This window comes from Haliotis rubra, unplaced genomic scaffold (genome assembly GCF_003918875.1).
Source record: "Haliotis rubra isolate DU_JTF1 unplaced genomic scaffold, ASM391887v1 Scf705, whole genome shotgun sequence".
In the NCBI taxonomy this organism is placed as follows: domain Eukaryota; kingdom Metazoa; phylum Mollusca; class Gastropoda; order Lepetellida; family Haliotidae; genus Haliotis; species Haliotis rubra.
Genome location: NW_025767419.1, coordinates 333,511 through 445,858, shown reverse-complemented (window position 1 = coordinate 445,858; position 112,348 = coordinate 333,511). Strand labels below are relative to the sequence as shown.

The window sequence follows — 112,348 nt, the reverse complement described above, 5'->3', positions numbered from 1 at the left end:
TCCTCTTTCCACCGTTCCATCAGTACTGGAAGACAGTTTGTGTTTTGTAGTACGTAGTACACATCTTGTACACGTACCGTACAGCAGTCAGTGTGAATTGTGATCCATCACTTTCACTTAAAGTGAAGTTAGGATTGCAGGATAATAGATTTAGAGTCAGGTCATCTTCAGACATATTGTGAAGAAAACACTGAAGTCAATTGGTCCAATATCGTCAAGTTCGCACCACAGATCATCCCGCACTTCATATGTATGTTCACATGATGTGAGAGAAAGGATCTGAAAAGGAGGTTAATAATACCACAGTGTTCGCACAGATACCCCTGACACTTTAACAGTTTGTAAACGGCTACAATTTTCATAAAATGCCCACAGAATGTCTAAGGATTGAATTCTTCTGCACAGCTACCCAACCTGGTGAACTGATAATGAAGAGTGAATGTGCTTGAATTCTTGGAGAAAGGTCCTGATATGGTCCATCAAGCCATACTTATCACAAAGTCTATAGATATCTGGTTCCAGACCTTGTTGATTTGGTGAACATCCATGGTGATAGCTGAGCAGTCGAGTGAGGAGTATCTTGGATTGAAGATATGACGTATCAGTTTTCAACGGCCTGCCGAAGAACAGTAGTTTTCGGGAGTCTATCACGCCTTTCAAGTGGCATAACACCAAGTAGACCCAAACAGACGCCAGTACGAGTTGGTTTCGGCAATCCTTGAACACACTTAATTATATATCTGTGTGCCCTCTCCAACATCGTAGTTTCAGTTTTTGTTTGTGCTGACCAGAGCTCACATCCGTATAGGGTCTTAGGCAGTGTTATTGCTTCAACGAGTGCGAGACAGGTTTTGGGACTGACAAACTGGGGACTAAATCAAGACCTGATGAGAATGTGTACATTGGCTCACATTGTCGTACAGGCATTCAGTGTTCTCCCTGCTGACGACATATTACCAGCTAGGGTTATTCTTACGTGCTTTATAGTGACTGTACGTGGCAAAGTACTACCATAAAGCGTGAGATCAGGGTCTCCTCTGCATTTGCGTTTGGCACATGGGAACGTCGTGATGTCTGATTTGCTACCAGAGAAAGTAAACCTCCATCGTCTGCTATAGTTCTCAGCTATCAGCAATAATGTCTTTTGACCACTGTTCGTGATAGTAATGCATGGCTTCCTGTAGATTAAAGGATGCTTGCAGGGACGCCAATCCAGGTTGATATGTCTGTTTGGTAAGACATCACTTTGCTTTAGTGCAGGTAGAAGAGGAAGCAGACACATTTCAAAGAGGCCTTCAATAACAGGAGTTGAAAGGGTACTGATCCGGACCGGTGTAATTACGAAACCGAGCTGCAAGCTTGTCAGTACCTGCTCCCTCGACCGTGACGAACACGGGGACTGGGCTACTGTCCACCTTGGCAGAATTTCTTCAAACTAAACAGTGGGACATTAGGAAGGGTGGATGCCCATCAGATGCCCTTATTTGCTAATATCCCTGATAGTTCTTGTCTGATGCAATAAAGTATCCAAGCAGTGTAGGCTTTTTTCAGATTTTCTAATGCCTGGATGGTATAATTACTGATCCAATATACCCCTAACTTACCCCTAATGCACAGATTATTTAATCCCATCTCATGTATTGTATCGCTATTCTATGATGAGTGGGGAATTGTCCTACTGGTTACAAAACACGTGTGGGGAAATGTCAAGATGTCCACAGGCAAACTGTAACGCAAAATAGGGTTGCGCAACAGAGAGAAAAATGACTAGTCTTCCTCTCTCGCATATACTAAGACTGGTCATTTTCTCTTTGTGGCGCAACCCTATTTGCGCTACAGTTTACCTGTGGTCTGTCATACAGACCCTGAAACAAATATACCCAATGCAGCCCATGCAAGTCTAGAATGTGTGGCAAACCTAGATTGCCACAGTTTTGGAAAATGAAGAAAGACTCATTTTTATTTTAATTCAATTAAAAACGTTTAAAATTTCTTCTGTAAAATGTGTTCATTTCAGAGACTAGATGTTAGTCTACGTTAGTGTTAAAGCAAGTAAACTGACAAATCTGATCGTAGAACATGGGATATTATCAAAAACTGTGAAAGGCCGGTGTAGCATTCATCGTAACGAAATGGTAAAATTTGAGTTACAACGATACCTACCATAAAATGTCGTCTCGTTGAAAGCTGGCGTTTTCTATCCGCGCCCTTGAGGGATGAATATTACCACATATCCAGAATCACATTGGGTGCGTTTAGGCTACACATACACTAATAGTACATTTATCAGAAATAGCTGTAAATGCAAATATTCATCTGTACAACTGTTCGGTCTGTGTTCATAAATAATAACATACTGTAACAGTTCGGTCACAATGACAGAGAATAATCAGTCTGGAATAAGAAAACGATCTCATGAGAAAGATTCCATTGAGCCTTATTGGCAAAATAGCAATGAATGGAAAATCATGACACCGGGTGTTTAGAAGGACAGGCATGCCCAGCCCAACCCTCAACTGCCGCCACTCACGCAGTGGTAGTTATATATTCTGGACAAAATTAGTTAGGGATATTGGTATTTTTATGATTGATATTATATCAGTTTGTCAATGAATAAATAGATCATTATTCATAATTTCAAAATTTACTTATATCCCTAACTATCTTTGTATATTTTACAATTAACATGTCGATAATGTTAATGTTCCTAGTGTTTCTCTACTAAGACTCGCTGGCCTAAGGCATATGCGAGACTGAAAATGTTATGTTAGATAAATTTGCAAAACATTCCTAGTCAAAAGTCAGAATCATTGGTCACTAATCTGAAACCTAGCCTACAGAACATCAGCCTGGTTCCCTGGGGCTGTTGCGCCTGCGCTACGCTCCGACTCAGTGTCGGAGCGTAGCGCAGGCGCAACAGATCCAGGGAACCAGGCTGACAGAACATCAGCAAAGAAACTGGTCCTCCGTGGAAACTTACAGCACCTCTGTTAAACTGTGTGGTTTCCCTTGCAACACAAATAGGCCAGTATCAATCACAAATGATTTCTGGTGTTAAACCCTCCTAATTAAATTGAGCATTTCAACATAAAAAATAATAAAGCAAGAATCTTAATCCCGAAAGCTGTTAAACGTTACACCATGGGATTCGTCTCAGTCGATGGTATTAATGAACGTTAGCAATATATTTCATTGCGTTTATACTTGTTCAAGAATTATCATAACGGGGAAAGAGTTAAGTGGGTTGGGAATTTATTTTAAAGCCAGTTTCAATCGAGATTAAGCACATTTATTACAGCAGTTTCACCGTTGTTGACGTAGCTGATCCTGTCATGTAAGTAGTGCATAGATAAATTATGGTGCCCTGTGTTATGCCCTTGTTTTTATACACCAGGTGAGACATAAGTAACTGCTTATATTTAGTATGCCATCACGTTATGCTAATGTATGTTGATACAATGCAGCGTTTTCAAACTATACACATGGAAAAAAGTATCGCAACACCACCAATATTTTTCAAAGTAGCAATGTCTTACTATTAACCATAGCAAAGAAACATCGATTTCAATTACTATCTGGATACATTGACCCTCAAGGAAAAATTAAATGGAAAACCTAAAGGTCAAAATAATCTTACAAACACAATTATTATGTGACTATATATAACTATATGTGGGTTAACATTACAGGTGTTTTCGCAACAGAATAATCAAATGTCAAAAATGTAAGACGGAGAAACAGACAAGAAATATATATTTATAATAGGCAAAAACAATGGTCGGTCATTTTTAAATCGGAATGTAATTATGTTGCCATGCCGATTCAATTATGGAACTATTCAATTACTACAACTATTTACTAGAACTGCCACGCTACAGTATGTATGCAGTCGAAATGAACGTTTAGGACTCTCTCATGTTCGTTTGCTTTGGTCTTGGGTGTGCTTTGTACATTATTAGGATGACGTTTGTTATCCATTGTGTAACAGTGTTTCAAGTGTATTGCATAGTTTCTATTGACATTTTGTTGGGGTAAGGGGGCGAGGGGCGGTTACTGTGCTATATTTAGATGGAAAGCCTGGAAGGTATTACAGAATAGTTACAGTATATGTATACAGTCAGACATCATTATTTAGCCTAGTGGGGTAGCCTAGTGGTTAAACCGTTCGCTCATCACGCCGAGGACCCGGGTTCGATTCCCCACATGGGTACAATAAGTGAAGCCCATTTCTTGTGTCCCCCGCCGTGATATTGCTGGAATATTGCTAAGAGCGGCGTAAAACCATACTCACTCACTCACTATATCACATTTCATTGTTGTTTGTTGCTTTACGACTGATTAACAATTGACTTGCCTCAGTGAGGTAAACTGGTGGTAACAGGTTTCTTTATCTGTCACAATGAGGTAAACCGTTATAATGTAATAATAGGTTTCGATGTGGTTATCTGTCACAATGAGGTAAACTGTTATAATGTGGTAATAGGTTTCGATGTGGTTATCTGTCACAATGAGGTAAACTGTTATAAAGTGGTAATAGGTTTCGATGTGTTTATCTGTCACAATGAGGTAAACCGTTATAATGTGGTAATAGGTTTCGATGTGGTTATCTGTCACAATGAGGTAAACTGTTATAATGTGGTAATAGGTTTCGATGTGGTTATCTGTCACAATGAGGTAAACTGTTATAATGTGGTAATAGGTTTCGATGTGGTTATCTGTCGCAATGAGGTAAACCGTTATAATGTAATAATAGGTTTCGATGTGGTTATCTGTCACAATGAGGTAAACTGTTATAATGTGGTAATAGGTTTCGATGTGGTTATCTGTCACAATGAGGTAAACTGTTATAAAGTGGTAATAGGTTTCGATGTGTTTATCTGTCACAATGAGGTAAACCGTTATAATGTGGTAATAGGTTTCGATGTGGTTATCTGTCACAATGAGGTAAACTGTTATAATGTGGTAATAGGTTTCGATGTGGTTATCTGTCACAATGAGGTAAACTGTTATAATGTAATAATAGGTTTAGATGTGGTTATCTGTCGCAATGAGGTAAACCGTTATAATGTAATAATAGGTTTCGATGTGGTTATCTGTCACAATGAGGTAAACTGTTATAATATGGTAATAGGTTTCGATGTGGATATCTGTCGCAATGAGGTAAACCGTTATAATGTGGTAATAGGTTTCGATGTGGATATCTGTCATATCTGTCATGTGGTTATCTGTCAAATGAGGTAAACTGTTATAATGTGGTAATAGGGTTATCTGTCACAATGAGGAGTGGTTATCTGTCACATCTGTCGCAATGAGGTAAACTTATAATGTAATAATAATGTGGTTATCTGTCATAGGTAAACTTTATAATATGGTAATAGGTTTCGATGTGGATATCTGTCGCAAATGAGGTAAACCGCTATAATGTGGTAATAGGTTTGATGGTGAACTGTCACAATAGGTAAACCGCTATAATGGTAATAGGTTTTAGATGTTGTTATCTGTCGCAATGAGGTGAACCGTTATATGTGGTAATAGGTTTCGATCTGGTTATCTGTCGCAATGAGGTAAACCGTTATAATGTGGTAATGGGTTTCGATGTTGTTATCTGTCGCAATGAGGTAAACCGTTATAATGTGGTAATGGGTTTCGATGTGGTTATCTGTCGCAATGAGGTAAACTGTTATAATGTGGTAACGGGTTTCGATGTGGTTATCTGTCGCAATGAGGTAAACCGTTATAATGTGGTAATAGGTTTCGATGTGTTTATCTGTCACAATGAGGTAAACTGTTATAATGTGGTAATAGGTTTCCATGTGGTTATCTGTCGCAATGAGGTAAACCGTTATAATGTGGTAATGGGTTTCGATGTGGTTATCTGTCACAATGAGGTAAACTGTTATAAAGTGGTAATAGGTTTCGATGTGTTTATCTGTCACAATGAGGTAAACCGTTATAATGTGGTAATAGGTTTAGATGTGGTTATCTGTCACAATGAGGTAAACTGTTATAATGTGGTAATAGGTTTCCATGTGGTTATCTGTCGCAATGAGGTAAACCGTTATAATGTGGTAATGGGTTTCGATGTGGTTATCTGTCACAATGAGGTAAACTGTTATAATGTGGTAATAGGTTTCGATGTGGTTATCTGTCGCAATGAGGTAAACCGTTATAATGTGGTAACAGGTTTCGATGTGGTTATCTGTCACAATGAGGTAAACCGTTATAATGTGGTAATGGGTTTCGATGTGTTTATCTGTTGCAATGAGGTAAACTGTTATAATGTGGTAATAGGTTTCGATGTGGTTATCTGTCGCAATGTAGTAAACCGTTATAATGTGGTAATAGGTTTCCATGTGGTAATCTGTCGCAATGAGGTAAACTGTTATAATGTGGTAAGAAGTTTCGATGTGGTTATCGGTCACAATGAGGTAAACCGTTATAATGTGGTAACAGGTTTCGATGTGGTTATCTGTCACAATGAGGTAAACTGTTATAATGTGGTAACAGGTTTCGATGTGGTTATCTGTCACAATGAGGTAAACTGTTATAATGTGGTAATAGGTTTCCATGTGGTTATCTGTCGCAATGAGGTAAACCGTTATAATGTGGCAATAGGTTTAGATGTGGTTATCTGTCACAATGAGGTAAACTGTTATAATGTGGTAATAGGTTTCCATGTGGTTATCTGTCACAATGAGGTAAACCCTTATAATGTGGTAATAGGTTTAGATGTGGCTATCTGTCGCAATGAGGTAAACTGTTATAATGTGGTAATAGGTTTAGATGTGGTTATCTGTCACAATGAGGTAAACTGTTATAATGTGGTAATAGGTTTCCATGTGGTTATCTGTCACAATGAGGTAAACCGTTATAATGTGGTAATGGGTTTCGATGTGGTTATCTGTCGCAATGAGGTAAACTGTTATAATGTGGTAACAGGTTTCGATGTGGTTATCTGTCGCAATGAGGTAAACCGTTATAATGTGGTAATGGGTTTCGATGTGGTTATCTGTCACAATGAGGTAAACTGTTATAATGTGGTAACAGGTTTCGATGTGGTTATCTGTCGCAATGAGGTAAACTGTTATAATGTGGTAATAGGTTTCGATGTGGTTATCTGTCGCAATGAGGTAAACTGTTATAATGTGGTAACAGGTTTCGATGTGGTTATCTGTCATAATGAGGTAAACCCGTTATAATGTGGTAATAGGTTTCGATGTGGTTATCTGTCGCAATGTAGTAAACCGTTATAATGTGGTAATAGGTTTCCATGTGGTAATCTGTCACAATGAGGTAAACTGTTATAATGTGGTAAGAAGTTTCGATGTGGTTATCGGTCACAATGAGGTAAACCGTTATAATGTGGTAACAGGTTTCGATGTGGTTATCTGTCACAATGAGGTAAACTGTTATAATGTGGTAACAGGTTTCGATGTGGTTATCGGTCCCAATGAGGTAAACTGTTATAATGTGGTAACAGGTTTCCATGTGGTTATCTGTCACAATGAGGTAAACTGTTATAATGTGGTAACAGGTTTCGATGTGGTTATCTGTCACAATGAGGTAAACTGTTATAATGTGGTAATAGGTTTCCATGTGGTTATCTGTCACAATGAGGTAAACCGTTATAATGTGGTAATAGGTTTAGATGTGGTTATCTGTCACAATGAGGTAAACTGTTATAATGTGGTAATAGGTTTCCATGTGGTTATCTGTCACAATGAGGTAAACCCTTATAATGTGGTAATAGGTTTAGATGTGGCTATCTGTCGCAATGAGGTAAACTGTTATAATGTGGTAATAGGTTTAGATGTGGTTATCTGTCACAATGAGGTAAACTGTTATAATGTGGTAATAGGTTTCCATGTGGTTATCTGTCGCAATGAGGTAAACCGTTATAATGTGGTAATGGGTTTCGATGTGGTTATCTGTCGCAATGAGGTAAACTGTTATAATGTGGTAACAGGTTTCGATGTGGTTATCTGTCGCAATGAGGTAAACCGTTATAATGTGGTAATGGGTTTCGATGTGGTTATCTGTCGCAATGAGGTAAACTGTTATAATGTGGTAATAGGTTTCGATGTGGTTATCTGTCGCAATGAGGTAAACTGTTATAATGTGGTAATAGGTTTCGATGTGGTTATCTGTCGCAATGAGGTAAACTGTTATAATGTGGTAACAGGTTTCGATGTGGTTATCTGTCGCAATGAGGTAAACCGTTATAATGTGGTAATAGGTTTCGATGTGGTTATCTGTCGCAATGTAGTAAACCGTTATAATGTGGTAATAGGTTTCCATGTGGTAATCTGTCACAATGAGGTAAAATGTTATAATGTGGTAAGAAGTTTCGATGTGGTTATCGGTCACAATGAGGTAAACCATTATAATGTGGTAACAGGTTTCGATGTGGTTATCTGTCACAATGAGGTAAACTGTTATAATGTGGTAAGAAGTTTCGATGTGGTTATCGGTCCCAATGAGGTAAACTGTTATAATGTGGTAATAGGTTTCCATATGGTTATCTGTCACAATGAGGTAAACCGTTATAATGTGGTAATAGGTTTAGATGTGGTTATCTGTCACAATGAGGTAAACTGTTATAATGTGGTAATAGGTTTCCATGTGGTTATCTGTCACAATGAGGTAAACCGTTATAATGTAGTAATAGGTTTAGATGTGGTTATCTGTCGCAATGAGGTAAACTGTTATAATGTGGTAATAGGTTTAGATGTGGTTATCTGTCACAATGAGGTAAACTGTTATAATGTGGTAATAGGTTTCCATGTGGTTATCTGTCACAATGAGGTAAACCGTTATAATGTGGTAATGGGTTTCGATGTGGTTATCTGTCGCGAATGAGGTAAACTGTTATAATGTGGTAACAGGTTTCGATGTGGTTATCTGTCGCAATGAGGTAAACCGTTATAATGTGGTAATGGGTTTCGATGTGGTTATCTGTCACAATGAGGTAAACTGTTATAATGTGGTAACAGGTTTCGATGTGGTTATCTGTCGCAATGAGGTAAACCGTTATAATGTGGTAATAGGTTTCGATGTGTTTATCTGTCGCAATGAGGTAAACTGTTATAATGTGGTAATAGGTTTCGATGTGGTTATCTGTCGCAATGAGGTAAACTGTTATAATATGGTAATGGGTTTCGATGTGGTTATCTGTCGCAATGAGGTAAACTGTTATAATGTGGTAACAGGTTTCGATGTGGTTATCTGTCGCAATGAGGTAAACCGTTATAATGTGGTAATAGGTTTCGATGTGGTTATCTGTCACAATGAGGTAAACTGTTATAATGTGGTAAGAGGTTTCGATATGGATATCTGTCACAATGAGGTAAACCGTTATAATGTGGTAATAGGTTTCGATGTGGTTATCTGTCGCAATGTAGTAAACCATTATAATGTGGTAACAGGTTTCCATGTGGTAATCTGTCACAATGAGGTAAACCGTTATAATGTGGTAAGAAGTTTCGATGTGGTTATCGGTCCCAATGAGGTAAACCGTTATAATGTGGTAACAGGTTTCGATGTGGTTATCTGTCACAATGAGGTAAACTGTTATAATGTGGTAACAGGTTTCGATGTGGTTATCTGTCACAATGAGGTAAACTGTTATAATGTGGTAATAGGTTTCCATGTGGTTATCTGTCACAATGAGGTAAACCGTTATAATGTGGTAATAGGTTTAGATGTGGTTATCTGTCACAATGAGGTAAACTGTTATAATGTGGTAATAGGTTTCGATGTGGTTATCTGTCGCAATGCGGTAAACTGTTATAATGTGGTAACAGGTTTCGATGTGGTTATCTGTCGCAATGAGGTAAACCGTTATAATGTGGTAATGCGTTTCGATGTGGTTATCTGTCACAATGAGGTAAACTGTTATAATGTGGTAACAGGTTTCGATGTGGTTATCTGTCGCAATGAGGTAAACCGTTATAATGTGGTAATGGGTTTCGATGTGTTTATCTGTCGCAATGAGGTAAACTGTTATAATGTGGTAATGGGTTTCGATGTGGTTATCTGTCGCAATGAGGTAAACCGTTATAATGTGGTGATAGGTTTCCATGTGGTTATCTGTCACAATGAGGTAAATTGTTATAATGTGGTAAGAGGTTTCGATATGGATATCTGTCACAATGAGGTAAACCGTTATAATGTGGTAATAGGTTTCGATGTGGTTATCTGTCGCAATGTAGTAAACCGTTATAATGTGGTAATAGGTTTCGATGTGGTAATCTGTCACAATGAGGTAAACCGTTATAATGTGGTAAGAAGTTTCGATGTGGTTATCGGTCCCAATGAGGTAAACCGTTATAATGTGGTAACAGGTTTCGATGTGGTTATCTGTCGCAATGAGGTAAACTGTTATAATGTGGTAATGGGTTTCGATGTGGTTATATGTCACAATGAGGTAAACCGTTATAATGTGGTAATAGATTTCGATGTGGTTATCTGTCACAATGAGGTAAACTGTTATAATGTGGTAACAGGTTTCGATGTGGCTATCTGTCGCAATGAGGTAAACCTTATCCAGCTATATGACGCAGACATCTAAATAATCGAGTCTGTTTAAAACAAACAATCACACGCTTCCAACAGTTTCACCACCTATTTGAGTTGGATCTTAGAATTACGACAGTATTACGGTAATGGGTCCAGTGTTGCCACAAAATACCCTTTGGAATATTGGGAACTGAGAAGTTACATATTCTGTAACGTTCAATAAAGGAATGAGATACTTATAACTTAACCTATACGGCAAGTGAGTGACTGTATTGGGATTTACCCCACTTTTAGGAATATTCCAGCTGTATCTCGGCGGGACACACAGCAAATTAGCTTCACACATTGTACGAAGTAAGAAATTGAACCCGGGACTTTTGCTTGACGAGCGGACGCTTTAACTAGGCTAATCCAACTACATACGGCACCCCATGACATTATGTTTAGGACATATATCTAAAGAAATATACTATGGATACGACGAGATACCAGTACTTACTTCAGTGTATACAGTGAGGAGTTGAGCTCAGCAGCCACAATCATATATCATAACTTACAGCTGGCCTGCGATATTGTATAATGAAGGTCCTTTCAGAGATATGTGACAGGTGTTACTATCATTATTAAACTACAGACTATTAGTCTAGTGTGTACCTATTGGACACAATTCGTTGCTAATGTAAAGATCCTAATTATGCCAGTCGGGCACTTAATGTCGAAGGTATACCCCGTATCAGATGTTTTGAAACACATGTGTCTATCAGCTAGTGTACGGTGCACGTTGTTTGTGAGAACCAGAAGTTTCGTATCCTTCTATACTACCGAGAGTTTGCAATTAGTCACAAAAGAGTAAGATTAAAGTATACCTTGTGCATGACCATGTGGGGGTATGCTGACGATGTCAGTGAAGGTAAAGCCTTATGTGATTTGCGGGAAGTATTTGCGTTTGTCACGCTCCTGAGTGACAATTTTGAGCGTCAACCTAAGTGTGGTAGTCTGTCTCAGTGTGGTTGTCTGTCTCTGTGTGGTAGTCTGTCTCAGTGTGGTAGTCCGTCTCAGTGTGGTAGTCTTTCTCTGTGTGGTAGTCTGTCTCTGTGTGGTAGTGTGTCTCTGTGTGGTAGTGTGTCTCTCTGTGGTAGTCTGTCTCTGTGTGGTAGTCTGTCTCAGTGTGTAGTCTGTCTCAGTGTGTAGTCTGTCTCGGTGTGGTTGTCTGTCTCAGTGTGGTTGTCTGTCTCTGTGTGGTTGTCTGTCTCAGTGTGGTTGTCTGTCTCTGTGTGGTAGTCTCTCTCAGTGTGGTAGTCCGTCTCAGTGTGTAGTCTGTCTCAGTGTGGTAGTCTGTCTCTGTGTGGTAGTCTGTCTCTGTGTGGTAGTCTGTCTCAGTGTGGTTGTCTGTCTCTGTGTGGTAGTGTGTCTCTGTGTGGTAGTCTGTCTCTGTGTGGTTGTCTGTCTCTGTGTGGTTGTCTGTCTCTGTGTGGTAGTCTGTCTCAGTGTGGTAGTCTCTCTCTGTGTGGTAGTCTGTCTCTGTGTGGTAGTCTGTCTCTGTGTGGTAGTCTGTCTCTGTGTGGTAGTGTGTCTCAGTGTGGTAGTCTGTCTCAGTGTGGTAGTCTGTCTCAGTGTGGTAGTGTGTCTCAGTGTGGTAGTCTGTCTCTGTGTGGTAGTCTGTCTCTGTGTGGTTGTCTGTCTCTGTGTGGTAGTCTGTCTCAGTGTGGTAGTCTGTCTCTGTGTGGTAGTCTGTCTCTGTGTGGTAGTCTGTCTCTGTGTGGTAGTCTGTCTCAGTGTGGTTGTCTGTCTCTGTGTGGTAGTGTGTCTCTGTGTGGTAGTCTGTCTCTGTGTGGTTGTCTGTCTCTGTGTGGTTGTCTGTCTCAGTGTGGTAGTGTGTCTCAGTGTGGTAGTCTGTCTCTGTGTGGTAGTCTGTCTCTGTGTGGTTGTCTGTCTCAGTGTGGTAGTCTGTCTCAGTGTGGTAGTCTGTCTCTGTGTGGTTGTCTGTCTCTGTGTGGTAGTCTGTCTCTGTGTGGTAGTCTGTCTCAGGGTGGTTGTCTGTGTCTGTGTCTCTGTGTGGTAGTCTGTCTCTGTGTGGTTGTCTGTAGTCTGTCCCAGTGTAGTCTGTCTGTGTGGTAGTCTCTCTCAGTGTGTAGTCTGTCTGTGTCTGTCAGTGTGGTAGCCTGGCCTCAGTGTGTGGTAGCCTGTCAGTGTGGTTGTCTGTCTCAGTGTGGTAGTGTGTCTCTGTGTGGTAGTCTGTCTCTGTGTGGTTGTCTGTCTCAGTGTGGTAGTCTGTCTCAGTGTGGTAGTCTGTCTCAGTGTGGTAGCCTGCCTCAGTGTGTAGTCTGTCTCTGTGTGGTTGTCTGTCTCAGTGTGGTAGTGTGTCTCAGTGTGGTAGTCTGTCTCTGTGTGGTTGTCTGTCTCTGTGTGGTAGTCTGTCTCTGTGTGGTTGTCTGTCTCTGTGTGGTTGTCTGTCTCTGTGTGGTTGTCTGTCTCTGTGTGGTAGTCTGTCTCTGTGTGGTTGTCTGTCTCTGTGTGGTAGTCTGTCTCTGTGTGGTTGTCTGTCTCAGTGTGGTAGTGTGTCTCAGTGTGGTTGTCTGTCTCTGTGTGGTTGTCTGTCTCAGTGTGGTTGTCTGTCTCTGTGTGGTAGTCTGTCTCAGTGTGGTAGTCTGCCTCAGTGTGGTAGTCTGTCTCAGTGTGGTAGTCTGTATCAGTGTGGTAGTATCTCGCAGTGTGATAGTCTGTCTCGGTGTGGTAGTCCGTCTCAGTGTGGTAGTCCGTCTCAGTGTGGTAGTCTGTCTCTGTGTGGTAGTCTGTCTCAGTGTGGTAGTCTGTCTCTGTGTGGTAGTCTGTCTCAGTGTGGTTGTCTGTCTATGTGTGGTAGTCTGTCTCAGTGTGGTTCTCTGTCTCGGTGTGGTAGTCTGTCGCAGTGTGGTAGCCTGTCTCGGTGTGGTAGTCTGTCTCAGTGTGGTAGTCTGTCTCAGTGTGGTAGTCTGTCTCTGTGTGGTAGTCTGTCTCAGTGTGGTAGTCTGTTTCAGTGTGGTAGTCTGTCTCGGTGTGGTAGTCTGTCTCAGTGTGGTTGTCTGTCTCTGTGTGGTAGTCTGGCTCAGTGTGGTAGCCTGTCTCGGTGTGGTTGTCTGTCTCTGTGTAGTTGTCTGTCTCAGTGTGGTAGTCTGTCTCTATGTGGTTGTCTGTCTCGGTGTGGTAGTCTGTCTCAGTGTGGTTGTCTGTCTCTGTGTGGTTGTCTGTCTCTGTGTGGTAGTCTGTCTCTGTGTGGTAGTCTGTCTCAGTGTGGTAGTCTGTCTCAGTGTGGTAGTCTGTCTCAGTGTGGTAGTCTGTCTCTGTGTGGTTGTCTGTCTCTGTGTAGTTGTCTGTCTCAGTGTGGTAGTCTGTCTCTGTGTGGTAGTCTGTCTCTGTGTGGTAGTCTGTCTCAGTGTGGTTGTCTGTCTCAGTGTGGTAGTCTGTCTCCTGTGTGGTAGTCTGTCTCCTGTGTGGTGGTCTGTCTCTGTGTGGTAGTCTGTCTCTGTGGTAGTCTGTCTCAGTGTGGTAGTCTGTCTCAGTGTGGTAGTCTGTCTCAGTGTGGTAGTCTGTCTCAGTGTGGTTGTCTGTCTCTGTGTGGTAGTCTGTCTCTGTGTGGTAGCCTGTCTCAGTGTGGTTGTCTGTCTCTGTGTGGTTGTCTGTCTCAGTGTGGTAGTCTGTCTCTGTGTGGTTGTCTGTCTCGGTGTGGTAGTCTGTCTCAGTGTGGTTGTCTGTCTCTGTGTGGTAGTCTGTCTCTGTGTGGTAGTCTGTCTCGGTGTGGTAGCCTGCCTCAGTGTGTAGTCTGTCTCTGTGTGGTAGTCTGTAGTCTGTCTCTGTGTGGTAGTCTGTCTCAGTGTGTAGTCTGTCTCTGTGTGGTAGCCTGTCCAGTGTGGTAGTCTGTCTCAGTGTGGTAGTCTGTCTCAGTGTGGTAGTCTGTCTCGGTGTGGTAGTCTGTCTCGGTGTGGTAGTCCGTCTCAGTGTGGTTGTCTGTCTCAGTGTGTAGTCTGTCTCTGTGTGGTAGTCTGTCTCAGTGTGGTAGTCTGTCTCAGTGTGGTAGTCTGTCTCTGTGTGGTAGTCTGTCTCTAGTGTGGTAGTCTGTCTCTGTGTGGTAGTCTGTCTCTGTGTGGTAGTCTGTCTCTGTGTGGTAGTCTGTCTCTGTGTGGTAGTCTGTCTCAGTGTGGTAGTCTGTCTCAGTGTGGTAGTCTGTCTCTGTGTGGTAGTCTGTCTCAGTGTGGTAGTCTGTCTCTGTGTGGTAGTCTGTCTCAGTGTGGTAGTCTGTCTCAGTGTGGTAGTCTGTCTCTGTGTGGTTGTCTGTCTCTGTGTGGTAGTCTGTCTCTGTGTGGTAGTCTGTCTCTGTGTGGTAGTCTGTCTCTGTGTGGTAGTCTGTCTCTGTGTGGTAGTCTGTCTCAGTGTGGTAGTCTGTCTCAGTGTGGTAGTCTGTCTCTGTGTGGTAGTCTGTCTCTGTGTGGTAGTCTGTCTCTGTGTGGTAGTCTGTCTCAGTGTGGTAGTCTGTCTCTCCAGTGTGGTAGTCTGTCTCCAGTGTGGTAGTCTGTCTCTGTGTGGTAGTCTGTCTCAGTGTGGTAGTCTGTCTCTGTGTGGGTAGTCTGTCTCAGTGTGGTAGTCTGTCTCTGTGTGGTAGTCTGTCTCAGTGTGGTGTGTCTCAGTCAGTCAGTGTGGTAGTCTGGTTGTGGTCTCTGTCTCAGTGTGGTAGTCTGTCTCTGTGTGGTAGTCTGTCTCTGTGTGGTAGTCTGTCTCAGTGTGGTTGTCTGTGTGGTCAGTGTGGTAGTCTGTCTCTCAGTGTGGTAGTCTGTCTCAGTGTGGTAGTCTGTCTCTGTGTGGTAGTCTGTCTCGGTGTGGTAGTCTGTCTCAGTGTGGTAGTCTGTCTCAGTGTGGTAGTGGTAGTCTGTCTCAGTGTGGTAGTCTGTCTCAGTGTGGTAGTCTGTCTCTCTGTGTGGTAGTCTGTCTCTGTGTGGTAGTCTGTCTCTGTGTGGTAGTCTGTCTCAGTGTGGTAGTCTGTCTCAGTGTGGTAGTCTGTCTCTGTGTGGTAGTCTGTCTCAGTGTGGTAGTCTGTCTCTGTGTGGTAGTCTGTCTCTGTGTGGTAGTCTGTCTCAGTGTGGTAGTCTGTCTCAGTGTGGTAGTCTGTCTCTGTGTGGTAGTCTGTCTCAGTGTGGTAGTCTGTCTCAGTGTGGTAGTCTGTCTCAGTGTGGTAGTCTGTCTCAGTGTGTAGTCTGTCTCTGTGTGGTAGCCTGTCTCAGTGTGGTAGTCTGTCTCAGTGTGGTTGTCTGTCTCAGTGTGGTAGTCTGTCTCAGTGTGGTAGTCTGTCTCTGTGTGGTAGTCTGTCTCAGTGTGTTGTCTGTCTCTGTGTGGTAGTCTGTCTCTGTGTGGTTGTCTGTCTCTGTGTGGTAGCCTGTCTCTGTGTGGTAGTCTGTCTCTGTGTGGTAGTCTGTCTCAGTGTGGTAGTCTGTCTCTGTGTGGTAGTCTGTCTCAGTGTGGTAGTCTGTCTCAGTGTGGTAGTCTGTCTCAGTGTGGTAGTCTGTCTCAGTGTGGTAGTCTGTCTCAGTGTGGTAGTCTGTCTCAGTGTGGTAGTCTGTCTCTGTGTGGTAGTCTGTCTCTGTGTGGTAGTCTGTCTCTGTGTGGTAGTCTGTCTCTCAGTGTGGTTGTCTGTCTCGGTGTGGTAGTCTGTCTCAGTGTGGTTGTCTGTCTCTGTGTAGTTGTCTGTCTCAGTGTGGTAGTCTGTCTCAGTGTGGTAGTCTGTCTCTGTGTGGTAGTCTGTCTCTGTGTGGTAGTCTGTCTCTGGTGTGGTAGTCTGTCTCTGTGTGGTTGTCTGTCTCTGTGTGGTTGTCTGTCTCTGTGTGGTAGTCTGTCTCTGTGTGGTAGTCTGTCTCAGTGTGGTAGTCTGTCTCAGTGTGGTAGTCTGTCTCGGTGTGGTAGTCTGTCTCAGTGTGGTTGTCTGTCTCTGTGTGGTAGTCTGTCTCGGTGTGGTAGCCTGTCTCGGTGTGGTTGTCTGTCTCTGTGTAGTTGTCTGTCTCAGTGTGGTAGTCTGTCTCGGTGTGGTTGTCTGTCTCGGTGTGGTAGTCTGTCTCAGTGTGGTTGTCTGTCTCTGTGTGGTAGTCTGTCTCTGTGTGGTAGTCTGTCTCGGTGTGGTAGCCTGCCTCAGTGTGTAGTCTGTCTCTGTGTGGTAGTCTGTAGTCTGTCTCTGTGTGGTAGTCTGTCTCAGTGTGTAGTCTGTCTCTGTGTGGTAGCCTGTCCCGGTGTGGTAGTCTGTCTCAGTGTGGTAGTCTGTCTCAGTGTGGTAGTCTGTCTCAGTGTGGTAGTCTGTCTCAGTGTGGTAGTCTGTCTCAGTGTGGTAGTCTGTCTCGGTGTGGTAGTCTGTCTCAGTGTGGTTGTCTGTCTCAGTGTGTAGTCTGTCTCTGTGTGGTAGTCTGTCTCAGTGTGGTAGTCTGTCTCAGTGTGGTAGTCTGTCTCTGTGTGGTAGTCTGTCTCTGTGTGGTTGTCTGTCTCTGTGTGGTAGTCTGTCTCTGTGTGGTTGTCTGTCTCTGTGTGGTAGTCTGTCTCTGTGTGGTAGTCTGTCTCAGTGTGGTAGCCTGTCTCAGTGTGGTAGTCTGTCTCTGTGTGGTAGTCTGTCTCAGTGTGGTAGTCTGTCTCTGTGTGGTAGTCTGTCTCAGTGTGGTAGCCTGTCTCAGTGTGGTAGTCTGTCTCTGTGTGGTTGTCTGTCTCTGTGTGGTAGTCTGTCTCTGTGTGGTTGTCTGTCTCTGTGTGGTAGTCTGTCTCTGTGTGGTTGTCTGTCTCAGTGTGGTAGTCTGTCTCAGTGTGGTTGTCTGTCTCAGTGTGGTAGTCTGTCTCTGTGTGGTTGTCTGTCTCTGTGTGGTGGTAGTCTGTCTCTGTGTGGTTGTCTGTCTCTGTGTGGTAGTCTGTCTCTGTGTGGTAGTGTGTGGTTGTCTGTCTCTGTGTGGTAGTCTGTCTCTGTGTGGTTGTCTGTCTCTGTGTGGTAGTCTGTCTCTGTGTGGTAGTCTGTCTCTGTGTGGTAGTCTGTCTCTGTGTGGTAGTCTGTCTCAGTGTGGTGGTCTGTCTCTGTGTGGTTGTCTGTCTCTGTGTGGTAGTCTGTCTCTGTGTGGTAGTCTGTCTCTGTGTGGTAGTCTGTCTCAGTGTGGTAGTCTGTCTCTGTGTGGTAGTCTGTCTCAGTGTGGTAGTCTGTCTCAGTGTGGTAGTCTGTCTCTGTGTGGTGGTCTGTCTCTGGTAGTAGTCTGTCTCAGTGTGGTAGTCTGTCTCAGTGTGTGTAGTCTGTCTCTGTGTGGTAGTCTGTCTCAGTGTGGTAGTCTGTCTCAGTGTGGTAGTCTGTCTCCTGTGTGTGTAGTCTGTCTCTGTGTGGTAGTCTGTCTGTCTCTGTGTGGTAGTCTGTCTCAGTGTGGTAGTCTGTCTCTGTGTGGTAGTCTGTCTCTGTGGTAGTCTGTGTGTCTCTGTAGTCTGTCTCAGTGTGTGGTAGTCTGTCTCAGTGTGGTAGTCTGTCTCAGTGTGGTAGTCTGTCTCAGTGTGGTAGTCTGTCTCAGTGTGGTAGTCTGTCTCAGTGTGGTAGTCTGTCTCAGTGTGGTAGTCTGTCTCAGTGTGGTAGTCTGTCTCTGTGTGGTAGTCTGTCTCAGTGTGGTAGTCTGTCTCTGTGTGGTAGTCTCAGTGTGGTAGTCTGTCTCCAGTGTGGTAGTCTGTCTCAGTGTGGTAGTCTGTCTCAGTGTGGTAGTCTGTCTCAGTGTGGTAGTCTGTCTCTGTGTGGTAGTCTGTCTCAGTGTGGTAGTCTGTCTCAGTGTGGTAGTCTGTCTCAGTGTGGTAGTCTGTCTCTGTGTGGTAGTCTGTCTCGGTGTGGTAGTCTGTCTCTGTGTGGTAGTCTGTCTCAGTGTGGTAGTCTGTCTCAGTGTGGTAGTCTCTCTCAGTGTGGTAGTCTGTCTCTGTGTGGTAGTCTGTCTCAGTGTGGTAGTCTGTCTCTGTGTGTAGTCTGTCTCAGTGTGGTAGTCTGTCTCAGTGTGGTAGTCTGTCTCTGTGTGTGGTCTGTCTCTCTGTCCAGTGTGGTAGTCTGTCTCAGTGTGGTAGTCTGTCTCAGTGTGGTAGTCTGTCTCAGTGTGGTAGTCTGTCTCAGTGTGGTAGTCTGTCTCAGTGTGGTAGTCTGTCTCAGTGTGGTAGTCTGTCTCTGTGTGGTAGTCTGTCTCAGTGTGGTAGTCTGTCTCAGTGTGGTAGTCTGTCTCAGTGTGGTAGTCTGTCTCTGTGTGGTAGTCTGTCTCAGTGTGGTAGTCTGTCTCAGTGTGGTAGTCTGTCTCAGTGTGGTAGTCTGTCTCAGTGTGGTAGTCTGTCTCTGTGTGGTAGTCTGTCTCAGTGTGGTAGTCTGTCTCAGTGTGGTAGTCTGTCTCTGTGTGGTTGTCTGTCTCTGTGTGGTAGTCTGTCTCAGTGTGGTAGTCTGTCTCTGTGTGGTAGTCTGTCTCAGTGTGGTAGTCTGTCTCAGTGTGGTAGTCTGTCTCAGTGTGGTAGTCTGTCTCTGTGTGGTAGTCTCTCTCAGTGTGTAGTCTGTCTCAGTGTGGTAGTCTGTCTCTGTGTGGTAGTCTGTCTCTGTGTGGTTGTCTGTCTCTGTGTGGTAGCCTGTCTCTGTGTGGTAGTCTGTCTCTGTGTGGTTGTCTGTCTCGGTGTGGTAGCCTGTCTCTGTGTGGTAGTCTGTCTCAGTGTGGTTGTCTGTCTCAGTGTGTAGTCTGTCTCGGTGTGGTAGTCTGTCTCAGTGTGGTAGTCTGTCTCAGTGTGGTAGTCTGTCTCAGGTGTGGTAGTCTGTCTCAGTGTGGTAGTCTGTCTCAGTGTGTAGTCTGTCTCAGTGTGGTAGTCTGTCTCAGTGTGTAGTCTCTCTCAGTGTGTAGTCTGTCTCAGTGTGGTAGTCTGTCTCAGTGTGGTAGTCTGTCTCAGTGTGTAGTCTCTCTCAGTGTGTAGTCTCTCTCAGTGTGTAATCTGTCTCGGTGTGGTAGTCTGTCTCAGTGTGGTAGTCTGTCTCAGTGTGGTAGTCTGTCTCAGTGTGTAGTCTCTCTCAGTGTGGTAGTCTGTCTCAGTGTGTAGTCTGTCTCGGTGTGGTAGTCTGTCTCAGTGTGTAGTCTGTCTCAGTGTGTAGTCTCTCTCAGTGTGTAGTCTGTCTCAGTGTGGTAGTCTGTCTCGGTGTGGTAGTCTGTCTCAGTGTGTAGTCTGTCTCAGTGTGGTAGTCTGTCTCAGTGTGTAGTCTCTCTCAGTGTGTAGTCTGTCTCAGTGTGGTGGTATCTCGCAGTGTGGTAGTCTGTCTCAGTGTGGTTATGGACTGCCACGTTTGAACAGCACTTCAGGTAAATGCATCATGGAAGTCGAAGTGACCAGTCCCGTTATCCTCCACTAACCAGCAATGGTGCATAACCCTTTTCTGCAACTTTATATTATTTATAGCTGAATAGTCGAAGGAACAACGAATGAATCGGTGTTATACTGCCAGTTAGGAATTTTATGAGCCTGTTGTATTATGTGAGTAGGTGACACCCAAGAATACACATGTACGAGGTAGCCTGATATCATGTTGAAGAGCAACGTCTATGCAACAGGCTATACATATACATACATTGAACATCAATTAATTCAAACATTTTAGAAAAGATTTTCAACGAATTTATTAAATTTTATGTGTAGATGCAGTATTGCCCCTGAACTTAAACGGAAACTTTTTAAGATGGAACATCGGTGAGTCTGAAATTCCGGATTAACATAGGTTGATATGTTTGATTGGCATTTAGAAGTTGGTGACTAATAAGAAAGTAGGCGAAACCTCCCGGCCCATAAATGTCAGAATCAAAGAACACTTATCATCATCTAAATCAGACAGAAAATCAGCAATATCAGACCACATCATCAACTGTCCCAATCACAACATAATTTGGGACAATGTAGAGATATTATCGAAAAACCACCAGGACTTCACCAAAAGAAAACTTGCAGAAGCAGTTCAAATCCGTAGACACAAGCCCTCAATCAACAGAGACCAGGGATATCTCATCCCTTCTGCATACAATGAACTGATAAAAACAACAGATTACAGCACTCCAGCTATCATTGCTAATTAATCTCATCAGCCATGTATATTTTGTTTCTGCCTCTAGGACCATTGGCTTCCTCCTATTGTCACTACATTATTACCACCGTGCCTTGTTGTTGTTGTTAATCCCTTGATTCATACCTACATGTTGTTATTACTTAATCCCTGTTGATGTATATAAGCCTTTTCTGTGCTGTAGTACTTCACTCTTGCTTGACAACGGTATAAGAATCCATACCGAAACGTCGCATCATATATAATAAAAGAAGTTGTTATCCATAAACAATCTCACTTTCTTATTAACATAGGTTCGCGGTATACATCGTTGACAATTTTTTCTGTAGCCTAACGAACAACACTTACCTGTATAGGCTGCCTGAACGGACTTTTTGTATTGAATCTCCGATGATTTCGAGATTGTTTTACAAGCGGGAAGGTGACCTCATCTTTGCCACTTTGTGACAGTATGAGTTGTAAGTAGTAGTGGCCTTGCTTTGGTTGTTAAACTGGGGAATATACTGCCACCCTGCCTGCCTACTTGACGTATTCCTCCAGTCATTTATCATAGCCATTGGTTTTTACTGCTTTATTGTTCTTAACATTGTTGTACCAGTCTAAACCGATTTATACACTTCATTGTATACAAATGTGTATAATCTGACAGAAAAAACCTGTCGCAGTTGATACATACAAAAATAGTTCGGTCATTCAATTTTTTATTTGACATAAGCCCCATTCATATGCACAAAATTTACTCATGTAAGTAAATTTGCACATGTGTAAACCTACATACGTGTGTAATACTAAATTTACTTTGCGTTCACATTGAATTTATGTAGAGTGAGTAAACTTGAAAGTGTAAATAATAAATGTATTAAATTGTCTCAATTTTTCTCTGAACTTCTACAGAGAAAGATGTTTTCTTATCACCAGCGCTTGAGAAGAAAATCACAGTATCAGATAAATACTGCTCTTGCATAGGTCTGTCACTAGATAGGCCTCTCTGGAAGAAAGAAAGACAGTCTGTTTGGTGGAACGACATGAATAAAACTAATGACGACAAAGACTGGTACGATGATTTTCGAATGAACAAAGGGGTTTTCGATCATATCTGCACATAACTGCAGGATTACTTAAAAGCTAGTGACCCAGCTGTTCGCCAACCTTTGAAATGAAAGTTGCAATCGCAATATACTTTATGTGATGTTTTGCTTCCGGAATATGTAACTTTTCCCCTAAATGACGATGACAGGACACGATATACTCACAGTGCAAATTTGCACATGTGTAAATATACTTTTGCACTTGGTCCTGACTACATGTAAATTTAAGTTGCTCTTGGTGTATATTTACATACGTGAGTAAATGCGTTCACATGGCACATTCACATAAGTGTGCAAACAGGTGCATGTGAACAGGGCTTTCGACTCAGTTATCAGACCACCTATAGATTAAGTCATGATTTCATGGAGGTCATATTTGTACCTTATACAATGTATTTTATTGGTGTTGATGTTGAGATAACAACCTATCTCACAGTCCCTGCAGCACCTTATTATACGGTGATGATGCACGTAAGCGGTTTTGTTTTGTTTGTTTGTTTTTTGTTGTTGTTTTTTGCTTGTGTCGTAGGCACTTTGATGGGGTATGGGTTTTATCGGGAAATATAGACATGTTTGTATATTCTCTGAGTTAAGTTAAAGTTGTGTTATCTAAATCTAAATCACAGTGCTGACAATATACATGAAATATCAGCAGCTTATTATCATGACCATCAGCACAGCCATGTGCAGATCCGCTGCCTGCATGTAATTAACCCTAATGAACCTTAGAGTATGGCCGGCTGGCCACGGAAGTTTAACATTGTGGATGAGGTGCATGCTGGATACTGCAGGTTGACCATACATGTATCGTAATACGATACAGGGCAGCCTGACAGTCAGTCTAGTATAGAGACAATGAATTCTTAATGTAACGGGACTTGACCCTCGGACAGGGGCTAGGCAGGTGGGCTGAAGATCGCCTCTGTGATGCTGCCTGGCCGTTGCTGCACTATCATGTAATTACATACTTAGCTGACGAATAAAGTGTTGTGGACCCACTGATGGACTTTTGTGTTTGAAGAGACAATATCCCCCCAAACGCTTTAACCAGCCCGGGATACTTGTTTCTTGTTTAAATCTGGAGTCAGTAATGTGGTGAAACGACGTTATGGGCGAAGACCCAATTTACGGTGTCGCTTTTAAACTCTCTTCACCAGTGATCATGAGCAGTGTGTTCAATCGTATTCAGACTAAGGACAGAATCTGCATCAGACATAGTGACCGCACAGTCAGTATATTCACCTTAGGTCTTCAGGGCTCAACACTCTCAACGCTCTAGGACGTGGATGTTTATAGTGGTCCGGTGGTGTGGCCATGAGCGTTACATGTTATGCACCATCAAAGATCATGATATATAGTGTGAGTTTTCTGTGATGGTGTGGAGCGGGATCACGTTTAACAACTTGACAGACCTCATTCGCCTTGCAGGCAGGAACACTGGTATCTCTTACCGTGGCACCATTCTCCACAATTTCTGGATGTTCTCATACAACGACCGTCATCACATAGTCTGTCTCCCAAACCCTACAGAACATATTATATAAAGTTTAGAATGATTGGGCAAGTGCAGATTAAGCGTTATTTGGGGCTAGTTTTGCATTTTATTTGATATCTTTATTTGTATATATATCTGTGTATATATTCTTATATAGGACAACTACATCTCTGCCCTAAAAGTAATCATATTATTCATTTGTCTATCGAGTGCTGGCTCCACAAATTCGACTGCTATCCTGGCCTCGCGAAAGGCCCACTGAGGATCTGTGTGCTGCTCTTGTCGTTGTGGCACAGATCGTGACAACGTCCATATCTTGATGAAGTATTCTTAGTTCTTTAGAATAAATTACACCACATTCCAAGAGATACCTCGTACGTGACATGCTCCGGATGGCCTAGGGTCGCGCATGGTAACACCTCGGCAACATTGTGGTCCATGTTGTTCTCCTTGGTGCTAAACTGGTTTTATTTTTTTCTTCAGAGTATTGGGTTCCTATGTTGATTCAGTGCGTATATATTTCATTGTTTTTGTTTTTAATTAATGTGCTGAAGAATATTTGTAAATGATGAAAGGCATATACTCAGATCGATAAAAATGGTAACAGTTATTCTGTGCACACACATAGGTAACGAGTTCGCGCGCGTGTGTATGTGCGTGCGTGCGTGCGCACGCGTGTCTGTGTGTGTAAAAAAATTAAGGTTGAGCTGAAATCCACTTTAGAGTAGCAGCTGGTCAGTCTACACCGTGATCTGTAAATAGCGGAAAATAATATTGAACAATGCAGGAATGTCACTTCAAGAGACGTTAAACACACGTCACTCACTCACTCACTCACTGGGAAGATCATAAACCATTAGGAGCGGGTGAGTTTAGTTTTACGCCGCACTCAGCAATATTGCAGCTATATGGCGGCGGTCTGTAAATAATCGAGTCTGGACCAGACAATCCAGTGATCAACAGCATGAGCATCAATCTGCGCAATTGGGAACCGATGACATGTGTCAACCAAGTCAGCGAGCCTGACCACCCGATCCCGTTAGTCGCCTCTTACGACAAGCATGGGTTACTGAAGATCGATATTCTAACCCGGACCTTCACGGGTTAAACCATTAGGTATGAAGAACACAGACATGTGGTGCCGAAACACTATCAACCCCGGGATGAATGCCACAGGATGAATGCCCAGGGATGAATGTGGTATCTCCTCCTTGCTCCAAGAAAGGTTAGACTGAACAACCAGCTCCACCACAACCTGGAATTGTCTAACGAGGAATTTTGCGTTTCCAAGATTTATACTATCCGTTTGTTCCATACAAATGTTTGTGGACATACAGTTCTCAGGATCTCACCTTGGGCCATCCCCCCCTTCGTCCAATTCGTGGCAGTGCGGCCTGATGGACTAGTTTTTTTTTAACTCGAACGGGTACTCGTTCCGCTTTGTTGAGGGTCCGGCGCGTCCGCTTGTATATACTGGTTGAAGTATGACTTTCAGCCTTCGTTCACCTAAACATCAACCCGTCATACAGACACAGACCTGCGTCCAGTGTCATTAGCGGTGCTGAGAGGCTATCTCCGCCATGGACAACACAAGGCAGGGCGGCAAGCTGAAGTAAGTTACCTTGATATAGGATATTACCTGTGTGTGGTCTGTACATCAGGCTTGCTGGGAGGTTTAGTTATATATTTTTGTCATATATTATTAAAATGTAAAACATCTGTCTTGATGACCGACAAGTACACTCGAAACTACAGACGCCATCAACCCAATATATAATGGTGTTTGTTTGCTTGTTGTTTGTGTGTTGTTTTGTTTGTTGTTGTTTTGATTGGGTTTTTGTTCTTTTTTTAGTTTTGTCACATGGTGTCATATTGAGGTTGAAATCATGTTAGGAATGGCATGTGTCTTGAACAATGCAACATCATGTTTAAATAACTTATTTACTTAAGTGTTTCATCGGTTGTAAAAGTGAAAATGTTTTCACCGATTTAAGCAATATATAATCCAGCAATATAACGGTCGTTTATATAACTGTTATTGTATTAACATGGTCGGATCCAGGAATTTTGAAACGGGGGGGTTCAGGGGGTTCGAACCCCCTGGGCCCCCCATTGGCTCCGCCAACGCAATAAAAAATCTTCGATGTGGTCTTAAGTCATTTTCAAAGGGGTTGGGGGTTTCTCACACACACACACACACACACACACACACACACACACACACACACACACACACACACACACACACACACACACACACACACACACACACACACACACACACACACACACACACACACACACACACCTCTGGATCCGCCAATGATTAACATGCTGAAGTCAATACTAACGGGGTGAGCACAATACCAGCTTGTCGGTGTTGATGATAGCCTGTGTATGATACATAAATACCGTATTTCGTGAACTTGAATGAGAATCAGTCTAAAATCGTATATCAGTGATAATGACAAGGTTCGAACCCGTACCTATCCAGAACAGTACCTATCGATATAGACACATTGCATTTACATTCACAGTGACACCGTCAAGCTTTATGGTTGTACTGTTAGCCTGGAGTTACCTAGAGGTTTACAAGGATACAATGCATTGAGTGTAAACAGCTAGCTATTGAACTCGGGGATAAAGGCTTGCTAATACGTCTCGGCATCAGTATCATCGTTGTGTGATGAACAGTATTTTGTTTCATTAAGAGAAAAATACGTTTAAATTACTTGCCAACTCCTTTCTTTAAATAATTGCAGAAGAAATTAGATAACATTAGCTTTATACCCTTGAATGAAATGTTTAGCGTTTTGCCCAACTAATCATCAATGTCAGAACATGGAACTATATGATTGATATAAAGAATATCATCGAAATGGTTTAGTATAACAAGTTAGTATTTAAACACATCCTACGTGCGTCTATCCGTTACATATAGTTCCAGTTAGTCAATCCGTATGTGCTATGTTTCTCATCTCCAAGCATCGAGAGAGCGGGCGGGCATAAAAAGCCCATAATTTTTTTTCAATAATTGTGTAACATATTTTTATGAAAGTTTACAATTTAAACCATTTGGTAATAAATAGTCTTTAAGTTCATTATTACGTAGATGTCGGAAACAATGCTTATGAAAATGTAAACGAAGACAGATGGAGTCATTCTCTTCCCACAGAGGTTACTCAAGTCATATCAGCCCACGAAGAAGATATGACTTGGGTAACCTCTGTGGGGAAGAGAATGCAATGGAGTATGCACGATTATTTTGTCACACACACCACAGCAGCGGGGAAAACTGAGATAAGAAAACCTTTAACTGATTCATGTCGAAGTAAAAAAATCAGGGCTGGTGGGAGACGGGAAACAGAAAAATTACTGACAGCCTTATGATCCCACAATAACACTGACATTTACAGGCGTCGTTAGGTACTCGTGGAAATGTCAGTGACTTTACGCTGGATAGAGGAATTTCCTGCAGCTCAACATCACACACAACACGTTACATCACCCATCAACTTGTAGGAAGCTGTATGTATTCGGGATGATTTCATTCCAAGTCAGTTCACTAAATGTTATAATGCAATGATAATTCTTAAACGAGTGAATGAGTCTACTTTTATGCTGCAGTGATGTCACAATGGGGATCCTGCAAATGCAGGGAAACGTTCAAAATATTTACTGAATATTATTGAGTATTATAAAGAAAGCAAACGGTAACAACTTAGTGTATCTATATGTATACATGTTATGACAACCAGATTTAGGGGTCGAACTGGTCCCTTCTAACCTGTTTGTTGTAAGAATCAGTTATCATGGATCAAATGGTCGAAAACGTGTCATCGTGTCCGGTGGCATTGATAACTGACCATGCTCTCTGTCCTTGGTCCTGGACCGCCCCCGTGGTGTAGTGGTTAGAGCGTCCGCCCGGAGAGCGGAAGGTCGCGGTTTCGATCCCCGACCGCGTCATACCAAAAGACGTTAAAATATGGTACTTGTTGGTCCCTGCCTAGCGCTCGGTATAAATGGGTACAACAAGGGCTGGTCGCCTCGGAGTCAGTATAATGTGTCTGAGTGGGGTATTCATGCTTCACTGCGGCGTGGTATCTCAGTGGGCTAGCACTGTAAAACCAGCTTCAGTCTGGGCTAGTACAAGCAGCCGCACATACACATACACACGCATGCACGTCATCATATGAGCGAAATATTCTCAAGCACGACGTTAAACCCAATTTCACCTCACCTCTTTGGTCCTGACTCGACTATGTACGTACATTAATATAATGGATGCTTCCTGACCAGGGGTTGAAACAAGATTCATTCACTTGGTCATAGAAGGATGTCTATTTAATGTTCTCTATCACATTACACAGTTTGCAACTGCAAGGCATAAAAGGTTTATTTGATGTTTACACCCTGTAAAATCAGCATCAAGCGATAAGTCTATAGGAGCGTCAAGAAACTTCTCTTGTGTCAGCATGCACCTGAAAGGTGTCAAAGTGGAGGTGTTATTGTTTGATGATAGGCCACGCTTGTAAAAGCCATTACCACGTCGAGGATTGAATCACAACACCGGGTACATCTTTATAGGGTGTGCCAACGGACTCAACACTTTGATTTTGTTACGTCACGTCAAGCCACCAGCAGCTGTGATGACATCATTTCACCTGAAAAACGGTAAACGTAAACAGTGTTTACTGCCGTAACTGCACATACCGCGTGTTATAACAGTAACTTATCGTAAGAAGATATATTGTTGCCTGCAATTTACTCACTATATACTATGGTATAGCCGTTGTGCCTTTCAGAATGTATATTTTACTTCATATGTCCAGGTGCAATCTCAAACCTGACTCCGGTAGGTTCTTATTAAAAAAATAACAGTTTTTGTGATTGTTGCAATGGAGGTTATGTCGAGGATGAGTGTCATGTACTTGTCATTTGTATACATTACAAATTTCTTAGAAACAGATACCTCCCTCTCAACTGTGTACAAAGATGAACAAGTGATGAAAAACTTGTTAAACTTGAGAAATATCAATATAATATTATGTTTCAATATTCCTAAAAAAGATTTTTGAAATTAGACGTTAATAGCACGAACAACAATCCAAGATGTCCGGTTACGATCACTCACGCTGTCAGTTTAACCATCAAAATCTCATAAAAACGAAATAAAGAACCATGGAAACAGTTTCTACCCGTTGGTGTTGATAAATAGATACATTCAGTTACATTAATACAACACGAAAGAATTCTCTTCAGATCAATGAATGGTGAGGGGGGTGATGATGATTTTTATGGGGAAGCATGTACAATGTGAATGACAACAACCGCCCCCCCACCCCAAACCCCGAATTTTTTTGTACAAAGTAAGTGACCCCACCCCTGCGAAATTGATGATCCACCCCTAGTACATGTGTACAAAACTGATGACCCCTACCCCCAACAAAATGGATGACTCATCCATAAAGAGTGCTCATCCGATGAGCACTCTTTAAAATCATCATATCACACACACGCACACACGCACGCGCACACACACACACACCAGCCATAAATTATGAACGGCCACCAACACACATTTAAGTTATTAGTTATGCAAGCAAATGTCTGATGCACATGAATGTTTAAAGATATGTAATTTTCAGATTGTAATACTGGGCAACAGATACTGAGGTAGCTTGTAAGTCTGAAACATCAACCCATCCCACCAACCCCGAACCAACCCAGTCCCAACTACAACACAATGGGGCCCCGCTAACAAAGTAATCTCTATCACCAGAGGCCATGTAATAGAGGGTCTATTTTATGGTCTCTGTATCACTGTATCTCCCCTCTCTATTTCTTAAATTGCGATATGAAATTCACAACTATATGCTTATATAAACACGCCAGTCTACAAAAAGCATTGTTTAATATTTACACAGTTCTTGAATATGACCATGTTTGCTTTGTGTACAAGTATCTTCCCACACATGAAGTGCCGGTGAATCACGCCACCTTTTTACCACAATGCACTGCGTCCCGAACTATGACCGGATCACTGATGGCGGTTGTCGGTCATATATAACACATCTGACATTAAGATCCTACATTCATCGCGCATCCTGATTATCGGAGCAGAAAGATGGACAAACAAAACACTAAACACTTACTATCAGATAACGGCCAGGGATCGTGTCACAAGAAACAATTACAATTTTCACAGAAATTACAGTTCTACCCGTCGAAACAATACACCCCTGTTTAGTTACAGCACGGTTCAAGCAAGTTAACGTGAAGAATTGTAGCGGAAGTCGGACTTATTCCGCTACATACAGAGAAAACGAGTTACCCAGTCTGGCTTTTATGGAGAAGCATGTACTATGACCCACCCACCCCCCAAAAAATAAAATAAAATAAAATAAAATACAAATTATGTACGCAGTACAAAGTAAGTGAACCCCTGCATGTCATGTACAAAATCAACGACCCTCCCATAATATCTAAGCGTATTTTTATGCATACATTTGCTGTCCCCCTCCCCCTAGTTCATGTGTACAAGATTGATGACCCCTTACGTCCCCAGAACAAAATGGGTGACCCCCTTAAAATCATCATCACAACCCCTAGCCATAAATTATGAACGGTCCCTTACTTTATCATTTCACAACATATATACTTAAAAAGGTTACAGTTGCATTATTACGTTTCGTTACTTCTCTAAAGGTGTTTACACGAGCGATTGCCCTTATGACGGTACCCGTATACTACAATGGGGAAATGAACACTTATATGTATGACCTAATTTATCATTGGTGCACGGGTGGCCCAACCGCATAATGCGCTGCAATTCGCTATACAGAGTTACGTCCCTTCGATGTGTCAATATCCTTTGAACGCGGGTTCGAATTACAGATCCACCCTGCTTGTGATTTTGCATTTGTAGATTTTCAGTATTTTTAGGGGTAGATTGTTCAGTTTAGAATTTGTATTTTGGTGTTTACCTTGCCACTTTTGGGAGTTTAAGTGCCTCTTTAACTGCTTGGTCGGCAAACACACCGACATGACAGGAAACTGGGAACAAAGCTTAGATCATGCAATGAAAGTGAAGCATACCTGACTTACCTTACAAAAGCCCAAGAGAAGCATCTACTCGGGGCAAGTCTATATTCGTTGTATCACATCAGTGAAATACTCCGAATAAAGGCCATTATTTATATCACCGATGCTCTCAGAGGTCGTGATATGGCTACTTCTTTATACAATATTTACATGGCCGCTAGTCTTCAGTGTTGTGTATCTGAACCATGCGATTACCTTGCAGTTGTATAAGAGAATGCAGAAATGACTAACATTATCTAACAGATTTCTCTGAGGGCGTGTTAGCATAGAGTAATCGGTACTTCTCTCTCCGTATTTTGCAAGAGGAAATTGATTCCTCAAAATGTTCTATATAACTAGGTAAGATCTGGTTATATGTGTTTTACAATTGATAAATAACTGAATACGCATTCTCTAAAATAGACTATCAGAACGCATAGTATTCCCTTACATTTGATAAAATGAACACAATAGGACGATATTCTGTTCTATACGGTTTCATTTGATATCTATTCGGACGGCGTGTGTTCTGATTAGAACAGCTGATGATCTAACAATGTGATGTCATGATAAGCATGCGCAGTTGTTTCTTCCCCAACGCTAACAAAAGTCGTTTGACGCCAGAGGTCAAAAGGATATTCCCAGTGACAATTGGAAATTTACTAAATGTTCTAGAGTTCATTAAGAAAAACACATTTACACCCATACTTCATAACTTTATTTGCTAAGGTATCTGGTGAAGTTTTAATTGACAGGTTTTGAAATCTCTATCTATATCAAACATTAACCAGAACACTGTTGGATGCCATATATTTCTTTGTTTAGAATGTGATGAATGTTGCAGAGATGACAAAAAAGCAAACAGACATTCATAAAATACTGCATCATAAACTCAGTACAGAGTACATACATGCACACCACATAGAGCATACGCAGTACACGCAACTTACATTCAAAACATATGCAAACCATACACAACATGCATACGTGTGGAAATATGTTATATTCATTAAAAAGTTATTGCATAATAAAAATTTTACAGTCCGTTTGATTTCATTTGAGGCCGGTGGGGTAGCCTAGTGGTTAAAGCGTTCGCTCGTCACGCCGAAGGCCCTGGTTCGATTCCTCACATGGGTACAATGTGTGAAGCTCATTTCTGGTGTCCCCCGCCCTGATGTTGCTGAAATATTGCTAAAAGCGGCGTAAAACCACATTCACTCACTCACTTACTCATTTGAGGTCGATGAATATTAATTGCTTGCTAACACAAAATCTAATAATTGCAACAAAACCAATTTTTGCACAGTCACGTGATATCGACAGTCCAACTCTGATGATTGTCTCATAATTTTGGACACCCGAATAAAAAAGTTGTTTAACAAACGATCATTAATATGATGTCACTATTTGCTTTTTTACGAGGGGGGACCACTTGCTTAGTATAGTTCAGCCAGCTAAAGTACGTTTAGCTGACTGAACTAGCTTAGTAGAACAGCAAGGTGTGCGAGTTGCAGGTGTGAAATTGAAATACACACGCGTGTTGATTACCTGGCTGTTCTACCAACAAGTGGTCCCCCCCTAAATTTTCCACATGGCCTCTGATGCAATACGAGGACTTCTCCACGCGCTGCTATCTTTTCGCCGAATCTGAGAAGATCGCGTACTACCGCGTAGTCGTGCGACCAATCATAGTTGAGAAAGATCACGTGATTGGTGACGTAGAGAACCGGAACATCAACAATCCGATAGTAACGGACATGTGCATGGTGTTGGTCAAAATAGCCACAAGTACGCATGTAGTGGGCAAGTTGAATTTGGCCAAACAATACCAGACACCATATACCAAGTTATGAAAACAAACACAGTTTCCGAAGAGCCATTCCACAGCATAATGCTAGGGCCCTAATGCTACGTGTACAAAATCGCCCATTCACACGTGGATAATGAATTTGACCTCTCTAATGTCAAACCTTCGTTAGCAGTCTTTCCAGTTCACCTCTCATATATGCCCTTTCGATTACGATCATGTTTATGATGTAAAAGGATGTAAATATTATGAGCTTACATTAATCGGTTAAGTCCCCCTCTTTATTACGAGTGACCGTCCGCCCCGTTATTATGCAAACCCCACAATTTTTACCATGTTACAATTTCTGTGCTCTGGTACATCACTTGGCACTTATTTTTAACAGCGAACATCGGAACACCATTCGTTGACGGGGTTAGAGAGTGCACACGAGGATACCTCTATTTCGTCACATCCGCGTGAATATATTCACAAAGGCGCGCACCTGGGTAGTATAAATGTCCGTATGATCGTATTTCATATTTCACAGTAGATCGAGTTTCATATCATTAATATGACTATATGAATATTTCCACTGTTAGGTTATGTATATATAATAACATTATATTTTGAGTTATGAACCTTTTTGGTTATATATTGTGTGTAAAACCAGTTAGTACCATTAGCAGTATTGCAAAAGTTGGTGTAGAATTACGAAGGAATATTGTGACTTCCTGTGTAAACTCAAAGTGCTATGGTCAGTATGGATTGAGTGTGGGAGCTTTAAGTGAAAGTAAGAAAGAATGGCAGACAACACGTGTACAGTTACAGATCAAAGACAGACAGAATCGTGGCTTTCTTGACCAGTAAGTATATATAAATGATGATAAACATTTGAGACCCCATATATTGAGTAAATATAGCTGAGTCATCATGTACAGGCGTTTGTGAGGCACTCCATTCTGAAGAATATCTGCAACATGCAAACAATGTTTCTTACATGTGTTTATCTGTATTGATTCCAACATGGTTTTCCATGTGACGAATTCAGGTTAGAGCCACCACACACAGAACACATCAATCTGATTTCTGTATCTAGAAAGAAACACATCCACATTTAATTAAGACCATGCTAATATCTTGACATGGATGATTTTATGCATACATGGCTGGAATATTAAGGGTATATTTGTGTTCTGTGTTGTTTTCTTCGTAAAGTTCTAAAGGTAACCTGGAACTACAGATTTATCTTGGATTCATTAGGATGTCACACATGTTTAATGTCAAGACAAATTAACTAGTATATACAAAATATTCCACCCAACTCCCTCATTTTAAACAGTCTTGAACCTCGTTATCCATTAGTTGAGCCATATGTTTAAATGCATTACTCAAGCGTCATGATGTTTGATGTGTATCTTTATATGCATACATAGACCAGTCAGAGGAAAGCTTGGCTATATATCTGTTGACAGACGGTTGTCATATAGCTGGGATATAGCTGAATGTTTGTGCAACACGCACGTACGCACGCACACACACACACAAAGTGAAAACATGATCTGAAGGGTTGGCGGCACAGCAAACAAACACAATCTCACACACCTATTGAAGGACCGCCTCCGTGGTGTAGTGGTTAGAGCTTCCGCCCGGAGTGAGGAAGGTCGCGGGTTCGATCCCCGACCGCGTCATACCAAAAGACGTTAAAATATGGTACTTGTTGGTCCCTGCCTGGCGCTCGGCATTAAAGGGTACAGCAAGGACTGGTCGGCTCAGAGTCAGTATAATGTGTGTGAGTGGGGTATTCATGCTTCACTGCGGCATGGTATCTCAGTGGGCTAGCACTATAAAACCAGCTTCAGTCTGGGCTAGTACAAGCAGCCGCACATACACATACACACGCATGCACGTCGTCATATGAGCGAAATATTCTCAAGCACGACGTTAAACCCAATTCCACCACCACCACCTCCTATCAAAGTGAAAACAGGAAGCATTTTGCTAATTCATGTGCAACTGCGTTATCTGAGGGGTTGCCATTAAAGTTGACATATTTCCCTCTATAACTGATCATGTTGTGTGAATTAGTTGGGTCAAGACTCGGACATCAGACAAATAAATCAAGCAATGTTCTCAATAAATGTCATAAAATTTTTAGATGTTTTTGTTAATGTAAATCAAGTAACTTTTGTATATTAAAGTTGAAAATGTGTTTTGGTTGTATGTTGTTAGAACATATTAATCCAGGCCTCTGTATTTGTGATTCTGCAGGACACAGGTATTCTGACAGACAACAATGAGTGATTAAATGATGATCATCAGTCCATGCATAGTGAACTTTATGTCCACACTTCATGGTCTAAACTTTAATTAGTCCAAAATATACAAGTGGGGGTGGGGTAGCCAAGTGGTTAAAGCGTGTGCTCGAAGACCTGGGTTCGATTCCCCACATGGGTACAATGTGTGAAGCCCATTTCTGGTGTCCCCAGCCATGATATTTCTGGAATATTACTAAAAGCAGCGTAAAATTAAACTCATTCACTCACTCAAAATATTCAAACAGACAAACTTTCTTTTATCCAATGGTACTTACAGTTCATATTACATGCATCCATGGGTTGTATCTATGTATATTTACTACCCAGGGTCCCGTTCCTCAAAGCGATTGTAACACTACAATAGTTGTAAATCATTACAATCCAATTGTAACTTTAACTTACAATCACTCCACCGTTCCACAAAGCAATTGTAAGTTACATTAATAATTGTAAGTTACAATCACTTCCGTGAGTTGCTTATGACCGTCTCTAACTTCCTTTTGATTGACTGTTGTGAATGAACAAGATGGCGGCGTTTGTTGTAATTCATAAACAGAGGTGACAGAAATTTTGCCCTGAGAAGATATTTCGAGACCGTAGTCGTATTCTTGATGTTTACAATGACGCTGAAATATTTTCAAGGTACAGAATAACAAGGGCTTCCATTCTGAAACTGGTATGCATGCTAGAACCTGAGTTATCCTCGGACACCCAGTGTGTACATGCACTATCCTTGAAAATTGTAATTTACGATCGAAAGAATTACAATCGCGATACTTACAATACCCTTACAATAGCTTTGAGGAACGACAATAAATTGTTATTTACGATACTGGTAAATTTGATCGTAGGGCTTACAACTGATTGTAGCTACGATCGCTTTGAGGAACGGGGCCCTGGGCACTTATTGTTGTCATTCTGAAAAAGTTAGTTGAGAAAGGAGTTTTCGTAATTAGGTATCTGCTATGAACAGATTCTCAACACCCTTGGAACAGTATATTTCTGTCTGAAGCTTTGAAAGTTCTGTATGCACACTAATGTAATGTGACAATCAATGGTGTGTTTTAGCAAAAGAGTGGGTGTGTTTGGTTTTATGCTACTTTTAGCAATATTCAGCCAATATGGAATATTGGACTTGGATGGACTTTCAAGAAAGTGGAGGGGAGGGTTGAGCATTAAGCAGATGCACCGATAGAACAAATAGATATGTTTAAAAGGTGATCATTTATAGACAAAATAGCTGTCTAAAAAAATGCATAACCTTACCCAATCTACATCCATCACACAGCAAAAAGGCAAACATTGATGTCTAGTGTGCTTAGTCTGCTGGAAGATCCGGGTTAGAATTGATCTTCAGCAACACATGCTTGTCATAAGAGGTGATTGACAGGATTGGATGGTCAGGCTCGCTGGACTTGGTTGACACGTGCCATCATATTCCAATTGCTTAGAACGATGCTCATGCTGTTGATCACTTGATTGTCTGGTCCAGACTCCGTTATTTACAGACTGCTGCCATATAGCTGGAATATTGCTGAGCTGCGGCGTTAAACAACCAACCAACCAGCCAGTTTGCTGGATTGTCTCATCCCTGATTCAAGGAGCTGAATTCAAGATCAGTCATAACATGTCACTGCAGTAATTTGTAGCCATTAAAATACAAATTGTTTTCCATTGTAACATGAAGAAATAATTTATTTGGGGGTGGACCTATCTCATCCAGTAGTGCCTTACAGATACCCAGGACCAGCCTGCGTCATCAGTCTGTCTTTCTACCTGTACCCTCCCCTTCTCCCCTCTTCCCAGGTATATAAGTAAAGGGGAGATCAGGTTTTGCACTGCTGGATAGTTTTTAGGTCACACCAGAGTGGACCCAGCCTGCTTTTCTTCAGTGGATGGTTTAGTCTTTGACATCAAGGTGATCTGAGGATTGAAGAAAATATTTCCTGGAAAAGAACCAGAAGTAAGTTGAATTAACGTTTGATGCCTTTCTCTAAATGTTTAGTTTAAATATATCAAAATATTGGATTTTTAATTTTATGTCATGATCTAGAATTTCAAATTTATAGTTCTGACATATACCATGCTGTGTGTGTGATTATTTTGCTAAATTGAATTTATTTAATCTGTGTATGTAAAGGTGTTCACAGGTTATGTTGTATCCTAAACAACATGTTTCACAATTTGAGAATGTTACCGATAATGCCTCTATCCAACATTCTCTATGAAATCATTAACTTCACCTTTTCAGTCTGTTCCTTTGAAACCAACCAGTCAAAATTGTCATATCTCTAATTCCCAAGGGTTTAAAATTCATTAATATTAACATGATTAAGACCAGTCTTATTTTGTATTTCTTGCTTATGATTTCATTTGGTCTAAAATGCTGATAGGCAGATTAGATATACATTTCACATTTTGTAAAAATGATTTCCCTTAACCAGTATTATAGTCTGTTTGCAGTGAAAACGTACCGATGAATTTCACTTTAAACAAAAAAGTAAATCAAATAAAGTAAAATTAAGATTGCGAATCCTCATAATTTTACCTTGCCAACTTAACATTTAAATCTTGTAGGATAAAAGTTGTTTAACAAACGATCATAGTTTCAAATTGCTATTATTGGTTGGTATTACAAGGGGGTACGCGCAGTAATTGGAACAGTGAAACATATGTACGTGCAGTGCGTGATGAGCGTTAACTTAGACTACTGTAGAAACCAACCCTTCTTGTTCTCGGGGTTTCATTTAATGTGCATACCCCCTTGTAATACGAACCAATAATAGCGATTTGAAACTATGATTGTTTGTTAAACAACTTTTATCCAAAGTTGAATAAAATTCTGAGATTTTAATGTTCAATTGGTAAGGTAAAATTATGAGGATTTGCAATCTTAATTTCACTTTATTTCATTTACTTTTTTGTTTAAAGTGAAATTCATCGGTACGTTTTCACTGCAAACAGACTATAATTATACTTTTCCAATAGGCCCACTGTGGAACCTGTTGTCTGCCCATATCTTTGTGGAAATATGTCATTTTGCATTTTGAGCAAGGAAACAAAATTGTTCCTTTGAATATTTGCCACCTTTTTATGTTATTTTAAGAGCTGCAGAATCAATAAACATGATACACCACAGAGAAAAGCAGCATTTGTCTTGTATGAAAAAAGGTGTATTGAGTTAATCAAGTTAAAGAGTTTTGCCAGTATTTGCTAACAATATTGCCTGCTGAATGAAGTCTTGTCAAACAGCGGACATTCTATCTCACATATACTCAATCTTTTGTGTGCAGTGAATGTATTTGACTTCCAGATATTGAGAACATATTTCTTTTTATTTTCAGGTGAAAACAGACATTTGTTATCACCTGGAATCGCAACCACTATTATCAACATGCCTCGGTATGACTGGTGATGGCCTTGTGTTATTCCAAGAGCAAAATGGGCCATTGTATTACATCAACTGTCATATGTGCCCCCCAAAAAATAAAAGTATAATTTCTGTGTGTTTGTTATTTATCTATAGTGAGTGACGATTCTGATTATAACTATTTTTCTGCATTGGTCTGTATCAGTTTTCATGTTTATTCCAGTGAAGCCAAGATTGACCATGTTCACATGGAAGACTCCCTGTTCGACTACCTGTGTGAGACACCTGACAAGTTGTCCATCACAAGGTTCAAGACGGTCAGTATGTTTTCATATCTCAGGTTAGAGGAGCAATCAGTTCACATGTTAATGCTTTATATATGAATCTGATGATTGTACTGAAACTTATAGGGTAACAGACATATATATATGAATCTGATAATTGTACTGAAATGTACAGGGTAACAGACAACAATTACCCTTAGTATGGGTGGTTATTATAAGGCTTGACATGTGTCTTGGGCACAAAATATCCCCATGGCCTCATGCTTGTCCTGCTTCAGTGGGGATTGTGTGGCAACAATGGCGTCTAGGTGTGGACCTCACCTCACCGGTATATGAGATATGATCATAATGCAGAAAATTGACAAGAGCCAAACTTAGATAGATTTTGACAAAATGATTCAATTTCTAGACATTTTAGAAAAGGTTTAAAAAGGTTAATAAAATGACGGTACAAAACCGAAAATACCAAATTTTTGGATTGCACTTACGGTATACCAAACTGAAGACAAAATACTGTGGTTCTACTAATACCGCGGTATGCCATTTCACCCCTGATAACCATGGACATTACAGTGTTGTGTCATGATACCCAAATATACACTTTTCTGAGTATTTATAGTTGTAGGAAGGAAAGTCAAATGTACATGTCCAAGGAATCAGGCAATGATTCGACCTGAGGCTCATGACATTATATTTGAGAGGGGCAGTGGGGTAGCCTAGTGGTTAAGGCGTTCGCTCGTCACGTGAAGACCGGGTTCCATTTCCCACATGGGTACAATGTGTGAAGCCCATTTCTGGTATTCCCCGCTGTGATATTGCTGGAATATTGCTAAGAGCGGCGTAAAACAAAACTCACTCACTCACTCACTTATATTTGAGACATTAACCGAAACAGTGTAAGTTATTCTTTCAGACAGATCTGTTATACTTATAGAGTAATATGCTAACAATTGATGCATCTATACTGGGCTTTTCCCCCCAAACCTTGACCTACATTCTGAAGGATATTTATGGCTTTAGAGGGGCAATAACCATGGAAAAGATTTCGCGACCTCCCTAGCTACGACCTTGAAGCAAGTACGTGTAATACAATACATGAGTAAGCACCCTCAGAGGGTTTGTCACAGACTACAAAATTACTAGAGCGACAAAACTGAGACCCGATATATGGTCATTATATTAGGCCCCTTTCTTCTCTTCAGTTGTACCCCACATGGGTATAATGGGTGAGGCCCATTTCTGGTGTCCCCTGCCGTGATATTGCTGGAATATTGCTACAAGTGACATAAAACTAAACTTATTCACTCACTCACTCTTCAGTTGGACAGGATTGGTTTACAAAGCAACTAGATGATGTTGAGAAAATATGATTAAGATGAAATTTTGATCCTGATTTTGAAGTCATCACTGACCAGACTAGACTAATGCTTAGTCCCTGAATCTCCTGAATCGATATAATTTGATGGTAACAAATAAACCCATTTAAATAGAAAAGGAGCCCCAGTGAGTTGGTAGAACCTGGGGAAATCTAGACTTGCCTCTTTGAGGGCTTAAGCATTGCAGGGAGGGCCAGGCAATGTGGTTCAGGGACTGTGAGACAGACAGACATTTACCCAGGCTTGTTAGAGACCCTAGTTCAAATCTCCTTGACACTTCTGTGGCCTGCTTGCAAATATATTTCAAGTGATTCCATGCTATTTCATTGGTTAACCAGGCAGAACAATTTGCATCGATATATCCATAAATGACAAGGTATATTACATGACTAGTAGTGGTGTGACAGTATGACAATACAATAATGTATGACGATACAAGTATCATTATACAATATAATGATTTACAGCTCCTGTGCCTCAGTTCATATGATTAATTACATTACAATTTATATTGATGTTAAAACGTGAATTATAAGAGAACTTGTCAAGAACCGATTCTGTCGTATTTCCTGGTTGGCTATAAATAGCAGAATGCACCCATGCTTATATGTTACTCCCCTACAACAAATATAAACTTAATAAAATTAATTAAAAGTGCTGTATTGGGATACGAAACATATCACCCCTATGTTATTGGGATATTGTGTCGCTGCCTCACCATATAGTTCTCCCTCTAATGACTGCTGATGGTCTATCATGTCTGATATGGTCATAACAGAATGGCATTCTATATTGTGAATGTTGTCCTGTAGCATTTGGTGTGTGAGTGTCCGTTAGTGTCTGTATCTTCTGTAATTGTTTTTGAAAACCAGGGGTGGAAATAAGTTTAAAATTGCTAGTGTACTCCGGTAGAGTGGCACATGTAAAGTCACTTGCCCTGATTATTTTCCCACTATACCAACCATTTTCTTGCTGATTTTTTAAATAAACAACATAATAAACACTGGAAAGTCAACTGGACACCGGTACAGTGTGATATACAAATTTGCTTGCCCGACAGAAAAAAACACTGGACTCGGACGTCAGGTAATGGGTTATTTCCACCCCTGAAAACACAGCAGGGATATGTAGCTGCCTTGTGATTACAATGTATACTTTGGAAAAAGAACAAAAACAGGGTATACTCCAGAAATTTAAAATAAGAAATTAAATATTCAAGTTAGTAATAATTGTATGGTAATAATGAAGAAATGAGAAATACATAACATTTGAACCTGTAGTGAAGCATTCCTATATCTTGTCTACAGTGTCATGAATGCTTGCTTCTGTGATGAATAACTTTAAAGTTGTGTCTTATTGATGTCCCAGTGAACCTTGTTGGTAGATATGCAAATATTTGACACATCACATATGAGATGTTTCCAACAATGTGAGTACGGTGTCTATTGCAAGGGTCATTCAAGGTGAATTTATGCTGATCTACATCTTATATAAATCAAATCTGAGACCTCAAGGACCCAAAACCTTTTTACTGATGGAGACCAAAGGTGACAGTGTTTCATTGACCAGGAAAGTGTCATGTTACATCTCTGAGAATCCAAGCATCCCAATATCTGACACATCACATAGATGTAGCTTGAAGGAGGTTTGAGTCATGAAGCAAGTTTACAATGGCATCAGTTGGTCCCTGTATGTATGTAACCTTCATTTAGTAAAGGTTATTGGAACAGTGTGAGAGTATACTGATATGGTTTCACGTACGAGATGTGTTGTAGGGTACTACTAGTTTGTTTCACCTCACTGCACATGGTATTTCAATATGCTGCGGCCAGAGCATGGACTCTATACTCCACGATATTATGTGTCCAATCTAATGGTAAATACCCTTGGACCATTTAGCTCTATCCTTGATTGGGGTCTGTTCAAATTACATTATGCTGAAAACAGAATTCCAGTATAATTCCTTTGTTCTTTTGTGATTTAAAGAAGCAGGTATATCCCCATTAATGTTTCATCTTTGGCCCTGGGGGCGGTGGGGTAGCCTAGTGGTTAAAGCGCTCGCTCGTCAAGCCGAAGGCCCGGGTTCGATTCCCCACATGGGTACAATTTGTGAAGCCCATTTCTTGTGTCCCCTGCCGTGATATTGCTGGAATATTGCTAAAAACGGCGTAAAACCATACTCAGTCAATCAGTCAGTCTTTGGCCCTGACGTTACTAAGTTTACTTGTCTTGTAGCATTTGGACACAATGTCATCTGTTTTCGTTTGTAAGGAATTGTGTTTTTTTCGGACAAAATGTCTTGAAGAGTTCTGATTCAATTAAATATTTCATTCATAGCTTCACTGAGAATGTGTTTTTGTGTAGCAACATGACAAGTACTTGTTTGTTGATGTCAGGCTCTATAGCAGGAGAAAGTAGATGCTAAGTAGGTGAAGTGATAGTGATAGTGGAATAAAGCAAGGGTGTTGAAGTGGGCCAAGGGTGTCTATGACAGGGGGATGGAGACAGGATACACTTGATAACCCTAGGATTCCCGAAAATTTCCTTCTTGTGTTATAGACAAACCTTCCTAATGTTTGCCTGAGGGTGATGCTTACACAAGGTCTATGTTTCATTAGGTATGGATGGAATTGAGGTCTTCAAACCTTTTGGTAGTCATGGTTGTACTTCTGAAGATTTATACCAAGAGTCATTGGGATAATAAATCCCAGATGAAGACAACATATACACTGTACTTTGTATATATTGCCTGCTTCCTTTTCCCTATTGACAAATAAGTCTTATACAAATGGCAGATTTATTTAACATTAACAGTCAAACGTCATTGTTGCAAACTATTGAGGACCTGGAAAAAGGTTCGAGTTATCCAGGGTTTGAGCCTACCAGTGTGGTGGGGTAGCCTAGTGGTTAAAGCATTCCTTCATCATGCCAAAGACCCGGGTTCGATTCTTCACATGGGTACATTGTGTGATGCCCATTCCTGGTGTTCCCCACCGTGATATTGCTGGAATATTGCCCAAATCAGCATAAAACTAAATTCACTCACTCACGCACTCACTCACTCACTCACTCACTCACTCACTCGAGACTACCAACAAAGTGTATTTTGAAAACCAAACATCAGGCGCATTGTCGGATCCAGACTACTCAGGGGGTTTGAACCCTCCCCCCTTTTGAAAATGACTTAAGACTTAAGAAAATGACATTGAAGATTTTTTTTGCATTGGCAGAAACACCACCACCACCACCACCCACCACCCCACCCCTTTCAAAATTCCTGGATCCGCCTAATGGGTGGTGAGAGAGAAGTACCAGGTCAGGACACAAGACAAGGTGTATGTAAATTTCAGTGCCAAGCAGGTTACTGGTGAAGGGAAAGGGGCAATAACTCAAGCATATCCTCAATCACGATGTCACTGTCTGGATCAGCATGGATGTATAATCTTTATCTAGTTTACTGTTCAGTCAATTCAGATTCATATGGATACTTGGGACCTCCAAAGAAATTTGATTTTACTAGGGAATAACACATCCAAGTTTGACCTAAGCATGATATAATCGATGAATGGAAATTTGAAAAATTATTGGAATTTGGATATAAATAGGTGTGGTGAAATTGGTGACATTTTGATATACCATGGATTCATTAATTAGTTTTAAGGAGTAAGCCTTTTTATAGATATAGCAAAGATTATGCATATGAAACCAAGAGGACTGGCTGTTGCACAATAATTATTTGCCATGTGGAAAGGCAGTATCTCTGTGGTTTATATTAATATGCAACAAGTTTAGTAATAACTACATGTTCATTAATGCTGCATGTAATAGCATTCCAGATGAGTGAGTTTTGCATGTTCAGCTGTACAAACAGTTTCCTGGTCTTTATCATGTGACCACAGTATCAAGAGTAAAATGAAAAATGTAGTAAAGTTCAGTTTCAGGGGCCAGTTTTCATGTGACCACTGTATCAAGTAAAATTATGTAGTCATCACCCTTATGGGCTAAACTGGGCATTTGGGAAATTATAGACGAAACAGATTGTTTTGTTGACACAGTCTTTCAGTCAACAATAATTCCAAAATTATTAGTTAAATGTAATGGAATTCTTAAAATTAATCTGAAATTGTAATACATGACCATAATTCTCTTGCACCAGCTTGCTGAAATGTTTCACCCACTCATATATCAGGTTCATGTTTTATCCTACATGTAACAACACAGCAGAACATTTATGTGTATCATGTTTATCTAGTGATTCATGAAGTCTTGGTAAACAAACACTGCAGGTTTATTTTGGGACATCCTTGCGCTATTACTGACCATGACCTTGTGGATCAGGTTCTACACTAACATTGGGCAAGGGAAAACAAAACCAACCCCAAACTAGCCTGTCAAGGGAATATTTCTAACAACATATTTACTAATTGGAGGCATCAGTAGGTTTTTAACTAAATGATTTAATTTTAAATAACCTTGGCATAGTATAAATCTTTATTAAACATTTCAAATGCCAAAACAACAAAGTTTCACCAGATCCTACACTCGTGATCCAAGTGTATGTGAAATCATGGAATGACGATCAGCTTGAGTGACCATCATTGCCACAGACATTGCCTGAACATTATCTCCAAGCAAAGGTTCTCTTTAGGTACTTGATAATATCACAGTGTTTACCAGGGAAATAGTGCAATTTCTAAACACTAGTAAAGGAAGGTTTTTCATGGTAAAATCAACTGTGGTTAAAACTGCTCTGTTCGTGATGACGTTTTCTTACTTACTGGTTGTTTATAGAGTGACATTATCGATAATGTTCAAATGGTTGGACAGCAAGATTTTCGGAAACATTTATGGTCACGTTTGTGTGACAACATATACTAGCCACATAAAGAAACTGTGCACACAGAAAATTCCTTCAGAATTGGAATACAACACAGAAAAGACGAAATGATGTAGACACTTTATAAGCTGAAGTATCAGGCCACAACAACATGTCAAAAGAACATGAACAATATCCGTAACAATGACGTCAGAAGTTCAAATTGAGTAGGGGGTCACACAACGAAGTCACAAAGTCAATAACGGGTATGACCACCATGCGCGTGAAGCACAGCAGTGCATCGACGACACATATAGGATACCAAATGAGCATTGAAGGCCTGGGGAATGGTTTGGGACGTGGTCACTGCCGTCTGGAACCTGTGTCTGAGATTATTCACCCGAATCCATCTGTCCTGTCTTGGCGTCGTTACCCGGGGACGCCCAAAACGTGGGTGGTCGTCGACGTCATTACTGTTTCCATAACAACTGACTAATGCAGATATCGTGTTACGATGGCAATGGAAATTTGCTGCCACCTGTTGTTGGCTCATGCCTGCTCGAACCATTCCAATGGTTTCGTGACGTTGAGCTGATGTTAAATTTGGCATGATGTGCATGTGAATTCTCATGTGAATTTGTGAACGTTTGAATGACCAAAGATCAAGCTTTCGACAGTGACATCAATTTCTGAGTTTCACATGTTGTGTGCAGCTGCACAGGCTGCACGTGCAGTAACACATTGCAAGTCCATAGGCCACCAACAATGACGTCACGTCGCCTGGCACCTGCATGAGCGTTTGATTGTCTCCAATACTTGCTATGTTCACACCTTTATTTATGTATAAAGACACTGTCTGTCTATCTTTATATTTTCTGTGTGCACAGTTTCTTTATGTTGCCAGTATATAAGCCTTCATGTTCTTTTCATCATTGCAATAAATTACCCATGGTGGTTAGGAGGGTCTATTTTTGTTAAGTTGACTCAGATATATAGATAGTGAGACACAATCAGGCAGAGAGTCCTCTGTCACGAAGGGCATGCTTTTGTGGAGTTTATGGTTCACAGAGTTTTGTCAGTCTGTAACTGATGCTTTCTTTATGGAGTCTAGGCCATCAGCCCATAGTACAGACTGGAAGATGTAACCATTACAAAATACTGTTAACTTTTCCTTAGGAGAATAAGTCAAACCTTTAAGAGAATGAATTATAATTTATTCAACTCAACTCAAGTGTAGAATGATATTGCAAGTCTAGATTGCCACAGTTCAGAGATTTAGATTTATTCTGGGGTCCATTAGGATTCTATTTGTTGATATATATTTTAAAAAAAGATGCTTTAATTTCTGGTACTAAATGTTAGTCTGGGTCAAACATATACAGTTCATTGTATAACAAATATTTAGGCATTTTTTATGGCCGTAAAATTATAAAATGACACAATGTGGCCTACCCCTAAGGTCTAAGTACATGATACAGTTAAGAATCACATTGTGCTTATGCTCCATGTTTTATACATGTTAGTTGTTTTGTGAGTCTGTGTGTTAAAGACATGCCAACCTTCAGGCAGGAATGGACATTATCATTAGACTTTAAGAAGTTCATACTGGCTGGATGGTATGTTGGAGCGATTGTCTACAGGAGGTTGTTGGTATATTATTAAGATTTCCCCTTTCTTTACTTTGGTGAATGGATTCTCTGTGTATTACGTGACATTACTGAAAGTGAGTCAATCCAATATTTGCTTTAAAAAATACAAATTAGTGATCATTGTTACATGCCTGTCTATTGCAAGATACTTATGTAATAATGATTTAATTTTTTCTGTAGTAGTTTTCTTCTTTGAGAGGCATGTTTAGAAGTTGGAGAATCAGATAAGGACAAAACTTTATGGATGTACAACTTCTTTATTCGGATGGTGTGACGTTTCGATACAGAAGTACATCCATGAAGTTTTGTCCTTATCTGTGGTAGTTCTGTTCAAACTGTATTTATTTCATAAGTCTCAAAGATGCTGTTACTTCTATTACTGCTTTCATGCCAGTTCTTGCTCTGAAACTTATTACAGCTGCTTCTCTAGCTTTGCCACAATCCTGTCCTTTGTTATGGTCAAATAACCATGGTAACAAGAATGTGCATGCAACTGGATTTAGTGACACAACACTCTTTGTATGAAAGTTATTTGTGAATCATTCTTGAATAAGCAGCATGCAAAAGCTATCAAGCAGGCAACGAATCATTGTTATCTGTTGGTTGGTTAGATAAACTCAGTAACCTTGTTGTGCCAGTTTTGGAGGTGGAAACCTTTCTCCCTTATATTTCACGCTGTCGGTTACTGGTATCCCTTTGTTAGTGAACTCTATCTGTGACACACCTGTCCATCTTTTACTGATACATGTCCGTGACTGAGGTATTCTTTGACTGATCTGTTAATTACATTCTCATCCCTTGTTCCCAACACAGGAGCTGGAGAAGACTGGACTCAGGGAGACGGACCATCGTCTGAAGGAATCCATGGCCAAGATCGCCAGCATACAGAGTGAGAACATCAAGAGAGAGGGGCATGCATATGACTTCCTGGACAGAGGGACGTTTAAAAAGTAAGCCTGTCACACAACGGGAGACATATATATACTACACTCGGTCTCATTACATACAAATTATATGAAATGAGTGTCCTTCCTATGGTATCTGACCGAGGCGAGCGAGGTCAGAAACCATTTGAAGGTCACGAGCTTCGTATAATTCGTGTGTAATGAGACCGAGTGTGGTATTTTTTATAATTACCCACGTCTTACATGCATTGAATTGACAAAATAGTGTATTTTGTTATTGTTATGGTTTCAAACCGAAACCGGTTTCATAAAGAGGTTGCGGACAAATTTTGTTGTGTAGTACACTTTTGCATGACGTCACACTGTATTGACGTCACTACTCTACGCCATTCTCGTCTGTCCCCTTGGTAACCGACGTCACGATGCATGTCAGTTGTCATCGCCTCACGTACAGCCTCCTACAGTTAACTAGACTGTAGCACCCCGTTTCTTCGGGCTTGCAACTGCTTCACTCGGCTAACATCACTGGTGGAAACATTGCGTTAATGTTTTTCGATGGATATAATCGACTCACAATTAAACAGCGACAAGGCAACGTTCACAATGTTTACATTCCCACAATGGATCTAAGTTGTAGAATGAATGAATTCACGTGTTTGTTATGAATGAAGAGGTAGTTCCGTCACAACGTGACCTAACTGAGAGGTCATCGGTTATCCAATCAAATCGTTTGAATCTCGGGTCAAGTCGTTACAACACAGGTCAACGCGATACGACACTCATGTGATGTACGAGATCAGTATGCAACTACCCATACATTGACCACGTGGGTAATAACTCAAGGTAGAACACAGGCAGAATACAGCTCTCATAACATGAGCTGGTTGTCATTGAACAGCATGAATAATAATATTAAGAAGAAGAAGAAGAAGACTGAGAATAATTATAATGTGCCTTTTCCAGGCTAGATATCCTGCTCAAAGCGCACAATCTGATTATTATTACCCCGGATAACCCAAGCTGCCTGTTAGGCGCTAGAAGGTTAATAGTCTCATGACTTATTTCACTGTGTACCCATTTTCTGCTGGGTGAACAGAGGCAATTTTGAACAAACTCACTTGCCTAAGTTGAGACCACATGTGTCACATGTGCTTCGTTGTGGGACAGGACTGAAGTCCTAGAAACACTCAGGAGTCAAGCTGCCAAACACAGTCACCCATCCAAGGACTCTCCGTGCCCAACGTTGCTCAACTTCAGCTGATTGTGACCTGAGCGCTATGCTATATATTACACAAGATCTTAGATCCAAAAGTAATCTTTGATATAGTGTAATTGTTTCCTTTGATTGGTGAATTCTGTTGTGTTATTTGAAAGTGTGATTCACTTGATGTTGGGTGAGACATCTTGTCACTGCTGTTTACTGGTTTGCAGGTGTATTGCAGACAACATTGTTCTCATCGCTAAGGCATTCCGAGAGGAGTTTGTGATCCCCGACTTTTCTACCTTCTGTCGGGACATTGACAAGCTGTATGAGAAGGGCAAGTCCAACACAGCTGGAGCGGTCAGTATCGGTGCACTCTTAGTGACAAGCTCTCACTCACACACTCTTGTTTCAACATTTCATGTATCAGAATCCTTCAATGTTCATGCAGAGGTACAGATAAGCTGTGTATCTGCGTAAATTATGCAACTATTTATGTGAAAACTCAATTCCTATTAGTCTGTTGGGTACAAGTACGCTTGAATTTTTGTAAATACTCAATAAATGTGATCTTACATTCGTACACACAAAAATGTCAAATCTTAGCTTGCGTACCGGTGAATAGATAAAATAACTGAGGTATATTGAGAGGTTCTATTTCAGGACATGAACTTGACAACTTGCTGTCTTTCTTATCGCTTCTCATATTACAGATCAAATATAAATAACAAACACTAACATTTAAACTTTATTATGTTTTTAAAATTAATGGAAAATGGCAAAATACCCAATTGAGTTTGAGTGAGGTGAGTACAATCTATTTGGATACTAAAGGAACATTAGGATACATGATTGAGATGAACACAAGTGAGTACATAACTCAATGACCCAAGAAGTTATCTGTAGCTCTGTTGATAGCTTATACTACAAGTGCATCCTTATTCTCATAATAGTGCAAGTGTAGTTAGCATAGCTATTGTTCAGCTGCCATCCAATATAAGGCATCACATAACGTTCATATCAACCTATTTCTAAACTGCCAGCTGGCATCCAAGACACCCATTATGTACATATCAACCTATATATGTGTGGGGCATCATCTCAACCATGTTTCAATGTCTTTCTCTCTTTGAGACATCACCCTACATCCATCCAATGGCTAAGTTTAACCTTAATCTATGTGGGGCACTGTACAAACTGAATGTCCGTGTCTTACTCTCTCTTTTATGTAGCTTCTTACATCCATCTGACAGCTAGGTTCAGCCTAAATCCTTGTGTGGCACCGTCTGAACCCTATTCCTCTCTCTCTTTCAGCCGGCATCCTACATCCCCCAGCTGGCAAGGTTTAACCCCAATCTGTGGGGTGTGTCCGTCTGTACAGTAGATGGCCAGAGGTATATAGTATAACGCTCATATCAACACCTGTGGAGATCTGTGTTAGATTTGTTCTACAGAAACATGCTGTGTGAGGTGACTAATGGAACTGGCCATCAGGCTTGGTGACATGGTTGACACATTGCTTCATGTCCCAACTGCATAAACTCATGCTCATGATGTCAGTCACTGATTTGTGGACCGCCTCCGTGGTGTTGTGGTTAGAGCGTCCGCCCGGAGAGCGGAAGGTCGCGGGTTCGATCCCCAACCGCATCATACCAAAAGGCGTTAAATTATGGTACTTGTTGGTCCCTGCCTGGCGCTCGGCATTAATGGGTACAACAAGGACTGGTCGGCTCGGAGTCAGTATAATGTGTGTGAGTGGGGTATTCATGCTTCACTGTGGCATGGTATCTCAGTGGTCTAGCACTATAAAACCAGCTTAAGTCTGGGCTAGTACAAGCAGCCACACATACACATACACACACATGCACGTCGTCATATGAGCGAAATATTCTCAAGCACGACGTTAAACCCCATTTCACCTCACCTCACCTCACTAATTTGTGTGTTCAAGACTTGAGTATATACAGACTGCCATCATATATCTGGAGTATTGCTGTGTGTGGTGCCATCATATAGCTGGAGTATTGCTGTATGTGGTGCCATCATATAGCTGGAGTATTGCTGAGTGTGGTGCCATCATATAGCTGGAGTATTGCTGTGTGTGGTGTTAAATAGCAAATCACAACAAACAGGGTATCACTGTATACTTGAATCACGACATGTTGATAAAAATATCACCAGCCAAATTAATGTGAGTAGTTATTGTGATATTATATGTCTATTTAGCAACATTGTATTGTGAATAAAGACATGACACATTATTTATATGGTACACTCCTTTGGACAGATATAAAGTTCCCACTGGATTAGTTCATAACATTTATGAATAGGTCACACCCTTTTCCATATTTATACCATTCTTTTAACTGAACATACAGTTTGTTCATGAAATAATGAAACTACCAGTTACTTGAAACATGTTTGTGTGGGTGCCTATTTGACAATGAAGCATGATGATTGATAACTTGACTGTTTACATCATTAGGTATTCCATTGGAGACACTGAGGTACCGTCCTGCCTACAGTCAGTAAGCAAAGCCATGACATATGCCCTAGTTCTCAGTGACCTGAGCTCGGAGGTTGTTCACCAATATGTGGGCCAGGAGCCGAGTGGACAGCCTTTCAATATGTTGTGTCTCAACGCAAACAGTGAGTCGCAAGCCTTCCTTTCTCCTGAAATGACATTTTTGCTTTGCTAGGTATTCAGTTGGCGACACCACAGAACCATTCTGTCTACAGTCTGTTAGTAAAGCACTGACCTATGCCTTAGTTCTGAGTGACCTCGGGTCCGAGGTCAGCCATCAGTACGTGGGCCAGGAACCCAGCGGACTCCCCTTCAACATGCTTTGTCTTAATCCCAACAGTGAGTAGGCCCCAGTAGTATCCCCTCCATGTGTAAGTACTTGTTCCAACACTACGGAACAGCTTTCATTCCTGCTGAAATATATATCAAAAGTAACATTCTAACTTAAACAACTCCTCAACCATTATTGGTTAACCCTGATAAGAACAACCTGTATATAATGGTGTACCTTGTAACTAACTGCTGTGTTCAAGTGTACCAGGTAAGTTCTGTTTATGATCCCACTAAGCCTCCTTGTGTCCTCCTGAAAAATATGTATGGAATGTAACATTGTAACTTCTTCAGCTCCTCGACCAAAAGCCCTTCTTGCTTAACCTTGATTATAAGGACCCTCATGTAATCCTGCTCCTTTGTACATTACTGCTCCTTTTGATCAGTTCCGCTTCACCCTTAACCCTTTTTGGTATGACTATTAATGTCTACATTATATTTATTTAGCCTTACAACTGGTCCCACTTACAGGGAACCCAGTTTTATGATTTTTCTTTTGCCATACTTAGTTGTTGTTATTATATTCTACCTACTTAATGGACCGCCTCAGTGGTGTAGTGGATAGAGCGTCCACCCGGAGAGCGGAAGGTCGCAGGTTCGATCCCTGACCGCGTCATACCAAAAGCCGTTAAAATATGGTACTTGTTGGTCCCTGCCTGGCTCTCGGCATTAAAGTGTACAACAAGGACTGGTCGGCTTGGAGTCAGTATAATGTGTCTGAGTGGGGTATTCATGCTTCACTGCGGCGTGGTATCTCAGTGGGCTAGCACTGTAAAACCAGCTTCAGTCTGGGCTAGTACAAGCAGCCGCACATACACATACACACGCATGCATGTCGTCATATGAGCGAAATATTCTCAAGCACGACGTAAAACCCAATTTCACCTCACCTCACCTCACCTACTTAATGTCTACATTGTATCTGTTTAGCCTTAGCGGTGGTTTTGCTTGCAAGGTATCCAGTTCTCTATTTTTGCCATACTTAATGATTATATTATTATATTCTACCTAGCTCACTGATCACCAGGGTGTGTTTCACAAGTTGATTGTAGTTAAATGACTATTGCTACATACTTTAACTTACCCTTTGGTGTTTGTGGCCTGTCGACCACTTTGTGAAATAGCGTAAAGGTCTTTTGCTTCAAGATGAACCTTACAGATTTGCACATCTTGTATGTGCTAGGATTGGCTGATCAGAGCTTTAGAATCCCATTATCATTGCTTTGTCAACACCATGAATATATTTTTGGTAACCATTTGGCATTTTTTCCCACTATTTTAAAATCAGACAAGAAGCATCAGGAATATTTCCAAATAATGGCATCAGTTGGGCATCCAGTGTTCGTTTATCTATTTGTTCAGTTTGAAGAAATTGGCTTTGGTATGAGTACATGCATATTAACATTTTCTCAAAGTTTACCTAGTGGTTAAAGTGTTCGCTCGTCACGCCGAAGCCCGGGTTAGATTCCCCACATGGGTACAATGTGTGAAGCCCACTCCTGGTGTCCCCCGCCATGATATTGCTGGAATATCGCTAAAAGTGGCATAAAACTAAACTCACTCAAAGTTTATGTCAGCAATCCTGACAAATAATAGTCCTGTCTTATGTCATGCTCAAGTGCATCTTATGTCATGCTCAAGTGCATCTTATGTTTTGTCAATGAATGAAAACTCCATAGCATCCTGACATTAGCTTCTTCAATAAATCCAGTCTCATTTTTACCTGGTGCTATGGTTTTGGCAACTGTCAAATCATACAACATCTATATTTGGTAGAACCTTCTTTGACCCTTCTCAGTGATATAAGGTATATTGTCATGTGTTGTACAGGTATGTGTCACCTTTTCTCCACAGACAAGCCACACAACCCAATGATCAACGCTGGTGCCATTGTCACATGCTCACTACTAAAGAAAGATCTCAACCTCGCCGACAGATTTGATTTTGTGAGTGGTCATCTATTTATGAGCATGACAGATAATCATGAATGAGTCTTTGCATACCTTTTGATGAACTTGAAATTGGGCAAGACATTTCCATCTTGATATCCAGTGTATCTGTTTGTGACAAAGGATTTTCTTTTTGTTCCATAAGGATGCTTTGTCTTTAGTTCCCTATCCTTGCCTTAAAATGTTACTGTACTAGGGAGGAGGTGGTTGCAATGTGTGACCTCAGTGTTATATTCTCTATATTTAACATGGAATCAGTATGAAGTGTCAGGGTTTGTGTAGTCATATGGGCTAGGAGGGTCTCTTACACAGCAGTTCTTCTGATCATAGGCTCATATTCCAAGTACATGTATAAGAAATGTATGATACATAACTGATCTCCTTGCATCTGTTGTTGATTTTGCTCTGTGTCTTCAGACTAACAAGATGTACAAGAGGATGGCTGGCAATGAATACATGAGCTTCAACAACTCTGTGTAAGTGTGTTTAGTATGATCAGAAGCAGAGCTCATTGTCTGAACCTCATGGAACGTGTGCACACGCTTCTCACTACATGAGCCACATCGGTACAATGAATGATGCCCATTTCTGGCATCCCCTGCCGTGATGTTGCTGGAATAATGCTAAAAGCGGCGTAAAACCAAACTCAGTCAGTCTCACTGCATGAGGACCCATGTTTTAAAGGACTACTAGTTACGCTTGAGTGATACATACTTAAATCGGTGTCCACACAGATATGCTTTGGCCTGGCTGTCTTGGTGTGACATTGTACCTCTAGGATGGTGATGCTCAACCATCAACCACTGGTTCGCCTGATCCTGGTAGGACTGCATGCACAACAAATGTCATTGTCCAGGGAGAGACTTCATCACACCACACAGACAACATTTCTTGTGCCTTATCTCAAACTAGTCATCAGTCAGGTTCTTGTTGGTAGAGATTTATGCTTGTTAAACTAGTATACAGAGCTGTTTCCTTTAGATTTGTGTAGTGTATTAGAATCTAGAGTGTTTAGTTTTGCTGCAAGTCAGGCATTGCAGATTTACTTCCAGTCTAACATACATTCATCAGTAGTGTTTCTGACCCGTGAAGGTCCGGGTTAGAATTGATCTTCAGCAACCCATGCTTGTCATAACGGGATTGTGTGGTCAGGCTCACTGACTGGGTTGACACACGTCTTCGTATCCCAGTTGTGTAGACCGATGTTCATGCTGTTGATCCCTGGATTGTCTGGTCCAGACTCACTTATTTACTGACTGCCGTCATATAGCTGGAATATTGCTTAGTGACGCGTAAAACTAAACTCACTCACTCAGTAGTGTTTCTTAGTAGACTCACATTCCAGCCTAGTTCAGATAAAGCTTATGTTAACTGTAATTCTTCTTACAATTACTCCCAACTACCAAAAACTAAGATAAGCTAACCCACTACTGACCAACAAATTGAATATCAAACAGGCTTCAACTCAATTATGGCCCTGACTTGGCCAGAAGTGTATAACCCCAAGTAACTGAAGTAATCAGTCTGGAATATTGCAGGTTGCCCAACAACAAACCCCCCAAAAAACTCTTTTTGAATATGTCAGTTGATATCTTCTTTTGAAAAGTTGTATTTGGTGAATTTCACGATATGGGGTTTAACACCGTACTTAAGAATATTTCGCTCATATGATGATGTGCTTGCGTGTGTATGTGAGTGTGCGGCTGCTTGTACTAGCCCAGACTTAAGCTGGTTTTATAGTGCTAGCCCACTGAGATACCATGCCGCAGTGGAGCATGGATACACACATTATACTGACTCCGAGCTGACCAGTCCTTGTTTTAAAGTCTTTGTGTATGACGAGTGACCTTTCACTGTCCAGGCGGACGCTTCATAATGATGAAATGTAAACAGTGAAGTTTATTTACAGACCGCCGCCATATAGCTGGAATATTGCTGAATATGGCTTTAAACAACAAACCAACCAACCGACTTAGCTTAACTTCCTCTAGAATACACAGATGGATATATGTAATGTCTGCAACTCTGCAACAATGAATTGTCACAATAGGTTTGAACACTAGGAATTAATGGAGTCACTGGAACATTGTTCCTCTGTATGGCTAGTCTCAAGAAGATTAGTCAAACAGTTGTTAAGGAGGGTTAAGAAGACATACTTAACAATGGTAACTAGTTTTAGGATGTTCAGGGTAATCAGCCTTTGTTTCATAATGATGAAATGTAAACAGTGAATACAGTTACAGACCGCCATAGCTGGAATATTGCTGAATATGGCATTAAACAACAAACCGACCACTGATATTTTATGTGCACTTCACACACTTTATGGTAATTGCAGTACAAATGGTGTGTATTGTTTTGAACATTCCCATTTCAGTTATGAAGCATATTTTGACCCCAACGATCATATTTGTGACAGTGACAGGCGGTAAATATTACTTTTGCCAAGAATAATTTAATTACCGTAGCAAATGTTGCCTTTCGTTTGCTTAATTGTGAAGCTTTGCTTGCTTTCAAACTGGTTTATGGTTTCAAAATTCAAGCCCTGATTTTTTTATCAATTTGTTGGAAAAAAAACTTTATCTTTTTAGTTAACGAAAGGGACATTTTGTAATATTTTATCAATACAAATAGTTCACATTAATCATAAGACAGGGCTCAAAATATGCTCTTTGTGAAATGAGTTACTGCTCACTAATAAATGTCACTCATTTTCTGGAAAGTCTTAAAAGACCAAAATATTGATTTGTTTAAAAATGATCTGCGAATGTTCAAAAACATCACATACAGTTGAAAATAGTTTTTCTTTATAAATATATATTTTCCACTTTAAAGATTAATGGTGTTCAGTTCCTAAGAACAGATCAGATTTTGAGTCCTGTTACTTTAGAACATATTGATATGCTCTTTTCCCATGTAACATGTTTCAATGTTTAACCCTGTTGAAGCTTTCAGCTGTTGTAGCTCATACTAAATCAGATAACATGGCCTTGTTCTTGTTCTTCTGTCCCATAGCTGGTATACTACTTCTCATTGTAATACAGGGGAATGTTTGGTTCAGTTGTCTGTGACACCACAGTTTGCTGTACATAGCATGTTCCTTACTGTGCCAGAAACCTATGATCATGGGTGCACACCCATTATCTTAATTCTTCTTGGTTTGTTGGCACCAACCCATGTGTCTAAAACTCATCACATCTGACTTTCTTTTCATAAATGAAGGCGGGAGGGTAGCCTAGTGGTTAAAGCGTTCGGTCATCATGCCGAAGACCCAGGTTCGATTCCCCACATGGGTCACAATGTGTGAAGCCCATTTCTGGTGTCCCCCGCCGTGATATTGCTGGAATATTGCTAAAAGCGAACTAAAACCAAACTCACTCACTCATTCCCATAAATGACAGACTAGAGGGGATAAAACACTGTTCAAACACTGTGACATTAAACCAAGTTTACTCTTACTCCAAGTTATAATGAACAATATATACATTTAACATTTGTGGGTCTTTCATCTATTTTAAGCCGTTACTTAAAATATTCCTGCTTCTTTGGTTTGGGTGTTACAGATACTGTTATGGTAATCCTGTGAGCTGATGTCTGTGATGCTTCCAGGGCTGTATCAGTGTATAATACTACATAATCATGATGATATGGTAGAAGTCTACTTGTTATCCAGGACTGACTCCCACAGGAGATGTCTCTCATGTAAAATGAACTGCTCCCTCCCAGATGAGTTAAACATTGCTCTGTGGTTGCTCTGAATGTGACAACCAGGGGAGGATAACTCTGTGTGAACTAGCAGTGCTTGCATACACTGGTTCTCTGACAGTGCTGGCTGTGGTTGCTCTGAATGTGACAACCAGGGGAGGATAACTCTGTGTGAACTAGCAGTGCTTGCATACACTGGTTCTCTGACAGTGCTGGCTGTGGTTGCTCTGAATGTGACAACCAGGGGAGGATAACTCTGTGTGAACTAGCAGTGCTTGCATACACTGGTTCTCTGACAGTGCTGGCTGTGGTTGCTCTGAATGTGACAACCAGGGGAGGATAACTCTGTGTGAACTAGCAGTGCTTGCATACACTGGTTCTCTGACAGTGCTGGCTGTGGTTGCTCTGAATGTGACAACCAGGGGAGGATAACTCTGTGTGAACTAGCAGTGCTTGCATACACTGGTTCTCTGACAGTGCTGGCTGTGGTTGCTCTGAATGTGACAACCAGGGGAGGATAACTCTGTGTGAACTAGCAGTGCTTGCATACACTGGTTCTCTGACAATGCTGGCTGTGGTTGCTCTGAATGTGACAACCAGGGGAGGATAACTCTGTGTGAACTAGCAGTGCCTGCATACACTGGTTCTCTGACAGTGCTGGCTGTGGTTGCTCTGAATGTGACAACCAGGGGAGGATAACTCTGTGTGAACTAGCAGTGCTTGCATACACTGGTTCTCTGACAGTGCTGGCTGTGGTTGCTCTGAATGTGACAACCAGGGGAGGATAACTCTGTGTGAACTAGCAGTGCTTGCATACACTGGTTCTCTGACAGTGCTGGCTGTGGTTGCTCTGAATGTGACAACCAGGGGAGGATAACTCTGTGCATACACTGCATACACTGGTTCTCTGGTTCTCTGACAATGCTGGCTGTGGCTGCTCTGAATGTGACAACCAGGGGAGGATAACTCTGTGTCAATTAGCAGTGCTTGCATACACTGGTTCTCTGACAGTGCTGGCTGTGGTTGCTCTGTCATATGTTTAATCTTTCTGCCTGTCAGAGTGATTAGTGTAGAAGTTAGTCTTTATTTATGAAAAGGATATTGACAGGGTAAAATGATTTTCATTGGAACCTGATAAGCCATAACATCCCCTGTCCATCAATCCATTTGTTGCCTGCTTCTTCCAAGGCATGCACAGTGGCTCTCTGAATAGCCAACCTCCATCCCAACCTTTGAAGATTCTCCTTGCAGTCTTACTTGTTAAGGTTTAATCAACTAAGGGAATAAATGAATATATACGTTTGGGCTCCATCAGATTAAACTTGACAGAATTACAAGTAAAGTTGCCATCTGCCCACAGCTTGTTACTGGTGGTGTAATATAGGTTTGTAAGCATGTTTTGTGACTCATCATTGTGAGAGATACTGGGCACAAGCCAGTTTGCAATCCTTGCATGTCAGACACTATTTTAGTTTTAATATTTCAGTTTCACACAGTGCACTGCAAACTGGCTCTATGGTGTTGTGTTTGATATATGTTTATAATGTCACACCATATTTCCTCCTGACCATGATAACAATCTCCTTCTTTTCAGCTTCCTATCTGAGCGGGAAACAGCTGACCGAAACTTTGCCCTGGGTTACTATATGAGAGAAAACAAGGTAAGGAGGACAACTATCCTGAATTGGCTGAGTATGATTCAGAAATCAGATCCTTCGTATCAAGGTTTTAGAAGCCATGATGCTGACTGGCTGATTGGGAAGTTCACCTGACATGACCTTCTGTAGAGTTGTCCAAAGAAACCCCTCATATATTCACATAGAGAGGTATCTATTCAGAGGGAAAGTTTTTTTATGATTTTAGATTTTTATGAGATTTGGGCCTATTCTTCAATGGGATCTTCAAGGACCCTCTCCAGAAATGAAGCTGGTTACATTGTAGATATTCATAATCGTATCCAGCTTCTCTGCTAAATAGGCTGAATAATGTTCAACACAGTAAACTCAACCTTCTCATTCAGTCAGACAATGGTGACTGATGTCTGTTCCACGTCATGGTCCAGATGATGAATCCAGCTCTAGTTAGCAATAACAGGTTACCTGCAATAACTTATGTATAGTTTATTGTTGGAGTTCAGTGAGGCATCAGCTACTCACCTGCCTCATGTTACTGTAATCCAATCCAGGTGCAAATTTTGATATCCCACTTGTCTCATTACAGTGTTTCCCAAAGGGCACAAACCTGATAGAGCTGCTTGACTTCTACTTCCAAGTAAGTTTCTAATCTGCCAGGTGGTAAACAGCCCCTCCTGATCCAGTTGTTGTTTTGTAATATTTAGCTAACCAGTAATGAAGATCTAATTTGTACCCAGCTGTTCTATTACCACTCCTCCAACAAGCTTGAGGAATGACCCTGATCATCTGGTGGGAGACTTTTCATGATATCACATCACAAATCCTTATTGTTTTGGTATATCTTTGGAAAACAGAAATAAAGAATACAAATGATATTTGATTATTCTTAAAGAATCTTCCTCTCAGAAACTGCAAGGTCTGGAAATCTGAAACTTTGATGTGACATGTCGCAACACAATGACATCTAGATTAATTCTTAATGTTCATAAATCATAAAATATTTAAAGTTAGTCCTTCATTTCTGCATCCACTGGACTCATACCCAGAGAGCTGAGGCTTCATGAAATGTAGGGCCATGTGACTTTCAACAGCGACATGATTTTACATTTTTTGCTGAATACTGCTTTACTTGAATAACTAGTTAGCCACAATATGCATTATTTCATGACGTAACCAGTAACTTAAGTGAGCAAGAATATATTCCTTACCTTGTGCATTGCAGTGTTGCTCTGCTGAGATCACATGTGAGTCTGGTGCTGTAATTGCGGCAACGCTTGCCAACGGTGGCATCTGCCCAACAACAGGGGACAAGGTTCTCCAGCCTGCTGCCATCAGAGACACACTGTCCCTTATGTTGTCCTGTGGGATGTATGACTACTCCGGACAGTTTGCCTTCAAGGTACACAGATGTACTCAGTACTATGGGATGCATGTGTCCCTCGCCGGTGTACAGGATAGCAGGCTGTACACTAAGTTATGGTCATGGCATGTGTGAATATTGGTTATTTAGCAATCAAATGTTATAAACTCTTATTTTCATTGAAATATTTGTGTATGTAATTAAGATATGTTAGAATACCCTCATAATTTCAGTATGGTTTCTCAGAAATTTGATGCAGGTCAGTTGTCACATGACAAGCAAGAATTGTCAGATTGAAACTTTATTACATTCAGAAGTACAACAAGCTGGATTTTACTGAATATGATAAATGGCTGCTAGCCAATCAGATTGCTAGGATATTTGGAGAATGCTGACCACGTCAGTGATATATATGTGATTTTCCTGTGTTGTGTTCAGGTGGGTCTGCCGGCCAAGTCAGGTGTATCTGGGGGTGTGATGCTGGTTGTGCCCAATGTGATGGGCATCTATCTGTGGTCACCCCCTCTTGACCAGTATGGGAACTCCTCCAGGGGCATCCAGTTCTGCGAGGTGAGGAAACCAACGGTTCACAGGATAGAGATGACTAGAATACTGACTACCATACCTAGTGGGGTACCTAGTGGTTAGAGTGTTCGTTTGTCATGCTGAAAACTCAGGTTTAGTTCTAATGAGGGAAACATTGTGTCATGCCCATTTATGGGGTACCTCAGAAAGATTTCGCTCGCTCGCTCCAGCTCAATCAATCAATCACAGCATCCTCCTGTCACAGTTACAGGACCAGACTAATCCTTTCTTGGTATTTCAGTGGAATATTTCATTGGTTTTAGATTTAAATAACAATGTGTGTCGACCTTTCTGACCTTAAGTTTGTACGGCTGTTCTAGAACCTGGTGAGCGGCTTCAACTTCCACAACTACGACAACCTGAACCACACCCATGAGAAGCGTGACCCTCGGGTGAGGAAAGTGGATACACAGTCAAGCAATGTGGTCACACTGCTCTTCTCAGCCTTCAACGGAGATGTGACTGATCTCAGGAGGTTGGTGGAAGTCTGTAGCTAGCCTTGCCTCTATGTGATAGTATGGCGTTCTTGTTGTTTTTCATAAGTCCAGGGTTCACTTGCACACAGCGTTCGAAATAATCGTCGGCCCATAGGCCCAGCGCCGGTTGTTATTGTATCGGGCCGGCAGTTTTAAATATTTGCAGGCCTTTGTGGCCTTCAGTAAATTATGTCTCGATGTTGTTTTTTTAACTGGAATCTTTCCCATATTGTTTATCTTTAATAACGTTCGAGATTGCCCATGATCCATCATGTTACGATACTTACAGTTTCACTTCCTGGTATTTCAGCGCTTTGCGAGTAGGAATGTCAACACCTGTCTTTAACAAATAAATACCTCTCTCAGTGCCATAGACTTCGCTAATTGAAACAGTGTGAAAATGTGTACAGTGTAGTCTATTTTGTATTTATTGGTTTGATTTTAACAAAATGGGCCTGCAGATTTCATTCAGGGCCTGTAGATTTTAAGGCCTAGGCTGCAGCAGGCCCAAATTAAGGTATTGCAAACACTGCTTGCACAATGCACCCATGAAGATCCAGGTTAGAATTGATCTTCAGTAACCATGCTTGTCGTAAGAGGCAACTAACAGGATCGGATGGTCAGGCTCGGTCACTTGGTTGACACATGTCATCATATACCAACTGCATAGATTGATGCTCATGCTGTTGATGACTGGATTGTCTGGTCCAGACTCAAATATTTACAGACCTCTGCCATATAGCTGGAATATTGCTGAGTACACTGTTAAACCTCACTCACTCACCAACCCACCCACTCACTCACTCACTCACTGACTGTAAAAGCAAACTTGCTGAACATGATTATCTGTTTCTAGTGGTAAGTGACAAATTTCCTTAAACATGTATTTGTTACAAAAATAACAAGGAAATTCATTGTAAATCCTTCCATTCAGTTTAATACACTCATAAATATTTAGTCAAACCATAGAAATAGAGAAGAACCCGTCTTTCTCTATTTCTATGGTCAAACAACTGCTGAATAAATGTTCATTTATTATGCAAATATTTTGGAACAATAAGAACTTACTGTTTGAGCCAGTGTCTTCAGTGTCAAATTTGCTTACTTTCAAGGTTTCAGATGCTTTTTTCTGATCTTTGAACATGAGAAAGTCTTGGGCTCAAACCTGTTTACAGAAGGATAAATATTTGTCCTGGGTGACAGAAATGCACTTTCTGAGACTTTTTCTTTAAACTTGAAAACATCTTCTCTTGATCATGTCTGAAGTCTAAAACCCTTTAAGTATGATAAGAAATAAGGGTAATTGTCATGACAATATTTGAAATTTTGAAAATTATTACTTCTAGTGTGCAAAATTGGGCCTTGTCAAACCTTGAGAAAGTTGTTGTTGATTCAGAGCTTGTTCATCTGAAAGACCATAACTTGATTTAACTAAACACCTTCTGCATGTTGTCTTTACTCATTAACATGTAAGAGAGCTGTAACTGGTTGTAAGGGTGGTTGTAATCCTTGTGCTCCTATCCTGTCTTCAGATGTGCTATTGCTGGGATGGACATGAGCACACCTGACTATGATGGCCGTACAGCTCTCCACATCGCTGCTGCAGAGGGGCATCTGGACGTCATCAAGTTCCTTCTCAACAAATGTAAAGTCAGCCCATTTGCAGTGGACAGGTGGGTCTTCACAGATGTTACACATTGTTTCTGTAGGACTGTCACAGTGATTGATTGTATATATGTATCAATGCATGCCAGCTGTTCATTGTTCAATAGCAGGCCATTGATGACATATATAAATCTGTAGTTACTATAGATTTGATAGTATCAGGATAGGACAAATACTGTTAAGCTTTATTATTTCCAACAGTTCGTATCCAGAATATGGGTTGTTTTAGTGGACATCAGTCTAGCCTTTCACAGTATATTCATAAAAGTAGATCAGGCGATAACTGGAAGTTGCTCCGGAATTACTCTACAACTGTCTGACTCTGTATCATCAGTAAGCAGAAGTTCACCTGAATTTTAGGGCTGCAACGATTCAGTTTGATTCATCGAAAATCGAATCTGACACCTTAGTTTCAATTTTTGATAACCATTATCACTATTTTGATTCGATATTTGAATATCTATTTAAATTATTTCCACACAGCGAGAACGTAATTTTGACTCCAACTCGAGCTGTTTTGAGCACTGAAATAAGGTGAAGCGTGATTGGTTGACGCAGGGCTAATTATCCACTGAGAATTGTTGGTGGTAGACATCGCCAAGTTGACGATAGATTTCAAGCTAAAAAAGCCGACTCATTTGAACTCTGAGAGTTAAATGAAATCTGATATTTTTACTTGTATGAAGAATCGATAGAAAATGATGGAATTGTGGGTCTAATATTGAAAATCGAATCGAATCGAGGTCTGGGTCAATCATTGCAGCCCTACTGAAGCTCCTCTACAACTGTAGGACTGAGTGCCATATCATATGCAGTCATTGTTAACATGCTCATGCTGTCAACCGTTTGTTTTGTGGTGTAGATATAGATAGCTTGCAGTGATAGTGTTCATCCCCTCATTCCAACGTTCATGATCACATATTCTCAGTCGTCACGATATGGCTGAGATATTGCCGATGTGACGTTAAATATTAACTCACTTACTCACTCGCATATTCTCAGAGAAGCTCTTTTCTTCTAGATGGGGGTTCACTGCTCTGGACGATGCAAAGAGATTTGAGAAGATTGAAGCTGGTGAACTGTTGTTGAAGTCTATGCAGGAAATCCAACCAGACTATGTGTACCAGCCCCACTCTCACGACTAGATCACATGACCAGATCACATGACCAAATCACTTCACTGTAGCCAACAGATATCTTCAAGGTGTTTCGTTTTTAATGCATATCATATCTACGTTGTACTTTTGCATAGACAAACAGCATCATATAATAACTTACAGTGAGGGATTGTCCTGTACCTAAGCAATTCATATTCCAACACAGCTGGTACCTGGCCCATACATGGAAGGACCACTACATAATATTTCATTCATTTGAAGGAAGGCGGTGGGCTTGCCTAGTGGTTATAGCATACACTCATATTGCAAACGAAACAGTTTAATTTCCCACCAGGGTACAATGTATATAGCCCGGGGCGGTGGGGTAGCCTATGGTTAAAGCCTAGTGTCAATTAAGACCGTTGGCTCGGTCACAAAGTGAAGCCCATTTCTGGTTTCCCCATGGCTGTATTGCAATGCGGCGTGAAACCAAACTCAGTCAGTCAGTCAGTATATAGCACTTTTAGCATCCTTTGCCATGATATTGCCAAAATATTTTAAGTGGCGTAAAACCCAACTCACTCATTTTTCGAGTTACTCCTGTCATGTGTTCTAGCAACCCTTTCATGGTAACTAGATTGGAGACAATCAGAAGTTGTGCAATGTTGCGAAAAGTTTCATCCCGCAAAAGAGGGGTTGCATAGGTTGTCTTCTACAGAACTCAGTTATGTTATGGCATCATTACATGAGCCTCGTTGACAACGGACAAGCTAGCCATTAAGTGTATCATCAACATTCCCGGCAGATGGGGATATTTGCCTTTGCTTGTGTTAGTCAAGTTGAATCAGCAGTAACAGGTGTTCTGATTGCATGAAAGAAGGGAGAAGTTGTTCATCTTTTGATTTTACGAGGAAGATGGCATCTTCAGTCTAATTCTAACCTCTGTGGGACAGATGAACTAGACATGAATTTCATCCATAGAGGGGTAGTTGTCTTGAGGTAGCAACACGCATTGGTATCCTGAACATTAGCCTGCTATCTCCAGCAGTGGTTTGTGCATGATGATATTGTTCAGTGATTGAGAAAGACTCTTCCTGTCTAATCTACTAATGACAAAGCATAATAGTGGAGGAGAATTGGTTTATGATCGGTGAACTTCATATCTACTAATATTATTGTTCATGGGGGTGAAGCTATGTAACTAACAAGTATTATCAAATGCATACACTTGGAACTAATTGTTACTTTGTTGTTTTCATGCAACTAGATTGAACCCTTTGAACAAAAGAGAAATCTTTTCGATTGTCGGGATGTATCAATTAATATTCCTGCTTGCTTATCCTCTTTGAAACAATGTAACTGATTTTAAATGAGCACAATGTTGTTGCTAAGTATGGAAAAACACACAGATGAGCAATGTGTGATGTCATGACAGTTGTATCCCGGTTGTTAAATGGAATATTGTACAAAAATCCCCTGCATCACAGAGGATGAGATGAGAAACTAGGGTCATGGTTAACTGTGTGTTTTTGTTCCAAGGGCAAAGCTAGTTGAATTTATTTATGTTTGCCATCAATGCTCAGCGCCAGTGTATTGCCACATCCTTGGTTGTGTCTGGGAGTCTCCCTGATGTTACAGCTGCTGTATATTACAGTATGTTCTGTTGTATGCCTCTGTGTTCATTAAATTATGTGTTTCAGGGATCGTGAATCTCTTTCGAATGCTCAAACACTATTGCTTGTATGATTGTGTTTTGCAAGAGTGATATTTGTTTTCCTACTGGAGATATGTACTGTAAATCCCCAAATTCCATACTCTGCAGCCTCGAACTTTGTGTAACTTGTTAGTAAATTATGCCCTTACGATCAATATTGAATCTCAGATTTACTGGTGCTCAGCGTGGCAGGATGTTGTTTAATAGTAAGATTTTTTATCTGATTTTGAAGTAGTGATGCTGAATAGTTTGTATTTTCTACCAATCGATAGATAGATTTAGCTGGCAGCTGATATTGCCATGTGCCTAGTTGCATTCCGTGATGTGTGTCATATGCTGCATTCGTCAAGGCACATGTTGATAGCCTGTGTGTGTTGGCTCTTGTCATTCATCATCACTATGCACTTGTCAATTTCAAATTGTACAGATTTTCCACATGTTAGTTTATATTTTTCCTTTGGAGAGAGTGTGTTTGGGTTTTTTGTGTGAGTGTGACATTGACGGCATATACAGGTGTCTACTCAAGTCCTGGGTATGACAATGAGGCATTATTCTGTTTTCTTTACCAAAGACATTTCGATATTAGAAGAATTTTCTTCATTGTTTTAGGCGTTGTTTATCTTTTTGGTGTATATGTTTAACATTATGTGCAGTTAAGTCTCGTTATAATGCTGAATCTTTACAAAGGGATATAGCACATATTTGAGCATATCCCTGTGACGTGGAAAGACGCTATATAAATGGCCTATTATTATTATTATTATTATTATTATATTTCTCATCTATTAAACCCTTCTTTATGATGCCTTCCTTGAAAAACCTGTTACTGCAGCATACCACAGTTCAGTGCTATGTTTTCCTGTGGTGTTCACCTACTTGATTATTGGGGCTGTGGGGTAGCCTAGTGGTTAAAGCGTTCACTCGTCACACCGAAGGCCCAGGTTCAATTCCCCACATGGGTACAATGTGTGAAGCCCATTTCTGGGGCCCCCAGCTGTGATACTGCTAGAATATTGCTAAAAGCAGCATAAAACCCAACTCATTCACTCACTACTTTCTTTCTATGTGATGAAATCTCCACCTCTTTATAATGCTAAATTTGTTAAAATTCCACACCATATTACCATGACAAATAGTGTTATGACGAGGTTTGACTGCATGGCATTTAGTGGGATTCGTTATTCAAGTATTGATATATACTTTGTTAATAAGTTGACATATCAAGAGATTAATTTTTCTAGTTTATTTACACCCCATGTTTAGTGGATTCTTGTTGCTAGCATTTTTAACATAATAAACACTTACAGTCCCAGCTGTTGTTGGTCTTGGTTCACCAGAGTAGATACAACCCACTTTGTATGTCAGTTAGAAGTGATCTCCATGTAAACTAAACTTGTCATAGACTTGACTTAATGAATCAGAAGATTCAATTCAGCTGATTGCATGTCATATCCAGGTGATGTAGTCACTACTGATTGCATGTCATACCCAGGTGGTGTAGGCACTGCTGATTGCATGTCATACCCAGGTGATGTAGTCACTACTGATTGCATGTCATACCCAGGTGGTGTAGGCACTGCTGATTGCATGTCATATCCAGGTGGCATAAGCCCACCAGATTGTATTTCATACCCAGATGATGTGAGCCCACCTGACTGCATGCCATACCAAGGTAATGGAGCCTCAGCTGGTAGTATGTCATACCCAAATTGTGTAAGCATAGCTGCTTCCATATCATTTTAAGGTCATTTAGGCACATCTGGTTGCATGTCATACACATGTGGTGTAGGCACTGCTGATTGCATATCATTCCCAGGTGGTGTAGGCACTGCTGATTGCATGTCATACCCAGGTGGTGTAGGCACTGCTGAAACCCCATGTCATACCCAGGTGGTGCAGGCACTGCTGATTGCATGTCATACCCAGGTGGTGTAGGCACTGCTGATACCATGTCATCCTCAGGTGGTGTAGGCACTGCTGATTGCATGTCATACCCAGGTGGTGTAAGCACTGCTGATACCATGTCATACCCAGGTGGTGTAGGCACCGCTGAAACCATGTCATCCTCAGGTGGTGTAGGCACTGCTGATTGCATGTCATACCCAGGTGGTGTAGGCACTGCTGAAACCCCATGTCATACCCAGGTGGTGTAGGCACTGCTGATTGCATGTCATACCCAGGTGGTGTAGGCACTGCTGATACCATGTCATCCTCAGGTGGTGTAGGCACTGCTGATTGCATGTCATACCCAGGTGGTGTAAGCACTGCTGATACCATGTCATACCCAGGTGGTGTAGGCACCGCTGAAACCATGTCATCCTCAGGTGGTGTAGGCACTGCTGATTGCATTTCATACCCAGGTGGTGTAGGCACTGCTGATTGCATGTCATACCCAGGTGGTGTAAGCACTGCTGATACCATGTCATACCCAGGTGGTGTAGGCACCGCTGAAACCATGTCATCCTCAGGTGGTGTAGGCACTGCTGATTGCATTTCATACCCAGGTGGTGTAGGCACTGCTGATTGCATTTTATACCAAGGTGGATGTAGGTACTGCTGATTGCATGTCATGCCCAGGTGGTGTAGGCACTGCTGATTGCATGTCATACCCAGGTGGTGTAGGCACTGCTGATTGCATTTCATACCCAGGTGGTGTAGGCACTGCTGATTGGATTTCATACCACGGTGGTGTAGGCACTGCTGATTGCATTTCATACCCAGGTGGTGTAAGCACTGCTGATACCATGTCAAACCCAGGTGGTGTAGGCACTGCTGATTGCATTTCATACCCAGGTGGTGTAGGCACTGCTGATACCATGTCATACACAGGTAGTGTAGGTGCTACTGATCTTTGCTCATACATTCAGTCTCTGAATCATTTGTTTCTGGAAACGATCTTGCTAGCAAGATTCCACTGAAGGAGTTAAGATCTATGGCATGTGCTACTACATGCAACTGAAATGGTGTTTAATGGGACCACAAAAGAGAAAGTTAAATCACTTCAAAACGTCAGTGCCAGATAGCATTGAGTCTATACTACCACCTTAAAGATTCAGTAGCATGAATCATCGCTAAAAGGGGGAAAGGGGGACGGAAACTATATGTACAGATGCCTGAAAGTCAATCATGGCACCAGGTACCGAAAAGGGTAAACTTGTCCTGCTCTAAGGATAACACCAGGTATTTACACAATTTTCATAAAAATAAAGTGTTACAGCCCGACCCTGAACACAAATACTCCTGCCACACGGGATATATGCAATGCAGCACGCCTCGATACACTAGCCTGATTTGTCATGTTATGAGAAGACCCATATTGAAACCGAACGTTCAGCGACTTAATTACACAAATTGATCAATGGAGCGTGCTGAACGTGTATTTGTCAAAGGCATGTTCCAGGTGGTTATCAGAATATTGCTGCCTAAATGCTGCCTGATTCTTAATCTGTCATCAGCAGATTGTAGACCAACAAACACATCGATGATCGCCGATGGCATGAAGATATGGGTTCTGATAAGGGTACGGCGACAACAGGTTACTGGTGTAAACGTGCATACATAAATAGTTCGAGGTCGTCTGCCAAGATGGCAGTTGCGTGCACGACATTTACTACGTGTCAATCCACAACACACCGCATAGTCTCACAGTCGTTGAACCGCATCCCAATCCGCCCAGCCCTTTCTGCAATGCTAAAGCCCTAATAATTTTGTTGCTTGTATCACAAGTGAACGATTTTGTCCATTATCTGCCCTACTATAAATAAAGCAAGTCTTGATTCCCTCAGGTTCTGAACACTGGGTCTTCTTTACAATTTAAAAGGAATTATTTGTTTCCATCAAAATTGTATGTATTCAGACACGAAGCGTTAGTCTACATAACGCACTTCTTTTTGAAGGCGTCAGTGTTGTAGGGAACGCCCGCACTGGAATAATTGACGTTGGGCTGTTGTCATGTCTTCTTGTGAAGGGAAGCGAACTCATGACTTTTCTTACCGAAAGAATCGAGTTTGGAGACGTGTTAAACATCGTTTTATGGACGTTAACACATCGTACATCATTGTCGTTTGGGGCTTGGATTCATGATTTTCTTCATCCTATTCTGTGACTTATCACACTATTACCAAAAAAGCATCGGAATATTTATTAGATCCATTGTTATTCATGGATTGTTTGTTGGAAACTGGAAATATCAAATTCGCACAGCTGTTGCCAATTTGTATACTCTAGCATCACACATCACACAGTCCGGAACACTGGAGAAAGCTGACACTCAAACTAATAATTAATTATACATGGTCATGTAATACAGGACAAACATCCAAACTGAGCTGACCGCCTCCGTGGTGTAGTGGTTAGAGCGTTCGCCCGGAGAGCGGAAGGTCACGGGTTCGATCCCCGACCGCGTCATACCAAAAGACGTTAAAATATGGTACTTGTTGGTCCCTGCCTGGCGCTCGGCATTAATGGGTACAACAAGGACTGGTCGGCTCGGAGTCAGTATAATGTGTCTGAGTGGGGTATTCATGCTTCACTGCGGCATGGTATCTCAGTGGGCTAGCACTATAAAACCAGCTTAAGTCTGGGCTAGTACAAGCAGCCGCACATACACACATACACGCATGCACGTCGTCATATGAGCGAAATATTCTCAAGCACGACGTTAACTCCAATTTCACCTCACCTCAAAACTGAGCTAAAAACTGTATGCGTCATGAATAGTTTCAATATGTACTATTCAATATATGTACCATGGGTCGATGGCCTACATCGCGTAATATATAAAGAATATCGAATAGTTTAGGGGATATGTTTATGAGCGTGTGACCTCGGTCTTCCCTGAAACATTTACCCCAAATTGTCATAATCCCTAACATTTTTATCAGTATATTTCAAACACTTGTGCTGAGACATACACATATTATTTAGTATCCGGTACAGTGAATGTTGGTTGAGTGAGTGAGTGAGTTTATTTTTATCTCACTCAGCAATATTCCAGCTATATGGTGGTGGTCTGTAAATTATCGAGTCTGGACCAAACAACCCAGTGATCAACAGCATGATCATCGATCTACGCAACTGGGATACGATGACATGTGTCAACCAAGTCATCGAGCCTGACAACGCGATCCCGTTTGTCGCCTCTCAGGCAATTAGCCTTGCAACATCTGTTCTGTTTTGTCACATTCAGGCTTACAGTGTATGCTTTTCTTCAGTGCAAGTCGGAGATAACAGCTTGAATTTAGATCCCTAGAGGATATCCAATGGATATGTTTCTGTTGTTTGATTCATCTGAACTTATCGTGTAAAAGTATGCTTAACATGAAATATGATATATTATATCCGCCAAATACTAATTTGTACCAGTGAGGCTGTTTATTTGGCAGTGAGTCTTTGTTTAAGGCCCCATTCAGCATAGTGCTGTTATATGGCGAATGTTTGTATATAATCGAGCCTTGATCAGACAATCCAGTGAGCGTTGCTATAAGCAGTTGGGATACGATGACATTCATAAACTAAGTCAGTGATTCTGGCAGTACAGCATAATTATGTAATAAGCAAGGGGCCCTCTATAATGTGCCTGTGAATATTCATGTACCTGCTGTTATGTTAATATGCAGGCATGGTGTCACAGTGAGTCCTTGAATAAGCATATTATACACGAATGTTAAGAATTTGAAGAATGCGACGTCAGTTAAAATGCATTATCACGGGATTCTTTAGGAATGGTGTTGAAGCTATAGGGATGTAGTCGTGGATCCCTTCCATGGGTATATACTAGAATGATGATAATGATGATGATGTACAAATAGGACGTCACCATTTCAGGAAAAGAGTGAGTGACTGAGTGAGTTGGACCTTTAATGGTTTTACAGTTACATCACGACCCGTAAGTTTTTGATGTGGGTGTAAACCCAAGAATGATGCAGGTTTACCACATAGGTGAGCAAAACAAACAGAGGCACCGTCGACACAAACCGGCAAACATGAGCAGTACAAACACAGATTTGAACCCACTATTGGTTCTGGTGTTCCGAAGGACCTTGTACTCTCGAAAACGGGACTAGACTTGACGAAAGTCGAAACTTGACCTCGCTACTCGACGAATGCGAAGAATATCGCCATTGAGACAAGGGGAATATAGTACTACTTTGACCGATGACCGTCATAGGCGATTGCTTGGAAATACATATTGGTTTTTAGTTCACAATATAGAAATAAAGTTTAATTTTGTTGACAAAGAATCTTCCTGCTCCAACTGCAAATTTTACGTGAATAAATAGAAATAGCTCAGGTTCAAGATATAATTCTGTACTTAATTGTGATACATTTCGTCGTAACTCTTACCCTAATTTTCAATATTAATTTCCAACTCTGAAAAACCTGCTTTGCTCAGGTCGTACCTTAACCTGTTTAGCTTTGGGCTCGACCATACTAAAGTTTAGTTTAAATGGCATATTATCAATAAACAATATGATGAATGTAAATATTTGGTGAGAGGTAGGTAGAAATATAATACAGGTTGTTTTCATGGCAATTCTTATTAAGAAACTTTAAGAATGAACTTAGTCAAAATATTTTCTCACAAACTTCATGACAGGTCAAAATAACTTATTTTCATTGTTCATGTAATTGATTGATTTTAAATAAAGTCACAGTCTTATCAGTGGTGATCGCGAGAATGTCCCTTACAGTATTCCATAGGTGTTTACCTAATCCCCTTCCAATTCATATAACTCTTAACTTCAATATAGCATAGGGCCTGCAGCCCATATTTCACGTCTTTTTATAGCCCTCGTTGTTTAAGGTTACGTTGACATGGTCTCAGAAAATAGTCACAGTAACCTACGTCAGTAACACAACCCAGATTAGAGATAATGCAGTAGCAAAAAGTAGGTCCAGTTCGATATCATATGTCAGCCCACGACTAGGTGTCTGAATGTGCGAGTGAAATGAACTCCATGATGTGTTGTGTATTATCTGTATATTGCATATTATCTGTAACAAATGTATATTTGTATGTGGGCCGGAGAGCTTAAATGCAATAAACTCTTTTGACTTTGACTCCTCTTGCATAGGGAGACGTGTTAGTCACTTACACATAATAAGGTTTATCATTTTTAAAAGTTGGTTCTTAAATCTCTGGGGCTGTGGTGGTAGCCTATTGATTGAGTGAGTATGGTTTTACGCCACTTTTAGCAATATTCCAGCAATATCACGGCAGGGGACGCCAGAAATGGGCTTCACAAATTGTAACCATGAGGGGATTCGAAACAACCGCCAGAGTCTATCATAGATCAGAGACCATAATAAGGTCTCCCTACTATCTCCGCTTGGATACTGGACAACTGCCCAGAACGTGACCAAGAAGTCTGAGTGCGCATGTCCAGAATCGACGTGCTGAGTAAGGGCCCATCTAAACATTTGCTTGGCTCATCATATGTATTTCCATTCTCTTCCCACAGAGGTTACTCCTGTCATATCTTCCTACGTAACCTCTGTTCTAATACGGCCATATTTCCCGGTTCTCGTAAAATCCCCTAGCGGCAAAAGATCGCAACACAAATTATCTCCCTTCTTTCTATCCAATCAGAACACCTGTTACATAGACTTAGATTCAACTTGACTAACACAAGCAAATGTGGGGCCACAAATATCCCCCATCTGCCGGGGACTTGTGTTGATGTTACACACAAGACGTTTAATGGCTAGCTTGTCCGTTGTCAACGAGGGCGATGGAGACGCCACTGATCCTCCATAACATAACTGAGTTCTGTCTAGAAGAAACGTTTGCGCATCGCGCAGGGGAAGAAGTTTAGTTTTCTCGAAGCATACGGAAATTACCGAGGCCTTGCGAATGATCACTTTTGAAACAACGTTGCTGATTGCAAAACTAAATCTGATTGTCTCCAATCACGAGTCTTGAACGCTCACACCATGAAAGGGCCGTATTAGAACAGAGGTTACGTAGGAAGATATGACAGGAGTAACCTCTGTGGGAAGAGAATGATGTATTTCATACTTTCAAGAACTTGCAGCATCACGTGCTCCTGTAAGGTTGATGCGAATGGAGACGTTTGAAGGTCTCAACGTATGGGTGTAAACATGCATTTAGAAGAAAGTAAACATAGCCTGAAATATTTAATCTGGATACGAAACAAAAAGTTATTTTACATTTCAACTCGACCAGAGTCTGGTATAAGACGGATATAGCCACCCTTTTATCGATGCGTCGGTCGATACCCCTACAGTTGGGGCAGATACACCTAGGAAAGTGTGGTATATCTCTCACATACGTACATAAGACGTCTAAATCTATATCTGTCTGTCCCGGTTCGGTGAAGCCTGTTTACACCCGTAACCCGAGACAAACCTACGCGTGATAATATAGATCGCTACTAATAGTTGTATGCAGTAATGTAATGGTGTTAGTGCTGTCTTACGTCAGCCGTGATAATCTATATTGAACCCTCGTATTGCTGTGTTTAACTGTTGAAGAAATAACAAAACCCGAAGGAAAGAGTGGTCTGAAAAATACGTATCCATGGGAGTACAAATGAAGCATTACACTTCCCCGTAAGGAGCACTGAAAATATGTAATATCAGTTGTGTGTCAAACACACCCGGCATAATCTGAAATCCCCATTTTTACAAAAGATATCCCCATTTTCACAAAAGATATGCGTATATGAAAAGCATGTTCCACTAAAACCTTTTTGTTTATTCTAAAAGGTTAGGTGTAACGCAGTTATGCCATTGATAAAGCATGTTCAACACAGAATATTGACATAGTTAAGAAATGTGTTTTGTTTAATATATTACACAGCGTTCAAGACTCTTGCAATTCGGTGTATTATATTGTTAGAATCATCCTTTTCGAGAAACTAAACTTCAATTGCCATTGTAGCGATATATACATACTATTTTCATTTATAACTAAACAGAATATTGAAGATTAAAGGAGATGTTGGTTGTTTTCAGAACCGGGATTTCTTTTCAAACAATACAAGATTTTTGTCAAGAAATTACTTTTTTTCCCCATCTATATTTATTTGGTGTCATAAAATTAAGTGATTTTGCATAATCTTCAAATAAACTTCACAAAATCATATAATGATAATGAAGATGCTCACTACAAAGAAAGTCCTGGGACACAATGTTGCACCTTCTCCCGAACATTTGCCTGCATTTTGCTATAGGGGTAGGACCAAAGAATGACCCCTAACTTTTTACCTACCCTATAATTTGGGATTACATAGTACCTAGAAATGTTCAGTAGGCTCTCCTGGATCAAACTGTGTAGGCAGACCTTTTATGTGGAAGGTGTTGAGCAACATTAATTTTGTCCTGGCTTAGCTCCTGTACTGTAACTGTAACAGTTGGACATATGCGCTTAGTCAACCGTTAACTTCAACCCGGTGACAGGGCTAAGGTCAAGGATATTCAGCTCGCCCCAAGCAAGACAGTCGCGAGATAACTGTACTGCAGGTCAGGTGCCTTTCAACTGCTGTTACCTGTACTGACACCTCTTGGGCAACACCACTGTTCTGGGTGATTAAACGATGCACAGTCAGTGGCGAGATTGTCAGGTAAGCGAATGCTATGCATATTAACAGCAAACTGGAATATTCAGCGGTGCTGCTTACGTAGTATGAATGTTGTTGTCGGTGTTTGTGGGTTATGTGAACAGATAGATTGATTCGTATGCCGTAGATCCTCCTGGATTATCTGTGCTACCCAGATTACCTAGTGTTTTAATCAGTTAATACGTGAAACAATTGCTCCCTTCGGGGTGATCGTCATGTATTAATGTTGTCTCTGTATAAATGAATTGTTCATTAAAGAGTCATATAGCCCCTCTCTCTCTCTCTCTCTCTCTCTCTCTCTCTCTCTCTCTGTCCCTCCTCTCTCTCTTTCTGATCGCGCGCTATTACTGTGTGCGTGTGTGTGTGTGTGTGAGCGCGCGCGCGCGTTATTATCGATCCTTTGACGAATAGTAACACATGTCTGAAACTGACTCAAAGGAATGTTGACTTAACCGTCAGTAAATATACTACAACCCAACAACCCAGTACAGACAGAAATCTTGTGTATTACATTCTAAGCACACAGAAAACGTATTAGTTGTGCATAAAGAAACACCTATAACTGACGGTGTCCATTATGTCATACATATGCCCGACACAACACCCGATGTGATTACGCTGTCTCTACAAACTAATACCCCTGTGGGTATTCAGTGCAGCTCGGTACTCGATACCCTAGTTAGAGGTGATGTAACATGGCCAGGTGGGTTTCATCCTGTGTTGTAGACTGTGTAAATCACCGGTGATGTGTTAACCAGGCCAGGTGGGTTTCATCCCGTGTTGTAGACTGTGTAAATCACCGATGACGTGTTACACATAACGTCCCTCGTGCTTTAACCTATTTGATAGGAAGGGTTGTGTACTTTGATTAATCAGCAGACATGGATCGGGTTGCCTATGGTGATGTTTTATAGGATGGGTAGGTTCCCACATCTCAACGTTTCACTTTTGTCGGGCTGGAAATGTAACAATGATGTTACATATTTTTTAGAAACATACTTTTTGCAAATATATTTTTAAAGTGAAACAAAGTGTCTTTTTCGAAGGGACTCTAATCTTTCTGATCAACGATTGTTGTTTCAGAGGATCAAAACCTTTTGTTAAAATGGTGCTCAAAGGCTTAGGATTCTAAGTGTTGTCATAGCAACGATTCAGGTCAAATTTTGTCGGAATGAACATTTAATGCTAAGTGATAACGTCATGGAGCCCTGACATGACAAAGCTCCATCACTTAATTGTCATCACTCACGAGATGCTACTCCGAGTTATTTATCCTCATCATGAATCGTAGTATCTACCCGGAAATACACTTTGGTCATTAGCAGAATGGTTGACAGTAGGGGTGTCACGATACACCAATCTCACGATACGATACGTATCACGATTTTAAGGTCACGATACGATACGTATCGCGATACATAATTATCGCGCCTTTTCATAGCATTACCTTACCGGCAACGTACGCGCTCGCTGATTGGTCCATCAAAATAGTCTAGCCAATCACAAAAGCTGTTAGTTTCCAACTTATTTTTTAAGTAAAGCTAGCTACATCTATTTATCGGAGCCATCTGGTATAATTTTACTATCAAGACTTTGACAGAGATGGATATAGCATAAAAATTTGAATCGATAAAGTTTTAAAAAAATCGATAGGAATCGATACGTACGTCAGTAAAATGCATGTATCGCGCGTATCGTATCAGTGTGCAGTAAAATGTATCGATGTATCGATACATTCGCGTTCCCCATCGCCAAAAGAAACGTTACCCTCCTTCCTTAATGACGGAGGTACCTATCTTCATCTGGCGCTGTGATGCGTGGGCGTCCACTTCATTGTCTGTCGGTGACCCCAGTCTGTCTGTAGCCTTGAATAAGTCTGATAACCGTGATACGGTGGCATCCGAGGGCGTTGGCAACAGCATTGTATGTCGACCTCATCTGCACCATCCCGGTGGCTCTTTCTCTCTCTCTCTCTCTTCAGCTGTTAATCGTGGCATATTTCTCGTACTTGTGTATCATATCATGCATTCTAGTCTCTTTTTATACCCTATAAGAATCATTCTACACGTGAAATGGATGCAAATACGGCTTGAATATTGCTACGTTTTGCGATTGATATTGCTCTGTGTAAACAAAAATGGAAAAATGTTACTTTGCAAGCAAAAATGTTAGCAAAGATAATCTTAGATGTTCCTAAACACTTTTTCACAATATCAAAGACACGTTTTATTTGTTTTCACTAATGCAAATCAGCAGAACATGTTTTAAAAAACTGAAATCATAAGAATGATTCTTTTACAATTTTACACACTCTACAACAGTTGTTTCTTGTTTTAATAGTTGAAAAATGGTGACTTTAAATGGTTTATCTTTGTCTCAAAGCAGAATATTATTTCAACCTTTCTTTCGGACATCTAAATCACTGTTATTGGTTTATTTCGGCATGGACGAATATAGGACAATTTAATTCTTCTGAAAAAGATGCATTTCACCTAAATATGAATGCATTTTAATTCTTTTTCGTGATTTGCATAAAGCTGTGTTGTTCAGCTTTCTTGTAAACTAATGCCTTCTAACATATCTTTGATAGTTTTTCAGTAATTGATAAAGGTAGGAGGGTAACGTTTCTTTTGGCGTTTAGTGTACATTGTGTGAAGTCCATTTTTGGTGTCCCCCGCCGTGATATATGGAAAAGCGACGTAAAACCCAACTCACTCACTCACTCAATTTGTATGGTATCGGTTCGTATTTTGTGGGACCCTGTCGGGGTTCACAACATCAACCACTGGTTGCCTATCAACTATTTGATATACGATGGTGGTGGATCGTGCGATAACAATTATTGACAACATGCATGTATACACCGCTAAAAGAGACAAAAGCATTTCCTAGTCTTACGAAATCTCTACTAAATGATGATTCCATTGAACCATTCCGACTTGATCATAATGTTTATGAGTGAGTGAGCGCTGTTATCCAGAGCTGAATAATGCTCTTTGAATTCATCGCAGAAGATTATGGTCGATTGTACTTCAAAAGTCATAAATTATAAAAACCGCAGAAATATTTGTGCACATAAAGGGAAAGTTAGCACGTGGAAACTAAACTGAAGACATCCGTCCTGTGATACAGTTACATGGAGCTCGAGAGTAACACTCTTCTAACCTCTATTTATTAGCGTAAAGGATAATACATGAAAGGTGTGTCAAGGAAGGATGTTTGATAAGACACAACAGTTAAGAAAACATAATTCATCTAGAGTGCATCAATTGTTTTAACAATTGTATCGACACATTCATCTTTTATTGTGAACTGTCTTCTCTTTGAGTACCGGTAAGTGCATGAAATACATTTATTTTGTCAGGAGTGGAAGAGTCTAGGGCTCCCACTCTCCACCACCAACAATGAAGCCAGCAAGATGTTTGATGCTACGCTCACTCAGGTAAGTGGATTTCGTGTGTTTGCTGAAAAATACCTACATGGTCTGGTTAGCAGAACCCAGGACACAGTGAAGCCACTTGGTCCAAAGGCAACTTTCTTGTTTGCCTTATAAGTGATATCAATAGCAATACTACAGTCCGGTTTAACGAGGTTTTAATGCAGATTATTCATGCATGGGGACAGTAGTGAGTGAATAAGTGAGTTTAGTTTTACGCCGCACTCAGCAATATTCCAGCTATATGGCGGCGGTCTGTAAATAATCGAGTCTGAACCAGACAATCCAGTGATCAACAGGATGAGCATCGATCTGCGCAATTTGGAAAGGATGACATGTGTCAACCAAGTCAGCGAGCCTGACCACCCGATCCCGGCATGGGGACAGTAACAAACCTTATGGAGTCTACTTCAAATGAAATTCCAGATATTCTTATCTAAGACACGGAAAAGGATGAACATTTTTTACCATCAAAGGGTTAAAACTTTGACTGTTTGTTTCACAATTATCCAATAAATCACTGTGACCACTATGTGAAGTTGATATCAATAGTAAGAATTGTGTTTCTATGTATAATACCGTTATATTCATATGTTGAACAATCCTTCTGCATTGTACAAAGAACAGGTGTGACTTGGTAGACTGTACAGCTTATAGACGAGTCTGTATGTAACATTACGGGTACCCACTCTACAGCTTGTGTATGACTTCAGTATGTGGGCTGGTATGACGACGCAGGAACTGGTGGCATTGAAACCTCGCTACAGAAGATGATGGACGCTGACCCTAACTTTGGTACGTTTCCATTATCTATTAATACGCCCCAAACCATATCAATTAATTATTCTTCGGTATCACGAGGTACATCTATTTTGTCCTTCAAACTATAAACAAGTTTTAATATATATATTGGTGCCTCAAAGTGTATTTGGCTCAAAGGTTATTGATATTCCACCAGTTTATGATTTTTGTTTCAGCGAACATTATTATTTCGCATACTATGGGGGAACACCAGGCTATCAGTATGTCCTAATCTGTGTTTGTATTTAAGATATAAAACACTCACAGTTTGACAGTGGTCCCTGAATTGTTTAAGATTAAACCGACCCATGCAGTGAGTAAACATCAGATTTGTCACATCCTTGATTGTTTAAAGTCGTGGTCAATTCACTACCAAACCTGGTTGTCTCGAACCCTAGAAAATGGATTTATTCTTTATAACAATGCAATTCCTGATCGCCAAATAATCGTAAACGACACTGTTTTCGGCACTCCGCATGTTTCGAAATACAGATAAGTATATATTTTGACTGGAAAAACGAGGTTTGACTGAATTTGGATCGAGTTTGAGTGATATATGTATAATGCTAACACAATTCATACAGTTAAAACAAACCAAAATCTCATGACTTGGTTGAATTGTCGTTGTAATTCTGGCCCTTCGTGTAGTTTCAAGCTCTGTCATCATTAAGCTTGAATGGGTTTCCACGTGTTTGGATCAGTGCCGCTTGTATGACATGATAACCACAATTTCGCGAAAATCCGGTGTTCAGGGCGATTCATAAAACATATGGACACGATAACAGTTGGATTTCAACTTTGGACTAGACTGTCAGCGGATATTTCCCTTCAGTATGGGATTTGTTACACTTATTGAAAGATACGTAAAATACACACGCCTTAACTCATTCGTTAGCTAAGATACATAGCGTTCACTAGAACATGTCAGTGAACGCTATGTATCTTAGCTACTCATTCGTGTGCCCGTTGTGATGCCTGATATGTAACGTTAACCGTAATTTCTTACTTTAGTTATGGGACGCGTTCTGAAAAACGGCCTTGACCTCTTGGGAACCGGAAGGAATGTCACGGTTGACAAGACCTTTGCAGGGGAGATAAGCGAAATGCTTCGACTAGCTGAGACATCCAGTATTGAGCGAGAGAAACAACATGCACGTGCACTAAAGCTGTGGTCGGACGGGTAAGATATATTCATCATGACCAAGTGTAATGTAGAACAATAAGTTGCACTGTTGCAATCAACTAAATTCTGCGAGAGGTAATTTAGAGACACGCTTTTTTTTGTGAGTGAGTGAGTCAGTCAGTCAGTGGGAATTAACGCCAAATTGGGAAAGTCAGTGACCGTTACTAAGGGAATCTGTGTTAGGACAGGAACATAATCACATACTAGATTTCGAATCCACGACTACCAGGGTGTCGTTGTACAATACAACCTTATCGCTAAGGTGATCACAACTCCCATACCTTAACATAGACTTACGACAGTCTTAGAGGGGCGGTGGGGTAGCCTAGTGGTTAAAGCGTTGGCTCGTCATGCCGAAGGCCCGGGTTCGATTCCCCACATGGGTACAATGTGTGGAGCCCATTTCTGGTGTCCCATGCCGTGATATTGCTGGAATATTGCTAAAAGCGGCGTAAAACCAAACTCACTCACTCACTTAGCGCTAAGGTTGTTTTGTACAACGGTACCCAGATCTTACATTGCTAAGAGATGGAGTTTTTCGAAAGCTTTAAGGCTAATGGTCCAGGGGCTCCTTTCACAAAGCAACCTTTACTAAGGTTAACCTTAACTCCCATTCTTTAACATTGCACTAAGGTTACCTTAGTGACTTACGATCACCTTAGTGCTTTGTGAAAGGAGGCCCTGACCGCTAAGATACAAATTCTAGGGGACCGTGTCACCATCACAGGGGCTTGTATTGCTGAAAATAATACGTCCTGGGTCCTACATTCGTTCATTGATATCCATATATGTATATGTATATGTATATGGATATCAGTGAACGAATGTAGGACCCAGGACGTATTATTTTCAGCAATACAAGCCCCTGTGGTCACCATCAAATTGTCATTGAAAGTGATGCCGAAGTACCGATGCCTTCAACTAGCAAATGATACACATTTCTAAAGGTAATTCAAAATTATCATCATAATCACCATAATTTATGCTTGATTTGTGTATTTCTATGACGTGAACCTGGCGAATACATTGTTTCCAAGGTTGACCCCCGACGCGTGTGACATATGGGAGGACATTTTGCTACAGAATCCCCTGGACATCCTGGCACTCAAGTTTGCACACGACTCATATTTCTACCTTGGCTTCCCCAATCAGAATCGAGATAGCATAGCTCGAATCTTGCCGAAATGGAACCCAGCAATGCCTCTATACGGGTAGGTGAAACTCCAAGAGCTCCGAATGTTATACGTTTTATAACGTTTTAGTTAGATGCATATCAATGTAAAAATTAATGAAGTACTTGTATGACTGAACAATGCAAAGCGCACTAAGCCCAATACCGTTAAAGGATTCCAGACTCACTGCTCCAGTTGACGTGGACTACATATGGGTGATGGTTTTGGAGTTGTGGAACAACAATTGTGGAAACAGTTATCAACATGTGTATGATCTTGAGCCATTCTATGTGGATGTGTTTTATTGAAAGGTGTGCTTAACTGATAGTTAGGTTTTTTTGTGGTTTGTTTTTTTACGCCGCACCCAGTAATAGTCCAGCTATATGGCGACGATCTGTTAATAATCAAGCCTGGACCATACAATCCAGTGAACAACAGCATGAGCATTAACCTACATTGGGATACGATAACATGTGTCAACCAAGTCAGCGAGCCTGACCACCCGATCCCAACAAACTGTAGCGTGTCTGATTTCATTTACCAAAATGCCCATCGACAAATATATGTATGGCGTTAAAAACCTGTGATGTTACGTGGCAATACAATTGAAAAATCAGTCTAAATACGTTTTTAATTGAAAAATATTCAACATGATAAATAGCTTAAATATGTTAGAAGAGTTTGTCCATAAAATATAGACACTCCACTGGGCTGGAATGTGTTCCTGTATTAATCAGAACATACATGTATATCAATTCATTAAATTATTGTTTTATACACCTAAAATCATCAGCGCGTCGATGATGATGATGATGATGATGATGATCTGGAGATTTAACGCGCACTTTCCTTATAATGCGCAAGCGCATCATATACCTTACGACTTTTGTGTAAGAATGTATTGAGTTTCCATTACTTTACGTACTGTACGTTAAACCAGAAATTATTGAGAATTTAAAGATTGTATTTTTATATTTTTTTTCACTCATTAATCGCGTATTAAATGTGAATATTAGCAGAACATAACTCCAGATTCAAAGACAAGTGATTATTGAGAATTTAAAGATTGTATTTTTTATATTTTTTTCACTCATTAATCGCGTATTAAATGTGAATATTAGCAGAACATAACTCCAGATTCAAAGACAAGTGAACAGTTAGTATTTTGTCAAGTCACCATGGGCAGCAATGCAGGCTTCAATGCGGCGGGCCATACTACTGATCAAAGAAGTTAGAAAGTCGTGGTCCATGCTGTCCCAATATCGGACCACCTCTTCTTTCATTTCAGCAATACATGTCAGATTTTTCTTATTGACACTTTCCTTCATAAGTCCCCAAACATTTTCTATTAGATTGAGGTCAGGGCTATGGCTTGGCCAATCTAATAATGTCTTATTTTCGGTCCGAAACCAGGCCTGTGAATGCTTTAAACGATGTTTTGGGTCGTTGTCCTGCTGGAAAATCAAAGAATTTCCATAGAACACGTGAGCAGATGGAAGTAAATGTCCCTCGAGAATATCTGTGTACCGCTCACTGTTCATATTCCCTTCAAATACACAGAGGGGCGTTGCCCCTAACACAGATATACCACCCCACACGTTAAATTTCGGACTGTACTTTGGGCGCTGATACAAAGGGTTTTCAGTTTGTTTGGTCCAGAATTTCAGTGTATTAGGAAACAGCCACACAGAACTTTCATCTGAGAAAATCATATTGTCCCAGTTAAAATGTCTATGCTGTAAGCACCAGTTCAACCTTCGCTCCTTTTGTTCAGGTTTCATGATCGGTGATGGAATTCCTCGACTTTTCTGCCAACCCATTGCATGCAGCTCAGTTCTAATTGTCTCCTTACAGACAGCCACAGTTCCTCTATCAATCATATCCAGCCTTAAGTTTTCTAAACTCCTTCGTTTGTTTTTAGAAACAAGAATACCAAACCGCCTCCTGTCACCGACAGTCAATTTTTCTGGGCCTACCTGCGCCTCCCTGGTGCTCAATGCCATATCCATTTGCAATATTTTTCAAAACACGATAAACAGTGGACAATGGGATGCCTGTTCTACTTGAAATCACTTTAGCTGATCTGATGTCCTTGTTATAATACTCTAAAATCAACTTCCTCCTCTCTAAATCATCCATACTGAGGATCACTAAAAATGTCGTCTGCTAGCAAGTAAGCAAAGGGGGATAACTCTTCACAAACTAATGAAAAAGGATTAACAGAGTTGTCTCTCTTGAATGAAACCAAGCACTTGATAGCTGGTCAAGGTTGTTTATACTAGAAATCCAATTAAACATATTCCTAAAATTCTCAATAATTTCTGGTCATACTATATATGTTTCCGTTTCCTCTGGCAGATACCTGGTCGGGATGTACTCTTTTGGCTTGGAGGAGTGCAACTTGTATGACCAGGCGGAGAGAACGGCCAAGCAGGTCAGTTACTGGTCATCTTGGTCAGTGTTTCACGTCTTTTAAAAGAAATATTCAAATCAGTTGATGCATTAGCATCTGTTTACGTGGAGGTCAGACTGATGATAGCTTCATACTGGACATGTTAACGTGTAGTCAGCTCTTCGGATACATTCAGCTTCACGTTACGTTATCTATCCTAACAACAGGGCCCGTAAGTAGGTCACGGCACTTCACGAGACCTTAGTACTTCCGGTGACAAACAACGTTTCATACCTTTTCGAATGGTCTCATGGTTGTCAGTTGGCAGTAGGGAACCGATAATCCTTGCAGGAATAACAAATTTCCGATCTAACTATCCCGCAATTAGCCAAATATTGAGATTGTCAACAGCTGGGACAGCCAAGCGTGGTTGTACATTTGGTCCGTTCTAGTAAAGTCGTATTTGGCGGTCGCGCAATTCGGAACCAGAACTGGTTCTTGCCACCGGAAATCTGGTCCCGGAAGTAAGCTGTGCCGTGGCACGCGTATCGCAAGTTGGGGGCCGGGAAGTAGCGCCTCGCGAGACTTACAGGCCCTATAGCCTTCTTCTCTATGAGAATGGTTTAAGTCACTCATCTCCATATCAAGAGATGCTTTCAGTTGTAATGTTATTCAAATCATGTTTAAATAAGCCCACACAATGGAATGTTTGTTATTGTCAATGTGCACGGCACGTTATTGAAGATGAATGTATGTATGTACTTTTTGTTGAGAGGTTTATCCGGGTTATTGTTGTCTCTCTAGGGGCTGAATCTGAATCCCCGGGATGCCTGGTCCACCCACACACTGTGTCACGTAATGGAGATGACAGGGCGCCAGGATGAGGGCATCTCCTTCCTCACAGACACGGTCGAAAACTGGGCGGTAAGTGTAGAGGGTCAGACATGGTCAAGAACTGAGCGGTGAATATCGAGGGTCAGACACGGTCAAGAACTAGGCAGTGAGTATAGAGGGTCAGACACGGTCAAGAACTGAGCGGTGAGTGTAGAGGGTCAGACACGGTCAAGAACTGGGTGCCGAGTATAGAGGGTCAGACACGGTCAAGAACTGGTAGCGGAGAGGTCAGACACGGTCAAGAACTGGTCAAGGACTGGCGGTCGAGACACGGTCAAGAACTGGGCGGTGAGTATAGAGGGTCAGACACGGTCAAGAACTGGGCGGTGAGTATAGAGGGTCAGACACGGTCAAGAACTGGGCGGTGAGTATAGAGGGTCAGACACGGTCAAGAACTGGGCGGTGAGTATAGAGGGTCAAGAACACGGTCAAGAACTGGGAGTATAGAGGTCAGACACGGTCGGTGAGGGTCGACACGGTCAAGATAGAGTATAGAGGTCAGACACGGTCAAGAACTGGGCGGTGAGTATAGAGGGTCAGACACGGTCAAGAACTGGGCGGTGAGTATAGAGGGTCAGACACGGTCAAGAACTGGGCGGTGAGTATAGAGGGTCAGACACGGTCAAGAACTGGGCGGTGAGTATAGACGGTCAGACACGTCAAGAACTGGGCGGTGAGAGAGGTCAGACACGGTCAAGAACTGGGCGGTGAGTATAGAGGGTCAGACACGGTCAAGAACTGGGCGGTGAGTATAGAGGGTCAGACACGGTCAAGAACTGGGCGGTGAGTATAGAGGGTCAGACACGGTCAAGAACTGGGCGGTGAGTATAGAGGGTCAGACACAGTCAAGAACTGGGCGGTGAGGGTCAGTATAGAGGGTCAGACACGGTCAAGAACTGGGCGGTGAGTATAGAGGGTCAGACACGGTCAAGAACTGGGCGGTGAGTATAGAGGGTCAAACACAGTCAAGAACTGGGTGGTGAGAATAGAGGGTCAGACACGGTCAAGAACTGGGCGGTGAGTATAGAGGGTCAAACACAGTCAAGAACTGGGTGGTGAGAATAGAGGGTCAGACACGGTCAAGAACTGGGCGGTGAGTATAGAGGGTCAGACACGGTCAAGAACTGGGTGGTGAGTATAGAGGGTCAGACACGGTCAAGAACTGGGCGGTGAGTATAGACGGTCAAACACAGTCAAGAACTGGGTGGTGAGTTTTACGATCGCAATCGTATAATTCCTCATTTTGACAAAAATAGTTCTTTAGTTTTTATTACCCAGCTGCAATTTCTTTCGTTGTTGATCCTTAGAATAATCTTGATGAATTTGGTTCCAGAGTTGTGGGATGCTGGCTTGTCACAACTACTGGCACTGGGCACTGTACTACATAGAGAAGGTGATTATTACATTCACATTACCCTCCGCATGTTCTTCAGGATGTGATCGGGCTGTATATCAATACCACCCGGCATTGTTGAAACATCTACCAGAATTTCTATTTGAAATTAAATTCGATCCATGTATATTTTCTTTTACCTTTCTCCGTAATTTATCGATGTTGTTTTCTTATTGTTTTCTTCTTCTTGAAACATACACTATCTCGCAAATTCGTATTTGAAATTAGTTCTGTCTAATTCAATTTCAATGTCTCTCTTGACTGCATATTATGTACCTGAACTTAAATAATGTGAACTGAATTATTTCATCGGACTGACATCAACGTCTCTCTTTCACAGGGTGAATATCAGGGAGCCCTGGATATTTTCGACACCCAGGTAATTTACAAGATCTTACTACCCTCGTTGAAGCTTTATAGCTGTAATACACATGGCATTAGGCCATTGTTAGGCACCGGTATGAAGAAGTTGCTCTAAGACAACATTTAGGATCTAAAGCTTACAGTAGCGCTTAGTATAAAGAGTGTTAACGTCTTAGTGACAATGTATTACCGATGTGATGGTGTTTGGGTGCCATAGGAAGGTTTCAGGTTAATGATCATGAAAGTCAGTAGATATTAAATTTATATCTACTAAAGTCTTTGCTAGAAACTAGCATCTGCAAATGCTTCAGTTAATGAAGAGGCATCAGACAGTGCCCTTCTTCGCACAATGAAAGAACTTGGTATCTGGATCTAAATTAATTTTTTAATGTTACTTGTAAGAAATATTTTTATTTTCTTGCCACAAATATTTTCGTTTGTTAAGATAACTGTGCCAAATTAAATGAAGACGTCACTCGATGGCTGAATACTGTTTCCATTGTCATGATGTATATTAAATACTGCACTGTTTTCCTGGATAAACTGATGGCTCTTTTACTGAAATATCGCTGTTATACATGTTAATATATATTGGTACATTATTCGTTATAAGCGCATTACCCGATACATTAACTAGTGTTGGGAATTGGTTACAATCTCATAATTGATGATTGATTCATTACAACTGATCAATCATCGAAAATAATTGGTTAGCCTCATTTATCAAATTTTCCTATAATGTTTGTTCATGCTGCAGAAAAAACACAAAAACATTTAGTTCTTTGGGTTTGTTTAAATTTCAAATCTTTAAAGGATGACTAGTATGTTAGGAACATACATTTCCTGTGGCCTTAAATTCAAGCATGACTAGGAACGAGTAGTGCTCATGAAATGTAAATTTAATGACACGGACAAAACAAAATATTGTTGATACAAACAAGTGTTTAAAAATTGTTTGTGTTCGATTGTGAGAAAACGTGATCAATTGCTTGGTCGTTTAGTCACTGCGACCAATCTTCGATTATTTCAATTAATCGGACCACCATTAACATTAACTTAGGTTATATATGAAATACATGTAGTGACGAAATCCATTCAATAGTGCCATAGTAAACGGTCAGTGTTTGGACAACAAGTCTAGCAGCTGCTGTTCTGTATTATAATATTAATCTATCTGCTGGTGTATTATTTCAAATACACTCCAGTGGAATTACCTAACGTGGTATCTTGTGTTATCCCTGATCGTCAGTGATGAAGGACATAATTGTCAATACTGTTTCAGGGGTGGAAATAACTTTAAAATTGCTAGTGTACTCCGGTACAGTGGCACATGTAAAATCACTTGCCCTGATCATTTTTCCACTATACCGGCTGTTTTCTTGTTGATGTGTATTTTAAATAAACAACATTATTAAATCGGTTGGAAAGTCAACTGGACACACTGATCGGTACAGTGTGATATACAAATTTGCTTACCCAATACCTGACAGAAAAATAACACTGGACTCGGACGTCGGGCAATGGGTTATTTCCACCCTGCTGTTTTTAGTTTTATGCCACCCACTATTCCAGCTTCCGGTCTGTGAGGTACCCAAGACTACCATGTGATCTACTATATGACATGTGTCAACAAGTCGAGTCTGCCATAACGAACTCAAAGAGGGTTGCTGAAGAAATTATTTCAATCACGTATTATCACGTACTTTTCTGTATTTTTGAAAGCAATTTATTCACATTTGCGGTATATTGGATACGGTGTGTCTAGTTACCTTACTGGTTAATAGATACTGTATTGTGTATAGAGAGAGATGCAGAACTAAAGGTAGCTGGCAGATGTTACTTATTGAATACCACTAACACCTGGCAATTCACACCATATTTCATCTTTAATTGATTTCCCAGCCAGTTATAGCCAGCCAGCGTTATACAAGTAATAGAGCGATACAGAACGTCACGCGTGACATGACACCACAGAGAGAGAGAGAGAGATGTGTGTGTGTGGGGGGGGGAGGGGCAGACAGACAATGTTGTGTGTGTGTTCGCGTGTGTGTGTAACCGGATAGATAGGCAGGCAGGTAAAGTTAATTAATGAGAGGGGATGGGTACTATTTTCTGGCTTAGAACGGAGTATGACCTTAATTATATCCCCATGATGAAAGAGTGAGTGAGTGAGAGGGGAGGGAGGGAGGAGAGACAGACAATATTGTGTGTGCGCGTGTATGTGTGTATGTGTGTGTAACCGGATAGATAGGCAGGCAGATAAATGAGAGGGGGTGGGTACTATATATGTGAGTGTGTGAGTTTAGTTTTACGCCGCTTTTAGCAATTTCACGGCGGGGGACACCAGAAATGGGCTTCACACATACGATCCATGAAATGGCGTGACTTTAACACTACTATCCACCGCCCCGGTACTATATATAGTGGGAGAATTGCAACCGCCTCGGTGGTGTAGTGGTTAGAGCCTCCGCCCTGAGAGCGGAAGGTCGTGGGTTCGATCCCCGACCGCGAACGCTTAAAATATGGTACTTGTTGGTCCCTGCCTGGCGCTCGGCATTAATGGGTACAACAAGGACTGGTCGGCTCGGAGGATACTGAGTGGGGTATCATGCCACTGCGGCATGGTATCTCATATATAGTCTGAGGTGCATGCACGTCGTCATATGAGCGAAATATTCTCAAGCACGACGTAAAACTCAATTTCACCTCAGACATAGCAATTTGTAATGGCACCAGACCATAGTCCTGAGGTACCCTCCAAGACACTCCTCCTTTTCAGTTAAAAAAACCCCGATGAATATATATGTTCCTGTTAAACTCTGTGGGTCTGCTTGATGAATCGCTCATTACAATATTAAGATAGAAATCTCATTCTTCATGCTTTTTACAATCAGACTTTCTAACCAGTTATATTGGATGTCGTCTATTGCTGACAGGCAATGGCCATATACATTCATGGTTTGGGAGAGATATAGCTGTTGTTCTGTATTCAACAGGTCACTGTGAGAAGCTGTAAGTCTGGGGCACTTCTGGACATGGTGGACGCTTGCTCTCTGCTCTTCAGACTCGAGATGGAAGGTACACGTGATTACATGTCCTAGCAGATTTAAATGGGGTAAGACGTCCTAGGACTGACTGTACAGTTCAATCTGTCGACTAGGCAACGCAATTCGCTGGACGGGCTGGGTCCCTTAGCAGTCCCGGATCCGCTGTGTCTCAGATTCGCACCGAAAATGACTCAGGGTTTGTCAACACCATAGTCACGACCGATACTGTTATGACTACCTCAACTAAATCTGACATGTAAGAAAGCTGCATTGTATATATTATGTAAATGTCCAAGTAATGTACAAACTAACCTTCCAAAGAACCACCAAACACATTACATTATCCTTTGAACGAGACGAGGGCGGTGGGTAGCCCATTGGTTAATGCGTTCGCTCGTCACGCCGAAGACCCGGGTTCGATTCCCCACATGGGTACAATGTGTGAAGCCCATTTCTGGGCCTAGATTTTCGAAGCTCTCTTAGCGCTAAGATAGTCGTGAGATAATGTTAATGTATGGCGCTTACGACTATCTTAGCGCTAAGAGAGCTTCGAAAATCTAGGCCCTGGTGTCCCCCTCCCTGATATTGCTGGAATATTGCTAAAAGCGGCGTAAAACTCACTCATTAAACGATACGTATATATGTAACCAAGCAGCATACAAACTTAATGTGTACTGTTTATGTGTAGGCGTGGACGTTGGCGAGAGATGGAACGACATATACGACGTTTGCCGACCTCACGTCGACGATCACATTTTAGCATTCAATGACGTTCACATCCTGATGGCGTGTCTAGCCTCCAAAAAGCCGGATGCCGCCAAACAGATGATGGAATCTATCAAGCAATTCGTACAGTAGGTATCTCTAATATATGCACAGTTCAATGACACGGTCGCGCGATTGATGTTCACTTTGCGATTACAAATGATAGTTTCAAGGGCGAACTGCAGTACTAGCGATAGGACAGGAGAGATAATATCATTGATACTAATTGCACTGCATCGATCGAATAGGGCGTTTTGAGCATATATTTGATATGCAAGATAATTACAATCGTCCATATCAGCTAAAGGTTTATTGAATAGATATGTAATTATAACTGTTTGCCTCGTGAGCGACATATCTACACAAATTGTCGTTTAGTATATTATTCCTATCCACGAACGTCATGCATTAATTTATGCCTTCAAAATGGCATCACTCTCATCTAAATCGGAATATCGTTTACTCCGATACATCTCCACTATCAACAGATCAATCTCATCTAAATAAGGCTATTGTTTACTCCTATACATCTCCACTATCAATAGATCACTCTCATCTAAATAAGGATATTGTTTACTCCTATACATCTCCACTATCAATAGATCACTCTCACCTAAATCGGAATATCGTTCACTATCAACAGATCACTCTCACCTAAATCAGGATATTGTTTACTCCGATACATCTCCACTATCAATAGATCACTCTCACCTAAATCGGAATATCGTTTACTCCGATACATCTCCACTATCAATAGATCACTCTCACCTAAATCGGAATATCGTTTACTCCGATACATCTCCACTATCAATAGATCACTCTCACCTAAATCGGAATATCGTTTACTTCGATACATCTCCACTATCAACAGATCACTCTCACCTAAATCGGAATATCGTTTACTCCGATACATCTCCACTATCAATAGATCACTCTCACCTAAATCGGAATATTGTTTACTCCGATACATCTCCACTATCAATAGAGATCACTCTCACCTAAATAAGGGATAATTTACTCCGATATCATCTCCACTATCAATAGATCACTCTCACCTAAATCGGAATATTGTTTACTCCGATACATCTCCACTATCAATAGATCACTACCTAAATCGAGGTTTATATCACTTTACTCCGATACATCTCCACTATCAATAGATCAGATCACTCTCACCTAAATCGGAATATCGTTTTATCAATAGATCTCTCACCTAAATCGGATACATCTCCACTATCAATAGATCACTCTCACCTAAATCGGAATATTGTTTACTCCGATACATCTCCACTATCAATAGATCACTCTCACCTAAATCGGAATATTGTTTACTCCGATACATCTCCACTATCAATAGATCACTCTCACCTAAATCGAGAATATCGTTTACTAAATAAGAATATTGTTTACTGATACATCTCCACTATCAATAGATCACTCTCACCTAAATCAAGGATATTGTTTACTCCGATACATCTCCACTATCAATAGATCACTCTCACCTAAATAAGGATATTGTTTACTCCTCCACTATCATACATCTCCACTATCAATCAGATCACTCTCACCTAAATCGGAATATCGTTTACTCCGATACATCTCCACTATCAATAGATCACTCTCACCTAGATAATCCGATATTGTTTACTCCATCTCCATACATCTCCACTATCAATAGATCACTCCACTCACCTAAATAAGGATATTGTTTACTCCGATACATCTCCACACCTAAATCGGAATATTGTTTACCTCGATACATATCAATAGATCACTCTCACCTAAATCGGACTATCAACAGATCATTGTTTACTCCGATACATCTCCACTATCAATAGATCACTCTCACCTAAATAAGGATATTGTTTACTCCGATACATCTCCACTATCAATCAGATCACTTCACCTAAATATTGGAATATTTGTTTACTCCGATACTATCAATCAATACACTCCGATCTCCACTATCAATAGATCACTCTCACCTAAATAAGGATATTGTTTACTCCGATACATCTCCACTATCAACAGATCACTCTCACCTAAATAAGGATATTGTTTACTCCGATACATCTCCACTATCAATAGATCACTCTCACCTAAATAAGGATATTGTTTACTCCGTTTCCACTCCGATACATCTCCACTATCAATAGATCACTCTCACCTAAATAAGGATATTGTTTACTCCGATACATCTCCACTATCAATAGATCACTCTCACCTAAATAAGGATATTGTTTACTCCGATACATCTCCACTATCAATAGATCACTCTCACCTAAATAAGGATATTGTTTACTCCGATACATCTCCACTATCAATAGATCACTCTCACCTAAATAAGGACATTGTTTACAATGATACATCTCCACTGTCAATAGTTCACTCTCACCTAAATAAGGATATTGTTTACTCCGATTCATCTCCACTATCAATAGGTCACTCTTACCTAAATAAGGATATTGTTTACTCCGATACATCTCCACTGTCAATAGTTCAATCACATCTAAATTGGAATATCGTTTACTCAGATACATTTCTTCTATCAGTAGATACCTCTCGTCTAAATTGGAATATCGCTTACTCTGATATGTCTCCACTATCAATAGATAAGTCTCAAATTATTCAGAACATCGTTTACTCTGATACATCTTTGCATCGCGATCTGAGCACAATGACAGGAGGTTGAGTAAAATGAACTAGTACTCTTAGCGACCTTTCTAATTGATGGATACGTAGGTTCTTGGGGCAATCATGTATCAGCTTTCGAAAACCATTACCACGACTCCGAATTTAAAACTGTTCACTCAAAACCAGCACAGAATACAGGTATTTCACATATCATATCATACTTAATTTAATTATCTTCATTCGGAAGAGAACGTTTCGTTTTCGACATACAAAAATTCTGCTTTTGTGAATGCTACGATAACTTGCACCAAGAATTTTAAAGTCTATTCAGTGATTACTGACTGATAAGTTTACCAACGCCACTTCTATGGAAAGAGTCTTAGATCTTCAGTGATTAAAAGAACTTATATTTATGAAATTGCCAAAATATGAAGTTCCTTGTGATATGAAGCCAGCACGTCAATAAAACTAGAACTATACTGGTACATGGATATTGGCCGTAAATATTCATGAAAAAAGCCAACATTTGCAATTTGAACACATTTTGGAAATATTGAAAATTCCACATACAAATCCAATACATGTACCTATTAACGCCAAGGAAATGTTTCCGCAGGAACGGGCGCGGCACCAACCAGGCTGTGACGGAGGAGGTCGGTGTGTCGTTGTGTGAGGCATTCGTAGCCTACAAGGACGGTGACTACGCCAAAGCTGTCGACCTACTGAAACCCATCAGATATAACATAATAAAGATTGGCGGCAGTCACGCTCAGGTGGGAAACTTCACGGTTGTTGTTGAAACATCCTCTATTATAAAGGGCATAGGATCTCCATTACCCTCGACCCATTCGTTGCCATAGTTTGGGGTTTTATGGTTGGTTGTTTGACTTGTTTTGTTTTTTTGTTTTGTTTTTTTGGTGTGTTTTTTCTTTTTCTTTGTGGTTTAACGCCGCACTCAGCATATATATGCCAGTCGTATGCCGGTGATCTGTAAATAATCGAGTCTGGACCAGAAGACAGTTAGGATACGATGACATGCATGCATCTAACCTTGCTTCAGTTTAGCCGTATAAGCACCATAGCTAAATCTACTGTCAGATGAAACTGAAACATGAGTCCTATGAACCAATTCAGACAATGACCTACTTTTCAGTCGATCCGAATTTTCTCGTGTGAAAGTGAAAAGAGACACTACAAACAACTATGGTTACACGAGATTCCAGTTCCTTGTTTCATAGGAAAACGGTATCTACAAATGAATTTTAATCTTAAACTTTGAAAAAAATTTCTATATTTTATGGCGAGGTTTAGGCAACATGATGTAAACTAAGACGTCACAGATTGCCCCTGTGTGAAGAGGTCGCAAAATGATTCACAATTCATCTGGCTCACTGGTTACACCTATTATGTGTTCTCTGCGCTTATAACGTGTTTTTTGGTAACGTAGAATGTGATTGATATAATATCAAGTCCGTACAAGGCCGCCAATCTTTTCTAGCGGCCGAGCCTCGTTTTGAGATTTCCACTATTTCCGTTTGTCAGAGCACGCTGCACGACGTGTTAGCAAGGATTAGAAGGAGCGTAGTGTTGCAGTATACAAGTGATTAGATGTATCAAATAATACTGATTAATATTTATATATCAAGCTGAATGAGTTGGTCTCAAAATTCCGGACTGGTTATTTTACTAAGTTGCGCAATAGGACGGAACCCAGTCAGCAAGAAACGAGACTGTTGTTTAATCAATGTTTTGACTTGAAGTTAAACTCATCAGCGAGAGCAATTCTTCGGAACGTTAGCGATTAGAAATTGTGAGAAATAACGTCACGTTTATTTGCCAGTGGATTGGTGGTAATCGCCATAATCCATTTGATAACCGAGAATGTAAATTCTATTAGTAATTACGCCAAATGAGATAAAGATAGATATAAGATCAAATAGAAATAGGAATGACTTACGTTTATGAATGACTTAATAACACCCGTTTCACTTTCAGCGGGACATCTTTAACCTGTTCTTGATTCAGGCTGCCATCAAGTCCCCGTCTACGGAGCACCACAAGCTCGCCAGGTAATACCTTAGTGTGGGCCATCACCATGGTAACGGAGAGTCTGTTACCTTATTCTTGTACAGCCTACCCGATTTTCCCCTGCGTATTTGTGAGAGTCAAACGAGTGCAAGTTGGTTTTCTCGAAGATGTATGTTCCTCCTTACTTTTAGAACTATCAATTACCTTATGAGATGATTGACCATTTGGGGAGCAGTGTGATGGAGGCGTTTTGGAAAGTGATCATTTACTAGTGTAATTCAAAGAAGACTACGTCGTAATACGTCGTTAACGCAGTTGACCTGACAACAAGTCCTGACCAGTGAAACCATGACGTGTCTTTTGAGCAACCACCAGTTGGTGTTAGTTTGCTTTTACGCCGCCGCTTTTAGCAATATTCCAGCAATATCACGGCGGGTTACATCAGAAATGTTCTTCACACATTGTTCTAATGTGGGGAATCGAACCCGGGTCTTCGGCGTGAAGACCAAACGCTTTAACCACTAGGCTACCCAACCCCTCATGGGGAGACGTCAAAGCAATGCTACTCGTTCCCTTTATTATTCCAACAGGTTTCAGACTAAATATGTAATTAGTATATGTGAAAGTGACAGAGACATTGTCTTTTAGTAATTAGGTTATGATAACGTCAACGATAGATATATTACCGGACCTATAACGGATTTAAGTGAATATTTCTGTACGTTGCATCTTCAATTTTGCAGGTAGTCGCAACTTTTAATTGTATATTTTTGTAGTGATTATGTAAGTCATATATCTAACCATTCATTTCTGCTGTCACGCAGCATATGTCACTGGCCCCAAAAGTAGAAATGTAAAGACTAATTATAGACTGGTTACCGGGTAACAATTCAGGCTTTTAGTCGTCAACATCAAAAGGACAGTTTACTGTCATCACAGTTGCCATGGCAATGAAAAATTGTGAAATTGTAACTACATACTGGCGTTACAAATCCATAATCCGGAAGTCAGATTGGCTACAATGGGAAATGTGTTCGTTGACACACAAACGGATTAGGTTATAATTTTTCTCAAATCTGTCATTTTGAGAAAGATAAAATCCATTATTTCCAGGGGGTGAGTTGAATGATTATTTCACCCACTTGGCAACATGCATGCAGTCGGGTCAGACTGACCTTTAGTCACAGAAATAATGTTATCTTATTTGTTAATATATAAGAAGTGTTTATCTGTGAAAACAAATCCAAATGGAGCCCAGAAAAATCCTGAATTTCTACAGATAGGCAATGAATCTAGACTTGAGTTAGGACTCCTATATGATTTATTCACTAGGGTCTGAGCCACAGACTTGCTCTTGGGTATGTCGCTGGGTTTTCTTTGTTTTTGGTTTTTGTTTGGTTGTTTGGCTGGTTGGTTGGCTGGTTGGTTTGTTTGGTTTGGGTTTTTTTAATAATGGGTTTGTATAGCGCCTACTTTCCACCATACGATGCTCAACGGTGTTGAAATCACAATCGGATTATGTTTACCCCGGACAACCCAAGCTGCCTGTTAGGCGCTTTAAGGTTAATAGTCACTTGACTTATCCCACCGGGTACCTATATTACTGCTGGGTATTTGTCAGTGTTAAGGTGCTAGCCCACTGAGATACCATGTAACAGTTAAACTGACTGACTGTAGGATATCCCACTCAGACGCATTATACTGACTCGGAACAGGCCATTAAGTTACATATTGTAACACAGGATCGAATCACGACACCACTGGGCGGTGTCTTCACTAACATCCGGGCATTCGTGACGCCAATTATATATTTCCGTTACACGCTTCGGAGTTTGCTGTGGTGACACGAGTCGTATCAGGTTAGGGCAGTAGACCCAGTGTTTAACTGAATTAATACAGGTTCTGGTTTGTTTCCCTCAGGTCGCTGTTGATGGAGAGAAAAGCCCTGAAGGAAAACGCCCCAATGACCGACAGGCTCATTGCCAAGGCCATGGCTGTCCACGCTGATTGAAGGTCAAGGATCATCGCTGTTTAGGGAGATCCTATGTCGAGCTGACACAGGTCATGCTGACGGAACGTCCAGTTTCGCGACGCACCACGCTGAATGAGCCATATAATCTGTTCTTTATCTCAGCACCGCTTTACGCTGAGGCCACTCAATATCTGAAAGTTGAAAGGAAATCACAATTATTTTGTATATGTATGTAAGTAAAATGCTACACGATATGGAGGTAGGCAAAGTTACATGTATAACATGGACGGCAAATGACGAGAATTATACCTCATTCACTGCAATAGACGATAAATATACGTCATTCAAAAAGACGACAAATATACATCATTCACTGCAATAGACGTTAAATATACGCCATTCAAAAAGACGACAAATATACGTCATTCACTGCAATAATTCGTTGTCCAGAAACCATAGAATATTTACAATGGCTGCTTACTTCAAACAGCATCTTTAAATCATCTGATTAAACAGGTATAACCCGACGAATGGGGAGACGATTTTTAAATCGTACACGGTGATCGATGAGAGAAACTGGAACCTCGACCCAAGGTCAAATGTCACGTCGATGTAATTCGATAGGACCATCAAAAATAATCCCAAATCATTGCCCATATATTGTGCCACATGATATATATATACAACGTGTCCCGACTGAATGAATACGTTATTTGTTTAAACAGTTGTTCAAACAATATCCAAGAATACTGACATAATGTGACACGTTTGAAATATTGTATAAGCACAGTTAATCACTCACTCGCTGTGCTTGTTTTTGATGGATGTTTTAATTTATTCCTGCACGAGTGGCAACTTGCTATTGGATTTCAGCAACATTTTTACCACACGCAATAATATTTTACTGGCGTTTTTCTTTCAACACGTGTTTGCTGACACTAAAGGCCACACACAGTTTACAGGATTAAAGGGCAGATACTTGATGTGTCACTGTCCATCGTATAACACTTTCAATAATCAAAGGGAATCTCTCAAAGCAGAGATCTTTGTACGATTCCAACTATGTCAAGCATGTGTTGAATTACTTCCAAATAATGATGATACCATCAAAACACAGGCAGTGGCAGGTCAATTGTTCTTAACAGGAACATGTGATTAGTCAAAGTAGGGAGTTGCTTTACAAATCATTTATGTCGCTGATGCATCAGATTTAACAATGTGCTCTTGCATACGATAGAAATCTTTCAAAGCTGTACTTATGGCTTGATCTCTTGGTACCCTGCTATTACACTATTTGATGCAGTTTACTGCTCTCTGCTCATGTAGTTTAGATGGGCATTGGCTACTTGACCATCATTCAACAATATGATCAGATTATCGATCTTAAGTTTGAGTTGAACATATTTTCAGTTTCAACTGATTTTACCAATCCGAGCATGAATTTCAACTGATATGCATGAAGAAGTAGTTCAACAAGGAAGGGAGCACAGTTGATGCCTAGAGGATGCCTATTTCTTGCCAAAACATCCTATTCCTGAATTTCATGAGGAAATTAAGAATTTCACATATTATTTTCGCACTAGTCTTTAAAAGATTGCTCTGAACCTTTGGACATAGAGAAGTAAATAATCTATGGCGGTACAGTGGAAAATGCCCTGTAGATGGAGATTTCATTAAGTATGTCATAGAACAGAGAATCGTAGAAAAGATTTTGATGTAACCGTACTGTATTCTTTTTTAAAAAGGCAAATAATCAAGAAAATCCTTTCTGTGTTCAGAATGAACATAATATTTTGCCACGATTATCAGATACTGTATGTAAATATAACGACGTCAAAATCACGTCAAAACGAATGAGAGACATTTGTGTATGTTTACAGCATATACTTTTGCCAGATCAAAATGTTGTGTTTAACATGATGCAGATGTAACTTAAGAGGAGTTTAAAATAAAACATACACCACATATGGACGGGTTATATTTTCATTAGCGTTATTGTTAACTTTTACCCAACGTTCAGCAATATTTCAGCGGTATTAGCGCGGAAGACTCACGGCGTAGATTGAAAGTTTGCTCCCACAGTGGGTATGGACGTCGGGTCGGGTATCCGCTAGGCTACCATAAACACTCTTGTTTGACGAAGTGAGTGAAAGCCTGAAGTCCAATGCCACTTATGATTCCAGTGGTATGGGTGTGCGCTTCATCTTATTTTTAGAAAAGCCTAACACGATTGATGCAGAAACACTGTCAACTTTTGGTGAAATAGGTACATGCTGAAAAGCCAAGGATTATGATCGGGACTTACAAGAGAGTCAATGCTACGATCAGTGTATCGTGGGACAACTAAGGGACGCAATTCTCATTGGTACAGGCAGGAATGCTAGGCCAACCGTGCTCCGTTTGACGAGGCTAACATCGACAAGTAAAGGTTTCACCCATGGAATTGAATACATAGTCACATTCACTCATTATTTGATCCCTGTCAAAATGAGAGTAATATTATCATCAACGTCCTGACAGGGGGCGAGGGTTAGAGTGAATGTAGACGTGAACGTCCTTGTCTCTTCAATCACGCCCTCATCCTCGCGAAATACCATGCCTAACATGTTGAAGTACATTGTTTGGTACAGAAACAATGCATACGCTGAAGTTCTTATTTAAAGAACCGCGAACATTACTTTCAGACTACACCTTTTGCACAGATCCGACAAGATCACAGAGCCTTTGACATCTACTGCATTGCAGAAACGAATCACTGTGTTAAAATTCATTGTTTGATCCAGAAACAATGCATACACAACAATTATCAGTTAAAGGGACATTACCAGCCAGACTTCACCTTATACTGGCCCGGTAAGATCTCACAGCTCCTAAAAACAAAACTTTTAAAGCAGTTTATTCTGTTTTGTTATTTACTGACCAAAATTGTCATGACGATATGTCGGGCCGAATGATAATATATCACCATCTGGAAACTTGTTAATTGACATTTGGAAAACGCTCCGTCTATATTTAAGCATCCCGAAATACATATCCCTACTTCCTTGTGTGGGAATCGTGTTTCCTCATCCTTTATATGTCCGGTCACTTTGAAGCCAAACACAGTTTACTATCTGTAGTGCACCACCACAACACATCATCTATACATTGTCCGCGACGCCAACTACATCACAAGTAAGTCTAATGACTATATTATCGCATGTTAGTTCTTAACCCTACACAAACAGAGGATATGTGCATATGTCAAATTATTTAAATTATATATTGTATACCTATGGTGTAAACTTTCAGTTAAATAATTTCGATTATATCATTCGGGAAATAACTAAACAACATTTATTTTTAATCTGAAAACTTTGCATTTGTGATAAATATTCCTACTGAAAGATTCTTCGACAAAATATTTTTGCAGTAATGCTATTATGCGCTGAGATTTAAGATAACTGAAAATAATTTCAGTAGTTTACCCTCTCCTATGAATACGTGTTTTTCACCAATACGTACATATATGATAAAGTTTATTGTGTACATTTATGAATTATTTGTTTTCACTATGAAATTGAACATTCTTAATCTGTGCCTGTAAATACATTGCTAATTGGTACATATGTGTATTTTGTAGGGATTAGAGAAAAATCTGGCAAATGTATTATCTGTGACATAATAGTTTTTCCTTCCTTTCTAAATCAATACCAGGAAGCATATAAAGTGTGATGTAGAAATATAACAGTAAATAAGAATAACAAAAGAGAAATAGTTTCAAGGCTGTCTTAAACAGATTGTTCAACTACATAAACCACTTTCTATTTACCAGTCCACAATGAATTCAAACATCTCAGATCTGACCAGCAATGAGATCGAAGAATATCTACGACGTCATGACGACCTCTACGCCATTAAATATTTCCCTGTCATCCTCTTCCTCGTCATCCTGATGCTGATAGGCGTCCTTGGAAACTCGTTGGTGTGTTACGTCTACATCGCTAAGTTCAAGCCCAGCACGACCCGATGTTTCGTAATCGCTCTTGCTGTCCTCGATCTCATCAACTGTTTCACCAGCATCCCGTTTGAGGTCATTGATATGAGACACACGTACACCTTCGGAGAATACAAGATATGTCGTCTAATGAAGCTGTTCGAGACCATCAACTCCATTGCCTCTGGAAGCGTTCTTGTAGCTGTAGCGGTGGACAGATTCAAGAAGATATGTCGTCCGCTACAGATCCAGATGACGACAAAGGTAGCCAACATCTCCATTGCCATCTGTTGCTCTCTGGCAGTGGTGCTTGCCGTCCCTGCCGGCTTCATCTATGGTGGCAGGACGGTGCCAACCGACAGGATCAACATCACGGGAGTGGACTGTTCCTTATCTGACCAGTTCATCGGTTCAACACTGCACATTGTGTACCTTGGTGTTCAGTTCCTGGTGTTCTTTGGAGCAGCACTGACCATTGCAGTTGTGTATAGCTTGATCTGGAGGCAGATCATACTTCAGAAAAGGTTCAAAGAGACTGTTTCTGTACGAAGAAGGGTTGAGGAAAGGATAATGGTTCTAGATACACCAACAGATGTTTCTGTCAATGCTCCAAACACTTCAGTCGACATTGTAAGTTCTTCCAAGTCGGACCAAGACGAATGCAGACTTCCTATGACAGAACTGGCGCCCTTGAACCACGGTGGTAAAGATGGCGTTCGGGAAACACCATTACATGGCGGATCTGGGGACGGTGTTCCTAAGAACGAGAACAGTATTTCCCATGAAAGTGACGTCACAGATCAAAGAATCAAATCTTTGGATGCAGCTGGGAAGTCTGAAAATCAGCCAGCCATGGTATCGACTGCTGACCAGACTTCGTTAATTGAACGTGGAAACAGATCGAATTCTAGATCTGTAAGTGCAAGACGTGAAACACGGTGCTCACAGCGAACAAAAGTAACGAGAAGGACAACGTTCATGATGTTTCTGATAACAGTTACGTTTGTGGCGTCGTTCCTTCCCCACCTTTCCCTGACCATCGCGGCTTCTGTCAAAAAGAACCTTCTGTCAGAGCTCGACGGAGCAGGATTCGTCCTCTTTCACATCTTTCAAAGGTCCTACTTTCTTCAAAGTGCATCAAATCCTATAATCTACAGCTTCTGGAACGCAAACTTTCGTCGTGAAATTCACCGTCTGTCAATGAAGATGACCAGCAAAGCCTAAGTACGGCAACTGTTCGTGATACTTTTGTTTTCCCACATCCCGGATGTAACAAGTGTTTCACAGATTAATCTGTGTGCCCACTGTGGATATCTAAGTGAACGCGCTGCTGGAAAAATGCCTGACTATAGTGTATTTAAGACAATATCTGACTATAGTGTAATTAAGACAATACCTGACTATAGTGTAATTAAGACAATACCTGACTATAGTGTAATTAAGACAATACCTGACTATAGTGTAATTAAGACAATACCTGACTATAGTGTAATTAAGACAATACCTGACTATAGTGTAATTAAGACAATGCCTGACTATAGTGTAATTAAGACATAGTGTAATTCTGACTATAGTGTAATTAAGACAATACCTGACTATAGTGTAATTAAGACATTGCCTGACTATAGTGTAATTAAGACAATACCTGACTATAGTGTAATTAAGACATTGCCTGACTATAGTGTAATTAAGACAATACCTGACTATAGTGTAATTAAGACAATACCTGACTATAGTGTAATTAAGACATTGCCTGACTATAGTGTAATTAAGACAATACCTGACTATAGTGTAATTAAGACAATACCTGACTATAGTGTAATTAAGACAATACCTGACTATAGTGTAATTAAAACATTGCCTGTGCTGATTGCAAGAACATATACTCCACTGTCAATTTGTTTCAATTCATCGATCTGCCTTTAGAACAAAAATGTTAGGTATTATGGATATTTTGGGGTTAATTTAATGAAACTGTGTGCTCAATCTCCACTCCATCACCAAAAGTATTCATGAATTATCAACCATGATGCGTTTACCCGATGAAACAGGCGGCTTCTCCTGACATTGTTTTGGTTCGTTAGGGTCTGCCTGTTGTTCTTCTATATACATCCTATATATATGAACTTTGTTTTGATGCTGTTACTTTGTGGGCGTGTCAAGTTATGTACATAAATCAACAAGACACCTGATTCACGTCACAACGCAGTGTTTATTCCTTCACCTTGAAAGTTTATTAATCCCGTCGTTTTTGTCTGCTATCATTTATGTAATTAGTTTGGTGTATGTTTTGTAGAATGTAATCATACGATTGCCTTTGCCTTTAAATAATAACGTGATAATGTATGCATTGAAGAAGCGGTAATACTGAAATCAGGAACAATACTGTCGAAAGACACACACGTGTATACATACAAGCACGCACGCGCACACACACATACATACATACATACATACATACATACATACGCACGCACGCACGCACATACATACATACATGTACATACATACATATACACTTGTAATCCAAAGATATATATATATATATTTAATACTTTCCTCTTAATTTCATAGCTGTCGATGTTTTGCTTGTTTAAATTGTAATAAAGGTTAAAACACAATATTTGTCCGATATTATGTATTACAAGATGATAACGAATTGTCTTTTGATTGATCTCTTGTATATTTTAGTCGAAATGCGTATATCGAACTACGGTTATAACGAATTATAGTTAGTGGTCCTTTTGAGCTCGTTATAGACAGGTACGAATTCGGATATGTTATTCCGTACATTTTCTTTCGGATGATGGAGACTGGTTGTTATATACGTACTATTAGCAAACTTTTAGTTAATCGAAAATCGAGTTACCGGTATTGCTGAAAGCGGCGTAAAACTATACTCACTCACTCTACATATTAGACACATTCGCATGCAGTCAACACTGATTAGTCAAGGCCTAAACGTGGCGTAAAACTAAACTCACTCACCAGGGGCGGATACAGCTTTTTGAGAAAGGGGGGTGCACACTATTGAGAAAAGGAGGGATGCACACTTCATTTTCACCCGAGTTTCAATGGTCATTTAACAAACTTTCACCACAAAGGCGCACCCTGCACACAAAATTATGGAGACAATCCGCCTATGCTCACTCAAACTCACTCTTGTGACTAACACAACCATGCTATTTTGATTCAAGGCAGTTTGAGGTAAGAAAGAAGGAAGAAGTCCTTGTCCACTTCACACTCGCTGTACACCGTATAAGTGTTGCTTCCTATTACCACACTATGAAATGTAAGAGGTAGTCGTTTGATACCGAAGCACTTTAGAATGGTTTGATAAACGTTTCATTATGTAACTTAATATCATCTATAGAGTATAGAGCTGGTATAGATACCACTTGAAAAGTCGAGCGTGTCATCTCATTTCGCTGCTAACGGAAGTAGTACATTACCGCCAGGAGGAGGATAAGTGGATATATCTTGGTGTCACTCGAAGGATGCTTGGTCCCCGATATCTGATTCCAAGGATGTAATTTGTTTCAAGAGCACCGACTTCAATCAAGTGAGAGGGTTGGGTTTTACGCCGCTTTTAGCAATATTCCAGCAATATCACGGCGGGGGACACAAGAAATAGGCTTCACACTTTGTACCCATGAGGGGAGCGAACCCGGGCCTTCGGCGTGACGAGCGAACGCTTTAACTGCTAGGCTACCCCACCGCCCGACTTCAATGTTGTGTTTGCAAGATATACGAATGAAAACACACACTCGCGCGCGCGCACACACGTACGCACGCACACACACACACACACAGAGGGGCGGTGGGGTAGCCTAGTGGTTAAAGCGTTCGCTCGTCACGCCGAAGACCCGGGTTCGAATCCCTCACATGGGTACAGTGTGTGAAGCCCATTTCTGGTCTTCCCCGCCGTGATATTGATGGAATAAATATTGCTAAAAGCGGCGTAAAACTGCACTCAATCACTCAATCACTATTCTACTGGAAGCCTGTCGACCCTTGCACGACCTTTCTCGAGTGGTTTCTGACATCATAAAGTCAGGTATTACATTTCTTTGATGGGCATTTTAGAAGTTGAGTTGATGAAGAATAATGACTATTATTATGGATATACAACTTCTTTTATTCTGTGGAGGCGACGTTTCGACATAGGTTCTAAAGCAAGTGACAACGACATTAGAACCTATGTCGAAACGTCGCCTCCACAGAAAAAAAGAAGTTGTATATCCATAATAATTGTCATTGTTCTTCAGGTATTACATGTTAATGGACGGATTATTTGTACATCTGTACGTCTTTATCTTGGACACGTGACGTCACACGTGCACGACTGCCCCGACGTGATTCATGACAGATGACAGATCTGTTACCCTGTTACAGATAACATCTTCAAAGAGATGGATTTGTGTTGAAAATATGAAAAGTCTGACAATTTCGTTTTGCGTGATTCCTGTTTACAGTTTACCAACAACGCGTGGACGTATATTTTCAGCCACTCGTAGCATTGCGTAGACGTTATTTGCCGTTAAGCAAAGGTGTTTATATATTACTTTAACATATCTAACAACATAGATGCCATCAGTACATCAGGCAGGATGTTTCATTGTTTTGATACATTAACAACAAACAGGTTCAACGTTGAACACACAGTTCCTGTAAATTGGTTTGTTGTTTAACGCCGCTCTCAGCAACATTCCAGCTATATGGCGTCGAGCTGTAACTAATCGAGTCTGCTGGACCAGACAATCCAATGATCAACACAGCATGAGCATCGATCTACGCTATTGGGATACGATGACATGTGTCAACCAAGTCAGCGACCCTGACCACCCGATCCCGTTAGTCGCCTCTTACGACAAGCATGGGTTACTGAAGATCAGTTCTAACCCGGATCTTCACGGGTCTGTAAAACATTTAACATACTGTTCCTGTAAATGAACACAAGGCCCTGCAAACTTTAATTTAAATCATTCGACGACCCCGAATCACTCTGGTGTATGAATGTGATATAAATCCTTCTGTAAATATTTACACACGTTGTCTAGCCTCACGTTCAGATATGGCAAGGTCGTATCACACTTTATAGCATGCAACAACACTAATGCTGTTTGGGGTTTGCACTACGTTTACCTCACCTGTGTTCGTGTTTTAGATGAAGGGGTGAGTGTCTGCTGTGTGATATCCTCTCATCATTAACTTAATATAACTAAATAAATACAAACAAATTTAATAACATGTACTAAAATGTCCAAAGCTGCTTACACACAGCCACACAGTCCACATCTCAGGAACTATCTCGTCAGTTTTGCTTTAGAGGGTTAATGATTTATTTGTTGGTTTGTTTAACACCGCACTCAGCAATACTCCAGCTATATGGCAACGGTCTGTAAATGATCGAGTCTGGACCAGACAATCCAGTGATCAACTTCATTAACATCAATCTATGAAATTAGGCTACGAAGACATGTGTCTACCAAGTCAGTGAGTCTGGTTATAATCTAAGTGAGTGAGTGGTAATTACGTTGCTTTTACGTTATTCCAGTAATATTGGTCGGCACATATTACCAGTAATATCATGCGGGTCGGAAAATCGAGATAACAAAATTTATACCATGGCACCCATCAAATTGACGCTCGTCAGAAGAATTTTCCTCTCTTCATCCCCCGTGAAGCACATTACAGTTGTTTGTTTTATTGTTCACACCCCTGACAATCATCTTTTATTTGTAATGCGCCTGTAAACTCCTTCACGGTGCAATTCCTTTGCGAATTGAACTTTTCGAGACAAATTGGTTTCTTCCTTACTTAAATTCACCACTTATATCACTCAAAGGTCTCTGTCTAATTTGCTTCACGATCTGAACAGCGAGGCCCGACCTCTGTCCCACAGAGCTTACATATGTCATATCTTCCCACGTAACCTCTGTTCTAATACGGTCATATATGTAAACTACCATCCTTGCCCTCTGACAACCTGCAGTTGGTGATCAGCTCCTGTTCAGAGATCAGCTCCTGTCCCCCCTGCTCGAGTAAGGTTTCATCAGATACGTTCGAAGTGCAAATGCGTCGTCAGCCAGGATGAAGTAGGGTGTGTCTTGGTCATCGTTGGGAAGTGGATCAGCAGGAGGGAAACCAATTGAGGGATTCTGATCTGGGAGGTTTACGTATGGCAACATGCTTTCCATCAAGGGTCCCAATGACATGAGGCATGTTCCAATTGAGTTAAAAGTCTAAGCTCACTCTTCGCCATTCCTCAGATGTAACAGGGCAGTTGGTCACCTCATCTTTGTAGTGTTCCACTATAGCACCACTCACATCAGGCAGGAACTGTCCAATTGTGTGCCCGGAGACTCTGAAATCATAGGAGAGGGTGGGGTACTTAAAACTTAGTATGCCTGAGGGTGACTGCCAGATCAGTCCTGGTTCAAGGGCTTTTCTGAAGTTCGTTTCCGACTTTTCCAGTATTGGACCAACTGTGTTGAGCAGTTCATCAAATATGAGAGGAGGCATCCTCAGGTAATTGAAAATGATGAAGTATCTTCAGATCTCAACTCACGCATCAGTCAGTCTATCATAGTGTCCAAACATTAATCTTCTCTCTTGAGCCAACCACGGGTGCATCCAAAATGCTTTTCTTCTTCTTCTCAAGTTCAACATTCGTAGCAACAGTATCATCCTTTGTCTCTGGTTAAGTTGAAACTGGTGCTGGAGGATGAGCAATGGTTGGAAAGCTTGGAGGTCCATGTTTTCAATGCAGCCGTGAATGGAGAAATCAAGAGCGGCTGTGAACTGTTATACCAGAATTTTCAGGAAAATTAGCCGATTTGATCGTGACATCATCAAAGATTAATCGGGAGTTGATCGGATAAAGCGTGAATAGAATTGCAACGGATCGCCATGGGCGTATGTCCAACATCCAGCGTGATCAGAACGTGATCAAAGCGTCACCTGAGCGTGTTGAATCGGGGAAAATCGGGACATGTTCGCAGTCGGTTCAGATCGTGCCTAGAGTAGCTGTGCATCGTATCATAGTCGCATAAAGCGTACGTTGATTGTACGTTCAGCGTATATCACTGACTGAGTTTAGTTTTACGCCGCTTTTAGCAATATTCCAGCAATATCACGGCGGGGACACCAGAAATGGGCTTAACACATTGTGCCCATGTGGGGAATCGAACCCGGGTCTTCGGTGTGACGAGCCAACGCTTTAACCACTAGGCTACCCCACCGCCCCTCAGCGTATATCAAGCGTAATTGCATACATCTGGGGATTTTTTTCCACGATTGATATTGAGCCCGCTCGAGTGTGGAAACTGGAATCGGCATAGATCTGGATGGTCGTTGATGGGTCGGCGCCCAGTGAAATGGGGGTATAAGTTACATAACGCTCACAAATACGAATGAAGCACGTCTATAGGCCGCAACAGAGGAAATCCTTTGTCGCACTTTCGCGCACCCGTTACGATTATTGCCCACGAAAACTTATATGAATGTCTTCTTTGTATTTATAAGTCAAGTGCGCCCTATTTTCGTTATCAATATATCCAGAGGTTAATATTGGCAAGCCATCAAACATCTCAGTCGATCTCTCGCACGTGAGCGGCGTCATTTTGAATCACGTGACCTGTGACCACTCTTGTATGTGAGCGCGATGTATCTTGGACAAGCTAACGGGTGTTACTAAAATGTAATGGATTTTCCGATTCTGCAATTCGAAATTATGCACTGAACTAGTACAAGTGTGCTCACTTACGTGTAAAGTTGTTTTGAATTCACAGTGCACCAGTTTATTAACGTTTTTGATCAGTAAAAACACAGAATGTGTTTAAATTAGAGATTGATAGAAAATTCGATTTCCGCATTAAAGCGGGACAAGTATTTCGGATTACCCACATGGTCACGTGGCTCCTAATCCTAATTTGCTACATCTATGTTCATTGGTCATTTAAAAGTGGAAGTGCCAAAATACAAAGAGACCAAGTATCATTGGCTTAAAGTTCACTTCGAATATTCCAAGTGTATATATATAGCGAAATTTCACCTGAGAGAAAAATTCAGCGTGATAATATAAATACAAATTCAGTTTTTACATTGCGTAGCATTTTTTCAAACATCCATTCGTTTATTCGTTGCATGCATTGGCTCAATAGTTTTAGAATATGAATGACAGCAGTCTCGTAGTAAGAAACAGGATACGACACAGTAAATTGAGCTATTCATACAAAAGCTATTCATTGCAAAGTTTATGTGCAACGTGACGCCATGACTAATGCAAAATCACGCAGCACGACAACAGTAATTATCGGCATTTCTGGCTTCTTCTCTTACTTACAATGAAAATAACACAAACAGTTGACTATACGCTGAAAGTCAGGATGTTTCTGATTACTTACATAACATATTTATGTAAAAACCGATCCCTGAATCAAGGGAAGGACCCGCACAGAATCATGCGTACCCATGTCAGTGAAGCTGCCATTTTGTAAGAAATCGGTCATCGGTCACCGGTAGTGATGTCATGCGACAACATTGTTGTACATATTTGGCAATTTCTTTGAGGTAAAAGTCGGTTGAAAAAAGTAACACAATCACCATATCCTGCCGATTACACTTTCAGTATTATAATGAATAGATATTTTGCGTATTGTATAGATATTTTTTTCATGAAACTAATTTCATTATCTTCATTTAGCCTTGTTCAGTATCATATCATAAGTTGATATAGGCCATTATTTGAAACTTTTTACTTGTTTAAATAATATCAACATAAGAAATTGAAACATTTAGCGTAGTACATCATGCTTGAAACTTTTACATAAGTGTTGGAAGAAGAAACGTAGGCATCATGTACTTGACTGTACAACATGTACTTTGGTTCCGATGATGTGCAATATTCAATATTGGGACGGATCAATATTGCAGTTTCATATGAACAGGTTAATGAATTTAACCTCTATATTTTATGAAATGTATATGCACACATATCGAAAGGAATTGTCTTGTTCATTAAATATGTTTGTGTCGTTTTATAGACAAAACAATGATGTATATTGATTGGCCAGGTGCGCGTTTGTAATTAACATTTTACGATTCACTATCAGTTCAAATTCGATGTAAAAATATTGTGATAACAGGTAACAGACTGTAACTATATTTCAACGAAAAATGTAAAAACAAATATAAACACGTACCTTAGTTCCTATGGTGTGGAGTATTCAATATTGGAACCTATATTGCAGTTTCATATGAACAGGTTAATTAACAGCGATTGAATTTAACCTCTATATTTTATGAAATGTATGTGCACGCATATTGAAAGGAATTGTCTTGTTCATTAAATGTGTTTGTGTCGTTTCATAGACAAAACAATGATGTATATTGATTTGCTGAGAAAGTGCAATCCCAAAAAAAACTTATGTTACATTTGACCACTTTCTAATTGGCACTTATCAGAGAGGGCTGCACAGTCCGTGGTCTAGACTACCAGTTGTCAAACTTCCGTTTGTGAAAGCCGCGGTGGCTGAGAGGGTCTGGTGCCTGACTCTGAAGGTGTGGGTTCGAATCACGGATGGGACTCAACCCAATGAATATACTTTAATCTGAACTTTTCTAAGAAAGTGTAAACCTATATATAGTTACGTTTTACGATTCACTATGAATTCAAATTCGATTTAAAAATATTGTAACTATATTTCCAAGAAAATTGTAAAAACAAATATAAACCATGTCTCAATTTGGACAAACCTTACATCAGTATTACTATTCTGATAGTTCCATACAAAAAGAGCTATCGTTTTGCATCTTTCATTGCATACTTATGAAGAGAAATATCCACATAATCAAAAACAAAGAAAAGTCTTATCTTCGGGTGTTGTGAAATATTCTTTTTCATTTGTGTTACACTGATGTCAAAACAAAACGTAGCAGTGTCTATTTTTTAAACAGCCTAAGTACTTGCACTTGAATGTATGCTTTCGGATAAGAAATTATATATTCTACATTCTGTGTAATTTTATAGGCATAGGTAGATCAAGGGCCACGTAAGCGCAATTCTCGCACAACCGTAACTTTTCAAACCTTATGAAAATGTGCGCCACAAAAAAACCTCGGCAACTCGGGTACATTATGGCTATAACAATCATGGTATCATTGGATGTTCTACTCCTCTACAGAAGCGAGAAGTAGAACTTACTTTTATCCTTACTTGAAATATGGGATCAGGTGATTTTATGTAAAATGGGAATAGGACAGTAATAACCCAGATTATCCGGGGTAATACTGATCAGATTGTATGTATGTTACAACTGCCTTTATTATTATGTTTTACAGATTATAAAAATCAGTATGCAACAGAGAGGGTTCTTTTGACCCTGACACAGTCAGTTTGGTAAGGCATGGCGAAGACAGTGGTAGAAACAACGAGTCATGCCATCATGTCGTTTAAGATATGCTGTTTGTGCCAAGGAAGGGCTTCCACTGACAAGGTGTTGGACATTCTCTGTAAATTCATTACACAATGGACATTTCATGCAAATAGTTTCTTTAAGAACCACATTTGGTGATTCTTTAAGCAAGTTTTATACTCGGCCCGAAGTTTGTCCAGAATTTTGGCATTCTGGAGCTTGTCTCGAACTTTCATTCCAAGATAGGTGTAGGCCTGATCTTCCACAAGATGCTCAATAACTCCTTCATCCCCATGTAACTTGACCGATCCATCATTAACTACCTTGCCACGTTTCAAATTTCAAATGAAGAATATTACATTGTCCAGTCCAAAGATCATGCCAATTTCTTTAGAAAAGGACTCGACAAGGAGAGCCTGCTCTTTCAAATTGGTATCTCCTTTGGCAAGGAGCTCAATGTCATCCATGTATAGGAGATGAGTAAGCGGTGTTGGGGATCTGCGCTGAGGAGGTGCGGGATGGTATCCCTCCTCTCTGTTGAGCAGAAAGCTCAAAGGATTTAGAGACAAACAAAAAAGCAAAGGACTGAAGGTGTCCCCCAGGAATATTACTCTTCCGAAGTCTGCACCTGCCCTTGGGAGTACATCTCAAGTTCACACAACGAGCAACGAGTTAAGTAAATCAAGTAGTCGCTCAGGGAGATCAATACAATGAAGAGACTTCAGAATCCATTCGTGAGGGACAGAGTCGTATGCCTCTTTGTATTTTTGTAGTCAATCCAGGACATGGATAGGTTGCGGTGCTATCTTTTAGCCTTAACCAAAATATTATTTTCTACAAGACGTTGATCCTTGCACCCCAACATCCCTTCCTTGCTCCCTTCTGCTCTCTATACATTATATCATTAGAAGAGCAGAAAGATGACACGAGGTTTGTCAAACACCCTGTGAATATTTTATATTGTGTATTCAAACATGTGATAGAGCGGAAGATTTGAGGATCAGCCAAGTCTCCATTCTTGGGAAGGAGTATTGTGCGACCTTTGCAGAACCAGGGAGGAACATCGCCTCTGTCCACGTGAGAGTTGAAACAGTAAAGTAATGGTGTTTGGACACAGAAGAACAGTTTCCAATACCGGTGTCGAATGCCATCAGGAGTTATATTAGATTTGGACTTTTTGATAACACTTTTCAGGCAGTTTGGTAACATGTAACAGACAAACGACCCAGCAATTTTTTTCATGCACTGCGTGATCCTAATCACGGACCCATGGTGCCT

The 112,348-nt window shown here is 40.7% G+C and overlaps 3 protein-coding genes and 1 long non-coding RNA gene across 5 annotated transcripts; 3 read left to right on the top strand and 1 right to left on the bottom strand.

The window, feature by feature from the left end:
• Positions 1–32,001: 32,001 nt before the first annotated feature.
• Positions 32,002–63,695, top strand: LOC124258999 (glutaminase kidney isoform, mitochondrial-like). 2 transcript variants are annotated; one of them, XM_046693059.1, is made up of 16 exons: positions 32,002–32,920; positions 37,966–38,059; positions 46,681–46,817; positions 48,204–48,333; positions 49,288–49,367; positions 50,459–50,622; positions 52,682–52,773; positions 53,194–53,252; positions 55,154–55,204; positions 58,076–58,142; positions 58,702–58,752; positions 59,338–59,514; positions 59,914–60,045; positions 60,381–60,535; positions 62,069–62,209; positions 63,223–63,695. In XM_046693059.1, the coding sequence occupies exons 1-16, from the start codon at positions 32,691–32,693 to the stop codon at positions 63,344–63,346; spliced, it is 1,884 nt and encodes a 627-aa protein (XP_046549015.1). In that variant the 5' UTR covers positions 32,002–32,690; the 3' UTR covers positions 63,347–63,695. The 2 variants fall into 2 exon arrangements, with proteins under 2 accessions (XP_046549015.1, XP_046549016.1); XM_046693060.1 differs by lacking the exon at positions 55,154–55,204.
• Positions 35,197–42,736, bottom strand: LOC124259000. The gene is made up of 3 exons (XR_006893731.1): positions 42,726–42,736; positions 36,120–36,123; positions 35,197–35,268 (listed from the first exon to the last, which is right to left on the bottom strand). It is a non-coding gene; the product is annotated as an uncharacterized LOC124259000 (long non-coding RNA).
• A 10,745-nt stretch (positions 63,696–74,440) lies between the features above and the next one.
• Positions 74,441–98,643, top strand: LOC124258988 (tetratricopeptide repeat protein 38-like). Its single transcript, XM_046693049.1, has 14 exons — positions 74,441–74,599; positions 77,961–78,038; positions 78,746–78,827; positions 79,845–80,013; positions 81,054–81,227; positions 83,547–83,622; positions 84,385–84,504; positions 85,808–85,867; positions 86,208–86,246; positions 89,227–89,308; positions 89,966–90,131; positions 93,293–93,449; positions 94,672–94,745; positions 96,625–98,643. Exons 1-14 carry the CDS (start codon positions 74,573–74,575, stop codon positions 96,713–96,715), a joined length of 1,395 nt encoding a protein of 464 aa, XP_046549005.1. The 5' UTR covers positions 74,441–74,572; the 3' UTR covers positions 96,716–98,643.
• A 1,116-nt stretch (positions 98,644–99,759) lies between these two features.
• LOC124259001 (alpha-2Db adrenergic receptor-like) lies at positions 99,760–103,273 on the top strand. Its single transcript, XM_046693062.1, has 2 exons — positions 99,760–99,850; positions 100,491–103,273. Exon 2 carries the CDS (start codon positions 100,497–100,499, stop codon positions 101,874–101,876), a length of 1,380 nt encoding a protein of 459 aa, XP_046549018.1. The 5' UTR covers positions 99,760–99,850; positions 100,491–100,496; the 3' UTR covers positions 101,877–103,273.
• The last annotated feature ends 9,075 nt before the right edge of the window (positions 103,274–112,348 follow it).

Excerpts from the sequence above, each read along its gene's own strand:
- LOC124258999 (XM_046693059.1), top strand. The coding sequence starts at position 32,691 with ATGAACCTTTTTGGTTATATATTGTGTGTAAAACCAGTTAGTACCATT. Across the intron at positions 46,818-48,203 it reads GACAGAGGGACGTTTAAAAA|GTGTATTGCAGACAACATTG; the intron begins GTAAGCCTGTCA and ends ACTGGTTTGCAG. Across the intron at positions 52,774-53,193 it reads TCGCCGACAGATTTGATTTT|ACTAACAAGATGTACAAGAG; the intron begins GTGAGTGGTCAT and ends CTGTGTCTTCAG.
- LOC124258988 (XM_046693049.1), top strand. The coding sequence starts at position 74,573 with ATGCACAGTCAGTGGCGAGATTGTCAG. Across the intron at positions 78,828-79,844 it reads GGACGCTGACCCTAACTTTG|TTATGGGACGCGTTCTGAAA; the intron begins GTACGTTTCCAT and ends TTCTTACTTTAG. Across the intron at positions 81,228-83,546 it reads CCAGCAATGCCTCTATACGG|ATACCTGGTCGGGATGTACT; the intron begins GTAGGTGAAACT and ends TTCCTCTGGCAG.
- LOC124259001 (XM_046693062.1), top strand. The coding sequence starts at position 100,497 with ATGAATTCAAACATCTCAGATCTGACCAGCAATGAGATCGAAGAATAT.